The following is a 118,256-nucleotide window of genomic DNA, read 5'->3' on the forward strand; positions in this document are numbered from 1 at the left end:
TCTCATGTTTCTAACTGACTACCTGTAGTTGTTAAATGTTTTACATTTCATGTCACTCTGATTTTACTAACAGCCTTTTCAATATAAGTTATAAAAACAAATTTTAATTATCAATGATGAAGTGTCATAAAATACATAATAGATTTTTTGACTTCAATTTTGTATTATTATTAACTTTATTTGAATTAAATTATAAAAAAAATATATTCTTTTTTTTTGTATTTTAAGTTGACATTTCCATGTACCGTCATTTTTACAAGAGAAATAAACGAGGTGCACAATAGTTGTTTTAACTTTTCAGTTTATTTATATTGAACAGATCTTATCAAAGACACGTAAAGAGAAACTACACTGTTAATATATTCTGCTTAAAATTTTAATACGATATTTCATGTCTGTCCGTGCATTCTTATTAGTAAATTTCTGAGGAACAATATTTTTTGTATAAAATTAAATATTTCTTAAGAATTCTTGTAAAATTTACACGGGATAGTTTTCTTACTTTATATTGGAAATAAAAAAAATTGTATAGTAAATTTGAAAAGTTCGAACAGAATAGAAGTATAGAGAAATACATAAATTACAATGTAAAGATATATTATTTAATATGGCTTAATATCTTTAAAGAAACTGCTTTTTCTATTAAAGAAAATATTTACATTCAGACGATAATTTAATGAGTTTATATTTAAAAAATTTATAATAATTTGTAGCCGAGCTTACCGAAACCGAATGATTAGGCGAGAACCCCGAAAGTTTTTCCACGCTCTATTAAACAATTTAAACGCTCTCTCTAGATAAATGAGTTGCCTGACAGTCAGCCAGTTTTATAATATTCCATTTAATACGATCTTTTATTACCTGTGTCAGACATGTCAATATTTTGTCACGAACGCTGGACGTATACTAATGACGTCATTAATATGTTTAAAGCAAATTAACGCGGGCGGCTTTGATGTTAACACGTTTTGGCTGGCGTATTAAGCATAGGTGTCGAAACAATATTTTAATTTAATGGACATTTATTGTTATTATCACGTGAGCCGGAACGGACTTATGTTGTTTATAATTTGAATTTAATTTAGAAGGATTAGAAGGAGGAAGTAGAAAAGGATTTAAATAACGTCAAGTCGCCCTAAATGAAGCCTCAGAGCAAATGTAGAATAATATTTTAGTTTTTTCAATTATTATAATTTTAAAACTCTCTGATTTACATTATTCTCCCGTCTACCCTTTATATGACTTGACACCGTCTGTTCATTCTCAAAGTGATTTTAAATTTTCAATTCGTGTTTCTTGCCAGTTTATACACTTTATTACCTTAAATTATTATTAAAAGAAGACAATACCTTTAAACATTTCAGACTAAAAAATATATGCACTTACGGTTACGTTTTACGATTTGGTTAATTAATATGTTTTACCATGTTCATGTTGATCTTGTTCGTTTCACCCAATGTAAAACATAATTTTTGTATTCAAAAATTTAAGAAAAGCTAAGTGAAAACAACATTTTAAAATTTAATATAGAATTATTACATTAATTTTCATTACTAATATATTCTCTTTTAAATCTTGTTTTTATTGTTCATAGTTTTTGTTTCGGAAAGTAAGCATTATATAGCCAACGTGCCTGGAAAACCATATTACTTACAATCAATATTTTACTATTCAAAGCTGTTTTTTTTTTTTTCATAACACCGACACAGAAATTTTAATTATTTCTCAGTACACAGTGTATATAGCGAGCAATATTTTAATTGTGAACGCACGACACGCCCACCGGTCACGCAAGATCGCGTTTCGAAATCTACTCAACCTCAAACACAAAAACAGATCCACGATAAATAAGTTTTTTTACACGAGACACTAAACCACAGAATGTTTAACATAAATTATAAAAACATTTACAGACAGCAACATGAAACTTCCGACGCCTTATTGGAATCCCACCAACCAATCGCGATCGATTCCAATCGATCGTGGAATTAAGTACACCTGCTATAAATTTAATTCAGTCAGAACTTTAATTCCTTTGCGGCCAATAGGAAAAAGTATATTACGGTCGATAACAAAAATGCTTATAAAAAAGGGACGCGTACGCATCAGACTGGGGGCGGTTCTGACCGCAGCTTGGTACAAATTCAACCTGTTCTTTTTATAGATATATTTAATATTATATCCTCTCCATAGACAGCTGCGTAAAACAAAAGCATTCTGCAATTTATCTTCTGTTAAAAACACCAGCCTTAGACCTTAATAAAATATTGCAATATGAAAAGGTGTCGAAGATATATTAACAATAGTTTATAATATGTTTTTAATTGCTCTGCAAAAAACTATAGCGATCTAGTTTCAAAATCTTTTACTTTTATAAGGAATTAATATTTATTTGTATTCCATAATATTGCAAAAATTATTATTATATGATCTCATATAATCAGTCTACAAAAATATTATATAACTCAAGTTCGAAGTGACCTCCGGGCTGTTTTTGAAGTTGTTTCAAATTGGGTCTTCAACACATAATTTACCAATTAGATCGATACGCGTTACTAGGACTAAAAGGATCTAGCTTCGAATAAAGACTGATGGTAGAAAATTATATATAATTGGACTATTACGGAGCCCGAAGGCGGGACGAGGCCTTCAGACGACGTAATGTACTGATTATAAATGGTAACATGTAATCGCATCGTTTTCGATGCAGGATTCAGTTGGGCTTATTATATTAAGTGGGGACTGAACAGGCGTCGGTGACGGAGTAATCGTCCGTAATCATAGACTGCCCCATGTAAAGATAAAGCCAATGTTTAAACTACAGCTTGCATTCGTATTCCTGGAATACATAGCAATTTGCATGTGTACCATTTTGATTTATGCTCATCTGATATATGAAATTTGCGAAGGTTTTGTTGGCCATTTATTTCGAGATTTACCTTAATGTTTGTTAAATTGTAGCCCTATTACAATCTATTGTATATGCTAATATGTTTACAGAAAAAATGTCCATCAATTTACCTCCCAAATAAGAAATGACGCAGGTACTTGTAAAAGATTCTCTAATAAAGTTAGAAGATAACGTTAGACCGGACCCTTAAGGGTCATCCCTTTATTTCTGCAACAATCGCTCGGAAATTGATATTGATGCGGAAAGGGCAGGTTTTCCATAAAAATAGGGTTTTATTTGAATAAAGGATGACCGTTCAAGGAGGTCTGACGTGGCAGTACATTTTAGAATATAATATGTATCTTTATTATTAACTGGAATACATGAATGTCAAAATAATGAATGTGAGGGCATTTGACGATGTACAACAGAAATTATTATTTAAAATTTGCGAAACTCACACGTCTTATAAATAATTGAAACGTTTAAATATTTGTAATTTTCTCTAAATTAGATTAGTTTCATTATAGTTAATTTTTTTTTTAACATCGGGATAAACTTACGTTTGGATTACCTTAAATGCGTTGGGAAAAAAAATACAAAAACCAAAGAGGAAATATTTTTTTTCTTCTTTGACTTAAAAATTGCTTGGAAGCCACTTTCAAACATTTTATTTTATTCGATTTATGAATCTCATTGGAATATTATAATTTTACTTTCAACTGTACCCATTTTCGTAATACAAAAACGTTGACGCGTGTTCTAGGAAAAGCTCTCTAAGTAATAAAAGAAAATAACAAAAATGTTTGTTTAATTTAATTGTGGTTGAATAACAAATAAATAAAGATAAATCAAGCCTCAGATGTATTATTTACAAATAAAACATTAAAATAAATTTTACACATGGAAGTACATAAATATTTTCTATATATATGTATATAATTCACGACACCACTTAAAATATTTCACAATAAATATTATGAAAGTGAAAGTTTCGAGAAATAAATGCTTATGTTATCGTCAAGAATGTTGAACAAATTAATTATATTTTTTACTTAAACTTCCATAACTATGCACAAAAGTTAACTCATAATCTAATTACTACAAAAATCTTATGGTTTTTTGGCTTTATTTATTAGAATAACAGTTATTTTTTTTATAATACAAACAGTTTACGTGAAAGGTAAAATTTAGATGAAGTAACATAATCAATCTTTTAAGTCGTAAGTCAAAGGGTCATCGAAAGCTTTTAATGTACGGATGTGTCCAAAAATAGAAATATTGACCTGGAGACATATCGATATATAATAGCCGTGACATTATAGTAAGCCCCCGGGAATGAACCCAGGACACATGGCGTGATGTCCACAGAATTAGTTTTACCCCATTTCACGGAATGTTATGCCATGCTATTAAGTTGCTTTTAAAACAGTAATGGCATTTTATTTAAACGAATTGACTGTTTCCATGAATTTTCAGTCAATTGTTTCTATGCATTCGTTCAAGTTTTCGACATCACTAAAATTATATATCGAAGTGATAATTCCTTATCAATCGTACGTTATATTCATTAGTATTTGATAAACGTACATACAGACTAAATGTAAATTGGTGTATATATTATTCAGTGGAAGTAATTGTTCTCTGTTCAACTTAAAAAGTGCTTGCGTGTGGCGTGTTCGACGTCTGACAAACAAAGCTGTGTTTACAGGCATTGTGGATGTCAATAGCTTAATTTGAATCTTTTATATATAATCTTTAACCATCGATATATTAGAAACATATTTAAATATATTTTAAAATCAGAAATTTTATTACTTTTTAACCCTTCCTTATTTAAATAAATCGATTTTATACATTTTAAAAAATTTTATACGAATGATTCACAATTGGAAAAAAATCGATAATTCATTTTTATAAAATTGAAATTCGATAGAAATTACCCTCTCTAGATATATTTTATTTATTATGTATGACAAAGTTCAAGTATATAATAAATAATCGTTTTGTTTTTCGTCCATTCCAATCACGCTATTACAAACTTTTGGATTTATACATTAAGTTATTCGATATAAATAAATTAGTCCAATAGAGAAATTAGCTTTATTTCGTATTCAATATAGTTTCGGGAATAATAAATAAGATTGAATAGAACATAAAATCTATATATTTATGTATAACAATTTCATGTAACATTTTTATAATTCATACAAACGTTATATTTGTAATATATATACATTAAACAAACAATTACAAAATTAACAACAGGATTGCAATCTGTTATTTCCGGGATGCTGGCATTCAACAGCATTCCATCAGATTAATCACGACTGGATAGCTTATACCAACAACTACTGAGCTACTCCATAGTTTAAGTGATTAAAAATATTTAATTACGCACCCATTATACAATAAGTAATAAGTTTCTTCTCCCGTAACACTTATGCAAAATGGAACAAAATATGCCCCTCGTGTTATTAGACACTCATATATCAAAACACGATCCAAATTGAATTTAATTTCATACAGAATAAAGATTATTTTTGTTTGTTTCACTTTAGACGTAAAACCAAAGAATTGACATGTACACCGCAGTTCAATTAGGCTAATGGGATAGGACTCAAAGGGATTAAATTAATTAGTAAGAAAGTTCCGTTCAATTCCGGTACGCCTTTGTTTGTTACTTTGTTTTCGATTTTATATGTTCTCAGGATAGTCTTCATTAGAGTATTAGAAGAAATCACAAAGAATAACTACTATTAAAACTTATATTAATTTCCTATATAAACTAGCATAAAATTTTCAGACCGACTTGCAGCAAAGTCAATAAGGAAGAAATTTTAGAAGATTGAGAATGAGAAAAAAAATATTCAAAATTACCCTTCAACTTGCATTTTAATAAAAATTAAATAGAATAATATTTGATGAAAGGTTGTCATAATATTTATAGTATATTATATGTGAAAAGCAGAATTTCGTACTATAAGCACATTACAAACGCTAAGCACCCGATAAAAGCTCGCGACACCTAATTAACGATATTAAAATACGTCCGCTACCGCAAAAGGAGCTTCACAAACAATGCATTCGCACGTTGTTAGCTATAAAACGCAAACGCTACCCTCCTTATTTATACGAATGAGAATTTTAAATTAACTGTGTAAAGCATCCCTTGTGAGGACTCCACTAACGGTGTGTTCCGCTTACAACTATTACTTAAATCTGTTTCTAACTTATATCTAACTATACAGATCTCAACAGTCATATTTCTGTTTTATAATCTAATATACCTACGAGTAGTAACAAAGTTTTATATAATTAAATATATATTAATTAAGATTTTAACATTTAAAAGTTTCGTTCGAAATGGTGGTGGTATATTTTTTACTAAATAAAAAAAGATTATTGTGTACAAATCTTAAAACTCTAATGTAAGGACAAAGCGGAACCTTCTAATATTTTATAGGAGGCCATTATGTCGTGTTCTTGTAAACAAGTCGTAGCTGGCATATATCTTTGAGCGGTCACCTCCCGCATTAAACCTTTCCACCCTTTACGGATTATTGCCCTATCATTTATTTATTTTACTCGTAATATATTTTTGGGGATAATATATTTCAATTAAAATACTTATTTACACCTGCGGATTCATTGAAAGTTGTCTACATTGCGTTAAACATTGATATCATATAGTTATCACAGTTCTACTAAAATAAAAATCCCCATAGTAATAATATTTATACAATAATAACATGTAAATATTATTGTTTGTAACAAAAATCATTGCATTATTTTAATACTATTGGTTTCAGTACAAATTTTTAAAAAAATTGGTTAATATGAAGTAAATAATAAATTTTATACAGAACTTTGAATGATTTTATCTCTACCTATCATTAACTTGTTGTATTCTGCCAAATCTGCAAAGAAAATCTTCTCTAAATTTTGTAACATTCTACACAAACTTAACATAATATGTAACTTTTTTAATAACTTCTATACATTTTTCTTCCATTCAGTAACCCCTAGTACTAATAATTCAGATATAAGAAGTAAATCATCTAATCGTATACAAGCCAAGACTAATTTACTTGCTAAAAGTATTTCCTTTATAAAATCAAGAGTTATTTCTAATCAGGATTTAAGGACATTAAATTTATTTGCAACTTTTGCGATTAACGTTCACACTTTGAGAAAATAATCTGGTAATTCGAGGAATATCATAAAGCGGTCTTAGAAAATTTTAAATTTTGTCCTGTAGTTTTGGTATCCAGCACCAAAGAGCATCTGTGATATCTACTCTCCTACTTTATATTAGTCTTAATCAGTGTCTGAAACAAATAAACATCAGGGTCCTAATTTCAAAAGCTTCCTAGGTTTTAAAATAAGGGTCCTGCGAGGCAGTTCTTTTTGGGTAAAAGTATATATAAGAAACTTAACTAATCTCACTGCAATAAGCTGGGCATAAAGATCTAACGAATCAAATGTATATACCTACTATGAACAGTAGCGGGTTTCAGATTTCGTAATTAAAATATCATTTACTGCCATTATTTCAATAAAACTAGCAGGTTTATAGTCAAAGACTAAAACAATAGGACGTTTCAAATAGAATGATCCATTTTATTATGTAAGAGGTATGCAGTTAGATCGGGGGCGCGCTCCTATCAATCATTGAAGGCTTTTTGAATTTAATAAAATAAAATTTGTATTTTGTCATCGATTCTCCCTCGCTTTTTATAACAGGGTCGAACTAAGTATTCAGTTGTGAAAAAAAACGTGCATTTTAGAATTATTACCATTACTTTTTATTTACCAAATATGTAAAATATAATATTATCTTAAAATTATGCAATAATAATTTTAAATTTTCAAAAGATATTAAAATAAAATAACATTTTTATAGCATCGTTTTATTATTATTGAATTTGAATTCACATGTTATAACATAGCAATAAAAAAATTTTACTTGAACAAATACTGTAAACAAAACGGATAAAATATGGATTTTTCAAAAAAAGAACGTATTAATGTATAAATATTTTTAAATGAATGTTTATATCTATTAAGTTTGTAATCCGCGCCTGTGTCTGAGTCGCGCGACGGCAATGCAGCGCATCTGTCACTTCCCCCTCCCGCGATACACTGAAGTTACTGAACAACTGCCGGGCGATCATCGAATACCTAATATCTAAAACAATATAAAGAATACAGCCTATAATAGAAGCAATTACAACTCGGATGACAATCGAAAAGCCATTAAAATCGATAACAATTGCACAATAAAAAATCGATAGCCGTAAATTCGTAATTTAAATATTGCAATGCCACGCTCCGCGGCCGGATTGTTGCGGACCGGTTAAAAAAAAGGGTTATTTTCTCAAAATGGTACGTACGAGCCGAAATAATGATTAATGATCGCAAATAAGCGGGTGAGCGTGTTCTGACACAAAAAGTGCAGTAAGTGCAGTGAACCGTGCGATGCACACACAGCGTCCTTGAGTTGTTTTAACATGAGTGCATTGTATATATAATAATAAAAAAACCTTTGCTAACAACTGTTGGATCATATTATAATATATATGATGTAATTCAAGCATCGAATTTATAAATATGCCAGAGTAACTGAACTATTTCACATATTATAAATACATATTTAATGTTTTTGGTAGGGGATTAAACAACGTATTTCTTGTAGGCAATGTTATATATCAAGTCAAGATGTGAATTAATTCGCAGACCGATATTAATCAATCGCTGTAATTAATTTCAGGCTAGATACGTCAAGGGCAGGTACCGACAGGTGGGCGCAAATCTACAGGAAACCGCCTAATTAGAGCTACCTTCCGTCCGCCTCGGGAAATATCAAACGGTATTATAAATTAAACAAATGTACCGTTTGCTTAATCTATAGTTATTTATCTAGAGACGCCATCTAACATCGTGGCTTGAACAATTGCTGTCCGCTCTATTTATATCAAAACTTGTATTGGCTATTTTTATGACATGAAATTATCTTGACTGGTTTTATGTTGTCGCTGCATGTCATGTCATAATATGATAGCACCAAATAAGACACGAAATAAGATCCAGTGGAATAAGTACTAATTTCTAAAAGCAGAACTTGTTTGTCCTGACTATTCATTTAAATTAGCTGTATTAGGATAATGATATATTGAACAATTGCACTAAGAGTCAGTAATTTGAATTAAAAAAAATATAGGTATGTAATGTTGTCTAAACGTAAAGTCACTTCGAGTCTTATTCCAACCTTGACTTGTCACTTGTAAAAACTTATAATATTACGTTAAAACCATGATAAATAATATTAGCCATTCACCTTGAATAGAAGAAACCAGGACGCGACCTGTCATTAGCAACTACTAGGTTACGGAGCAAAACGACATAGGTACATTTTTGTAAAACTGTTTAAAATATAACAAAGACATTTGTGGTCCATAGGCATGTGGCAAAAAGGCAAAAGAAGTAGGTAGGTAGAAGTAGGTAGGCAAAAGAGGAAGTAGAATATGAAAGATTACTTGATGGGCTTGATTCTACTAAGCTATTCAGTATCCGTCATTTTGAAAATGTCTTAAGCATTTGACTAGTCCTGCAAGTTAGAACAATATTTCAATTGTATGTAAAACAGAAACAAAAATCAAAATACTTTGAATTTTTACATAGCAGTGTATTGACTTCCTGTGACTCATAGAGCCGTTCTATTAAAAGGAGGTTACTTGTATTATTACGAATACACAGAAACATATTCAAGATATAGGATGTGTTTCTTTTTTTGCGTTGCCAAGGTTCTTCACGGCTATGCCAAAATCTTATATAGGTTACCAAAAAGTTAATAATATTGAATTCCTTTGACTCAAAAGGACCAATATCATAATCATTTCGTTGGTTTATTGCCAAAAATCAAATACAGATATATGAAGTGTAATCAAACTAATATTTTTCGGATTTACTACACGTTTATAATTATTTTTAACAACCGTGACCACGGGCAGGTGAGATGTGATCTCGTCAGCCCGTAATCACGGACGCTGCATAGTTACCGAAACGTCGGGAGTATATTGTTAAAAATAATCACAAACGCGCAGTAAATCAGAAAAATATTAGTTTTATTTCAATGAATACCTACTTGCAAAAATCTTATATCTCATTCTATGAAGTGTACCTAATATTTCATTTAATATAACCAATAATTAAATAACTTCTACCAAACATACTTTTTCCAAAATTAATATTAAACTAACTTTTTTGCTATGATTTCTTCATATTCTTTGTTTTTAGGTTGTCACTGAATATCTCATCAGCCCCATGAGTCATCAATTTCCGCTCACAAAGATAGCATGGCATATAGGTATCTGCCCTTTAAAGTTCTTTACAGGAGCAACAGGATCTATGAGACCACCAAAGCAGAAGAGAATTTGAAGAGTCTACTTAAATACACCAGAATAGGACACCATCAAGAATTATTATTCATAATTAAGAATTTCAATTGAAATTTCTAAATAAGAAGTTTCTCATGCATAGCGATATATAAACAAATACATTTAACAATTGCAGAGACAAACAAATGAATCCAAATATATATGTAGAAAATGTAAAAAACTTTAATAATTTGAATTTGCTCAGTTCGTCATAGTCATTTGGAACAAGTAAATACGTCACTTGGTAAAATAAATATATTAGCAAGAAACCTCTTAGATCCATTTCTATTAAATCAATCTTACTGAATTGAATGCAAAAATCTTTGGCACAAAACGAGAATGGGATTGATTATTATTATTACAATTCTCCTTATTACTGACTGTGAAACATTAACTTTTAAGAATATTGAGAACTTCCTTGGTGGTCCACCTTTATATAAACATACGTGAAGTTAAAATCACTGATTCCAATATATCTAGTTAGGTATAAAAATGCGAAAATAAAATTAAAAAAAAAACGTAATATTAAACCACGAGTAGTAACACAATCATGCATTACCCTGACCTGGCGTTAAAAGGCAAAAATGAAATTACAGAAAAACAAAAATATTTATTAAAAATAACAACATTTAGAATTAAATAAATAAATGTGACAGCTATGTGAGAACAAGATATTATTCATAGAACAGGTATTTGAGAGTTTTACAATTACCATTAACTCAACTGTGTATCATCGATAAAGGTCAGGACATCTTCATAGCTTTAAAGGTTTTATTGTTTAATAAATTAAAAAAAAAAAAAACTTATTGTACAAACTTGAAATTTATGTTACAATAATCTGACTGAACAGTGACGGAATAATAAATAATATTAATGTAATATTAAATGTAGAAAAAACAGTATTGGACCCAAAATATGCAACAAATATCTGACGTGAAACGAAAAAATCGTGACAGTTTAGTCTCCACGACATACGTGCCGTTAATGAGGCCGACCGGTACAAGTAAGGACATGTGCGTACACATTATATCTTTACATTCTCAGAATGTTTTATTCGTTTCTTTTTGTAATAATCAACGATTGTGTCAATATGTGAGGTCATATATATTTTTTATTTAATCATTTTCATTTCTTGATGTATATTTCCATATTTTATTATTTGTTTTTCAACCGTAATTATATCGTTTGTGCTCATAAGAACTGAATAAACTTCCTTTTTCCGTTGAGAAATTACGTTTTTAACTTCAGTAGTGTTATTAATACTGTATAATCATTACCTTTTAAAAACGATACAATATATCACGTTTTATTGTTTGCAAGAAACATTAAATATAAATAATGCAATATTTATTAACAGCTTTTTATATTGTAAGCCCGAGCGCACCTATTTATTCTGTTCTAGGAACACCTTTTTTGTACTGCAAAAACTTTATACTTATAGGAACCCTTGAAGTTCTTTGTCTCTTTATATTAAAAGAATAATAAATTATTCCACAATCATTAACAATAATTGCAAAGGTTATACCCACGTATATTCGTATTTAAAATATTGATTATTTTGTAACCTAATATACATAAGAAAACATCCATAATAAAAGAGGCTTTATTAAAAGTTATATATTTTCTACGTTTTCCAATTAATTTTTTTCTATTAAAATAAAAATAAAAAAACAAATTCACAGTCATCTTAACTTTTTGTTTTATTATATTTTTAAATAAGCTAGATTAAAAAAAAAACCTAAGAATTTCCAATGTCTTCAAAGTAATATTTTTTAAGAGAAAATAATTTACTTCCGTTAGGGAGATGTTATTGGTAATTCTTCGACTGAGCAGATTTTGATATAAAAAAAACAAATAAATTACAAATTTAACCTCAGAAGTAATCTCCATTTTTTGTCGGTGTTATAAAATATTGTATAAGCACATACGATACATACCAATATTTATATCAAGCCAAACAACTGATGAATATGGAAGGACGCCTTAATTATAGTCACAAACAAAATTTACTTACCAATAAGATTTAAGAAATTTATTATAATTGGTTTATTCATAAAACAGAACATCTGAAGCTTAAAAATTATAATAAAAGCTAATGGTTAAAACGGACTTTGAATGGCTAATGGCGGTGGTCCGCTAAGCGGAATACTTAAATAACTTTTTCACTTTATTGTAATTTTTTCATTTAATCTTCTCTTGAATATTCAACGAAACACAAAGCCGCTGAGAACATCCCGATACAGCCGTCGGATATCAATTTGTAATCTATATATTTTTTTTGTTACTCTAAACAAAGTCGTACCTGTAAATAGGCAGATTAACTACCTATAAATTTTATACTATATAAATCGAACTCTAATAATGAATTTATTAAACATTATTAATATTTAAAATTATAACGTCTTTGTAGAAATACAAATATTTTTAATCGAAATAAAAAATATATTTAAAAAAATGCATTTAATTTACACAAAGAACCACTTAATTTCATAAGAACACATCCAGTCTTATTTAAGTCTACATTTCTAATATAACATATTTTTATAACAACACAAAACAATAAAATTAATATGAAATTCAAAACTACAATACAACAAATGGAGGAAAACGCCAGATATCGTAGGACGTAATTAAGACGACCCACCGCGAGGCCTTGACCGACAGCCCTAATGAGTTCAGCGTTCCTTTAACATATTGATTTGTGAACTCTATATCAATGGTAGGCTCTATGTAGAGGCGTACTCTACATTTGTACAGATTTTTATAGTTAATTCCAAACAATTTTAATATTATTACTTAATACTTATATTTTATCAATATTTCACAACTACCTAGACGAAAACATAAGAAATATACACACGTGCCAAGCATTGAAATAACTGAATGGCATCAATTTTCAAAGATGAAGCGACGCCATATTGTTGCATTGCATTTCTCATGCAATGTCCCGTTCGCTAAATAAAAATCAAACAACAGAAGGAAACGTCGAGCCGGTAACTCAACTTTTTTATTTTATTTCAACGCTACTTCAAACAACGAAAGGTATTATGTCGCTGCTAAAGCTAAACTTAAATCCACTGTACATAAAAGGCTTAACTTTCTCAAAACAGGTTTTCTTTAAAGACATTTTGTTTTTCAATATAAAAGCACCAACACGAACGCTCCGCCTACAGTTGATTTAAAATTAGAACTTTTGCATGACAAACGCCGGTAACAAGAAGCTCTACAGAAAAATGTTAAACTCTATCCACTTGTAATAAAGCTCTAACTCCCGGTGTTGTTCGTCTGCACTAAGGTGGGTTGCTCCGTAAATGCCATTGGCCCAATGGCGCTACGTGGAACAAACAAGAAATATGGGAGTGAAGGAGAAAGAGAGGCCGGTCAACCGATAAATGAACAACTTCTAAGGAGTTTCCATACAAAATTAAAGAAAAAAAACAAAATTAAATTCGTCAAAAAATTTTCAAAAAGCTCTAGTAGAAAATCTATCAAAAAATTAATAGTGCATCTACAATAAAATAAGAAAGAGACAAAAAATATACAATAAAACAAGAGAAACAGAGACAAAAAATATATTCTGTAGGCCCGCGACACCAAATATCCACACTAACCTCGTAAACATGAACATCATATTATAGAGCTTATACGTATGTCTTAAAGCTCAAATTTAATTGGGTTTATGTGTTTTTTGGAGCGTTTCGAGTCGGAGGCTGTATGGAAATGGGCATGGCGGCAAGTGAACAGTGACGATTCGCTTAGTAGACAGTTGACAGTCGCCACGCCACACTGACATAGCGAGCTGATAACAAACTATTGATATTGTGTTGTTTTATTGGACAAGTGTTTTATTAACATTTGTGTTGAATGTGATGTGTTGTGATGTTGATAATGACTCTATGTGATTTAACCAGCTCTACACGTTAAAGTTTTGAGGTAAACATATTTTATTACGTAAGTTTAAATTTTTGTGTGACTCTACATTTTCTTACCAAGTTTCGTTAGAGTTGGGTGTGTGATGTGGGGATATTCTTGTTTATATTATTCTGAGCAAGGTCTAAATTATATAATAATTCCATTGAAAGTTTTATTCAACATAATTTTGACATTCCCATGAAAATGTACAATAAATTATAACCAAATAAAATTTTTCAAACTAAGGAATCTAATTTTCGAACAACTTTGAACGAAATAGTTATATATCATCTCAAAATTATAAATAACTATACATTTTAATATGCATAAAAAAAAAAGAGCTTGTGACATTTATAATATTTTAAATTAAAATTTATTTCATAGGCTCTACAATTTGGAAAAAAAAATGACAGATTAAGAATGAGAACAAATGAAAAACATGGCTTCTTAACTATTAATAATAAATATTTAATTCGTAATTACAATTAACATTATCTTAATTTATGTAATAATTATAAAAATAAACGCAAATAAATTTACTTAGTAGTTGATGTCAATTGTAAGTTCTTTTCCGTAACTTACTTTACTTTTTTTATTTAAGAAAACTTTGGACCGCACTTTTTATTCTGTGCCTTATGAAACAAATGTCTATTGGAAGACATATAGTATGTACCTATATGTATAATTACTATGCTTTTAAGTACCTTAGTACATAGATGGACTGAATATTTCATTACAATGTACCAACATTTTAATATCCGTAAAATGTTATTACGTGATTCAAGCAAACCTTATTTAGTCAAGTATTTCCGGCTCTACAATATTGACATATAAGTTTTTTTCTTAGTAGTTACACAACAGACACTTTTTTACATATATAATCAGTTAATTCAATATTAATGTCACATAAAATACAAACTATATCTAGTGTACAAACAGACATACATAATATTAACGTATTACATACAACCGACCCGCCTCCGTCGCTGGGCGGAGACACGCCCATCCTAATACTGTATATTAAACCAGGCACTATATCGAATGAATAAAGGGTGCTTGTTTTGAATGCAGGCTTTGTATTCAGATGTTAAAATGTAGAGTCATATAGTGGTGCAGGACACAATACTGTTGAATAAATCTAAGGTAGCGCGACTCTACATTCAACTCTTCAAACATTTTTTCATGTTATTCTCTTTATAATATTTTATATGTTATATATCTTGATTGTCATCATTCAATGCATTGATAATTCGCTTTAAATCATATTAAAAGTATAATAAAAATAACCTGTCATATAATTAAACTAACTTTGGTTAGACATTTTAAATCTGGCATAACGAAAAAAGCTTCAAACAGTTTTATCCAAACCTAGTTTGGTACCATTAGTTCTTAAAACAATATGTATAACTAGTATCTAAATATCCAAGAAATCTCTACAGAAGTTACACATAACTACCTATCACTTCTAATGCTAACAATTTTTTCTACTGTTTCATGTGCATTAATAACCAATTATTTACTGGAGCCACGCTTTTTATCTTATTTTTGTTAAAAGCAAAAGTTAATACACATGGCATCGCTTATATTTATATTCCTGAATCCGAAAACATTGAAACGAAGTTGAGATTATCTCAAATCTCAGCATTATACAGGACCTATTAAATATACCAAACAAATTAATCGTCTTTCATATTCAGAACACACATACTTTTACTAGTCTATGTTGTTAGCAAAATTATTTCTTATACGTAAGCACTAGTACACTTGACCTCACATAACAACAAAATTCCAAAGACCTTATATCCTTTTTAAGTGGATACCATCATCAACATCAACTAGACATCATCTTCCTAGTTTCTTCGATGTCTTTCTTCTAATCTTTCCAGGGCTAAACTCTCGTTTAATTATTTAATCCTTGCATTTTTTATTAAATAAATTTAATATTTTTTTAACAGTTTACTCATATGAAATTATATTTGATGCCGGAGTTGATATTTACATTGCATACAGTTTTATTGTCACTTCTACTACTTTCCAGACTCAACCTCATTTCCTAAATGTGTCTTACAAAGACTTCTTATATAAACAATTAAAGCACGATTTTCTAACATTCTAACAAAAATTCGTTTCGTTTCATAAAATCTTGCATAACTTTCTTTTTATCAAATGGAATCCAATAAATTATGATCTTTATGGCTATCAAATTTTTAGCTAAGCTTTATTCATAAAATTTCTCTCTTTTAAATAAACTACATATAAAATTTATTATATATTTTTAACCACTAAAATATATCAGACAACACATGTACTAAAACATATCATTACATTACATCACAATACTATAACAAAACGTATCTTTAACATTTAGCCTATTCAATAGATTCAAAACATTCGTATACCAATAATAACTTTAACAAAAAAAGTATAATACGGTATTTATAATTAATAATAACAATCAATAGTTCATGAGTTACTCCAAATTAAACTTCAAGATTCTGATTCTATTTAAAAACAGCCTATAGTAATCTGTATTTTAAATGTTTCATATTAAATGTCATGTTATGGTTCACACGGGTAATAAAACAGATAAATATAACCCACCCCATAGGCTATCCATCATGAATCTCTGCTCGCTCAGACATATACGAGTCCAATCACTTTTTTCTTCCGCCAGACTACCTCGTGACACTTCGTATCATATAAGCTTTATTTGATTGTGACGTACCAACTGTTACCTAAGGATAAACAACTACGAGGTAATTTAACTTTTATGTTACCGGATCATATGTATGTACATTAAATTGAGGTATAACTGGTGCATTGTAATTGATTTATACGTCTATTTTTAAACAATATATTTTTATATAAATACATTTATAATTAGGTAGGTATAATAAATTATGTTTTAAAAATTTCAAACTATTTAACATAAAAATATTAAATATTTATCGTAAAATAAAATCTTACTATGCTGAAATTATCATTTACATAGATTTATAACGTCTGAGGAACATAAAGTGAAATTTATAGCATCGTCTCCATCGGCGTTGGAATCAGATAATAATATTAATGCACATTCAGTTTTAACATACGAATGTTATAAAAAATATTATTCAAAGTGTTTTTGTCGAGTGCAGCAAGAGATAGATTAGAAAGTTAATTGTAAGGCACAAATAAGTTCTGACGATGAGTCCGAGATAATTTCTAATGGAGTTTCCAGTACCCACGTTGTATGGAGATTTTCTCTTTAGATGAAAAACTTATTATTAAAGCTCGAGTTCGTTAAATAATCGTGATTATATTTGTTTAATCATGATCACATATGTCTTTTTTATAAAATTTTATTCGGAATCATTAAATATAAACTATTTCACTGTTATTCATAGAAAAATTATCGAGTCATATATTGTTTTAGTGGTGTGGACTCACTCCTCACTTGTAAAAACCTTTACCTACCTTTACCTTTGTTCGAAAATCGACTTCGGGCTACTCTGATACAAAGTACAGATTTTTTTAAAGATTTTATTGAAAAATTGAGTTTCTTTCTTTCTTCATCGAATACATAATTAAAAAAAAAACATTTTTTTTTTAATCAGTTCGTTTGTTTTGTGCTGTCATTAGTCAAACATATACCTAATGTTAAATTAATTATTATTATCTTCATACTGCGGTTACAATTGTAAACTTAAATAAATATTTGTCAAGGTAACTGTTCTCTGGCTTATTTTAATTTTATATAATATGCATTGTCTATCTGAAAGCCGAAATTACAGTATATAATTGAAGTTTCTAATCACATACATCTTAAAGCCTAAAATCGAATGGTATTGTATTTTGAGGATGTCGTAGGTAGTTCTTAAGAGCTCAGTTACCATCTGTCATTACATCGTCATAGCATCGCGTGGGAATTATTCTGTATTAAACAATGACATGAGACGAGCTAAACTGATTCTATCTCTGAATTCCACGATGTCCAATTGTCCACTCTATATATTCACTGTAATTGCAACAATGATATCAGCTTTAAAATATACCTAACATTAATCCAGTCTGAATTTAGAACACAATTAAAAGTCTAACTTTATTTTTGTCTATGCTTTTAAAATTACTTGTCAAAGTGTAAAAAAATGTACAGAAAATATTCGCTATTTAGTTTAAATAACGTTTCGGTTAGTAAAATTCAATTCTCTCAGTCTACATGCCCATATAATTCACGTCGAATGCATAAATTATAACCTGCTGTATATATTGACTGCATGATATGTTATACATATGTATGCAGTGGGCGGCACGCCATCCTATTCCCCGAAGAGGAAATCGTTACGGCCGGCAAATTGGGCCCTAACCACTGGGTACTGTCACGCAGATGTTATTTACTTCGTGTTTTTAACTAAAATTAATGCTAAATAGCTGTATTTATAAGGTATTGTGGCATGGTAATTCCAATTCCATATGTATATTTTAGAAGCCAGTTCTTCTTGTACACATAAATAATAAAAACGTAGGCTATTCACATGGGACATGATGAAAATATGTATAGATAAGTTTAGAAGTTATGACAAATTATTTAATAATATATGCGAAATGTATAAAATAATTATGTACAATAACAAAAAGGCGTATTGAGGATTGACGGTGTGTACGATCATTCAACGTACGTATATTATAGTTTCAAGTAGTTCTTTCTGAAATATAGGAACTGTAAAATAATAAAAAATAAACATGCAACCGTTGGATCACAATCAGTTATTTTGTTTTGTATTGTCATTAGACTACATCCTACATCTCGTCTACCCGTGATCACGTTTACTGAAAAGTAACCAAAACGTCGGGAGTATGTAGTTTTAACAAAAAATAAAGCATGCGTTGTATATTCGAAAAATATTAGTTTCATTTAAATGATTAAAACTAATGAAAGTCTTAGATCTCATCAATAAAAAATCTCGTTTAGAAATATATTTTTTTTATATTTTCAATTAATATGAATTTATTTAAATTTTTTTTCTGATACGTTATATATATAATATAACATTTTCAAAAAAAATGTTCAAAAAACATAATTGTCATAAATGAACAAAGTAAAAACATTTATAAAAGGAATTACGAAAAATCTTTATTAATTTAGTGAGTAGATCCTAAAACATTTATTTTATTCACGTAAATATTATTCATAAAATAAACACTTCACTCTATTACTTAATAAAGCAAATAAATAAAGCGCCTTGCAGGTTTCTTAGTATTATAATATTGAATTTATCCACACACTCATATCAATAAAGATTTATGGATGCGAAATTAGGAAAATTGTTATTTCGTAAGCTGAAAGATTTGAGTGAGACGTCGTTTTATAAAAATAGGATCATAAACAAATTCATAAGTAGACTGCGCTCCGTTTTATGCGTTTTTAAAAGGGCACCCTCGGGGGAGAGGAAAGTGAAATGGCACGAACCCTTGCTAAAACAAGAGGGAATGAATGGAACAATCTTAAATATCTAACAGTCGGTGAGCAATGATTTTTAACCTCGACTTATAATAATAATATAACGTAATATATCGAGTAATAGAAAACATGCCCACAAAGAAATCTACTACAGGATGGATGAAAATTTTATATCATGAAATCAAATAAGTGAGAAAAACTATGAAAATAATTTACATAAATAAGACGTGGAAATAGTTCCTTTTAATTATTTGAACATAAAACATTAAATTTCGCTATTTCCTCTTAACCACAATAATATTTTGTTCTTATAATGCATATATTATAACACGGATTAATATATGATAAACCTTTGGGGGACGTGTATGTCCGGAAATGGACTTGTGTCGCCTGATGGATGGATGAATGATGAAAATTCTAAAAATATAGAAACTAATATTATTCGGATATACTACGCGAATTTTTTTATTTAAAAAACTACATAATCCCAACGTTTCGGTTACTTTGCAGCAACCGTGATCACGGGCAGACGAGATGTATGTATGTATGTACTATATTCATTATATTCAGTCGATGAAAAGATTAATAAAAATAAAATCCAACGTTAACGCTGTATGGTGATGCTCCGAGACCTTGCAATCTATGAACCTCGATTATAACTCAAAGCCCCATTACCCTTGAACTCTGGTTTCTTGATAAACGACAACTTGACAATCTTGACACAAATGCACCGTGCTTGTTCAAATCATTTGAAGGTTTCCAATGACGCGATATATACATTCATTGTGAAGAAGATCCAATCTCAATAAGATTATGAAAGTTTTAAGAGAAGAATATTATGTGTCAAATAGATTCTTTTTCTACAAGATACATCATTTTGAATATTAAATAGTTATTTCATAGCAGATACTTTGACTTTCGGATGAAAACAAAAACATGCTTCGTAATCAACCTTTTGTTATTAACTAATACAACAAAATTATAAACGGCATAACGAATCATAACGGGTCATACAGAGGAACACCGAACGGGTCATACAGAGGAAATTACATTTCATTGTCTATTCACATATGAAAACGTACCGAGAATTTTAATTCAAAAGAGCAACCCATACACATTAAAATAGGTTTAACCGCCAGCCGTTCCAGTTTGGAAAAAAAATAAAATAAAACAAAAAAGGCGCGATCACGCCATACCTCCCGGGCGCGCCGCAAATTCCAGTGGAAAAAATCGTATTTCGTACGTGGTTTGAATTTTAATTGACATTCAAAGGCGAAAGCTGCGATGCTGTCTGGCTCGCGAATTTCACTACTTTTGAAGGGATCTCAATGCATACAGTTATGGCCATCGGACGTACCCCATAAAGAGGAAAATCTTGTTGTAATTTTACTAATAAAATTCAGGATGTGGTTTAAATGGAATTTATTAAAACATGCTTCAAGATGCATTTATTGTAGATGAAAGCACCCCAGGATTATATAATCCTTCCAAAGTAAGAGGTATATGATATAGTACATAGTTTCAGTACGAACTGGATTTAAACTCGGATGTTACGGTGGTGTTAAATATAATATTTCCATATTTAGATGATATCTGACCGTTTTTATCATATAACTGTCGCGTTGTTCATTATCCCATCATTGTACATATTTTATTCAGCAGTGTTCATGACATTTTTAATAACTTTATTGTTGCGTCGACATTACGTGCTGTACATTCCATGATGGTCTCTAAATTACAATAAACAATTTCGAGCGCTCATTATTCTCGAGCTCATTACGAGTGGAGCTTAAATTATTCGACACAAAACAGCAGTTATGTCGAATGTCCGCGAATAATTGGAATATAACCAAGAGATCGACTCCCTCTTCTGCATTTACATATTACTCTGTTTACTTCATAAAATATATTTAAGTATTAATAAGGTATATCACAATATTGAAAGATAACTATCTAACTTAAACTTTCAATGTAATTACAAAAAAAAATCAATAATAAGCAAAACACACATTTATAATCTCAAGAAGCAACTAATGTTTTACTTCCATTTCAGATCGAGTAATGCATTTTGCATTAACATTATACAATTTGGATAGAACAGTTCGTCTAAAGAAAGTCACATGTTAATGAAAATGCTAGCACATGCTGCGAAAAGAAAGACTAATTCGAGATACTAATGAGTTCCACTTGATTTGTTGACACCGGCAGCGATGCAAGAGATATGCAACACCGCGCTGCCGCTCGACAGTAACCCTTTGGTGCGCAAAATAAAATGCGAAGAGTTTCCTGTCAGAGGAAAGCAGCAGACGAGAATTGGTATGGGGGTGCGAGATGAGATGGAAGAGGAGTTCGCAGTGAAGACGAGGAATACTCCACCGATGGGGCCAGCACCTGGACAGGAACATCGAATGGAACATGGTGGAAATGGTTTCTGGCTGGCTGCGGTCACGGCAGCTGGAGCTCCTCATCCTATGCTCGAAACCTGTACGGAAACTGGTTTCATCAATAGCCAACCCTCTATGGCAGAATTTATGACCGCACTTCCCCAGTTGGGAGGAGGTGAACTCAGCCCTCAACACACACCACCAGGTTATGCACCCGATCTTCCGTCCCCAGGCGGCGGCCTCAATGTTCCCGAATATCCATGGATGAAAGAAAAGAAAACAACGAGAAAGAGCAGTCAGCAAGGTCAGTTATTATTTTTTTATAATATACTTGCAAACTTTAATTTTTCTACTGTATATTAAAAAATATATTTTTGAATCATTACAAAACATGTCGACAGCACTATGAAAAAGATAATATTTCTTAAGAATGGAAAATTTCGTTTTATAAGTGGTACTAACAGCTAGGTGAATAACGTAAGAACCATTATTGTGCCTTTCAACAGCAGCTACAAATGGCCATTCAACCATTGTGTTCTGGTCCCAAGCTGCTTTAATGAACATCAAATTACTCCGAAATATATTGAATTGTATGGCGCGACGACGTCTCATGTCTGTAACTGTTTTGGCTTGTGGTGGGAGTGGTATCGCTGGTGGTATTATCCGAACCAGCGACCCGCCGCGCCGTCTAACGGAACGAAATTTTCGATATGCACTATGAGCACAAATTATAAGTGAGAACATTTTAGAACATAGTTTTAATGTGTCGGTTCTGTGAATGCAGTATTAATAGTATGCTTCGATAAAAGCTAGCCTTCCATTACGTTAGTAGTTATATTACTCCAGTTTTTGGTAACCAAATTTCTATGATTTTATAATATCTTTATTAAATATTAAATTATGTTAGAAGACTAAACACCCCAAATTTGTCGACGGGACACTAAACAATACTGTTCTAGATGATCCATCATCATATGTCAGACCCGTGAGAACGTGACCTCACCTGGCCCCAACATGTCCAATGTTCATTTGGATCTGTTATAATTTGAATAACAATCAATATTATCAAAACTTGAAATTTTACACAAAAAGAAAAAACATTCCAATACCGGAACAGAATTTCAAAAATCAATTATTGAACATTTTAAATATGTTTAAAAAGTGAATTTAAAAAATACATTTTGGTTTCTATTACTTAAAAAAAATCACTTGTAATCGTGTTCCTGTATTTCATATTTGAGTACGATTAACGCTTTACTGTAACAGAAGCCGGCTCCCGCGGCGCTCGCCAGGGGGCCAAACGCCTCATTCAACACATTATATTAACGCTGCCCAGATACCTAGACTAATTTACAAACACTCTACCATATATTTGAGCGTTTATAGAAAATTATTTCATATCCTTGCAATACATTTATGTAAATCAGGAACTCTAAAAATTTACATTCAACTTTTGTTTTATTTGAACTAACGTTTCCGTCTTCGTCTTAACGACTGACATCCAAACGAGTTTATTTCTGTTTCCTGTCGTTTATTTTAATATAATAGAATTTCTCACACAAGAATTCATCTCTAAACCAAAATGGGGGTATTGAACAAGGGTAATTAGCTCCAGTTATCTAATACATCAAAATGTTCTACTCGCTTCGTATGGGATACATTTTTTATATAGACTCGTGCAGAATATATTCACAATTCGTGTATCCATATCACTTTATACTTCTGATATAAGATAGGAGAGGGTAATCCGTCACTGTCACCGCTATCGAGCGGTGCACGCTGCACCAGACACTTTGTGCTAAACTTAGATATTGGATTTACTAAGTTTTGACTGATTCTAGAATGTGACTGCATAGTTTTCAATGACGTTTTATTTAAAATATATATATTAACTACATTTTAATTAGTTCACGGTCATTATCGATTTATAAGACTTTGTAATCATTTTTAAAATAACCAAAGAATCAACATTACATTTATCCCTTAATATTTCAGTTCAATTCTCTATTCAACTGTACTTATACGATCAGATTAACTTATTTCACGTAAAGTATTTGATTTTCAAACTAACGACAGAACTGCGTGACGTAGGAAATAAAGTAAAGCGCGTACCTTGCCTAATATAATAGCAGAGGCTTGCAGAAGGTAGGCATCTAGGGACATGAAACAAATCGTTCACACGACCACGCCTCCGGCCTATCTCGGGAATCGAAATTAAAACGAACGCTCGCCTCGATCGATCATTCCGATTCATCTTTAATATGAAAGCATTATTTTTGCACTGTCTCAATTTGTTCGCGGTTGACTGACGTGTGATACTCAATTTATAAGCTTCGTATCAAAATAGCGATGTATAAAAAAATATGCAGCTGCTATGAGCAAAACACCACCTACCAGTATTAATAAATATCACAAATGCATACCGAATTTCAACAGTATTGACATTTAAAATTAAACAAGTTTTTAATATTTGCAGATATAAAAGTTTAAAGAAATATTTAATATGTATCCCATTTGCACTTCACACATCATTTAATTATGTTTCTTTTTCAAACAAAAAAAAAAAGATTTATTAACATTAAACGTGGGTAAATCGCATGTTACATAGATAGTCTGTAACTAAACAACCAAAACGTTTACCATAACTTTATACGTAATGATGATTGCTGGAATTTTCGAATACGTTTTATAAAATAAATGACATTGATCTAAATAAGGTTCTAACTACACTTATTCCGTGTTATTTCATATGTTTTTAGGAAAAAAAAATAGGTATGAATCGCTAGTGTTATACGATTCTTTCTGTGTTCATTATTATTATATCTATTACACTTTCTCTGCTATGAAGTGCGTTAATTTACATATCACATAATCAAAAAAAATATTGTTGCAATTAATTCATAATTAAAAATAACTAATGTTGAATTTGAAAGTACAATAGGATTTTGCGTAATATAAACGAACTATTTTTATAACAGGTATGTACTAACAAACAGTTTTCATCGCGTAACAAAAAATATAACGAATCGAATCAACCAGACCAATAGTCAGGTAGACTGAATTAGTAATAGAAGGGCAATAAATCTTATGGCCGGCGCTCTTTGATTTATGTGAAAAATGACCGTAAATTTGAGGTTAGTCCAACCGCTGGGTTCCAATAGTGTCCCCAATTACGTGTTGAACATCGTCAGCTATCTTGGCAGTTTCAGAAACTTTGGAATCAAAAAGATTTGTAATGTATTTTTTATAATATATAAACATATTACATGCAGGAAGTCTGTTATAATGTGTATAATTAGTGTAATTATAAAGATTATTACATGTTTCCAGGTATATAATACACTTAAATTACAATACCTATTTATTTTTTTCTCATAGTATGTCATACTCTTTTTTACAAAGAATCAAAAATTATGATTGTGCTTTTGGTAAAAAAAAACATTTATTCTTTGTAGGTTAATTAAAAAAGCTACTAAAATGTCACATTTATTATAAATCACTTGTAAAAAATCCAATTTTAAGGATAAATTACAATTTCTCATTCTCAACATACTACACCGCGAACGAAACGTATAGGTACATATATCTAGCATTACAAAGATAATATAAGATTGACATTTGTATTTGGAGCGAGGCTAATGTACAGTGAACAAAAAAAAAATTTTTCACGAAATAAATCATAGCAAACAAAACGCTAATATTATATTCCGTATAATAACAGTATTCATAGGCTGTCAATACATTGGTATGATTTACGCCAACACTTTCACCTCTGTTATATCATTGGGACATAAATCAATCCTATCCCGTAGCGTCCCTTTAGAATGCTTCGTCCGCACCGGTTGCGAATTACGTGTCAACTTTATTCTGTTTTAGTTATTTTCATTAATTAAATTGATGTTTATTTTGTGAAATGTCTATTGAATTATTTATTCATTCAAATTATTTCATTTTCGTTTGTGTTATTGATAAGTTCTGCTACTAAATTACGTAATTTTCTTTCATCATTAAAATAGCAATATCATTAATTTTACGATGCATGTTTTCAATGAATCATAAGTAATTTATTAATTAATACGGACACTGATAATGGTATTCAAGTCATTCAAATTTCAAATCAACACAGCGTAATCCGACACAAAAAACGGGAGCCCCACAAACAAACAAACACGTCTAATCCGACTTTTGTACAATAGAAAAATCAATAAATCACTTTCGTTTCTGGGCGCCTCTTTGTTCACTGTCGGCAACGATGTTACAGCAATTAGAGACACTCTTACCTGCAGGCCGTGGTAATCCTATTAGAGGCGTTCATAGTCGTGGGCGGTCAAGCTGTGGCTCAGTTCTTTTGTAATTGTCTGTAATTCAATGGCGCTGTTAAGCCGCCTAACCGGTTTTGATAAATAAGGAATAATTAGTGATTCTATACCAGTTTTTAACAAAATTTACTCAATATCTTATTTCATTTTTATATTATATGAAAGTCTTCAGGTATACAGCGCCTGTACAATCTTATTGAAAAAGGAAATATTATCAAGTGAACGTAATTATAATAATAAAATTAAATCCGCATAACGATACTAACAACTTCACCCGTCATACAAATCAGTTTATGAAACAATTTTCTCATTTAACGCGGGATTGTTTAGCAGTTCGCACCCCTACCCTTGAGAGAGAGATGTTTGCTGTAAACTGATTTATCATATCAGCGAAGTTCTAAACAAGCATCATCTTACACGCATAAACCCTCCTATCACCGCAACACTGCACAACATTTTAGACATGAACGTCATAAGCTTGGAGCATATTTTCGGTTAACCAAACCGAAGTATCTTCTAGCATCTCACCCTAAACAAAGGTTATATGGACTTAAAAGACCATTGAATTTTGTGTCTTCAATTTCAGTAATAAGTGTTATATTTGTTTAATAAATCTTATCGTCTTAATGTGTTCTGTGTGCTAGGCCAGTGACACGTAGAATATTGTCTGAGATGAGGGTATGTATCGTCCGGTTTCCGGACACTAGCTGGCCGTAATTAACTAAGTTTCCATATATATTAAAATTTACTATTAGACACTTGATTCTCGATGTGTTATTTAGAAACATTGTATCATTCAAATATTTGCAGCAAATAAGTCGATAATAATAAAATTAACAAAAAAATATTACGACTATGTTTCTTATATATTTGCTCTTATCGTCTTATTTCCATTATTTATAACTGAAAACATGTCAATTTAGATGTTAAAAAATCCAAAAGTGATGATGTAATTAATGAACAAAGAAAAAAGTCATTAACACCTATTCTATATTTGTCTTATAATGAAGTTGAAAATTCTTGAATAGATCTACTCAGTCGTTTTACTTACTTTCTTAATATTTAATAAACACAAACATTTTACACATACTTATCCATAAACAAAATATAATTTCATCTATCTCACAGCTTATTCCGCCTAATTATATCATCAGGAATGTAAATAAACATTTCAAACTGACGTGCGACACCAACATATCCTAATGGAACCTCAAGAACACGCTGAAATCAAAATGTCTAGCCTCAAAATACGTTTAATCACCACAGTTATTAATAACAGCTTTGAAATTAAACAATAAATTTAGGGCTAATCGCGCGTAGACACCGCAAAGCAACCGAGGCGCTGAGTCAACATTTATAGAGACAAATTGTTGCACCACTAACATGGCCTCTTAGATGTATTAATCTTGAAACCCCTGCTATGCGACACTTAACTAAATGTTTGCTGATGTGAGGCTGAAAAAAAGATATCTAATATAGCTACGTATTACAGCCTAGATATTTTTGTATTGCAATTTATATTTTCATGTCTCCATTAATATGATAACCAACAGAAATATGAACATTAGATGACAAAATATAATCAAATGTAATGCATTAATGTTTTATGGCAATGGAAGGCAAGAGACGTACATGAATATTTTTACTGAATATAAAAAAGAGACATTCCGTATATCGAATTATAACCGAACAAAGTAATTCTTATCACGGTCGGGAGTGATAGGATGGTTTTCTCCCCATTTCCCTCACATGATATATTACGCGACACAACTATTAGTGCATCCGTCATTAGTCACCGTCAGCGCAACGTTTAGCCACTGGGGTCTGCATAAACAACTGTATCTTAGAATATCTTATTTTTGTACCGTTTAGATAACTATGATAGATTAGATTTACTTTTATTTCATTTAAGATAACAATAATACGTTTTAGCTATGTTAGGGAACTTATGGCATTATTTCTTTAATATCACGTATTTTTCTATTATATTTAAAAAAGTTTTATTCAATTTTATATTTAAAAAAAATATTTATTACATACCTTGTAAAACACCCTGTATAAAGAGGGCTCGTGTTCGTCTTTTCCTCTACAAGTCCTCTGAGGGATTCTTGTCCAGCCTTAGGGTGTTAATTGTCCAAGATCGAGACACACTAATGAAACGTACTATTTCAGCCATGAAAAACTTTCGTCATGTTACAATAGATATCCCCACCCTAAATATATATATATATACATACATCTATATAAATAGGTTTACATATATTTAAAGACATATTAAATTTATTATAACATAATGAAACTAGACCTAATGGGTAATACTATCAGAAACAATTGTTAAAAGATGTCTCAAGTTTAATCCAAATCCTGAACTTTACTGTATTGATTTTATTTAAAACTTAGCTAAAATGTTGATTGATGGTTATAAGAATTACAGTTCTTATAAGATGCTATTATAATTGTAGAAATTGTGTTAAATGTATGACCTCATTTTTCTAAATTCAATTAAATTAAAAAAAAAAACATAGAGTCAGACGTCATAAGAGATTAAATTTTATATTAAATGAAAAATAATATAACTTTTATTATAATTTTAAAACTTACAAATTATCGTCGTCCTATCACTAAGGCTGTGTCGAGATCTCGTTACGTCATTTAGTGAAGGGTGTTAATTCTAAGACGTGGTAATGAATGCTCTGATCCTCTGATAGCCGTGAATCCGCAGGAAATTGACGTTTTGCAACTCCTACTGGATGATAACGAAGTTATCTAACTATATAATTTTCTTGTGAAGATTTATTTTACATTATATAAATGGATATTATTTAAAGTTTGCTTTTCGTATACCAGTAGTGGTAACATCAAGAGAAAAACAATAATTAAACAGTCAAAAGGCTTGTTAGTAAGTGTATTCATAGTAAAAGAATTTAATTTTAAATTGAACCTCAGTTCTCCTCACTTTGTCAAATATGTCTTAAATTTCTTCATTACAAAAAACGTAATAAAGCGATATGCACCCTTGTCGTTACAACGAGCTGGATCGATCCACGGGAATCACTCCGCCTTGGAACTAATTTGATTTTAGCATATTAAGGGGGGTTCTAGAAGCATGTCTTAACCCCCAACGTAATAACGAAAATGATGTAAGGTGTGCCTTTAATATCCATCATGCGTATTTGCTTATCTATAGAAACTCGGAAGTATAAAAATCGTCAGGGGTTATCACGAAGTCTTACGTCTATAACACTTAAGACTATTATTTTTTTAAATTACTACATACATAAACACGGAAAACATTTATAAGAAATATATTTTAGAATTTTTTTTTTTATATAAAACAAAAAGTATACATATTCATTAAATTTCAAACTAAAGTTATTATCAGATCCAATAACACAACGAAAAGCAATCTCGAAACAAACTCATTTAACTTTACGAATCCACGCTCAAAAATACTTCTTAAATATTACCCTGTTTCGATTTTATTGTCTTCCATTGTCCTTTCACGATACATTTGCTTTATTTATCAGAATTTACGGATTAAGATGTGCTTTTAGAATACCGCGATCAGTATTCTCTATTTTGAAAGTTGAGTTAGGATTTTCTAAGGTGGGGTACAATCAAAGGGAAGTGTACGTACGGAAATAAATGTAGCTCCGAGGGGTAGATAGCGTGTAAATGTCGCCGGTCCTTAGACCTCTCAATCGGATGCTGAGCTACATAAATAAGACTGGATGAAGGTGGTCCTTATCACGATTTGTCTCTTACGAGTGTTTGAATTTGTGTGAATGTTGTGTCAAACATAAAAAACTCAATAAAGAAAATTACTGTCAAACTTTAGATTATAAACCATGAACATAATATAAGTAAACTGATTTAGTTTACTACGTTTATGAGCATTTAACACAATAACATAAATACCTTTTATCTTACAAATGAGACAATTTAACTAAGTAAATAAATAATCTAATTTATCTAAAACACCTATAAGCGGTTGATTGAACCGCGAAGCATTTGTAATCGTTTAATACCCCCAATTCTTTATCAGCGCCGGGGGAATCTGTATTTACGGGGATCTTCCGCTTATGTATATCTATAACTTGACGAAATACGATTGCTTTATCTTTTTATTATAGAAAATATATCGAACTTAAAATATTGGTAGAACATTTGAAATATTAACGTAAAATATAATGCATAAAACCAAATTTATGTTTGCATTTGAATAAATTTACGATCAGTCCAAAATAACGTTGTCACATAAAAACCAAACGGTACAAACTAAGCCCGATTCAATAATGACATCATTTGCTTATCAGTTGACCATTACCCAAAATCGAACGCTACATTACGCAGCGTCCGAGACTGAACCTATATAAAATCTCATCAAGGTGATTCTTTAAAGTGGCATCGATTGTAATATTTACTTTAAAAACACATAAATTCCTCTCAGTTTGCAAAATAAAAACATTCAGACTCTTATCGTGTTCGATTTTTAAATAACGCGCCGCGGGTTGCTAGCCTGAGTTTTTGTCCTCGGTTCCCCTTTTTTCAAGGAGAATTTCTTTTTCGGCAATTTAGAGGCGAGTAGATAATAAAAGGGCTCTAACTGCTTCGATCGCACCCTAATGAAAACTTGAAAACTCCTCATTTCTGTATCAATAACTCTCGTTTTATAGACACATGGCTCTAATTGATAATATTTTCTTCATAATTCCTATATTATAGTTCTATATTTATATACGGGAGTCTGAATTTGGGTTCTCCGTTTTTAAGCGTGGTATACACGTTTTCGATGGAAGTAATTCTTAACTATGTTAGTTATTTAAGTAAAAATGTATATGTAAGAAAGCATGTCAGCCTCTGAATAATACGAAGACTATATCACTCTTATTATTATACACTTAATATATTGTATGTATCGGTATAGCAATATCAATAGCAGCATTGCTGGAATAGCATTTCTAGCAACCTTTATTTTAAAAATCCCTAAGTTTCGAGATCGAAATCATGTAAAAGAAACTATGACTTAGTAAGAGAATTGATTAGAGTAAAAAGAATGTAATGTGACTATAATATATATGTATTTCCCAAAAATAATAATAATTTTAAAACGTTGTTTTAGAGAAACTATAAATAGTAACGAATAAGCCCTGCAATGAAATATTTAAGAATAATATAAAACATTTCTGTGTAATAAAAAAATCTAAATTGTTGTATTTACTTAAATCTTGAACCGAGAAGCCTTTTTTTTAATAATTTTATCAAACATTGTACTCGAAATTATTAATACACATATGAATTTTAAAATGCGTTAAATTTGTATGACACGATCATCTCACTTGGCCAGTACTTGACCCACTTAAATGTAGGGAGTAAATCGAAAATCGATATGCCAACGACCCGAGAGCGACTCTCGCGCTGACTCTACCTTTGTTCCATATGTTTTGACAAGCCTTTTGATATATATATATATTGATGTATGTTAATATTATATAAGTATAAATGTTTTGTACTGTTCACAGAATAAGGCTGTCTTTACGCTACTATTGATCAATTTTGATAATTAGATTAAGTCGAGGTGAATTCTGAGATAGTAAATCATGTTTCCATTTAAATTATTTTATAGCAACAATATAAAAAGGCCAAGAAAAACATTGTTCGTTCTTATAATCCGTGCATCACGAACCTATATCTGAACCTTCACTTTTGATATAATTCCCAAAACTGATTCACATTTGTATCTCGTCAGTGAAGCAACACTCAAGGCTTGATTTCTTACGGTCTTAATGAACACTATTAATTTTGTTACACAATTTATATATATATCGAGCTGTCACGGTTTTATCAAAATATATTTCGTTGCGGTTAAACACCATTCAGATCGAGAATGATTACGTAATTAAACAGATTTTCGTTATAAATTAATGTTATTAATATTTCAATAAAGTTATAACGGTCATATATAGTTACGGTTCCAAACATATAAAGTTGTATATACATATATATATGTATTTTGTGATGACACGTTGGTCGTCGTTTTTTTCAGCGGTCGGTTATTCCCCTCTGGACACGTGGCCACTAATTGCTCAGCTGGGACGATACCTAATGTGGGTTTTTAATTTATATAAATATCATACAACGATCACACTTAAGTTAAAATAAATGTTTTAATATATTTTATTCAAATTATATCCATACTGGAATTTTTTAAGCAAAAAAACCAGAAAAATAAAGAATACAGTGACTATGTTATATAGGAGAGAATTTTCAATCAGCAAATCCTCTAACCACCGTTACTACAGAAACCAATTAAAATCTGAATATTATATAACTAATGAAGTAAAAATTTAATTCTAAGTTCTAGAAGTAACATTTCGTAGCAAAGTTTCCACAAATATCTACAAAATTAACGTACGCCCGCCATATTGTGATCGTTGAAATTGTGAAATAATTTACAAGTAGACGCACCACATGTCCTTTCTCGGAACCCGGGAACTTCTCCATGCCTATTCGAATTCCTGTATGGAGTAGAAATACAGCTTTATAGGAGTAAAATCATACTTTCTCGCGGGGTTGGGTACACTAATGACCGCGCGGGGAGAGGGCCTATGCCTACACATACCTATAGCACGACAACCGCACTTTATATTGCTGCCTACCCACACTCTTGTCGAATACACACAGAGAACTCAGTATTTTTTACAGCTGTACACTATTTTCTTTTTGATGTAATGTACACCTTGCAGCATTTATTATTTTGTAAATAGGTGGTGCATTTTGAGAAATGTTGCTCAATACTGTGTTTGAATTATGACCGTAATTTTGAAACTTTATTTATACAATATGGCACAACATTTTTTAACATTAAAACACAATTTCAATATTCGATTCAGAAAGGGTTTTGGGTTTAGACACGTGTTATTTCTGTATTGATCTTCCAAACTTTTCCTTTTGAGATATACATTACATTTTCACAAGTTCTTAAAAGTGTGACTTATCTCCATTCAATACCTATATACTTTAATAATTATTATTAAAATCTATAGTTCTGAGTATTTTTTTTCGATATTTTTAACACTTTTAATATATTGAAAAAATATATGTTCAATAGATAAAAAACATATCAAACGAGGAATGTGAACCCAAGTATCATTTTAGTGAGTAGCAAATTGAATTGTTTCACTTAAGACCAATTAAAAGCACCCTGTCAGTGATCTGCAAGTCATTCCCGGGTATGCATATGTTACCAGAAGTCGTTGTAAGCGGATACTGCTGATTCATTCACCCTGGCTTAAATCTCAATGGACAAAAGCAGAACTCTTGTTTAGCACATGTACATTAAAAAAATTCTTGTTATGTAACAATACTCTTATTATTTGAGATACATACTTTTATTGTATTTGTATGGTTATATTTCCCAAAGTTTTAATTTCTTTTATATTCCATACAACTAATTATACCAATTCATTTTGTCTATCAAAACGACGATTGCGTATCGTTACAAACACGCACAAAGATACAGATACTCATACACAATAAAACTAACGCACACACCGATGTCATAAATAAATATACGAGAGCTATGTAATATTTATTTTTTATTTCAAACCGGTGATTACATAGGACGTTGGATTACAAACCACTTATTAACACCGCGGGCTAATACTTTATAACGTACAGTCATTCGTATCGTTCTTCAGAGATTCCTCATAGCAAGCTGAACCAGTTTTACAAAAAAACCTACTTTTTTATAAAATTTTTTAATTTTCTTTCGGGTATACAATCAAAGATTTTATTATTTGACAGATTATATTTTGACACAAATACGAGTAATAAGTAAAAGTCAAGATTTGTCAATGTGTATAGATTTAACTGAATTTCAAACATAATTATAATAATATCACAATCATAATCATAAAAAAATCATAATTAATAAATTTTAAGATATTTACGAGATTCGTGACGTAGAATATATTTACATGATAATATCTGCTAAAACTATTTAAACAAAACCCCTAACAGCAATAGGTATTTACATTCAACTTTCACAATTATAACTAACTTTGAACCTAAAATAAATCATGAAATGCCACTGAATTTTCACCTGTCATTTATCAATAATAATATTTGTTATTTACCAAAAAAAATCTTCTTTTATGGTTTGTCTCAATGCTTCCATAGATTAAACAAAACTAACACTAACCTGACTTTCAAAAATGTAACATACGATATTCGGATTGTTATTGGAATAACGCATCATCCATCAGCCACTGCTTCATAGGGGTGAACAGATCGCTGTAGACAGGGACAGATGGAGATTTCAGACCATGTCAGAAAGAGACGGAATGTGAAATTTAAGAATTTGCATAATCTGCCTGGGTACTTTATCATAGAAGCACGTGTCAGTGACTAGTGCAGTCACGGATTACGCGGGACGGATTAAATATTCATCCTAGATGGCATTTTTATATAATATATATAAATATATTTATTTTATACTGGTTCAATATCGATAAAGTTCCTTATTTATTGACCTATGAAAAAAAGAAAAATTGGATCTGTGTGCAAAAGCTATGGATTGATCTTATCGAATATGCGAAGAGAAAAATTACAAATTAGGTAAATCAAAATTAAAAAAATAATTTTTGCGTCCAAAAGATAATTAATTTTCGTAGACTAAAAATAACGACGGGTAGAAAATGTATCAAAAGTTCACAAATATCATTAATACCGTATATTTTGACACCATAAGCTAAATCCATTTCTTTAATCAAATATGTTAAGCTATCATTAAGAACACATAACATCACATACGTCCAACTGACCAAACAACAATGGAATTGATCGAAACTTTTATATGAAATGATAAATATCATTTCAGCCGGGGTAGTCCAAAAAACGCTTAAGTTGTCCAACTACAAAAGGAAAAAGCCAGCGTCTTCCGTTCGGTCGGAGCCAAAGAAAAAATCTACGCGAGGGATCCAAGCCTACCATTTATCATATTCCATATTCATTTATTCGTCAAGTTCTAGATTCATTTATTCGTCATGTCTTGATTTCGTCTCATTTATTATTAAAAATGAACTGTCCGTACCAGGCCCGGGGCTACCGATTTAATCTTAGGATAATTTCATGCTGAATTAGGTCATTGGCCGAAGTTGCTGTTTTTGCTAGATGCTACTATTATATAAAATTTAGATATACTAAGAAATTTATTTAATATTAATGCAAAAAAGGTATTCATCAAAATTAATAAGAATCAGATTTTTTTTTTAACTTCTTTATATTATTCGAAAGCTAGTCATAAAACGTCTATACTAAGAAATCATGGATTTTATATTAATTAAGATAGAATGTCTATAAAGCCATTTTCCATTACACATTCAGCTTCTAAAACCTTTGATAATAGATCAGGAGGTCAGTGTTATCCGCATAGCAATCTCGACCCTCAGCGACCTGGCCCAAGATGATTGATAGCGCTCTGGACAGTATCAACGTTGTAATTCATACTCGCCAATTTACGTTGTCGTTTTTACCTTGGACAATGTTATCGCTGAACACTGGACTAAAACCACATTAAGTACATATTAAAAAACGACTGCCCTTTTAAATTCTATCTGGTATCTGGAAATTTTCAACATGAGTACTATTTTGTTAATAATAAGCCTAAAATTTTCTTATCAATCATCTGATAATCAATATACACTTATACATATATGTGTGTGTGTGTGTGTGTGTGTGTGATAAACGCTAACAGCATAATACTTTATTTTTCTATGGATTTCACGAGTATATACATATATAAAAATATACAAGTTATTTATAAAAATAAATTGCCACCACAAATAATGGTCAAGCTTAATACAAATTATGTCACAAGTAACATAATTGACAGACGTTAATGACAAAGAAATATAAATATATTATACTGACTTCTTTATTGACACGAGATGGAAGTACAACAATCATGAAAAAGCTTATAAATCAAACTACGGTTATTACGATAAACATTATCGGTAAATGTTGAAAATATATTTAAAGCATAGTTACAAATCTCTTGACATATTTAGGAAATAATGTTATGAGAAGGGGTCGAAGTCGAGATATATGCGAACCATTTGTAGGCAATCTCGACAATAAAACGTCAGTCTTTGTGTCGGCTGTCGGCGAGTCGTAATTCTGCCATTTCGCCGACATAACAAATGAGGGTGTATTATCACTGGTCGTCCCGAACTATATACGTCTTTGGCTCACCTTCTTGAATTTGAAGGTTTTACTGAATGTACACAAAATATCAATTCAAATATTTTGATTAAAGAAACCACTTAATCCTAACACAGATTTGAAAATTATTTAATCTAATTTGTTTTTTTTTTTCAACTGAATTGTATCTTATTTTTAAATATCTACAACTGGAGTCCTTTGACTCCCACATTAATGTGTCTGCTGTATGTAAACAAAAAGCTATTTTTAAATCCACCGATTAAAAACTTTTTAAAGCTTTACAAGAAAAATAAAAAAGTGATCTTTATTAAATTTATGTACATATAATATTAAACAACAAGGTAAGCAAGAATATAAACTATAACAGGGCTGTCTCCAAAAATTATGTTACGGTCTAAAAAACTGGTATCGGATGTATCCCAGGATCCGCCCCGGGCCCGCTACGACAGGAACAAATGACCTCTACGCATCATAATAAATAAAACAATTTGTTGTTAATTAGATTTCGTGAATTTAATTTTCATGTCGGTAATTGGTCGGTGGCCACAAAGAGCGTCTATCAGTGATGGATGATGGAATGGCGCCTTCTCACTATTTACCTTCGATCGTTCCGCCGTAATTAGATGCTTCGGAAGTTTACTTTCATTATTGCTTAGCATTATGATCCTATTACTAATTTTTACTATCCCGTGTTTATTGTAATATATACATGATTGCTTGTAGCGTGAGAATTACTAATCTTATCTCAAAAACTAAATGAATCGGGCGTATATAAACGAATTCTCTGTAACAATTAAGCTAAGGGAACGTAAAGATTTATTTGTCTCAAATACTCGGAGTAAATGATACAGAATAATTTAAAGAATAGTATAAAACGACAAACCGAGAAACGCTTGGTTTTATATACTAGCAACAGTACGAATGACCGTAAAGTTTAAAAGAGAGCAAAAAATCTTGGAAAGTCACGGACGCTTAACTTTCTTCCCCTGTTTTATTTTTCATTCCTTCTACATTTTCTGTCTCTTCACTCCCACAATAAAAATCATCCTATCTCCCTCCCTCTTTAACTGATAAGTTACTTTTTTAAAGTGCGGGAAAATCGAAGCCGTTCCGAGTAAAATTAAAAGCTGGCAGTCACAGACACGAGCCACAAAAAGAAAATATAGCGAGCGTTAATCAAAGTAATTTGATTTCAACTTTCACTAAATATGTCTTATGACTCCTGTTTTTTTCCCAATAAGCTTAAAATTAATTTTACCATATTTTTATAATAAATGGAATTTATACAATAAAAGGACTTTTTTAAACCCAAAACTTCAAATATTTTATCATTTGAAAATGACATACACCCACACATACACACTCAAATGTGTATGTATGCATGCTAACACACCTGTGTGTATAATTATGGACTTTGTATTTCCTTGTCTTAATAAAAAGTATGTTTCATGCTTCAGGCTGTAAATAAACAATTAATTTATATACGTCTCGGCATAGCTATGATAATTATAAGTTTCAACGAAAGTCGGTCTCTATAATTATGGAATCAGAAATATTTTAGAATATAATTTTTAATGAAAACAGTTATTTTTTTCAACTATTTTAACACGCAACTATAATCGTAATATAACCCACAATGTAGTATACTCACGTTATTCAGTTACAATAGTAACTTAAATAGTAATTTTTGAATTCAAATGTACATATTAATTTTATTTTATTTTTTTTTCTTTAGGATAGATTAAAACTTTTTTACCGCTTAAAAATTTTTCGTGTTTCAGAATTTGATTTTATTTCTTATAAGATTTTTATGAGTTCCATTATAATACGTTATAACATTATAAATCTTAGTCATAACACGCCAAAACCATAAATCCAAAGATAATGTAAATAATAACGGTATCCGTTGAAAGAGGCATTTGTTACTTGTTTAAAGTTACGGCAAGTGAACTAAAAACTGAAACAAAACCGAGCGATGTCGGTAGACCCTGCTATTGATATGAGTGACTTGCACTTACCTCCCTTTGAATAACGTCGATGTTATGGACAACTACCCCACCCCACGGTACTGTTTGCCTAACAAACAATGTCCTTAAACATTATATTTGCCTCGTAATCTGCCATAAGAATACACTTTGATGGTAAAGCTAATTTTAAACTGCCAACATTCTTGATAAAGATTAAAATTTTACTCAAATATTTTCTATAAGAAAAATAATTTGTGATTATCATTTATAGTTTGAAAAAAAGTATTCTTTAAAAATTTACGATATTATTCGATATTTATAAATCGTTGTAACAATATCCCTATATAAACAGTTTGAAAACATTGTCCAAAAATAAATATGTTAAGTATAACGGAAACAAAAAAACACTGTGCTAATATTCACAAGTACGTTTTTACGATAAAAAGTTGACGCATAAACTTCGCTAGTAAAACCAGTAAATTCTGTATATCTTATCCGAGGCGAGAAAGTTCGAGACCACAAAACCGACTGAAATTGTCTCCATAAATAGGAACGGGATCGGAATATTCAAAAGGAAAGTTGGTGGCCGCAACTTAAGTCCACGCCGCGACAGTTGCATATAACTGTTCTAGTTAGTTTATTTCGGACCAAGGGTTTGGACATACGTCAAGTCATGTATTGTTGCTAATGAAGCCGAACTTACTATAATAGGCTAAGTTATTGCAATCTGTGCGGTGATGACCGCTCGGCTATCACGATCCTTAGAAGTTTTCCCATTAGAAAGTGTAATGTTACCCAATACTGACTTCGATAAAACTATATAATATACTAAGTCATTTTAATGTTTACAAGACAAAGATGTTGTTGTTTACGCTGGATAAGTCAATTTTGGAGTACTTAATGTAAGACGCTATATAATATTTTGTCTCTACCTGGTTCTGGCCTTAGCCTATATAAATTAAAATATTACTTCGGCCTTAATTCGGATCAATGTGTTAAGATTGATTGAAGATTGAAGAGAAGATAATGATTTAATTTGATTTCGAAGAATAAAATTTTATCTTTTAGATATTTTTCTTAATATTTTCAATTCATAAAAACATTTTTTAGTAGACTATTCTCATAGACGAGAATGTCCATATGAACATATTTTTTTAAAGCTTTTATAATATTTATTTATATACAACTAAAAAATATATATTTTTAATGAGCCAGGTTACATATACGTATTATGTTTATTATAAGATTTCCTGTTTTTACAAATTACTTACCCTTGTCAATTAGATTTATTATATACTACCTATTTTTTAAATCATTCAATATGTCTATAAATTTTAATCTGTGGTATTTTGACATATAGTTACGACTATTACTATAACCACGATAGTACTATTGATATTTAAAGTATACGTAACATTACATTATCATTATATTGATAGTAAGTGGTTATTAGGACAAGTTTTTCTCTACTAAATAACATCTTAGCATATTGTTCGACATTTATTTTAACTCATATTTCATTTCAGAGGCAAAGACATGTCAAGCGTCAGTCATCAGTCGAACCGTGTTTGGCGGATACGACTATGCTATATAAAAATAAACAACATCATCTAACAATATACGTACTGTTATGAAAATCATAGAAAACGCTTATATGAACCTTACATTTGCAACAATATGTTAATATTTTTAAATAAACTTAATTAAACTTTCACATTTTTAAAACGTATGTACATTGTAGGGATATATTTTTCACGGAAGGCAGTTAAATTTGTTACATAAATATCAAATCAAATGATATCACAATATTCGAACCTTGTTAGGAAGAGCACTACCGCTAGGAATCCAGCTTTATTAAAAAGGCCAGCGAGAAACTAAAACAACTGTTCTTTTCAATATGTATTTCCCTGTAAAATGTAACATCACAGATGCCTCAAATAACTCAATGAAATACTAGAAATTATACTGACATCTACTCAAATTTTATATTATTAGATGATTTATAGGAAGGAAGAAACAAGGAAAAATGTCATTGGTCGAGCAAAATAAAACGCCAGTAAATGAAAGCGTCAAGACACTAATGTTTGTTTTAATACAGACCAACCATCTTATTACATTTGGTGAAACTTCTATTACCAATACTTTTTCTACGCCTAGTTGTTACTGGAAAGTACATAAATATTTTTTACAATAAATACCATAACCATTAATGATAACTGTGGAGTGTCACAATGGACAGGTTCCCTTCATTTTCAACAAAAATTCTTTCAAAACATTGAAATCAATGACTTTCGTGAGTGCAATTAATTTATTGGTTAATAATATTTACAAAATTTATCTAGAGTTTACATATTATTTATTACATATATTATAAGTGTCATTTTAACTCAAATCTTTAATTAAAAATTGTAAAATTTTTTGTTGCATATTTAGGTATTCGATGGATAACATTTTAATAAAAAAATTATAACATGTGTATCCAAATTACTAAGAACTCACACAGTGACAGGCGTCCTTCAACACCGATGTGACAGCAACGAAAATAAAACTTCAGTAACAAAAACTTCAAATATAGTTTTCATTCGTACGTCAGCAATGTTAAAATAAAACAAGCATTTATTTCTAGAAATGTTGATGTTTGTTTCTAACACGTCCAACATCCGGAAATCTCAATATTGCCAAGATGCTTGAAAGATTATTCAGACATGAAATGTTACTACAAGAAATAATAAAAGGAAGATAATATTAGAGGATTACGTTTGAAAACTTAAAGATTTAAACGAAAAAGCACCCTTTTATCAGCATTACAATTTCCAGAAATGTAAATTTACTTTATCGAGAATATATATGTATTTGGAGAAACATCATCAGTTGATCTGTAATTGTATTGACCACGCGCAGGCGTTTCTGGCGCCGACAATAGAAATAGGAAAGCCGAAAAGAGATAAAAGTAAAGCGTTAAATTCCATAGCGTGTAGACTTCCGTTTTACTTCGCGAGACGTTTGTATCTTTTAATCTACGCCGTGAATGGAGCTAATGACGCAGGCGCAGGCTAACGGTCGTCCTCATTCATCAGAACTGTCAACGTCATCTATTGACAGTTGACTCCTGTGTCACGCCCGCTGTGTAAAATCTCTAAGCGATGAGAAATATTTACTTAAACTTAAACAAAATAATTAAACAGTAAAAATCATACATTTATTGTAAATAAAGTCACCCGATGATTTTATGAATAAAGCTACTAACGATAGATTGTGATGAGAATTAGAAAGAAAATAAATGATTATAATACCATTAGTCAGGCCAACCCTGCGGTGGTCAGGTCAGCGGAAGAAAAAACGAACTCCAAGTTCAATTCAAAAGAATAATTATTCATTTATGAAAATGAAATGACAGAATGAATAGTTGTGTACAGTACAAAGACGGCGGCTACCGGCCACTGCTTTGTGACACGTGCTCTCATGAATCCCATGGGAATTGTAATACAAGCAGAGGTTTAAAAAAATAGCTTAAAGAGATGTTGCCGACAAAGAAACATTTAATTTCTCAGTCATTCTGCTAGGAATACTTTTATATAAAGAAGATTTAATTTTGCTATCAACCTTTTAACTATGCATCAAATGTTCTAAGGGATTGTTTTGTTTATGAAGGCATTAAAAAATAACAAAATATACATTCATTAATAACGCCATAAAATATGTTTGACATTCAAAACGTCGACCTTATCTCGTAAAAATGGCAATTACTCGCTACCCCGCGACTTAGTAAACTCAAACACTAAGAAGGAGCGGGCAATGAAATTAAAAATATGTCTTAAGGGCAATTAGCTTTAACTTTTACAGTAAATGCCCTATCTTACGGCTCCCTCTGCTTTTCAATTGTAGGGAAAGCCACCAGCTTTCCAGACGGATTGAATTTTATTAACTGCACTGCAACTTCCAAAAAGTTTCTTATCTACTTAAAATCCAACAATGTATTACATATACTATAATTATAATAGTATTGGTTGTTTACACATAGATAGTATTTCTTAAGGTATATTTAATCTATGAATTATATTATTCAACCGTAGGTTATAAACAAATTAATTTCAATATAATATAATGAGGGAATAATTTGAGGACGAAAACAAAAGTGGTCAATAACAAAAGGAGAAATTAGGTAAAAATTCAACACTGAGAACGCATTGACGGAGTGTTTAACAATAAATTTCCATTTATAAAGCCACAAGCTGGTGGGGGGAGCACTTCCGCCGCTTTTTCCTTCATTTCCTTAAGGCTGGGGCGAACCGCCCTACTGCCACCGAATTAAAATGCCTGGCGATTTTATACACATAATTACATTAAACATAACATTTTTATTTTTTGCTAGAGATTTATGCTTTGTTTTTGCTGCACTCTTTTTAACATTATACGTTTTTTTAAATCTACAAGATTGAATAAACGAAAACATGTACTTATACATGTGTTATGTTAATTTTAATATTATATAACCATTATTTAATACCTAACAATTAGTTCCCAGTCACAAGATTAATTCTAGAAGGCTAAAAGTTAAATAACAAATCCTATTAATACGTAACTGGTTATATAAAAGATTAGGTATTCTAAACTAGGACGTTAAAGATGTCAAAGAAACGCACAAAATATCGGCGGGATAATAATTAAAAGAAGAGATAACGTCCCCGCCGCAGTGAAAAACGATCCCGCCATCCTTTTTATTTGATAAATAAAATTTATTTCCCAACGCAATGCCTTCTTTGTGGGCTCAGTTTCCTTTTAAGCGATAATCAATTTCATATCAAGCAAAAAATATATGAAACACCTTTTGAAAGTCTTGGGATATAACAATATATAATTAATTTAAAAACAATATGATAAAATACATATAATATCGATTATATAAAAATAAAACAATGAATATATAATAGTATTATCGTTATATTATCTTAAAACACAAATACCCGTTAAAAAAGGAAATATCCTAAAACTTTTATAAACCAGAACAAAATAACCACATCTCATTAATACTTAATGCAGTAGTCAATACAACTATTAACCTTCTACCGTCCCCCGGGTAAAGATTGGGACAGTTTTACTGCGCACTAAATATTCTCCCGGCGACAATTGCGATTATGAAAAGTGCACCGTTATTTATATCCCGTCGTTTATTTTTTGTTCCCTTTCAAGGGCAATTAAATACCGCCAGTCTTAAACGTTTTGCATATTCCAAAGAGTCTTTATTATAGTCCTAATAGAGATAGCAAAAGATCGGTAGAAAAAATTATAAGTTTTGATTTACTCACTGATTATGAGTATAACTTTGTATTTGATACTTGAATATGTGAAATTCTTATATACAAAAGAATAACAAAACCATTTTTTTTTAATCTATGTCAAATTTTATTTTTGTCAATTAAAAAATGTAAAACTAAATTATAGCGTCTTCAGTGAAAACGGTTCAAATTATATTATTTTTTACAATTTATGTTCTAATTTGACATCCCTGAATACCTAAAGGATAAATGAAATTTCCTTGTTGACGGAATCGAACGGGCTCCCTTAGGACGAACTGTCAAACTGCTAGAAACTCGCACCGTCTGCCGCGACAACTTTTAATAACCTTTCATATCAGCTAAATGGATTTTGGAAGTTGAGAGCACTCATTAATATCATTATTACTTAGATTACATACGTCCAGCTGCCTTAATAATCCAGGATCAGGATAGGGTCTAAATATTTTTATTAACCGCAAAAACTGAATTCTACAGGTACACATATGTATATGTTCAGAATAAAAATGAATTTGTTTATATATAGCCATGACAACCAGCCAGTCTTCAGCCAGTCAGACTTAATTTTAAATTCATTTGACACGGGTACTGAAAAATTATACCTAAAAAATTCTTGATACTTTTTGAAGAACAACAGAAAAAAACTTGTTACCAACATTGACGTAAGATTTGGAAATGCGAATCCATAACGTCAGCCCAGAATGCATCATACATTATTATCCTTTAAATATGTATTGCTATATAATAAAAATCTTTCTATAAAATAATGTAAAACATTTATCGCTACAAACAACATAATGGGATATAAAGATTCAAGCTTCCTGATACAAGGACCCTCTTAACCCCCCACGGGCGAAATTGAACGTCTTAGAAACGTCTCTGGTAATCCATGCTTATAATTGATGCGACATTGTCAGCCTGATACAGACAATCGGAAAAATACAAATCCTCAACATGATCGATTGATGTCAGACAATGAGATAAATGTAACTGTTTAACTGTTCACTTAAATCACCAATTTTAACTAGGATAACATGCAGAGTATACTCATTCTGAAGGACTTTAAATATTATATGCATGCAAGTATTGGAATGCTTAATTTCTAATAAGTATTTATGGAATCGCTAACAGTCGTCCATCACTCAAGTTTTTCCTATAGATGTCCTATATATGTAAATAAAGCGATGTAACTCTTACCTAAACCTATTAGTTTGAAGTTATTCCAATTGATTTGTTAGTCTGCCACAGAGCTTAAGTAAATATAGTTCTATTTAAATTCTTACCTACTCAAATAAATCTATTCATTTAGTTTACTAATCATGTCTTAACTTTTATCTATCAATATTTTTGAACACAGAGAGATGAAACCTCTTAGCGTTCAATGGAAATACCGTGAGGGAGCCCGATCCATCATATTGCAGGGAGAGGAGCTTCAACAGTGTCTGGAACTTGCGACCCAGGCTAGATTTGAGAGTCCCCTATCTAAGGCGCGTTAAACGCTCACCTCCACCGTCTCAGCTCCTCTCTCTACCTAACCAAATTTGAAAAGAACCTGCCTTGCCTTAGCCGCATTCGAAGTACGTTCCAAGAATTAATTGATATTCGTTCTGGACAGGCCCAAGTCTTTTAATAGATTGTTGAGATATTTAACCGTTTGTGTAGGTGGTAAATCCTAGCTGTATTCAAGTTACTGCAGCTCGAACATGGGCTTGCTCGACCGGGAAAGTACCACCCGCTCATAGAAGATCGGCTTGAAGTAGTCTTTAATGGCTGCGTTTCGTCTGATGAGTGAGAGAGCGGGTTACCCTTTCCTTTTTCCCACCTTTTCCTATCCCTTCCCTTTTCCCTACCATTCCCACTTTTCCCTCGCCCTCTCCCCTTATCGAGGGTGGCAACACATCCGCAATTCTATGTTGCGGATGTCCATGGGCGACGGTACTACCTCCATCAGGTAAGCCGTCTGCTCGGTTACCCCCTTTAACATAAAAAAAATAGCCATCATTCCCACTTCTACCGCGTACAAATCCACGACGAATCCACTTCTAGTGAGTTCATTAGTGAGCTCGTAATATTTATTGACCTTGATGGTATGGTCTTTGAGGATGTTGGTTTCCCAAGGAACCGTAAGCTCTATTATCACAACGAACATTAAAATTCGCAAATACATAAATATGTCTGGTCAGGAGGCCGAGGCATAAATATCCTCTGGGATTTTGTATTGTTTCTCATACGTATCCATCATTATAGTATAATCCGAAGCCGCTTTAAGGATAGAGTAAGGCTTGACGTTTGATTTTATAGCCCTAGTGCCTTCTCTATTATCAAGGTCTATCCGTTCTTAGCATGAAATTAAAAAATCACTTTTTACAAAACAAAAAACGCTTCATGATCATAACAATCGCAATGCATTGCTAACAGGAAGACATTATATGAATAACTGTCAAAAAATAGTTGTATTTAGATACACTACAAGATCTTTTGAAATATTGTTAAGTATGGTTACTTAAAATATTATCGTTACAAGTATATGAACTTACTATCCGAGATATAAATTAATAGTATTACATAATTTATAGTAATAGTTGCGTCTTAAGTCACACTTTTGTACAAAAACCGAAAAAATACTTCCAATCCGTACATGAATTATTTAATAAGAAAAAAACAAAAAAAAATATATGGAGTCCTTTATTTTATTCTATTGGTAAAAATCGACAAAATTCTCTTATTAATATTTATTATATAGGACTTGATTAGAATTAAGCAAATTAGTACTTATTACGAATTTGCATACTTTCAACATTTTAACAGAAGTAGGTTATTATTACAGGCGTTAAAACATACAAAATAATTTTAAATTAGCTGCAATTTAGAACAGATGTGAATATTATTTTGTAGAATTATTACTCTTCCCTCCCTCGCAGCCCTCCGCGTGTGTAACCGACAAGAAATTGCGGAAAAATTTACTTTTCTGCCTTTGAAATATTGAATTTTTACATTTATGCTTTTCACACCTCATAACACCATATTTCTTCCCAAACATTGCTCCCCTACGCAAGTTTTCTGTAACAGCAGTAACACAAAATAAATGTTTGGTACTTTGTAAATTCAAGTTATTGGGTCACGCTCTATTCTCATTTTAAATAAGCGTAAATCTCGATGATTGATTTGCTACATAGAATATGTATTATTCTTTATTGATTTCACACAGAAGTTCAGGCGAAATAGTAGGAAATCAATTACTTTAATTTGGAACCCTTTCTGCGCCTTAGAAGCCGACACAAATAATGTGACCACAGCATTTAGTCCGTGGGGCATCGAACGTACTCTAATGGCATCCAACCGCCAACTGGCCGCCGCATTAATCCTCTGCTGGCTGTTGATTAATTATTCAAAATTGCCCCCAGGGCACGCACACACTTCGCAAATTGTTTACAACTACACTTGTATCTTTTGGTTGCGGAGATTAAATTAATTGATATGTATTGTGTGGAATCAATGTTACCAAATTCAAAATCTCACTTTGATCTCTTTTATCTTTGAAATTGACATTTCCATATCAACTTAAAGGAATTTTTGATTAGTAAAATTATTTTTGAAAACCAATTTTATGTAAAGTAAGCTTTCTAGTAAAGATTTAAGAAATTGCTATATCATGAAAACAAAACAGTAAAATAATGTTTCAGGTAGCTAGACCCGTATATAATTCAATTTGGGGTCTGATATTATCAAATTAAGTGCGGACATCGCGACTGTTGACTTGAGCGATGTAAGTGACCCTTAATCCGCAGTAAATCTTCGGTCGGGTCCGCAGTACGAGGGTTAAACAAGCGACTCCAACACCATTTATTACCTACTTGTTGTACGCACAATGGATTTGTAGGAATAACGACCTACATGATTGTTACGAGTACTTCTCATCCTTATTTTGTGACCCATTATCACTTTTATTAGGAAATAAAAAGAGTTTGCTCTCTTTGGTCGCTGTCTAAAAGATAAACAAGCGTAATTCAAGAATAACAGAAAAGGAAAAAAATTTGGTCTACTGAAAATTTATTTGCGTCAAATGACTTTTCTAGACAGGGTCTAGATGACATTGTAAAAAATAGACCATAAATAATATAGCTGGTGACGAAGAAAGCTTAGTGGTGCGTAAGTGGGGACATCCTGATAATGTGAACATTATACGCGGCAGCTCTCGAACTTAATAGTCTGTTATGAGCAAAAACTTGCCGAGTTGCACTGGCGCGGGCGGCTACGAACAATCGCTAAGGAAATTACTTCGAATTACGTACGGTGTAAATCGATATGTTGTTTCTGAAATTAGAGTTCTCTATAACCGACTTTATAAGTGGTTTATGAGATCTTATTAATCATTTTATACGTATCTCACAAACAGATATATATATATTTATATAGGTAGACATATTTTATGAAAATATTTGTTATTTCTAATTCCCGAACATAATTACAATTCAATACAAAAGTCGAAGAAAGTAGTGAATGAATGTAACATAAGGATCTTTGGAACATTTTGTTATATTAGGAAGTGAAACAGGCGGTTTGTTATACACATATGTCTTAAGTTTTTAAGATATATTATATAACATATAGCAGTAGATAAGTCAGTTATTTCTTAACTATAATAACCTAAGTTTAAACATCCCTAATAACCCTTACTGTAATCCTTTTACTTTAATAGCGGTAATAATTCTAAAGGCTGACCAAGGGCTATCGCCATTCAGGTCCAGTTAACAGATAATGATTTAGTTCTGTAATATCTTACCAAACAAAACTATAATAGACTGTTTTAAAAAAATAAAAGTGTCTAAGTAAATATATTTTTATACAAATCTTTCAATAAACGTCATCTTAAGAGATTTTTTTAAAATATAATTGGAAGCGAAATTGTCATTCGCCTTAATCGACTGTTTGATTGACAGCTATCCCTGTCCAATAGTGAAGGAGAGATCTGACGAGCCACGTCAATCATAAACCACCAATACAAACCAATAAATTCTTCATGCCAATATAGCCTTTATGTTACCAGTTGTAGGGGTTATTTCAAACATCCTAATTATTATGCGAATAAGTTGCTCGCGGTATCGTCACGCAAACGCAAGCGCCCCATTATTCGCCGCCCTTTTGTAATTTGAATTTCGAATTCCAATTCGTATTTGTGATGAAATAAAAAGAACTGTTTCGACACAATGGCGTCAAGGGCGGTGCTCTGACATGCGATCAAGTTATTACATTAAAGGAAAGCGCACCCGCCAGCCGCTCACAACACTATTATTTAAACTTCAAGGAATATAACACCGCATTATTATGTGAAATGTAATATAACTTTTCCCAAGTGTCGAAAGTAGTATTTTATGAATAACATTAAAGAACTTTCTACAAAGGACTTAAAAATAAGTCATTAAAAATATTAAAAGATATGTTTGAATTAAATTCTTATATTCTTATTCTACAGAAAATGGCTTGCCTCGTAGGCTGCGCACAGCTTACACAAATACTCAGCTGTTGGAATTGGAGAAGGAATTTCACTTCAACAAGTATCTGTGCAGGCCGCGAAGAATTGAGATTGCTGCGTCCCTTGACCTTACTGAGAGACAGGTATATAGAATTTTATATCTTTTTTGTTCAAATAAATTCAAAGGCTCATTTCATTAAAGTAATTTATTTTTTAGGTTAAAGTATGGTTTCAAAACCGACGAATGAAACACAAACGACAAACGTTAAGCAAAAGCGAAGACGGCGATGATAAGGACTCCACTACTTCCGAGGGTGGCAAGAGTTCTAAAACAGGTTTGGAAAAATTCCTTGATGACGACGGTCCTCTATCGGGCAAGAAGAGTTGTCAAGGATGTGAACTGCCACCAGGTGCTCTATGCTCTCCTACTGAAGATCTTCCAGAGTTGACATCCCGAACAAGAAATAATAATACTCCAAGCGCAACCAATAACAATAGCTTTGGGAGTGACGGTGCTTCTAGTGTTGCTTCATCTTCTTCGCTTGATAAACTCGCAGAAGAAGACTCCCGAGAAGGTCCACCTCCGGTTAACGCTGTTAATGTACCTAGGAATCTAGCGAAAAGAATTAAGCAGGAATCAAGGAAGCGATCTCCATCATTAGACGCCACAGGATGTAAAGTGTCTCCATCGTCTTCTAAAGAGGGCCTTATAGGAGTTACGGGTTTACCAGATGGCAAATTCTCATCAGTAAACTTAACACCATCATCTACCCCCGGCACACCGTCTAGTATGCATCAAAGTCCACTCGGAGCATATCCCAGGCCCTCACCCCCACACGCACCTGGAGCTCCTTTGACACAAACCGTACCTAATGCGATACCACCATATGTAATTAGAGGCAATGCACCTCCAGGTCAATTTGTACCTCACCCCGACTTTCGCATGGAAACAAAACAATTCGTCGGTAAACTCGCCCAGTACCCGCAAAATAACAGATCATATGAAGCTTACTCAGCGCTACAAGGTAGCGACCATCATATATATCCAGGACGTAACCAGCAGCATTCAAGGCAAGATGGATCTCCGACTTCAAGAGCAACTAACGGCATTGGTTCTAGACAATCTTATCCTCACGAAATGTATCAGAACTATGCTTATACTGGATACGGAAAAGATCAGACCGGGTATGGTCATCCCGGTTACGATCAAGGTCAAAGTTACCCAGCCGAAATGGGCTACCCAAATAGCCATTACGGATACCACTACCACGAAAGTGGACAGCACGACCACGGCCACGGATACTTCAGCAGCGAAGGACAGAAGAACATGCACGGCCACGAATATTCAAAGAATTATTACGACACAAACTCTTACAATCAACAAGGGAGTACACAACCCAGTTATGGTCCCAACAACCCGCAAGGCGAAGGTTACACAGGAACAGCTGAGTGCGGGGAGGGTTACGGATCTTTTCAACAATTCTATGAAGCGACTCACGCTACACCCGCGACCGGAGAAAACTCTAATTCCTCGTCAGACTTCCACTTTCTAAGCAATCTGGCTAACGACTTTGCTCCCGAATATTACACCATTTGAGACAAGGATTTCGCTGAACAAGCGAGTGATCTCTTCGTGTAACACCAACAACGTAATACGTTCAATGTTATGTAAATATATATCGTTTAGTGTAAAAGGTTATGGTGTTTAAAATAAACTGGAAACCGCCTAAGGCTACAGATATTTGGACTGCTTGGTTCATTCTTAATATATGTTTCATATAAGCTGCGCTATTCTGTACTCAATGTAATAAAATGTACATAACTTTGTAGCTAAATACTACCTATATTATTTTCAATAGATTAATAAATTTCAATATTTACTGTAATGTTTCTATATGCTGTCTGTCAGTGTGGAATGGTGACTATGAATTTGTTAATCAAAGTTTTCTAATTAACCTTAATATCTGTAACAATTGATAAGACCGAAGTTATTTTTTTTTTTTCTAATATATCTACTTACTAATCTCAGGAAATACTCATTTGATACATAGCTGGTAAACAAAGTATACATAAAATAAATTATTTAACATTCACACATTTCAAAAGTTCTCATTCTGATCTCAAAGGTTTCGATGCCTTATAAACAATCAGTATGTTCTAAATTATATTATGAATAATTAATTATTTATTGTACACAATCTTAAAAATTATAGGAACTTAAAAATGTAAATTAAACATTATAGTGTATAAATTAAAATACCCAATGTATTAAAATACCTTTTCACGTGTTCATTGTTAATAAATATTGCAAATTTCATTAAAATTGATTTTTAATACTTATTATAGATATTCTTTTTTTAAATGTTAAGTAATAGTCGTTGCCTTATTAAGTTCATATTGTTTTATGAATATGGAACATATTGTAGATACATTGTAAGTTAGTTTATTAAGCGACTTTATTGTAGATATGAGCGCGATCGTTTTGGCCTATTGAAAATAAATAATTTGGTGTCGCAATGAGTGGCTCATTTTATTACCTACAATACTTTTAAAATCAACTTAAATAGAAATTTTGTACATCTGACAAGTCAAAAGTTTGACAAAAATCATAAGGAACAAGTCATAACTAATCAAACGATCAATTTATTTTCAATTAAGTTTTTAAGAAAATATCGACTTATAATTTTCTTGCTACAAGCGCCATCTCGTGATTAATCCAAAAACTATCGATTTCTTTGAAACTATTGCTTAGCCACAAATTTTATTATCAATATCTTGCATGTCTTGCAACAGATGTCTGTAGAGGTAGAGTGAAAGAATTGTGGCACAACTCGGCTTGCATTATTTAGATTCTTGTTAATGCAAGAGATATTTTTATCACAATAAGAATATATGATGAAAAGCTTAGTAGCTACAGTTAATAAAATAAGAACAATGGGGTTATCAAATTTTTATTACATATATTTATATCATCAGAAAAATTATCAGCACTGGTGTAATTTATCTCATGTTAAAATTGAAAGCATTATGCAAACATCCCATCTATTCTGATAGAATACAAATTAGGGCATCATTCTTATACTAAAATTAATGAAGGTTTATGTGATTAAGCAATAACTGAGAACTAATATTATGATGTTGAAGCCTTCTTCTCTTGAGACTGTGCCTGAACTTTCATTTCCATCATCATACAAATAGCTTCTCTCGCTTTTGACTTGCCCACACCCATTGACTGAATCTTCTCCATTTGTTCTGTGACAAACTGTACCTTCCTCTTGAAGTAGTCTTTAGCCCCTTCAATATCCTAAAATTAAAAAATATAAAAATAAAGAATAAATAACAACAGTATAAGTGATAAGGTGGCATATATGTATTATCTACATTAAAAGGAAGAGATAGAAATGGAAATTAAATAGTTACACAACTTGGTTTGTAAATTAATGAGTAAAAAAAAATGTACGAAGGAAATTAGTCAAGTATTTTTAGATATACTTACTTTTTGTGCATAATACCCAGTACCAATGTCTATTATAACATTATCAGTATCCACTATAGTACCCGGTACATACATTGAGCCTGTGAGAGGAACCAGAATTGTCTTGCCTTTCGCAGCAGTAATTTTTTCTACACTCTCCCCAGATTCAACGAATTTTTGTTGTGCTATTTTAAGAGTTTGTAAAGAATCTTGAAAAACATTAAGCTCCTGAAAACCAACCAAAATTAGCACTGTTTATCTGAACGAAAAGGAATACAACACCTGGTTTTATTAATATTTTAATTCTTACTTGATCTAATTGCTGTTTCAATTTAGCCAACTGGTGGATATTTAGCTTCGATAGATCGATTTGCTGCATACCAGGCATTGGAGCCGAAGATATTGTAGCCATTTTTATATAAATATTGATACTAGTATATCTTCACCTCAAAATACTTTAATTAATTGCCTATTTTTAATGAAAGTACATTATAAAAATTATAACCTCGATATTCAGATTTCAGATGCCTAAGACTGACATAAATTTCAAATGACAAGTGACAGTTATAGATATACTCAGTGCAGTTCCATTCCTAACAACTTTGTTTGTAATAAAAATAAAATAGTTTTTTTCTCTGATTTTATGAATTAGTAAATAAGGTTAATGTAATTTTTACAAGAGTAGAAGAAATTACCTTTTTTAATAATTTTAGGTGAACACAAATAAATTTAGAATTCAATATATTTTATTCACGTGTCACATTCAATAAATTTCATTAAATCTTATATTGTTTAAAGTAAATCTGACTAGATTTTATTTTTTATTTAAAATGCGAATATCGACAGTTCTGAGTTGCAATTTTCGAATTGACCTGGCGTACGTGATGTCTTATGTTGACATAATATCTATGTATAATGTCATTTTACATTTTAGGGTTAACTCTAGCGGATTTATGATTGTTAAATATTGTGGCGTGCGTAAAAACGAGATTAATCAGATGTAAATATCAGTTAAAATATACAAGTATTAAATAAGTATCTTAATAAAGGTTTTCACGTTATATTTTCATTTAGTATTGTGAATTATACAACTCTATAACCTCGACATGACGCTCGCAACTATTGATACTGTAGAAAGTTTTACAAATTTTGTAAGGTAAGGCTTTTGTTTTTTGAAGTAAACTCAAATTAATCAATAAATTCTCAGAATAACATATAATTAAGTATATCTTAAGTAAAATTTTTAGCTAATCTTTTATTCACCTTGAAGTATTTATTGGTGAGATAAAAAATAATATCTGATTTTATTATACGAACAAGAAATGTAAATAAGTTTGAAATCATTTTCAGTTCATCTACATTAACAGTAGTACATTTCTGTGCGGAATGGGCTGATCAATGTGGCCCTGTTACAGAAGTCCTTAAAGAATTGTTAAAATTACCTGAAATCCAAAATAGTTGTACTAAATTTGCTGTGTGTGATGCTGAAAATTTGTCTGAAATCTCATTGAAATATAAGGTACTATTAAACATTAAATTGATTTATTTAAAATTAAACTAAGCTTTTATTTATTACTTATTTAATACAAATTACATTTACAGGTTGATTCGGTGCCAACGGTTATATTATTTAAAAATGGTCAGCCTTTAGACAGAATTGATGGGGCAGATGCTTCCCAAATTTCTTCTAAAGTAAAAGCACTTAGTGGGGGAAATGTAAATGCTCCAAAACAATCATTAGAAGAAAGACTCAAAGCACTTATTAATAGACACAATATAATGGTTTTCATGAAGGGAACAAGAGACCAACCAAGGTGTGGTTTTAGTAGGACACTCATACAAATTCTAAATGGAACTGGGTAAGATATAGATTATATAAAATAAGGGAATAGTATATATGAATAATGGAAGTTAAACAAGATCTTCACAGATAATAAAATATATATAATATATATTTTATAGACTTTAAATAAGAGACATCAAATAATTTAGAAGATAGTATTTTTTGTGTTTACTAAACATTATTATCACAATATAAATTATGTGGATAACTATGTAATAACAAAAAACATTAATGATGTAACAGAAATAAGACAATAATAATTTAATTGCCAGTATCACGGAGAATGTAATAAATATATAATAAATTCAATTGTATTGACAATGATAAAATATGAAAAGATAACTTCAGTTCAGTTTTATAGCAATGCGCTTCATTTGTGCAAAAAAAAAAATATTTTTTTTTAAAGCTTTAATGCTACTTGCAATCAATTATAACATCCCAATGACAACATAAGGTAATGGAAATGTGATACGTGTAATACAATTGTGAGGTAGGCATATGACATCTAATGATATATTAGTCTTAACAAAAGGAATCTGTTCCTTTAGTTGTCAATGATAATTATTTACCACCTGATATGCCGGTATCCTCTTATAATGATTTGATGATTCTCTATAACAATTTTCTTCACTTTCTCAACATATTCATTGTTGATTTGCCATGATATCCAGGATGAGTGTTGTCATTTACATCTCTACCTTCTACGAAAAGTTAATAAATAACACTTGTAAACCATTTTTTTGATTCGGAGTACCTTCACCGTATGCCAATATTTTAAGTGTTTTTGAGCACTTAATTCTATTTTTCATACAAAATTGTATGCAAATTCTTCGATCCATATTTTTTGAGAACAGGAAATCGCGAACTCACATACCAAGTCGAATTATTATGCCTCTCACAAGCAAACTAAATAAAGCTGATACTATAAATATATCTACGACGAGTGTATCAACATAACAAAATTTAAAAAAAAACTAATCAAATGTAAGTAGCCTGTAGTATAAACCTAGTGACTAACAAGAACAAGGAACATAATGTTGTTGATTTATTTCTTCCACTTCTATAATAAACTATTCCTCCTTACATAAGAAAACTTTTCTATCTTGAATACCTCTGTCTGATTAACACCATTGTAGAAGACAATATTTGACCTAGACCTTTAAAATAAAGTTAAATTTTTGTAGGGATTTCATTATTTGCTATCATAGGTCATACCACTGTCTTGTATTCCGTGTCATCACCACAATGCACCCTAAAGAATGATAAATTATATATACTATATATATATAAACACAAATTATATTATCAAAGTATTTCATTTTGTTATGTTGACAATGAAAACATTTATTTCATCTATTTTACAATTTACATTGATTGAATGTTTAAGCTTCCTTAACTAAGTTGTGTTATTTAAAAGAAATATTCAGTTAGTTTTTTGTAAATACATAATTTAAACTTTATACCAATACACTTTTTAAATTTATTTTATTTTTAATATACTTCAGCTTAACGTTCGGCGTATGAAACCCTAATTATAGTATAGTACTTAAGTAAAGAATTTCACTGAATGTCCTCTTTTGCAATCAGTTAGTTTTAGAAAAAATATTGAAATGAACGTCGCTAAACCACTCAATCTATTTTACTTTGTTAATAAACTCTGAGCGTAATTCAGTTATATATTTCTATCTGTTGCAGCTCACCATATGATACTTTTGACATCTTGACAGATGAAGAAGTTCGTCAAGGACTGAAGACTTATTCCGATTGGCCAACATACCCCCAAGTCTACGTGAAAGGGGAACTGATTGGTGGATTAGATATAATTAAAGAAATGTTAGCTAATGGGGAATTGGAATCTACACTGAATGCTTAAAATGTACTTGTCACTTCTATGTAGCAAACTTTTTATTTATTCAAATAAAAAATTAAAATGACCATGTCTTTCTTAAAAATTCCTTTATTTTTTTAGTAGCTTTTAACTGCTTATTTTTCACCTTATGTATTTATTTTTATCTTAAGTAGTTGGTAACAATAATTGTAACATACGACTTGCATATTTTTTAAGCAGTAGATCTTTAGCAGTCAATAAAGAATTATAGCAGAGAATGGCAATGGTTTGATTTGATATTTTAAAAAGTAGTTCATATAAATTTATAAACAAATTACTTGCTAAAACCCAGAATCCAAGACGTACAATAGTAAATGGTGTTACCAGATGGGTAAGCACCTGAACGTTGGTTGTCAATTGTCACGTAAATTGACTTTTGCAATCTGACAATACATCTGTGGACGTAGGAAGAAATCTTGCTTGTTTATGTTTGATATATTGAATCATAAATATTTGCATTCTTTTTGCTAACAATATGGATACTTTGATATCTTTTAATGCCAGTAGGTAGACATATTTTGTATTTGACAATTATCAAAATGTTATATCTAATGAAAACCTTTTTATACACAGAATTTATGAATAAAATAAGAACTGCTGGTGATGGAATGGAATCCGTGGACTTTACGAAAGAAAATCGTCCAATATCCGACCCAAAATCTACTACTGGATTAACCTGCCAAGAGTCTTTGCCTGGTCGAAGGCTTGTCCAAATATATCCAAGCAAAGTTGTAACACCCGAAAGAAGAAGCTCACATATATATTCCAAGACTCCTAAGTTTGTTCCTTATGAACCATACCCGGGGGCTGTTAAACCTATCACACCAAATTTTAACTCTAAAGGAAGCAAAAAGTCACGAAATCATATGGATATTAATAAATTAATTAATCAAATGTCTCAAATGAATACCACCATAAATGAATATAGACCAAGGAGTAAACTATTATCTTGCAGTGATAAATCTGAAACAGATTGTGATAAGGTAAATGTTGATAATGAAAAGCAAAAGAAAATTGATGAGCTAACCAAAGAAAATGAAAGTTTGAAGGAACAACTCAAACAACAAGCGCAGGTTAATCAATATATCTTACAAAAAAAAAAAAAAATATCGTATTGCTAAACCACAACAGCCAAATCTTACTTTATTCCTTACAGGTAAATAAGGAATTAAAAACAATGTTGGTGGCATCAATGGGTGAGGATTTGGAGTTTCAAGTACACTCACTTAATGAGGATAAGAAACACTTGGCGAACGCTTTGCTGAACTCAGCTCAACATTTGTCTACCCATCAGGTAATTTTAACAGGCATTAATTTATTAGTAATCTTCTTACTACTATTATACATGTAAAAGTTGTTTATTTGTTATACAACTACATATGTAACCAATTTAAGTCAAATTGTACATTTAACACCCATTCACTGTTATATCAAAACAAGGTGGTGCATAGCTAAGGTATATCTAAACTACTTCATTACACATTACACTATGTGTGTAAATGTTTTTACGGCTCTGGATACGAGTCCTTTTGATTTCACTCTGTGTAATAGGTGAGTGTTGCCATTTGAACATTAAGGTTGGATAAATTATTGCTGCTGTAGAAAAAGCTAAAATCTGTTTTTGTCTTGTCATTATTGATTAAGTTAGAAATCGTAAGGTAAGGTTTTTATTTAAATTGAATCTCCCCTTATATATTATATAACTATTGTATTGTTCATATAAAATTAATCTCTATACACTTTACAAATTAAAAATATAAAAATATATTATATACAATAAAAATAATTGATGTCTGTTTGTAAGAGACACTAAAGATGAAGATGCTTATGTTAAAGAGGGCTTAGTATTGAGTAGTTAAAACAATTTAGCCGCAGATTCTTTTAAAAAAAATTTATTAACTATCTAATCAGTGGTTCTTAGGAAAGTATTTCAAAATAAATTTGGAAGTAAGATTGAAGTGGAGAAAACAATCTAAAATTTTTATATCTATCCAAGTGGGGCGTCAAATGAAATTGAGTTCATTCATTGTATGATTGCTAATAATATTGTATTGTTGTATATGTTATACATTATTTTAAGAATGTATTATTTATTAAAGAAAGGTCACATGTTAACAAAATTTAAACAAAGGCATTAAAAGCATACATAATTTTCATTACAAAAAATAAAGTAAGAGTTGTTAATATTTAAATAACCGTTTTTTTACTAAATGAATGTGGATGTACATATGGTACAAATATAACAATATTTTTTCACAGGTTTTTTCTGTCTATCTGTATGTTTACTTGTTAATTTCCTATCTCCAAAACAGTTGAATCATTTTCAAGAGGACTCTCGCTCATATATATTTGATGTAATATGGTGTAACGGAAGTTACTTTTATTTTAGACATTTAATTAATTTATTAACAAACTTTAAAAACATTATTAATTAATTACCCAATCTTAATGTTTCCGCTGTATATTAAAACGGTAGTATTTAATACATATTCAACCTTTGATATATAATACATATTATATTATGCAAAGCAAAAATATTGGTCGGTCTATTATAATTTAAAATTAAAAAAAACAAAAGTAAAAACTATAGGTCAGTACCTTGTCCTCGGGCAGATTATGAACGTTTTATATATATTTTTTAGGAACAGACCGAATGGTTGGCTGGGCAATGCGAAGTGTGGAGAAGTAAATTCTTAGCGAGCAGGTGAAATTATTATATATGAATGAAAACAAAAAATATATTAAAACCAAATTAACTTAGTTCTGTTTAATATTTCAGTTTAATGATTGAGGAACTTGCTATGTGTAAGAAAGTTCTGACTGAAAAAACAGTTAATTTACAACAGTCAATTACCCAGTTGCTTGATGAAAGATGCAGGATAAGGGACATGTTGATATGCACATATAAGAACTTGTATGGGTTACACGAGAATTGGCTAGAAAATATAGCTATATCTGAATATATGGGAAATAAAAATCGTCCAATCGGTAATCTAAATTTTACCACGACCATGCCACATTCAGCCAATGTCCTTGATTTGGCGTCAACAAACTTGAAATTGTCCGAGAATATTAGTAGCTCTATTGAAAAGCCAGACGTAAGTCATTTGGATAAATTATCGACTGTCACTGAAGCGGAAAAATATGCTGAGCAAGTGAGTTTCATAGTAAAAATATTTATAAGGTTAAAATATGTTAATATGCTCTCATTATTATCTGTATTAAAATTATTACAGCTATTGCACATAGGCATCTGAATCTTGTGTGACATAGAAAAGAACTAAAAAAAATCATAATATTTCAGGTAATGGCTGCACCATTTGAAATAAGAAAAGTGAATGAAGGACCCGTACATGCTTTAGTCAATCATGCTTATAACAGTAGTGGAAATATAACAGTAGCTTCCTGTGTACATTGCAACGGAAAAGTACAGCTATTATAAAATACATTAGTTTAATAGACAATTTTATTTCCTGTAGCTTTAAAGTATTGACATGTTTAAATTCAAATTCTGCTCAAGATTGCACAATGTTTAAAATCCTTTTGTTTATTTCTGGAGAGTTTTAACATTCTATTTTTAAAAGATATAAAAAATTACTAATATAAATTTAATTACATTTTCAAGAAAACAATATCTTTTTTTAATTTTTAAACATAGCAATGAATTTACTGTTTATAAACTAATTTATTTGTAAGTTATTCATATATATTATGTAAAATGGGAAGTATTTTTCAGTTGTGATAATTAAAAAAAAATCTATATAGATTGTTTTAATGATTTTTAAAATATTTTTGAAACTAAGTTATGATATTATGTGACAATCATGTAAAAATATATACATATCAAATAAAACATAAAAAAATAAGATAAATATCTTATAAAAACATTATTTATTTTCACTGTGTTATTATCATTTATTATAAGTTAAAGGTGAAATTAATGCAACATCTCCATCCCAGTATAATTGTAGGCGAGGTAATCTTTAACAGGAACATATTTAGCACCACCAAACCAATCGACCATAGCTATTTGGGCTATCTTCATTTTAGCCACAAACCAATTGTGATCTGGAAATGTATGAAATATTAAGTTTAATATATAATAATGATGTTAATATAAATATTGATAAATTACAAACCAGGCGGAAAGTTCGCCATGTCCGGGTGCCTTTCGAATAATGCAGCCTTTGCGAATGTGTATTCTGGTGTGTTTTCCTTAACCTGAAAATGTTACTATATCAGATATAAACCCTATTACTCGTATTCGAATATTTCTATTGATTTTCGTAATTTCACCAAGGCATAAATGTCTATAGGAAAAAATTTAAGCTACGGTAATTACATTGATGTCAAATAATCCTTTTTTATGAGTAAATAAATATTTTTTCCATCTTAAAAAACAGGTCATAAAAATACATTACAAAAAAATAGTGAATTATATAATACATATTGCTATTAAAAGATTCACACATCCTACTTTAAGTTGTGATTTGATGTTAAAAAAGCGCATATATTAACGTAATTAATTATGCTTTATGTATGTTCAAAGGTATATAAGTGTATATGTAAAAGCATTCCTAAAAAGTATTTAACTAAATATAATGCTCCAAAATACAATCGTAGTGGTTAATAAACTGAGAAAAAAAAACAACTGAATATAAATTTATATTGACACATGACAGTCATTGTCAATTATTATCGCTTCCGCTGTCTAAATACTACATACCTCTGTTCTGCTGAATAGATGTAAATGCAGACATCTTTATTAAATGATAATTATCATAAATCTCCTTGTAACGACACAATTAGACTTATTATAAATCAATACATGAGATACTATTATTGTGAAAGCTATAATTACTTAGGGTTAAATGTTATCACTTATCAACTTATCGCTGTGATAAAAAAGACGTGCAAATAACGGAGTAGCTGTTATCAAATTAAATATTTATTAAACGCGTTTTTTGAAGACTAGGTTAAAGTTCATATTTTTTTAGCAATATATATTATGCACTTATAATTGTTAAAATAAATTTGCATAAATTTTCTTATTTAGTAATGAAATTAATTACCTTCTTCATTAGTCCTGATAACATCAATCTGGTGCACCTCGGATCTTCAGGGTCGTATTTCTTAAATTCGCAAAATCTTGTCTCCTCTAAAGAAACTAGCACCGTGGAGCGGATGTCTTTCTATTTAACATACATAATATATAAAAAACCAATGAATAATGCTTAGTTATTAAGATGAGTTAACGTGATAAATTTACCGATAGATCGCGAGCAGTGAAATCCAATGGCGACATATAAAAGTATGGGATTCCAGTGGAATTCGCTAGAGATCCGTCAACAATAGATTTCACGTTTGAAAATGGAAATCCTTCTATGGCTGGTAAAGTTGAAATTGTGGCTATTGACGCCCAATCTGTTAAAAATAGTAGCCATTTCATACAACAAATAAGTGGCGTAACATTGTTAATGTTGGAATTTTCTTACGTCAATATTAACCTTTATTATAAAGAGATATGCAAAAAATTTCAAAATGAAACTGCTGTTTTTCTGTAACCTTAAGCGGGTATAATATCCGTATTTATGTCGTTTTATTATAATTTATAAAAGCAAACTTTTCAACTGTCGGTGTACAACTCTTACTAGGACTATGAAGTGTATTCAAATGTAAGTGTATTGGTTCGATCAAGGTCAACATTTCCTTTTTAGTTTCACATGTTTTTTTTTATTTATGTTGTTTATATAAACTACAAGTTACAATGCCTATAAAACCTACGTAATGTAATATTAAAAAAATCTTATACGCAAAATAAACAGCTATATCTGTGACCTTCATAGTATTAAGGATAATGTGGTTTAATTAAGTCTTTATTTTCTGTATAGTAAAACCACTTACTGCAGTTATGGAGAACATATCTCGCCATTGCCACCAACTTTTTATGGTCGGGAGGATCCGGAACATAGAGCTTTTGTGACGTTAGTTTCTCAGCTGCATCTTTAAAATCTCCACTTTTAAAGCTGTTGTATTTACAGTTCCCGTAGAATACAAGGAGGCTTAGATACAACAGAATCTTCAACATGATTTCTTATCTGAATAAATAGTAAAAACCTATTATATTACTTACGAATGTAAGTTATATCTTGTTACGAATGGATTTGTATGGCAAAACTTTTTATTTATACAACAGCAGTCGGACCACAGAAAAGGATCGATGTGGAGCAATCACTAATGCAGCTGGAACGATTTTAATGAATTAGTTAGTATCTTATCCCTTTTGCTATTCCATATTGCCCAATCCTTGATATGAATACCGAACATTCATTAGAAATATATAGAATATATTTCTAATTGGTATAAAACCGTGTCGAATGCCGCGCCATCTATCATATGAAGCGGCAGTTGCGTGTAGTAGAGAAATGCAGACATTATCCTTACTATAAGTTTGCATTGTCATATTCCTTACAGAATGTTTTCTGGTTTTCACTCACTTACGTCGAAACAATTATGTGCAGAGATTTATGTATAGAAAACAGGAAACGGTGCGTATGTCGTATGAAGGTGGTGACTTGTAGTAAGGTATAGGTTCGTTAGTTTCTGTTTCGCCCGTATGTTAATCAAAGGACCGTGTTTACATTAAAATATGTGATTTAAATACAAATTCTAGCTATGTTTTTTAATTAAATAGTTAAACATATGTTTTCGTAGATATATTCATACTGATCGTTAGCTATTCGTTTTTTGTTAAGTTAATTTCCATGTAAAAAAGCTAAATAAGCCCATGTAAGTAAATAACTACTGTTTCACTGACAGTGACAAGTCTCCACCTCATCAACATTTTTATCTATATATAGCTGGGTTATTCATAAGGAATATTATATAAAAATATTAAAATGACAAATTTGTTTTTAAACCCTGATTCATGTCAGGTTTAAATTAAAGAAATCACTGTACAAAACGTAATGTATAATCAGTTTTTTTTTGCAAATAGAAAAATGTGTTTTGTGTGTAAACATGTATGTAAATCAATAAAATTACAATGCATACTTTGTCCATAAAAAAATAACGAAGACGATAACTACATTTCAAAGAAAGCTGGTTCTATTTAAAAATTTATCGACGTAATTACAAGTTAAATACGTTTATTTCTTTATATTTACGAAAAATAACATCTAACTAAATTCCGAGCCTTATCAGTTTTTCATTCTTAAACTCACGTTGATACTATCATAGGTGCAGATTTACAAATGAGAAATTGAAAACCATGCTGACTATGTAGTTCAACTATGCAAAGTTGTGCTAAGAGTACACGATTTTTTCCTAACTTTACTAAATGCGCATCGCTTATCGTGAAAAACACACGAAAACTCGTATATATAATTATATATAATTCATAGGTATATATTTAATAATAGCAAATTTGAGGTAAATATTGTGAACATTAAAGAAACTCTCATATTTTTTTTATTCTAAATACTCCTGACATTGACCAGAAACCTTGCTTAAACCCATTCGACAAATTAATATCAATACACATGTGTTAAATTCAAATAATCCACATACATTTATGATAAAAACATGACAATGAAGTTTTTTGTACTCACATCAAATTAAGAGAAATTATTAACAAACAAGGAAAATACGTAAATGTATTTGGCGGATATTCAAAAACTGGCCCCAATACTTGTTATAATAAAATTCGACTATAAATACACTATATAGCGCGCCAATCGCGCCAATGACTAAGTAGTAAAACGTAAGGTGGACAGGCTAAACGCAATAAATGCAAGTAGTTATGTCAACAGTCAACAAGATTAATTGACAGCCGCTACAACTTCATTCATTTTCTCGTGTTGCCATAATGCTGAAAATAAATTTGTGTTATATTTTTTAAATGTCAAATGTATTAAGGAAAACAGTTGTGACAAAATGAAATAAAATAAAATTTTATTGTTATTTCTTTATTAAGGAAGATGTTAATTCTTTATTCCACTTTATGGGAAACGTTTATCATTACAAAATATGAAAGGATTTGAAATTAACGTTATTTAACGTTGTTGTGTGCTTTTTGCTATTTGTTCTTTAAGCATAAGAATACTAGCACGTTGTTCTGGAGGCAACAGTGCTATTTGTTCATCAGATAACTGTAACACTTGCATAATTAAGGCAGCCTGAAAAAAAAAGTACAGATAAAGGAAGTGTTTAGTCTCATAAATACTAGTTATTTCATTAACAAACTATAAGCCTTACCTTCTCTTGGTCAGATGCACCTGAAGGAATACCCTGTATGGTCCTCGCTTGTGCCATACTCGGCATGCCAGGGGGCATTTGGGCTGGTAACAAATACAATAATAATTATAAAATCTTTTGAATCTCAACAATTTATAAATTAAAGCTATAAAACCAAGAACTAAATGTTACATTTGTTTTACATGTAGAAACAAATACAATTAAACGCCTACACATGTATAATGATTTTTTGTATGTGTTCGGAATAAATGAATAAACTATTATAACACCTAAATATCTTGAGAAATATAATACTATCGATTATCAATATATACTTTATATTTTTAACTGGCAACACTCACGTGGCATCTTAGTTTGCGTGCGTGGGTCCGATCGCACGCGAGGGTCTGAGTTGAACGGCATACTAGCGAGACGAGGATCTCGGGGAAACGAACTGTTAATATAAAATATTTTGTCATTATTATATATAATTTTCCATCGAACTCCCTTTAAAAGTAACAATAAAACTTGTTAGATGCTAATTTTACTACATTAAAGTATAAAAAAATGATTAAAAAAAAAATTGTAATGAGTGAAATATCATAAGTTATTAACTTACTTATCATTAACATCCAGAGGTGGTCTTAAAAAATAACGTAATTAATTAAAAATATATAATGTTTCATATCAGATATTTATACAAAAAATATAAATTTTTTTTTTTTATCCTTCTTATACTCATAATTTATAATACTCATGTGTATTAAAAACAATTTTAATATTACAATATACAGACTATAATATAAGTTTTTAATAAATCGCTTAGTTTAAATTTGTCAGCCTACATACATACATACACAGGATTTATAAACTAACAATTAAAAATCATGTAAACCTATTTACTAATATTTTTTTTGCATAATAAAAAAATATTTATTCAATAAATATGTGTCAAGTATATTGAATATTACCATTTTATTAATATCTTGAATTTATTATCTGTTAACATATATATCCTTCGTATAAAAACTGTGCATTAAAAGTTATGTCATAGACTTCATAACAAAAGCATTAGGGATATGGAATAAAACATACTTATCCTGAACGGGCGGATGTACGGGCGGCGGCGCAGTGTGATGCAGACTGCGCATGTCTTGGTCTAATAGAGGCGGTCGAGAGTTACGTAGATCAGTATCCATTTGTTGTGGTGGACGAGCTGAGAACATTATTATTTAATCAATTATTATCAAGACATTATTTACATGAACAAATATATATTTAGAAGACTATGATAATATATTAGATTTAATTGTTTTATGAGAAATTGATTTCCTATATTTTAAATAACTTCAATTTCAAGTAATAGAGACATAACTTTTCAGCATTCCATGATTTCACTGTGGGGGTGGGGGGTCCATCGCGTTGCAGGGAGAGTGGCTTCAACAGTGCCTGGGACTTGCGACACAGGTGTAGTTTTAAGCCTTTAAGGGGCCCCTATCTAACGCGCGTTAAACGCTCATCTCCACCGTCCAAGCTCCTCTCTCTACCTAATCAAATTTGATACGAGGCTACTAGGGCTGCCTTTGCACTACCTTCTAAGAAACTATTGATGCTGATTTTGGGCAGGCTAAACTGTAGAGTCTTTTAGTACGTTGTAGAGAGAGTTAGCTGTAATACCTCTCGCTCCCACTTCTACCGCGTACAAATTACGACGAACCTATTCTTAGTGAGTTCGCAATACTTGTTCACCTTGTTGGCATGGTCTTTGGGGATGTTGGTTTTCCAAGGAACTGTAAGCTCTATTAACACAACGCGCTTTAAAATTAGTGAATACAGAAATATGTCTGGTCTGGACACCAATGCACAAATATCCTCCGGGATTTTATATTATTTCTCATATATATCCAACATTATAGTCTAATCAATAGCAGCTGTAAGAATGACTTGACATTTGATTTAATAGTCCTAGTGCCTACTCTCACAAAACTTATTGATCGCACGTTTGTGGGTATTTCTTATTACGCTCAGGCTGTCGAAAGACTAACCCATCTATGGTATTCCACCGTATACTTACGGACATATTGATTCTGAGTCGGAGGTGGATTAGCCAACAGGGGTGGTTGTTGAACTGAAATACATTAAAAATTATTAAATCTGCTGTAACTCTTGAAATCACTTTTCTTAACTCTCATCCACAGAAGAATTTGCCAAACAATTTACCAGGAGGTGGTGGATTCGGCATATAAACATTGGAGACAGGTGGCTTATCACCAGGTTGTAGCACTGGAGGAACGGCATTACTGGGATGCAACATACTCTATAATTAAAAATAATATACATATTTCAAAAACATGTTAAAACATAATAAAATATACATGTTCCGACATATGGAACCATAATAGTATATGAGATTTAATATTATTAACTATCTTGATACAACATAGCTGCAAATTACAAATCTAAAATACTTAAGCTACATTATTGAAAAGTTTTATTACAATCCATTCAGATTATTTTATTTAAAATAATATCAGACCTACATGTACCCTCACAAACTTTGTCATTTTCAATATTCTATATTTATATACAACATTTTAATATATTAAACTAAATAAAGATGAAATAGTAGCAATTACATTTTATTAAAATTCTGTAAATGTTTTTACTCACAACAGCTGTGATGGGGTCCACGATCCTCATTATCACTTGTGCTTGTAACAAAGCATACGCAAGTTGAGGATTTTGCAGCAACATGTTCCTAGCTTCTGTTGGATTGTTCTAGAAATAGAAAATTTTTAAATATTTTAGTAAAGTAAACAATGAAATTTCAAATCATCATTTATCTATTATAATATTATGAAATATTATAACACTGTAAAGTAATAGTTAAATAAATATTAAGAGAATTACAGTATAATTGCAGGTTGTTCTATAACTTCTAAGTAAAATTGTATATTCTACAAGAACAGACTGTTTAGTTTTATATTTCTTTTAGAATATTTTGTAACTATTTGTTCACCCTTCATCCAATATAGTTAAACCAATAAATTGTAATTGAGTTTTAAAATTAAATTAAGTCATTTGACTGTCAAAGTCATAATATATATATAAAATTCATACTAGTACCTGAATACATAATTTCATTTGCTTCATAAGTTCAAACATTTGTTCAGGTGGTAAAGTAGCAACAGCTTTACTAATAGCCTCGGGAGCTTTCTCTGGATCTACAGGATCTCCATATGGGTTTTCAACCTTAAACAAATAGTATGTAATAATAACATAGTAAAATATACGTATATATTTAAATAAAATCTTTAACTATAAACAAATAAGCCATTTGTATATGCATAGTTTTCTGTTGGGCATACCTGAGGCCCTTGCATTAATGCCTGCATTTCCATTCTCGATTTTTCAGTACAAGCATTGTCAACCCTAAGTGATCTACCACCAATTTCATATCCGTTTAGATTTCTCATAGCACTGAGAGCAGTTTCCTGATCTTTATATTCACAAAAACCATAACCTTTGGGTTTACCAGTTTCTCTATCGAAAACTAGTTTAAAGGATAACACAGGGCCAACTTCACTAAATATATCTTTTAATTTTTCTTCCGTTGCTTCGTAAGGTATATTTCCCACTGAAAAGGAAACAATATTATGTTATTATCAGTACAAGTAAACTTGACCCTACAATATTTACATACTCTCCTATGAAATCAACTTACCAAAAACAGATCTCATGGATTTATCCATGATACTCTGTTCTTCTTTTTCCTTGCTTTTATCCATTTTGGGTTAGAACTTATAATACTTCACGTACTAAAAATCCTTAAACAGGCTTTGCAATTGCGGCTTGGGACCTAAATTGTTTCTCTGTCAAATGTCAATTCACAATTGACAACTCTAATGTCATACTTGAGCCCGACGATAAAGAATGTTTATTGAGTCAAGTTTAGTCAAGTATTTATCCGAACGAACGAAACGAAATAAGCTATCTTTATCTCAAGTGAAGCAACTAGTGAGAGCAAAATGAAACTTTGCGAATGAAAAAAACGAGTCGTAAAATTGAACACACAAGAAGTTGAAATATTTATTCACGTAGTCACACATATGTATCACAAGTATAAGGGCAGATTTTGAAGATTTATAGTTTTTAGAATGTAGATATTGGTCTTAATGAACATTATAGAAAAAGCTAACTCTAGTATAGAACCTATACGAAAATATACAAATGTATGGAGCATTCTGCAGTATCCAAGTATAAAAGGAATGTGTCTTTAAAAAAATTGCTTCAAAAAAAGAGGAAAATTTGAAAATGACCTTTGTAGAATTTAATTTTACTATATGATATTTATTATTTTAGTAAGTTTGATTTACAAATAATTATAATTCTATTCATTTATGTAAAGATTCAGTCCATCTTGCCATTATAAAAACAACTATTTAAAATTTATTATCTGTTAACAATTCAGATATTCCTATCTGAAACCAAAATCATTAAATGCGTTGTCTAGTGTTCTCGCATTAGCAAGGAAATTTAATCAAATTTATATATTTTAAATAGAAATTAAATAAATTACACTTGAAATTAAGCAAGTGAGTGTATTGTGAGAAAGATCCATTTTATAAGTGAATTTATAATATGATCGTATCCTGATTTTCTTTGTTGTAAATCATTTCTCGGGTTTAAAGGATTCTTATTCTGAAAATAGATATTGATTGTTTTTACGGTGAAGTGTTGAAAAATAATTAGGGATGATATCACATTAATTATTTTGAAAGGTTAATTGTAAATTGTGCGAGATTCATTGAAATTCGCGTAATGAATCTTGATAATTCCTCTAGAGAAAATTCGGAAGCTTTAGATACAATTGGTACTGTGAGCCCGAGAGAAAAATACCACGGTATGAGGGAGAAGAAATTGTCAGCTGCATCCTTGACCAATGCAGAAGGAGCGCGGCCCAAAGTAGTGACGGTAAAACATCCAGAATCCAACAAGCCAAAACCAACCGCCCGAAAAAATAAACCCATCCAAGCCGACTTAGACGTCGTTAGAGAATTCATAAGATGCAGAGATGAAGGTGTTAAAAGACTTGATCTCAGTAAATCGTCTATTACTTCTTTACCTCCGAATGTGAGAGATTTGACACATCTTGTTGAGTTTTATTTGTATGGAAATAAACTAGTAGCTCTACCTGCAGAGTTTGGTTGTTTAACCAATCTACAGACCCTAGCACTTAATGAAAATTCGCTAACAAGTTTGCCTGACTCACTGGCTCATTTAAGATCATTAAAAGTTTTAGATCTCCGACACAATAAATTAAGTGATATACCTGAAGTTGTCTACAAATTAACATCACTGACAACATTATTTTTACGATTCAATCGAATAAGAGTAGTTGGTGATGGCATTGCTAATCTTACAAATCTAACAATGTTGAGCTTAAGAGAAAATAAAATAAAGGAACTCTCTTCTGGTATCGGAAAACTTGTAAATTTGGTGACTTTTGATGTTTCCCATAATCATTTAGAGCATTTACCACAAGAGATTGGTAATTGTGTTAATTTATCTACATTAGATTTGCAGCACAATGAGTTGTTAGACATTCCAGATACAATTGGCAACTTACAGACACTAAATCGTATTGGGTTGAGATATAATAGACTCAATGCTATACCAGCTTCTTTAAGTAACTGTAAACATATGGATGAATTTAATGTAGAGGGGAACTCAATATCTCAACTTCCAGATGGACTACTGTGTAGTCTGACTGAGCTTACAAGTCTTACATTGTCCCGAAATTCATTTATGAGTTATCCTAGCGGTGGGCCAGCACAATTCACTAGTGTTTCATCCATAAATCTAGAACACAATCAAATAGACAAAATACCCTATGGAATATTTTCGAGGGCAAAAAATTTAACCAAATTGATAATGAAAGAAAATTTGTTGACATCTCTTCCTTTGGACATTGGAACATGGACAAACATGGTGGAACTTAATTTGGGTACAAACCAACTGGTAAAACTACCTGACGACATACAAAGCTTAATAAACTTAGAAGTGTTGATTCTATCAAACAATCTTCTTAAGAGGATCCCACCAAGCATTGGCAACTTGAGAAAGCTAAGGGTATTGGATTTGGAAGAAAACAAGATTGAAATCCTTCCCAATGAAATAGGATTTCTACAGGAATTGAAAAAACTGATTGTTCAATCTAATCAATTGACTTCATTGCCGCGCTCAATTGGACATCTGATAAATCTCACATATCTTAGTGTTGGTGAAAATAATTTGCAATATTTACCTGAGGAGATAGGCACCCTTGAGAATTTAGAATCACTGTACCTCAATGATAATCCTAATTTATGCAATCTGCCATTTGAGCTAGCTCTATGTGTTAGCTTGCAAATTATGAGTATTGAGAATTGTCCTTTGACCTCTCTACCACCAGATGTAGTATCTTCAGGGCCATCTTTGGTCATCCAATATCTCAAATCACAAGGGCCTTATAGATCCATGTGATATGAGGTTAATGATTATCACACTGCATTGCCAGGTGATAATATTTAAAGTCAAACAAGTAATGCTCCTATTAATTAAATGTTTGATGTATAATCCAGTGGTTCTTATAAAGAAAATATTGAGATGTGTTCCTTTATATACAAATTTAAGTTGTCTTATATATACATAAATCAAATATAAGGATATAAAATTTATGTTGTTAAAAGTAACATTGCTTTGTTTCATGCTTTCATTTTATAACAACGTTTTCCATATTTCAATTAGAGTTGTATTAAATGCCCAAAATACAAGGCGTAAGATAAAATTGTTTTTAATTCTAATAATAAATTTTAAGATTTTTAGAATTAATTGTAATCATTGCTGTATATAATGTATAATTGTGAGCTACAAGTTTGTAGATTAGTTTATTGAACTGCAATCCTCTATTGAAAACAATTTATGTGTATATAAAAGTTACACAAGATCTTCTTAAACTATGGAGGCCAAATTGAAATATATGTTAAAACATAACATGATAATTATATTTTCATACTTCTATCATAAGCTTGTTTTACGATATTTGTATAAATTTGATGCTTTTTTAAGCAATTTATAGGATTGTTGATTGACACTTTCATGACAGTTTTGATTATTTTATTGATATAAATGTTAGCTTAAAATTAAATTGTTACGTTTACCACGAGTTTCCATTGTCAAACTAAACAGACAGTTTAAAGTATTTTCCCCAAAATCTTTGCATGTGAAATTGTCACCATAGGTATGTAAACGAAATACTAGAACATCTGTTTAGATTGACGATGACTGGTAGTAAGTGCGGTGCCAGTTAACATGAGATATTAAAATAGCGTATGTAGTTAGCGTCTTATTTTTAAAAAAAGAATATGACCCATGTCGTCACAAAGATCTCAAAATATTGGGCAGTATTTGACATCATTTAGTATTACTTTTGTAATGATGTTTTGTGTCGTATGCGTGCACAAATATTTATCAATTGAATTTTTTACGACTTTGATTTTATTGTAAGACGTAATTTTAAGTTGTCTCATATGACTTCAAGTTCAGTGTGTAAGCTGAATGATTAATGTACTTTGTAATCATTTAGTTCGATTGACATATTATTTGTATGTGTTATTTATGTATTTTGTCCTAAACGATGCATTTATAGATTTTTTTTAATGTAATTTCGCTTTTAATATTCCAGTCACATTAATTTTGGTGTACACATGAAAAATTGTTGAAAGTGTATAAAGGACTAGTCATTTTGTTCTATATAGTTTGCCTAAAATAAAATGTGGTCGGTGTGATGTCAGTGTTTTACATATAATGCCAATTGTTCTACTAGTTTAAGGTATGAATGACTTCCAAGTGTTGATTTACGAAAACGTTTTTAAAACTGTGGACACATTTACAGTATTGTATGTGCGTCAAATTTACAATAAAAATGTACTTTCAGATTTATTTTATCCAAAGTATAGATAATTTCAAAGCTCAATAGAATGCTGCCGTATGAGTAAAATTTAGTTGATAGTTTGTATTCTATGTGATGGTATTTCTAGTGCTTATTTAATAATCAGTCCACGTGACTCCAATTGTCCAAGATGAATGCAGTAACTAAAAAACTGTTTGGCCGTTGGAATTAAACTGTCATATGTTGAATATATTTTCTTATCAGTGTCTATCTTGATGTTAGAATTTGAATCGGCATATATGGTTACTTGAAACTAATATTAGTATAGTTATATACAGCACTTGAAACAAAACAAAATATCGTTTGAATGTTTTTAAAAAAATATTATCTTTTCAATCCATGTGTATGACTATAATGTTTAAATGGCATGTGTTACATGAAATAAATTGAAATTATTAAAATATTGTTTCATTTAAAATGACGGATTAATAAAATAAAAGAAAAAATCTTTATAATTCAATAATTTATAAAGTGCAGTACATATTACAATAAGGTTTTATTTGTAAATTGCGCCATTTGTTCTTATTACATAAATAATTAAAGTTTATATACACATTCACTCCAAGCATCTCCTGTAACTCCAAAGCAGTCTATAAAATATTCGAGTAATATCGATGCGGTATAATCACACTAAATGCCTTGTCATCTTAAGCTATTTTTTTTTTCACATACAAAAATATTTGACCTAAAAAAGACTATAAAACACGTTTTATAAATCACACGTCCACTTCACGAGTCCTAAACAAAACCAAATATACCACAAAACACAATAATCGTGACAAAGCTTCCTCATTCGAGTATCGCAGTTGTTTTAATACATTATTTATAAACTTAGTAAGTGACTAACTCAAAACAGTTATATAAAAAAGATTCTTGCCAAGTCCTAAGAATAAACATATCTATTCATTCTCAATGTAAATTATTACAATAAGTTTTTAAACATTAGGTAGCTCCTAGCTTAGGTCTACAAAACGTGTGCCTAAATCGATAAAATCTAGATCGTATGTCATGTATAAGAAGATCTATTATCAAATGCTGATGGTTACATAAATGCCTGTTAATATAATTCTTGCAACTAACCTGTCTAAACTATTGTTGTACACATAACTAGCTTCGTTACTAACTGTCAGTCAATAATTCACGTTGCATAAGAATATATTCCAAAAAACTTCAATATTGAAGATGTCATTATCATATAAAAAAATAATATAACTTCTCAAAATATTATAACAGTAACAATCTGTTTCCAACCATATCAGCCTTTGTATATAAAAAAAAAACTACATTGTAACTTATACCTATTTATAAATCTTTGGCATTTTCATTTGCTATAATGAGAAAATATATATAAATTATTCATAGTATTGTGATGTTTAAACATTGTTAGATTCTTTGTTTCATCCTGGATTATATGGCACATTAAATAAAGGGAGACAATGAGATATATTAAGTCCGGTTCTGTAGTTGTATGTCATTATGGTATAGAAACATATTATTACTGTTGATTTGAGATTCCTGCATAACATTTGACATATTGTCTTGGTGTGCCATATTTACATAATTAAACACTTCCTTTGGTGTCTCTTCTGAGGCTCTGGCCGTAACACTGCACGCACGGCTTCATCAAATACCTTGAAATATACAACATTTATTGTAAACATCACAAAATCACACAAATATTCCAATAGGAATATCTTTTTTTTTATAAAATATTATTTTATGTAAAGACAATGAACTACTTTATATTTGAATATAAATCAATCAGATTGTTTTACACTATACATCTAGCTAATTCAACTAATAACAGTCAAGAGACGATATATTTTTTATATAAAACTAGTAACGAAAATTTATCTAAAAGCATATTTTTTTTAACCATCAGATATTTAAACTTATACCTAAATAATCAATTATTATAAAAATTCCCTAAAGATGAATGATGATTTTGTGTGATTTAAATAACTTAATTTCCATACTATTTTGATCAAATTCATAAATATCTAAACAAAATGCTAAATACCTGCTTAAGGCCGCGCTGTGTCAAAGCCGAACACTCCATATACTTTACAGCTCTTATCTTATTTGCCAATTTTTGTCCTTGTTCCCTCTTCAATGGAGACATTCCTTGTTCTGACAAAAGACTAAGTGTCTCACGATCATCTCTTAAATCAATTTTTGTACCTGAAATAATTATAACATAATAAATTTTATGTGAAAACAGTACCCCTATTCTAACTGCAAAGGGTTTGCAGTTTAGGTTTAAAAATTCTCATAACATATGTGGGGTCCATGCGAATTCTCCAATAATTAATAAAGTAATAGCCATCATAAATTAGTTTTCAAGCTAAAGACTTATAGATTTATAAAAAATACGATTATATCTTGTATAGTGTAACTATATATATAGAATATAAGGTGATATTCTTATGTACATCGCCTTCTTTATAATATTGTATGAATACACATCAAATAATACTTACCAACCAGGATAATAGGTGCATCAGGACAATGATGTTTTATTTCTGGATACCACTTTGAAGTTACGTTTTCATAAGATGAAGGGCTAAAAGTGAATATTATATTATTGTAAAATTATTCACGTAAAATTATAAAATTGTTCACGAGATTTGTGTAGCTTATTCAGCTGCACGCTATAGTACAGAGAAAACATAGTTATAAAGAAACATTACCTGGTGACACTAAAACATATAAGGAAGACATCAGTTTGTGGGTAACTTAAAGGTCTTAGTCTATCATAATCTTCTTGGCCAGCTGTATCCCATAGTCCTAGTGACACAGCCACTCCGTCCACAACCATTGGTGCTGAATAATTATCAAATCTAAAAAAAAATTACAGCTTTCAATAAAACATATTTAAAACTTAGCATACCTGTTTACATATAACATCCAACTAGGATTTTACACAATTATATAAAAGTTAATTTATGGTCCATGATAAATAAGGCTAAAAACATATTTGTGTATATAATTTCCTGAAATTCTTATAAGGAGTTTTTTTTAAAGCAAGGAAAATATACATTATACTAAGAAATCACATATCTGACAAATTGTATGATTCTGTACTCACACTGTAGGCACATATTCGCCAGGAAAACTATCAGTAGTGTAAGATATCAACATGCATGTTTTCCCAACTGTGCCATCGCCCACTACAACACATTTAATCGGTCTTCCTGACGACATCTAAAAGAAGTGTTCGTATTGATAAATAAAGTCAAGCCTATGACTCACGAAAAACCCAGAGTGGGTTATTAAAATCGAATATTTTGCGTTACCTTTGATGGCGGATAATATATTTATTTATTTGTAAATAAAACACTTATATATTATTTTCAGTAAAAGCACAATTTCTTATAAAGCGTTTTTCTATTTATACCAAAGTCCAAATCTAAAACTGAAAAAAAAACGCATTGAAAGATGAATATTTTGTTGCCATAAATCAGTCTCTAAATATTTTGTTTTTTTTCGATGGTGCTACAATTAATAAAAAGTTGATATGCGACTTGGAAAACCTTAGTTAAATAGTAATAAAGAGTAAAAGTGAATTAAACCCTACAAAGAACTTTTATCATATCTTTTTAGCATTTGTTACCTAAGATATCATAGAGGAGCACAGAGTATATAATATATGCTGGTAGTTACCTAGCTACATATCGTACTCAGTACCTATTCACTTTAACTTATAAACTCTTGCTATGTTGTTTCTTGGTAGTTTGTAAATAGTTTATCTTGAGTTTTCATATTTGTTAGTCATTTCTTTTGCTATTTCCTGTATCAATATTGGCCAGTTCTTTTTTAAATGCTATTTACAAGCGTTAAAATTTAAGAATTGTTACTTTATAAAGTTATTTAAATTTCAAATGTAAGTGCAAATGGGATATCATTTATGACTCATTACTGTATTGTTTTACTTATACAATTATTTTGATAATTGCTAGATGAGTGAATCATGTGTGGAGACTCCTGAAGCACCGGCTTGGCTGTCTAAATTGGAAAGTCAAAGGGAAAAACTGAGTAAGGCTCGTCTTGGTCATGACAGCGGCGCCGGTGCATCCTGCAATTCGTGTGGTAAATTGTTTGTAACATTTGTATTAAAAAAAATATTACTTATATTTTTATATTATCACTATGCACAGAGAACTGTCAGTGTTTCCTTTGTTTTTTATTTACTGCAACTACAGTCATTAACTTGTATATTACCATGGGTTATCAATTAGTTCATATTGTTATTATAAGAATAAAATTTAATAGGATATGATTGGCAGATTATAATAAGTATACTGCTCTTTAATATAAAATTTTATTATACATAATGAATTCTTATTTTATTTAAAGGATCGGGATGCCCGGGTCTTGATTTGCATTTCTGGCGTAAGGTCTGTCGAGCGTGCCACTGTAGTAAAGACGTACATGACGTACAAGATGATGATCTATCAGGATGGGCACAGTTTGAACTACTGGGAACAGCTAAACCAAAAAAAGGAACATGTAATATGCATAGTTTTATGCTAATAAGAATTAAAAGAGTTAAAATTTCTAATTATGAAATTTGTTTTCAGTGCCACTTATTAAAATTCGAGGGGTGACAGACAAACCAGTAAAACTTGACTGGGTGCCTCCAAATGCTTCTACGGAATTGGTAAAATTTTATTTTATATATATAGAAGAGATTTGTTAAATGCGTTAATATAAGTCTGATAAGATAAAGCTATATGTTATCATTGATCACTAAGCTGATAGTCTGAAAATAATAATGAAATAACACATATGTGTTATCATATATGTATATTTTTAGTGCTAAGAATTATGAAGAAGCAAATTCCAGTTATATCTTTTATATGCACTATAATGCTGATATATACCAATGTATACTTTAATTATGACTACATATAATTGATAATAACATATAACTAACTGTATGTATTGATTTCATTATAGGTATCAGAATATATGTCATGTTTGGGTGAGTTGGCTCCAGTGTCAGGCTCTGAAGCCGCTAAAAAGCGTCGAGCTCAGCTTAGAACACAATTGCCGCCGCATGATGTTGCTACAGCTGCAAGAACACATGCCTCTGAGCAGGAAAAGACAGAGCATACTGTACGTATATTTCGTATGTGATTGGAATCTTAAATTAGTTATATAAAATATAACAATTTACCATTAACTCCCATATGTTAACTTTAATTTGTGGTCATAGCAAAGTCCATCCAATCTTATATAATTATAAATATTTCTGACAAAAATTAAGATATAATTTATTTATACAGTGTATCCTTACATATCGCCTTAAATTATAAGATGATCATATGTACTTATAATTTTCTTTGTTTACCAGGAATACATCATGCGTATCAAAGAAAATGTGGTTGGTATGGGTAATGTTGTCAGAGTGGCGCCATTACAAAATGGGGAGGTTGTGTCTATAGAGAACGCAAAAACTCATACAACTACTAAGTCATATGCATTACCATTAAAAATATCAAACATATCAAGGGGTGTCAAATATAATATAGTACCTAAAAACGCATCAGATAAAAAGCTTGTGTTGGACACGCAAGGTAATATAGTAAGCAGTGCTGCAAATTTACCAGATTATAAATCAAGTCCAGTATTGAGCAAAGTTGTAAAAGACAGACTTAATGCTATGCACATTGAATCAGACAGAATCAAAAGTGCTGTAGAACATGGACCAGTTTATGATAAACTGTTTAAAAATTTAAATGATTTGAATATGCAAGTTGCTAATGATGTATATCTTCAACCTATAAAACTCTTTAGAGATGAATATAATAGAAACCCACAATTTAAAGATGAAGTCAATGAGTTTGCCAGTAAATCTCTAGGAGCACAAATAATACCCGATGTATGGTCTGCAAATAATAATAATCTAATGGGCACAGCTAAATTGTTTGATAGCAGAATTCAGAAAGGCACTATTTTTGCACCGAATGGAGAAATATGGAGTTGGAAACATGAACCAACAAGCCCAGAACATAGTGGTACTATTTGTTCAACAATAATAAATCCTCAATATTCTACCAGTATGAAACCAATTAATCAGGTGGAACCACAACAGACAGCACCTTTAAGAGAATATTTAAGGACTCATTCAGAGGAAGACTATCCTCCACCATTACCCAATTATAGTACATATCCCGGAGCTCTGCCGGTAACTCCTCAGGATAATAAGTTGAATAACTCATCTCCAAATCAATTTGACACTGTAGCAAACCCTGTCCAGATTGGTAATTATGCAGAGCAGATTGACCCAATTCTGACGCAGTTTGCTGATATGTCACTGAATCCAGCTGAAGTAGAGTTTAACAGAAAGTTATACAATGAAGGAGTACCATGTCAAAGATGTGAAAAACCAATGTTTGCTGGCGAAGTTGCTGTGAAAGCTGAAAGGGCAGGCCAGGAGGCAATATGGCATCCACAATGTTTCACATGCTGTAAATGTGGTGAACTTCTCGCTGATCTCGTGTATTTCTACTACAAGGGAGAAATTTACTGTGCCAGAGATTTGGCAAATGTATTGGAGATTCCGCGTTGTGCTGGTTGTGATGAGTTAATATTCACACGTCCATATACTGCAGCTGAGGGCAGAGCATTCCATGTTGAGCATTTTTGTTGCTATCATTGTGACGCACCGCTTGGTGGAAAGAAATATGTGCCAGATGATAAAACAGGTCTGCCAATTTGTCTAATGTGTTATGACCAGTATTATGCAGAGCGTTGCAAAGCCTGCGGTGGTATTATAGGACCTGAACAGCAAGGAGTTTCTTGGAGCAAGACACATTGGCATGCAGAATGCTTCATTTGTTCGGGTCGAATGTGTGGTAAAAGCTTACTAAGTGGCAGATTTGTTGTTAAGCAAGATATGCCCTTTTGCAGTGTGCCTTGTGTACAAAGTAGAATCAAGTGAAACATATTTTTCTGAATATAAATTTACATAATCCAATACACTTCTAGGCAATGATAAAACAATATTATATTTTATAAAAGTATACCTAGTTTTAAGAATATTGTGATGAAATATATTTTGATATTTAGTCTATATAAGTGATGTGTATTAATAAGAGCAAAAATCATGACATTTTATGTTGAAAACATAGTATATGATTTAATGTACTTTGTTTTAAGTAAAAATGTTGATGTTGGCAAAATATTCCACAAATTGCGTGTATGAAGCCATAGCATAAATTATATATATATATATACTCTTGTTATTATATGTATTGTCAAGAACCAATTACTGCTTGACAAATTATAATTTAAATTAAAAAAAAATATTTATATTTCAATATAACTAAGTTTATTATAGTCCAATATGTAATCAACACAATTGCAAGTTTTTGACCATTTTGGGCTGCAAATTGGGGACCACTTTATAAATTCCTTCACGATGACTGATTTTTGCTGTTTAAAATTTAAAAAAATAAGAATTTATTTATATACATTCCTATAAATTTTAATAATGTGTCAATTAATTGTTGATAAATTAAGTGATTTTATATGATGGATATATTAGTGATGTTTTCTAGGATGTGCCATTAAATATGAAATTTATAGTTTGTGAGAGAATAAATATAAATATTAAAATATATACATAACTGTATTATTTATAATACTTTTTAGAATAATTTTTACAAACAATGACTAACTGATTTTGTTTAGTAATATTAAAGGCTCTAGAAAAATACTGCTCTTGTTTTTTTTTTAACTAGAGTGAAACTCACTAGCATTTGGTTAAAGTTTAAAAAAAATTGATTCTTCAATTAAATACTTATCTTTATCATTTTATAAGTAATAAATGGTTTGTCCAGAACATCATTTGCTTTATGTATGTTTATAAATTTTTCCTAAAACATTTTAAAGAACTTGTTTTATAGTAAATTTAAAGAAAGATATCTCATGAAATAAAATTAGATAGTAATAGATAAAACAAAAACAATAAGTCTTATTATATTTATTAATACAAACTTACATTATTTCAGTTTACAGTTTATCTATACATTAAAATAGATTAAAAATATAGAGTGCATAATTTTTTTAGATGGAACTGAAGAGTTTTACATAAATTTATAGGATTAATTAGTCTTCAGGAAATCTTTGAGGGATTCCTTTTTAACTACAGAGGGAAAGCAGTAATCACCTGCATTATATGATTACAATGTTAGTATGCAAAACAATAATTTATATTAACAAGAGCGGGAAATTAGCCTGATATTTTTAAATGTTCCAAATTACTTTTCAGTTTGTTAAGATTTTCGTGAACGGCTTCTTGTTTATTCTCTAATGCAGATATGTTACCATCACATCTTTTAATTTCCTTATTAATATATTCCATCCTCTTGGAAACGTTCTGTCTAGCCTCTTCTAAATCTTGTTTGACTAAGACTGGTCCAATAAGTTTAAAGACCTCCGAATCCTTCTTTAGTAATGCTAGTTCTTCTTTAACAGCTTTGTTTTCATTAAGTTGACTATCCAATTGTTGTTTCAGAGCTACTGCCTTATGATATTCCTTTTTTAAATTATTGTAAATCTCGAATTCTTTTTGTAATTTCTTTTGCACTTCATCAGCCATTTTACCGCAATAAATGTTATTTTATAATAATAAATATGTATTCAAGTCTAATAACACTTTAAATATAAAGTCACCGAAATAGAAATGTTTTCTAGCAGGATATCCACTGGGTAAAATTTTTGACAAATGACAATATCGTTATTTAGTGAGGTTATGTTATAGAATATATAAGAATGTAATATCATAGTCCAATAAAAATAAATTATTCTTGTTTAACGAAATAAAATAGATTATTAACATATTATTCAGTTTCTAATAACGCTTTACAAAATATTAAATTATAATGCTATAAGGAGGAGGTGGATATATTTCAAAGAAAATCAGCCCGTCCCATTTTATATCGAGAGACCTAAAATTTTAACTATTGAATTAGGTGTAAATTTTTTTAATATTCATTTTTAAGCTAATCGTTTTTATTCCGAAGGTTTTGAGAAAAAATCTGGTCAGCGTCTGTCGGAGTTAGCGTCCCGTATGTAAGCGACTTTATTTCTTAATTTCATAATCGCTCTTAATAAATATGTTTTGGTAAGTAGATAAATTTTTTAATTGTTTTAGTAATGTTATAATACATAAATTTATAAGTTAAAAGTTTTTATGTTTTTAAAGTAAAAAAAAAGTTTTTAAGTTAATGTTATAATATTTAATTAAATTTTCAAATTTTTATAAAATGTAATTCGTACTTTAATTTTTTTTTCATTTATTTAAGTACATTCTTTTGTGTAGGTAGGTACATATTATTTAAGTTGATTGAATTCTATTTCAAAATCGAAAACTTATTAAAGGTTGGACTTATAAGCTTCGGTATTGATATAGAATTTATAATTTCATGGCATTTTCTACATTCACATATGCACGGTAGATGTAGTTATTATTAAATCCTAATGAAGAATAAAAGTAAAAAAATTACTATTAGGTACGGTAAATGATATTTTTTGGATTTAATGGAGTGTACCTATTCTAAAAATAAATAATAACTCGATCAGCATTGTCATACATTCATATGAGGTTTAATTATAATTTCCCCCCATATTCTAAAGTCCACATGTAATTTGGATCTTTGCTATCTTGGGCTTCTTTTTCTATTTGGTTTGTTCTTTTCAAAACTTTCTGTACACTTTGGTAGAGATTTTTGTTTTGCATAATAGGTTCGTAATTTATCAATTTTTCAGATCTTGATTTTAAATTGCCTGATTTTCCAAATCTCTCTCTCACAAATTTTTCATACAAGTCTTCGCCACTGTCACGATAGTTGAAATATCCTTTATTTTTCTTTTTGGGCTCTTCTGATGAATCCTCATCTTGAGGGTAGGAGTAAAATTGATAAAAATTGTCTTTGTTTTCTTTAGATTTACCTTCGTATTTCGAGTTTTCGTGATGTTCCTCCTCCTCTTCATCATCTTGTTCCTCTTCTGTATCTTCAAGCTTTCTTTTTTGATCTTTGTCATCGTCTTCTCCTTCCTTGTGAGTGTATGCTAATATATCTTTTGGCAGTTTAATTTCAGGTAATTTAATACTTAAATCACTAAACTTGATATTTAAATCTTTATCATACTCATGATTATCTGGAGTCAATATATCTAAGGTCCCTTCTTCGTCGTTATTTTTATGAGATGGCGGTTCTTCCGTACTATCACTTTTAGCATTTGTATGCTTGTAGTTTTCTGGTATTCTTTCAAATTGTGATTTAACGTCTTCATTTAATGTTTTAGATGTTGAAAGTAAATCTTTTACACCTATATTCTTCAAATTTTTCTTAATATATTCATCTCTTGGTTTGATTTCTTCACTTTCTCTATATTCTTTGCTTACTTCTTCGCTTTGAGAACTACTGTCTTCATTATTAAGTTCTATAACAGGTTTAATTTCATCATCATTTATCTTGACTTGTTTTGCGTTGGTAGAGTCAACGATTGAAGAGCTTTTTGAATTAGTAATCGTATCAGGTTTTTCTAAGGTAGTTTGTGAATCTGGTGAAATCTCTGCCGAAAAGTCCTTAATATCATCATCTTTAAAATCTTTATTAATTTGATTGTTTTTACCATTTAAATTTTCATAACTGAAATCCTCAACCTTTTGTTCCTTTATTGGGTTGTTATTGTTATTGTTCAAACCCAATTTACCTTTATCAACCCTTTGTGTTTTTTCAAAGTCATCAAAATTCTCAATACTTTCGGAATTCGTTTCATTTGAATTTCTATCGTCTTCGCTGTGACGATCATTTTCCAATTTATCACTGCTTAACGAATCCTCACTTGTAGGTAAAACTTTTTCGAATGATACTTTATCACCGAGTTGCTCTCTTTCTTTGTGTTTTTTACTGTCTCCTACTTTGTGTTCGTTACTTTGACCTAGATCCTCTTTTGTGCTATCGTATTCTCTGCTTTCGTCAATCTCATAGCGATTCTTTTTATCTTTTTTATTTTGATCTATTTTGTGAGGTATATGTTTAACACTTTCTCTATTGAGTAAACCATCACGTTCGTTACTTTCCTCATTGGAATTAATATATTTTTTGTTCTCCTCCTTACTTTTGTCAATTTCGCTTTTAGGTGTTATATTTTTATTATTTTTTTCGATAATTTCATAACTGTCATTTATGTTTTTTTCCGATACGTCCTTATTATCATATTCAAAACGTTCCCTGCTACTATCTTCAAGATCTTCAATACTATCGTATGGTTCTGTTTTACTATTTTCCTTAAGGTTTTCTTCTGTAGAAATATCGCCCTCGTCAGCGTAATTATTGCTGTCGTCTTTAGTATTTTTGGATTTTTCGTTGTATTCTATTTTTCTGTTGCCATTAAATTTATTACTATTAATATCATCTTTTTGATAGTTTTTGTTACTATACCTTCCCTCATCTTGTTGAGGAAATCTTTGTTTATCTTGCAACAATATATCAATGGATGGCTTTATGTTTTCATGCAGGGTTTCAATATTAAAATCAGCTAAATCAGAGTGCTTTATAAACTCTTGGGAATTCTTTGGAGTCTCAGCTAATTCTTCTCTATCAGATTGGTGATCATTCAATTGAAATCTTTGAGGTCGCCTGTGGTCGCTATTTTCAGAGTCAGATAAAAGAGATCTTTTCTTTCTTTTTAAGCTATTTTTTTGGTGACCCTTTCTTTTATTATTAGTAGATAGGTCTATTTTTTTATAGATATATTTTAGTATTTTGTCGCTTTGTTTATTATTTAAAACTTTTTCTAAATTTTTATCGTCATATGTACAATTATCCAAATTATTGTTAAATTTATTATCATTACTATTTAATTTTTGAGTTTCTTGGACTGTGTCGTTGTTACTTTTCACAATGTTTAACTCTGTATTTAAAGACAATTCTAGTCCTAAATTTAAAGAGTCATTGAAAGTGCAATCTTCATTTGTAACATGTTTGATGGGCTTTGTATCTTCTATAGTTTGATTACAAACATGTGCATCTGTCATCTGGGAAACAATTCAAATTAATTAGTTGATTGTCTAAATTAAAATCAGCAATTAAGGATTTATTTAAAATAAAAAACAAATATTTTTCTATATCATATTTACTTTTTCCTATTTACAGTGTAAAAAATAACCCAGAAAACATAATTAGATTTATATTAACTAAAAATAAATAAAAAAAACTACAAATATTTTAACAAAACATTATTTGTGAGTGTCAAAATGGGTGCGTGTAAGACGACATAGGATTGATAGGAGGTGTATAATATTTTTTTGAGCCTCAAAGTGCTTTAGCCTATCCAAAGGTGTTTTATACGTGGTGTAAATATTTACATTACATTCTAATAAAATATTAAGCAACATATCCTTACATACAATCACTATACCATACTACAATACGAATAAGAATTTTCTTGCTAGGATAAAAACATATTTTTTCTTGGAGAAGCTTAATTTAATTTATACTTTACTTTCAGATAATTAAAACTATTACCAAGAAAAAAAATATTCGTGTATGTTTCAAAACCAACTAACTACATGTAGGTAATATCAAAGTAAATAGCATAAATAAATTTCTTTACTTCTGTCAAATTCAATGTTTTCACTAGAAAATATCTTATTTATCAAAAAAAAAGGACTGTAAGAACTTGTTTAAAGAAGGTTAAAATATGGAAATTATGTAATTGAAAGTACATATATAAAAAAAATATTAATTATCTTTAAACAAAAATATGGCAATTACACAAATGGCTTCAAAAGCCCGTATACTTAAAGTATGTACATTAATTAACACCTACTTATACATAGCTAAAGGACAATTATCGTGAGTTAAAATAGTGTTGTAAATAGATCCTAAAAATATTTAACTTGCACGATTACTGTCTGACAAATTATAAACTATAAATTAATGTTAAAAATGATTGAGACAGTTTGTGGTTACGAATAAAAATCTTGTTTTAAATTGACATGGTTCATAAAAATTGCTATTGTGCCCAACTAGGTCTACATAAATTATTACACAGATCTATTTATTGTTTAAATCTATTGACTATAAGTGATATAATGTGCAACATAAAACAAACTAAACTACTGATGGTTTTATACTACAATCTCAAATACACAAATGGTAAGGCTAGAACGAGACGTTAAAATGATTATTTACAGTGAAATACCAAGTAAAATGTTTCGTGTCGTTAAAGCCTTAATATTAATCTAGTTTTTCTATGAATTCTACTTCTTGCCGTGGAAGGAGTTGTACGAGAAGCTACTCACGTATTCCTTAGCGCCTCCGAAAGGCGTGTGTTCAGCCCACTTGCTGAAGTCCATCGATGGAATTATCCCACTTCTACATGGCACTCGTGGATTGCTAAGAATAAAAACATGTTAATCGTAAGTAATGATAATTTTGCAACCAAATTTCAATTTCGTCAAATATATGTAAGTATTAGAATATAATAATAATTATAGAAGGGGAATTAATATAAAAATGACGTAAGATTTTGCAGCATTTTTCGCTACTGATTTTTGTATATTTTCCATTAATAATGTTTCGTATGGCGCTTTCGTATGGTTGGGAGAATACACCATAAGTATAAGGGTTCTCCAAGTTAAAGTGCATACTTACAGCTCATGATCAGGCAGGACCATTGGATATAATTGTACTGTGTCAATGATGTCTGTATTGTCACAAATGATACGCGCGAGACGTGCTTTTCTTATTTCAACTAACTGTTCCGGGGTGAACGATGACGGTTGATTGGGTAACTCGAACCTGTAAGATATAATGTAAATTAATATTATAAAATACATAATTTAAGAAACCAATAATATCGGCTAAGATTTCCCCAAGAAACACACACATTTAAATTGAACTATACTTTAGTATTTTAGGATGATATCATTTTCCCCATTTAAATATTTAAAACGTATTCGAATCTAATTTTCTGTTCAAGTAACTGACTAATAAAAATAATCATAACTTTATAAAGTTTTCTTTAAAAATGTAAAGAATTATATACCTGTACACAAAATTGTTTACTTCTATAAATCTTACCAGAATCTGTCACCTCTTCGTGAATACGAAAACTGTGTAGCAATTATGCAAGCGAATGTTGGTCCTAACATGGAACCTGGTAAAGGTCTCTCAGAAACACCACCAGACCACAAATCAACATCAACTGGGTGTTCAAAAATGGATTCATATTTGCGAATAGTTTCATTGGCCATAGATCCGAACAAGTCTTGGAAGGAATCTGCTCCGGACAATCCACAGAACTTTCTGAATTCCATATATCCTGGAAGGCCGAATTCTCGTCCTCTTTGCATATTCAATGATACCAGATCCATTCCAAATCTTGCACCTACTTTCTTGAAAAGGTGATTTGTCACCTCTTGAGTAATTGAATCGTCCATAGCTTGAGCTACTTGGTTCATTAGTCCCATAACGTACTCGTCGAGAACACCAGCACGATATAAGTCATATGGTCTACGTATAAGGTCTGACAATCGTTTTGATGCTGTAATTAAAAATATTCGTTATATAATTTTATCAATATTTGAAAGCTTGTATCATTCTAAAATATGTTGTTTTGTTACCTACCAATAAATTTATGGGCCTTAGACCATCTCTCAACGGCAGTAGGTAACAAAGAATGACCAAATCTGTAAGCGGCAGCAGCGAATCCAGCTATTACATCAGGATTAACATTTTGGTCATAACCGTCCCAGTAGCCCTGTAAATTATGTTTTCATTACCAACTAACTCAATGAGAGTTACAATTGTTTTTGTTAATGTCATCATTCTCATATACCTCTTTCTCAAGCACCAAACCGAATTTTTCCATGACGTCCTTCCCAAGAAGTATAGGCAGGAACTCGTTATATGTGATATGTTGTATTTCAGCGATGTTAATCCTTCTAGCTTCTTGGAAGAGAGTCTCGTCATCCCAATGCGGGTTCACTAAAGCTAGAGCCTCGGCCACTCGATTGTGTTCACGAGCCATTAAAGTGTGCATCACAGTAAGAACTAATTGTTCATTGACTCTAATCTCACCTGAAAAATATAAATAATATATTATATTAATTTTTGAAAGTCGCAGATCTTAACATTTTATTCTTAAATAACGTTTATCTACTATTTTAATTCTTACAACTATCACGTTTACAATAGCCAAAATATACAATATTTTTTATAATACCTACCGGCTTCGAAACAAAACATATTTTTGTTAGGCCTAGTGCAACCTTCGTCGGGGATGTCCAGTTTAAGCGGCAAAAGGTCTTTCAGACCGTACTCTTTGAATACAGGATTCATTCGAAGTAAACCACCGTATCCAGTACGCAGCTTTCTATAAGTTAATGTTGAAAAAGATTATTGTAATTTAAAAGTACCGGATCAATTCAAGCTTTTAAAGGTTATATAATTTCAGTTTCTCGAACAACCAGAATTTCTTGAGAGTTTACTTAATATTATTAACTTTTAAATGAAACTATTTAAAAAATAATAATTATTAACTTTATTGTGACAAGTGATTATACTTTTCGCGCAAGATCGAGAAAACGTAACTCAGGATTAAAATACATTAATTTCAAATGAAATACTTGAGAGGAAATTAGTTCATGTATGTGATGCAGTATATATACATTATAAATTTTACCTTCAAGGCGATAAATAAATATTAAAAATAACTAGAAGTAAACCAAATCAATCGTGCATGTGAAAATCTATTAGAGGTATAATTTTATATTTAAAAATACTGTTCAATAATACAGATTCAATAATTAGTAATATTTGACTTACCTTGAGAATTTTTCAGTGACTCCATACACAGTGTTACCGTCAATGGTACCCGTTAGAGTATTGAAAGGCACCCTTGAACCTTATAATGGCACAAAATAATATGATATTGAGTATATGTTTTAAATCATGAAAATATTGAGTTTGTTGCATCTATCGCGAACCATTTGGAGTATTAGGAAGAAATAAATTTTGTTACTACATTGGGATGAGAACATTGTCCTTGTTTTGAAAAAAGAACTTTTAAGTAATTATCATATTGGAATCCTATGCTTATAAAATTAAATTATAATAACATTCTAAAATTTAAATCAATTCTTACGAGATAAATCCCAAATATAATATCAAGCAACATAAAATGAAGATGCATTTAAAAAATCATACTTATTTCATAATCAAATCAATTCAATTAAAGAGAATGTTCGTAAGCACCATGTGTCGTACTTGAATTACAATTTTTGTGTTATATTACGTAAGATACGTAACGAAGTACTTTCGCCTCTCACTTGGCAGATGTGTAGGTCAAATATGGGTCGAATACAAAATGTAATGACCGACGGAAATTGCCATGACATAATGTTTTCAGACTTATAACACAATAAAATTTGTAGATAATACTTTTTTTTCAGAATCAATCCGAGTATCCGAACTTCTAACACCCACAAACATACTTTATACGCTAAAATGTAAGACATCGTTAAATAAGTTTTGTAATCATAAAACGTTGAAGAAAAACTACGTGCAACTATAATTAACGATGATTGATTTTCATTAAGGAACTATTTACAACCATTCTTGTTACAAACATAGTTAAACTTTAACCCAAGACATTAATCATTTCGTCACCTTTACTCTACTCCTGTAGTCATTGAGTAAAATAATTAGTATTGCAAAACAATGCAAGTGTCATATAACCTGGTTTGACACGAAAAACAACCGCAAGCGATCGACTGTCGGGTTTGCGGTGTGAAATTTTGTAATAGTACTAAAATAATCAGGTGTATTATTAAATATACTTTATTAATTATTACGGAACTCCATAAATTATAGAACCATTTCAAAATGTTTATTAAAGATTTCACTTGTTTGTTGTGAAAGGTTAAAAAAGTGTTAAGCGTTTTAATTACGCAATGTATCGGTAAGATGTGAGATTTATTGATTTTTACATCGAATAAAAAAACATCAATGTGTCGCTTGAATTGTTCGAGTTTGCTTATAACAAAATAAAAAGCTGAAAATAAAATACAAAGCTGACTGATTGCTTAAAAGTAGTTTTTTCTTAAAAAAAAAAATAACCTTCGAATTTTATATATAAAATCACGGCGTCAAGGCTAAATATATTGAATGATAATAACTTAACTTTGGATCTCCGGATAAGATCGGTAGGAAAAATTTGTTATTGCTTATAACTCTAAGAAATCAGTTTGTATCACTTAACAACAGTTTCATATAGAACTGGTTGTTTTAAGGAACGAAAAGTTCCACTCCAACAGAACATTTTATAGCATTTATAATATATGGGGAAATAAGTTTTCATACCCAGTCTGCAGCCGGGTCTTGGTGATGGGAAACCTCTCACGAAGTCAATACATTTGACACCGAACAGTCTGTAGAAATAATCGTCATCTGGAATGCGGATCTCGTTGCAGTACGGATGCTTGAGGTGAGGCGGACGCTTGCAGCACTCCTCTGGATCGTTGCGGTGGATTGGATCTATGGATGTTTAAATTATTTAACTGCTACATGTTTTTGTTATTACAATATTATTATTTTTTTCAATATTCATTAAGTGTTTTTTTATGGATAGTTTTTAAGGGATTGGATAAAATATACTTGTGAATTTGTTTGTGTTCAATATAAATGTTGAATAAAACAAAAGGAATGGAAAAATTTGGATTGTATTAACAGTTCTCGTAAGAACTTACAAATTAATTAAAACTAAAGAACTAACGTAATTGTTATGTTATTTGTCTTGGAAGAAATTATACACATTATCTGACATATCTCATTTAAAGATCAATTGTAATTTTGACCAATACCTATGAAAGACAAGTATTTTGAAAATCCCGCTGTCACGACTCTTGTTAAAAGCGTGTAAAAAAATCGCATAGATTCAAGACTATTAACTTTGAATGAAATATATTATTAATATACACGAGATAATATTAAGCTGAAAAGAAGCTTATGGGTATTTTAATAAAGTTATTTTCTGCTTGTTCATAGTTTTGTATGACTCACCTAATGGAGTACCAGTGAGGGTGTAGTCGTGGTCCATGAACTGCCCCCATGCTATAACCATCACAGTACCAGCGTGGTCGTGGAAGCCTTCATCGGGGTGCATAGTCCGGGACACCACCCGGGACAAGGGAAGGTCCCGTCCCGTGTGAGATATACGGGGAGCGTTGATGCCATCAGAAAACAACGGACCGATGAGCCTTAAAATTTGAAGCAAATATTATGCTAGTAGAAAATAACCGGCCGCGCGCGTTGATGTCTTTTGTATGTGAAACTATATTATTGTGTTAAGGCATCCGATTGTGTTATAAACTATATTCATTAAAATTTCAAGATAGATTTTAGGTTAAAAACTAAATACGAGTAATAATCACACAATTTTGTAATGAAAAAAAAAATTTATTCAATGAAAGAATATTACCTGGAAATGTTTATGTAATTATGCATTTTAATGATCGAAAAAATAATTAAATTTTCTACAGAATTCTGGACTCGTTTCTATAATTATATTTGGAATAGATTCAATGACAAAAATATAACAATAAAATATATTTTTTTATCAATTACCTCTGGAAAGGCGCCATAGTAGCGCCCCACGTGGGGTGCACCAGGTTGTTGCATAAACCATCCAGCCTCCTGTATTTCCCAGCGCGGCACTCAACATGAGAGAACACTGGCGGGCAAACTTCACGTATCAACGTACGAGAGGTGTCTATCAGTGGTAAACCTTTTTCTATTTCTTCATAAGTTAGCCCATATCTGTTCAAGAAACACAAATTATACATTGCGCGAAATGACTACACGTTGCCTGTTATGTTTTGTTTACGTTATTTATCTGCATACGTAATTAAAAAATTAACACATAAATTTCAAAGTAAGATGAAAATTAATTATTTATTTTGAAATCAAAATAGGCGGGGTAGTGTTGGTCACGGATGGAAGGTTCTGTTTTCTAGAGCATGAGTAATTAATTGTTTTAAATGCCAAGGATAATTTTGAATTATGCTCTTGTTTAACAAATGATTACTCTAAATTATAGTTAATTGCAATTCATGTACTGCCGGATATAATTTTAGCCACAGATTATTTCTTAACACCCACTTACTGTGAAGACTAAATTCTATTACTAATTTAATTAAAAATAATTGCATCGGCATTCTTATACTTGCATGTTTACAAAATATTTTAAAATTATGCATGCATTTTAATGGATAAAGCGTTACGAATTACAATGTCGTTGTCGTGTGAATTCCAATTGTGAATTAAGGTCAACAAATATTGGCTGCCTCATATGTACTATTAAATTATTAAGTTGCAAAAAAAATATTATGCATTAGAAAATTTAGGTTTTATAACATATATAACGAGATACAGAAAGAGATTCGTTTAATTATGTTAAAGCGATATTGAGCTTAGGCTTGAATTAAAAACAGCAAATGTTTAATTATAAAATGAATAGGATTATCGAAGGTGTACCGATAGCTAAAATTGCGAATCAATTTTGATAGTGATATTTCTGAGGTTGCAAGTTCGAACTCAGCTGGTATCGTCGTTTATTTTTTATTGTTTATTTTATATATAAATTTGTGTTATAAAACAGAACATTATCTTGTGTTGGGTTACATATTTGAGGCATTGACTGCATTGGTAAATGATACTTATGAATTTAGGTACATCGATAATTTCGACAACATCGAATTTAAACTTGGAACGCTTTAATAACATGTCCTATTTACACAATCCTTATCTATACATCTCGTTTTGTATATCTTAACCGGCGTTGCTATATTTTGTAACGATTGTTCTTGAACAGGGAGCCCTAGAAATGTCAATCAAAAAAGTTTCAAGAAATGACCTTCGGAGTATCTTCACATCTTCACGATGTTTTGAGCATTCTATACAAATTTTTTTTTTCATGTGTAAACCTTGATTATAGTTATTGTAAAATTTAAAATAGCCTTCTTATTTTGAGGTTGTAATTCATACGAGTGTAGTTTGTTAGTGAATGTAATTTTACTCAATAGGCCTAGTCATGTCAATCAAATCTTACCGCCTTATAGTATTCTCTTCTGCGTGATAATTTAGACATTTATATATATATATGTGTTACTTTTAATTCAATTGAAAGATTACATACTAATTATATTCTTACAATAGACATTGACAATTCAATGAAAATTTTCGAGTGGTGTTACTTCAACTTAATTGAAATTTATTTTCTATTAAAATAAACTATTTCTTAAATATTATTTTTAAAATGGAAGACAATGTGGGAAATCATTAATGCTATGTAATGAATTCATTGGTTATTGTAAGAGTTGGTTAAACCTTTTAAAATAGTAAAAGCTTTTACGAGGTTGCGCCATGGGCATACACTTCAACCGTCAAAATGTTTACTTAATTAGAATTGCTGACTTAATACTACGTGATGTAATGTCAATGAAAGTTTTTTTTTTTTAAAGTACAAAAAACATAAATCATAATAGGCTTAACAACCTAAACCTTTAATGCAATTTTTAAAAACATAGTCTTGTGATTCTTGTCAGTACGCTGGGTCTTTGTTAAATAATCTTGAGATAATATTAATTTGTGCAGAATTATCTTAGAATACATGTTTATAGAGCATCAATAGTGCTCTTAATCTTTTGTGATATCTGACAGCTGAACATTATTGTACTATTATATATCCGCTTCGTGATAGATCAGTTTAGGAAACAAAAGAGCGGATCCAAGTAGCCTTGTGGTCAGCAACATTGAATACCAGCTCCAAAGTGATTTAGATTACAAAGTGAGGCCAATGTCTAATTAGGAAAATTACTAAATTTTGCGTTCAATCTTTTTAAAATCAATAATAATATCATTGTACGTTTTTCATTGGATTAGTTCATTAATGATTAATTTTTTAAGTTTCTGTCAAATGATAGGCCTAATTTTAGATGTAGGGACATCACCACTGATAAGGTGATAATGTATAATATTTTGTTGTTACGATGAAACTAACAACCATTAGTGTAGCAATGGGATAAGTTAAACTCAAATCCCTTCCATACTTGGATAATAGACTACTAGTTAACAATGACACGTTAGTGACTTTTTTATGTGTAAACTATAAGAACGGGTATAAACTTATGAAATACTAAGTTTTTCGAGTGAATTTGTTTGTGCTGATTATTATTTAAATTCCTATACTATGATTTTTGTTAATTCTAATAACAAAAGCCTGAGTAATATGTTAGTAGTCTATTACAAAAAACTTTGTTAAATGACAATGTGATTATTTTTCATGTCTCAACTACTTTTGGAAACTTACATTCTTGCCAAGTTTATAGATATATCAAGCACCAATTCTCCGACACTGGCGAAGTCTTCGGCTTTCCAGTCGCCCTTAGGTTGTGATACCACTGCAAAAAATAAACAATTATAATGATCTCTCTTAGCTTCGTCATTTATTCTTCTTCAATAGCTCATACGTCGTCGTTAATTTATTTCACAAATTCATAGTTTTAAAACCAACAAGTAAAGTGTAAGAAATATCAATAGAAATAATTAGTTCTATGAATATTATTTTTTTGTTTAATTTTCAAGATATATAGGTTTAATATTACTTGCAAGCAGAACAAGTAAAACGAAATGTCAGTGAATTTTAAATGTTATTGGGTCAAATTAAATCATTAAAACTGAAATATCTGAATAATTCTTGGAGCACATAAAACTGATCGTAATATGTATGACACAAGTATGGTCTTTTGACGTAATCACTATAAAATTATAAACTGACATAATTGTATGAAATTATCTGCAGGGGTTATAAATGGTGACAGATTTTTAGTATTAATACAGTAACATCCTAAAAGCTTTTGTCGCTAACAAATATTTCTTAGGGAATTTTGCGGACACTGTTTTCTTAGAGAAAGCTAAAGTCTTGTATATAATTTTGATATTTTATATAAGTTTTCAAAGTTTCCAAAGAGAACTCATATTATATATTTTATATTTCTACGTTCCGACAATTTCATTTGAAGAACTATTTCAAATTTGACTCATAATTTTTTGCGTTTTAAACCGTGGAAGCAATGGTTTCTGTTTTTTTTTAATTTTATAAACCAATATCACAGTGATATTATTAATTTAATAATTGCGTTCCAAGTGAATCTGATAAATAAAAATATAATTCATAATAAAGATAAAACATATCGATTATTCACAGTGTAATCAAAACACATTTGTTGGGAATTATATATAGCTTGTCGATTATCACTCCTCTTTACTTTTTGTATAGTGTTTAGGATATTAATTGATATTAATTTTCAATTTACTCGATATATATTAAAGGTTGACTTACAGATTCTTGTTCTGGCGTCAAGATACGCTTGATTGATTGCCTCGTATGTTATGCAAGTGTGTTGACCGTCATATGCGCTGCAACAAAAACACATTAATTATTATGTATTTTTTTTTGTAAACATTATTCGATTCTTCTCTCCTTTTATATAAGATGTTTTTTCTTTTTAATTATTCAACACCTTACAAATATACGATATATATGAAAATACGGAACTCTAGCAGACTATAGGAAATAAAATTATAGTACATAGCAAGATACAGCTAGGCAACAAATGAACATATCCTTAGCAGATTATTAATATAGAACTTATGAAATTTCTCATTATTTATAAGTGGTAAAACTTAAAACTATCGTATATAGAGTTATTCCATACATTACTAATATCATAAATATGAAAGTGACTTTGTGATCTTTTAACTACATTACGCTTTACTTAAGAAATCGAACGTTTTGAATTCTTGTATGTTTATAAATAAGGGCAGTGAAAAGCGTATAGCTTATATTTCATCATTACTATTATCTTGAAAAGTAGGACAATATCGGACATAAAAACCAAAAATATTTGGATAGATGAGACCGCCTGTGAAAGTTAGTTCGTAATAAACGTTTTAATATGTTAATCAGCGTCCCATGTCTTCTAAATAATAAAACATCCTTGTATCAAAGACGCTTTCATCTGGAGCTAGCACGACGTATTAGGCAACAGTATAGACGCTCACTTTCAAAAATCCTTTCGCTTCCAGTAACTATTACCTGCCTCTGATTGACCGGTTGATGTAGGAAATGGACTCGCTGAGGCTACGTTACGACGCCAGCTTCTTACCAGTTTGATGAATTAACAATCAAATTCTTAATAAAAATATTGCGTTAAATTCTAAACACACTCAATGCTTTTATTTTAATAACAAACGAAAGGACAAATTAAGACTGTAACTTGTTTACCTTAACACAAATACGACAATAAATAATATAAGCTGTGAGGTATTACGAAATAATGTTTTAAACATTATCTTATATATTCTATTGATTTGTGTATATTTATTATTAACTCAAATTAATTCCATTTACAAACATAATAAAAAAATAGTAGATCTTTGCATGTGACGTCGGATTTGTTTAACATTGGTAATACTACTAAGGATTAGTGTGTAATATCCTATGTAGTTGTTTAAACTACATGTCAATATAACTGTCTCTGGGTACGACTCTATTTCCAAGATGGCACTTTACTTATCTTCGTTCTCTAATGTGCATCTAACGGTCTTTGTCCACACAACTGACATTATTCCTTGGTTCGGTTTCACAACCATGATAATCGAAAATACCGTTCGTATAATTAACGGTTCTTTGTATACATAATTTATAAAAGTTTTATAAAATCAAGCTGTTTACATTAACCTATACTTTCTAACCATTATCGGCCTCGCCTTGTTTATATAGAATTCGCCCGTCGCATTAATTCTGATTACAGGAAATGTGTGAATCAAGTTATCATAAGAAGCGATTTTCTGTTTATAATTTACCATCTATAATAACTGACTGTTAGTCGGTACTGTGGGAAGTATGGGTTATGTAATATTTGATTGAGATAATATGTATATATATATCTGACTGTCAAGGATGTCTGAGAGTTTCTTTACGTAACCGCCTAGACGTCTTAGGCTAGTCATTACATTCTTTAATGTCTAGCTGGTCTTATATTAATTCCATAGGAAGTATTTCACTAATGTAAGTTAAATTTATAAGTTGTCGTTTCCTAAACATTATTTATAAACTTGCAAACTTTTCCAATTAACTTTTATATCTTTTTTAGACAATTATCAAAATGCTATTTTGAATATTTTAACGAAATAACAGAATATAAAAATATGGCACAGATTATTGCAAAAAATATATATTAATATAAATTAACATAATATTACGTTATTAAATTGTCTTTAAGTAAAACAATCGACAAATGCTCTGACATCTGATACATGATGTTTATGATAATTAAGTTAGTGAAAAATATTATTATGTTGATTCAAACATAGATACAGCCGTAGGCAGTTCATATTACAGAGACAGCTGTTAAGAATCTATTAACTAAAACGACTTTAATCTTATTTCAACACACAGATAACATATACTTCATAAATCTATACAAATTAAGCAATTCTCCCATTAAATTGTAATGTGCTATACTAGTATTAGTAATGAATATACATTGAACTATCTTGTGTGGTAAGTGGAGGTGTTTAAAGTACACAAAAAAAAGTTACAAAATCCCCGAGCACCCACATATGCAACGTTGAATTATAGGCGACGTGACTGAGATTAGCTGAGATAAAGAAAGTATTAAGTGTGTCAAGTTTGCTTGATGCAACTGTTAAATGTATGCACCATATTTTACTCTATTTATAGTGTTTATTTCTGAAACTTAAAACTAATCACACAAACAGTTGCCATTCCTTAAATCATTAGGACGTTTATCAGCTACTGATTTTGTGGTATATATGTTGCTATTTCTAAGGTAAAATTAATGTTGATAGAATTTGTAAAAGATCAAATATTTTCGTGTTTCTTATGAGATGTCTACTGGAGTTTGTAATGTTACTATGTTTAAAATATTTACTTTAGTTTGTACTTACAAGTTTCCCTTTAGTAAGTTGAGGCTGTAATCATATGCGGAAGATCTGCCGGGTCCTGTGAGATACAGAGCGCAGTCATCATCTCCTGGCGCTGCCAACGGAGTAAGACTGGTCGCGTACACTATACACAGCGCTACTAACAGCGCTCTGTAAGAAAAATACATTGTTATAATGCGTTTCATATTAAAAAAAAAAAAACTCCTAGCTTTTTAGTCCAATTATACGAAATGTAGTCTTGATTAAGACATCTTATTTTTTTGCTTCACAAGATTATACAAGACGGTTAAAGAGAAAAATATGGAACAAAGTACAAAAAAAAAGTCCTGTTAAATTTATACACAAATTGCATTTTATGTTGCGCAAACTTTAGCTGATCAATTCGTTTTATTAAAAACATTAAATATATAGAAAATATAAAATTCAGATACCGTTTTCATTTATGTTTGATAAGCATTTATTTTTTACTTAATCATTTAATACTACTTTTGTGTTCTTTTGATTGTGTTTGTACCTCAATTATAATTTATACGGAGCTCTTGCTTTGGACGTTTCTTTTGGAATGTTAATTTTAGGGTAAAACATTTATTTATTTAATGTCAGTTAGTCCTTATTAAATGTAACTATACGTTTATAGATACGGAATAGAGTACAAGTTTTTATTGATTTTCTAATATATGTATAAATTATATTTGATTCGGTATGCGTTGCGATAAAATGGGAGTGCCTATTTTGTAACAAAGCTTTGGTAACAGCTAGATTTTATGATCGATTTCGCTTGCATTTTCGATATTCATATTATTTCAAACTAAATCTCCTTTTTTCATGACAGATATAAAAATGTATGTATACATAAAAACTCCTTTTAAATTGCAAATGTTATATAAATTTATTAATAACGAGCATTGATATGATATTATTGGAGCATTGGGCAACATTAAATTTAAATGTTTTTTGTCGGAACATTGAAGCGTGTAATTTTGTTAACAATGACAACTAATAATTTTGTATAAAAATAAAAATATTTACATAACATTTGCTTTTCAAATATTTTTCTCAAAACCTACTTTTTTATTATACATTAATATTCACTTCGTGTGAAGTATGTAGAATACGGAGATTATTATTCCGATCCATAATGTATATACAGATAGAGAGATATTTGTATTGACTTAAAATTTAGTTAGTCACAATTTACACTTAGGATAAGTCTTTTTATTACCACACGTTTCGATCAACCTGAAACTTCACTTGTATTGCTTTTTTAAAAGAATTTAATCCCCAAAACTTTTTAGTTCCTTCTTCTTTTTCAAATACATAAAAATATAAGTCAGTATAATTTTGTTTTGTTTCTTCAATTTTGATTATTATGAAAAAAGCGGGAAACTTTTAAAAAACTGTCAATATATGAATGAATTATATACAGTATAGAGTTATATTGTGAATGTCAAAAAATATTATGTGATGAGATGACTGTTTTAATTGTGTCTTCGTATATTAATGTCTGTATAAGAAAAAATCTGTTGGTAGCAAATAACAAACATGGCGTATAATAAATAACAATATAAAATTCATTATTACGTACATTCTTATTGCACTACTTAATTTATTAAAAATTGTTATACATACAATATTTGATATATGGAGAGTATTTATTTACATAGTATTATTTTATACTACTTAAAACTTTAAACTCTTTATAGACTATGTATATATATACTATAAACAATATGTATTGACACATTATTAATTTACAGAATTCATTTCTGTTCATTACTAGTAGTTTATTAGTAGTTCCAAAAGATTTTTCAAGGTCACTATTTTGACCGGACTACAACTGGGACAAAATTGGTGTTTAAAAAATCCATTATATTAAAAATATGAAAATATTGATTTTCGTTTTTCAATTAAAACAAAATTTTGCCAGATAACTTAAAATAACTGGGTTAACTTGATTGACCGAATCGTTCGCATTCTATACGAGCAACATATCAGTGGATGCAGGATATTATGTCTAGTTACAAATTAACCATCAATTTCCGTTTCGTATGAACTCGTTCACCTCGTCTTAAAATGTCATCAGTTCTTTTATACCTTTCACTAACGCGTTATTAATTGTTTCATTTAACATTGATATATGTGGTAAGTTATTAAAATCTTATTTTATATATTACAAACTCTTTCGTTTGATATTGGCTGAATAAGTAGAATGACACTAACGTGTTAGTGTAACAGTTTAAAAAGAAAATGTATGTATGCTAAGTAAAGGTTTGTTTAGTATTTATAGGCTAAAATTATTAAGTAAACATAACATTCTATTGAGACTTCGGAATACTATTTAGTGTCATGTTTGTAATATTTTTATCACAATGTACATTCACACGCACTATGTAGTTGTTCGATATGTCATAAACAATAATTCATTTTAACTGCATTCCTAAATAGGTTATTTTTGTTTAAATACGCAGGTCAACATTTTCGCATTTACGTTTTCGTAACGACACGTATAAACGACACATAGTATTCATCTATCTCAATATGCGTAACCTACTTATAGACAGTTCAATTTAGGTCATATCTTTAAGTCAAAACACATTCACTGTTTAAAATCTCATAGTTTTTTATTTATGAAAGCAATTAACCTTGTATGTTGCTTTAATAGTTCGGAATTCATACGTAATCTCGTATTCATAATAAATAAATAGTTTCAAAACTTTTTAAGCTGTTTCAAATATTTTAAGATGTTAAGAAATTTTATTTTTGTTTACTATAAGATTCTTTATAAGTAAAAGAATTTTAAAATTTTCCGTAAAATGTGAATGAGTAAATACAACACATATATAAATATTACATTGACATAATATATATTTTTAACAATAATGAATGAAAAAGTGTAATATTTTGTATAAATTGCTCAATTGATTGCAAAAACTATATTACAGGTGTAGTTCATAAGTAGGTAAAATTTTTATATGTACGTATATTCGATATGTTATTTAACATATATCCTGTTTTTTAACCCAGTAATTATTAAAAAACCCGACAAATGCCATAATCTGTGTGGAATATATTGGCGAATTGTAAGTCACGACTTTCACTATAATTGTTAATAATCGCCATTATATTATACATATTTAAAGTCTGTATTTATATTTAAAATAATGATTACTTTTTACGATTATCGAGTAATAATTGACAGTGATAAGTTCAAAACAATTAAATGATTCGTATTCTCTAAAAGAGAGATTTCTATTTTTGTTTTTATTGTCAAATGGACATTATCGCGGCTACCAAATTGCGGTTACATTACCATTTCTGTTGTTATTTTTATACATCACGAGTGACGTCATCTCAAAAATGACATTACTATAGCAGTCCATTATAAACCTTATTCGTAAAGCGCTAAAGTGCAATAACCAGTTCAGACCTTTGACACGGAGGCTCCACTTTCGCTCTCTATTAGAGCGACTTAGATTCTTGGCCATAAGTTGGAATTGTACCGGTTCAGGTGAATATCCTTATATTTTGAACGTGAAAGTTATAAATGTTTGTAGAATGTAGATCTCTTGGTGTGTCTATAAAAAGATTCTTTACGTAATAATCAATTCATATAAATTATATTTTATTTTTTATGTTAATGTTATAACTGTAGAAGTTCTGTGTTCTCGGAACTTCAAGAAAACAGTTCGATCGATTTTGTTTGTTTGTATAAAATAAAGAAAGTTTTGGATATTTATAGCCAACTCACGTTTTTATTGCTTGTATCGAATTCTAAAAACTATTTTTAGTTCGGTTTTTCATGTTTATATTTATAGATTTTTTTTATAAAGAATTTTTACGTTAGTTTTTTTATTTATTTTAAAGACGTTATTATATCTTGTTCTGGTATTCTGTTTCAATTTTATTGTAATCTTTTTAATGGTTCGAATAAACCAAAAAAATATATATTCTCCTTTCCATATTGGTCACCGAAAAAGTCTTTTATTCCTAATGAAATTGAATATGAATTAAGATTTTCAAAATCGTAATTAATTAAATGAGTTTATTGATAAAAAAAAAAAACAGAATATCCTCACACATAAATAACTTGAAAAAAGTTTTTGTCCATACTATCTTAGACCTTTGTCATATTTTATTATATTAAAACATTTTAATAATAATTGATTTACACAAACCTAAATGTATGCAATATTATAATAATTGTGGTCAAATAATTTCAAAGGAAAATTATTTAGATTTCAAAGGCACTTGTTGTCGAAGCTCATCATATTGTTCGCGCTACGCAATGTAGGCGCTTTCTCTACGACGGTAAAATAATTGAAGTATTATAAAATATATATATTTTAATCCATTTAATAATATATTAATGTAAAGATAAAAAAAGAAATATGAATATTAAATATTAGATTTTATTTTAAAACTCTTATCATCTTTATGGAAATAAAAAATAAAATACCTCGAAAACATATTGACACAGTAACACAAACACACACAATAATTAAACTGACATCGCGTGCTGTCTTTGCAGCGTCGAAGGTAGCACTGCTCTGAGGGCGGGCCGCCGTTAGAACGAAGCCTCCACGAAAGTTAAGACGAAATTATTGCAAACTGATTCAGTTACGTCGCCTTCTTTTTTGCTCATGCTGAAAGACATCACGATGGTTCTTGATTTCCTGGTCTGAAAGTACGAAATGACCTCACTTCTAATTAATATTATCTCAAACTGAACATACTTATTCATTACACAAAAATGATACGTAAAAAAAAAACAAAAAAATTATCAATAATTGTATCTCCCTCAATGTATCCTACAAACACCTTTTAAAACTTTGCATATATAATATCACAAACAAGTATTTTTTTTATGTTAAAATAATCCTCGTCACATTTTGATTTAGTATCGAAAATTGTAATAATAATTAAAAAAAAACACATTGTTCTATATCATGTTTATATATCCATATATATTACTAAAGTTATTAAATCAAACTCAAATAGAGTAAAATAAAATTGTAAATTTGATACGTAAAATTACTTACGTAATTTCGGAAGTGAATACGATATCATTAGTATTGAGAAAATAATTTGACTAAAACGACGGAAGGAAATATCTCGCGTAACTTGGAATATCATACACGAACTGACACTACTTTACTAATAAGTGTAATAGCTGAGTATTTCCGCTTATCTCGAGATATTCAATGCCTTCAGCACTTCCTCTTTTATTACGTAATATAAAGGTATAGGGAAAGGTTTATTATATTAAGTTTTCTCACTGATTTTATATAAATCAATAGAATAGTTCAATACTTGAAATATTTTAATTGGAACAAACTCTCTATTATGGAGTAAGTAGTTTACTTAAATTTAAGTCTTAACGAGCGTCTATGTTATTCGGTCAAGGTGAACTTTAGCGGCGTTTCGGAATGTTAAAAAAAAATATTAACAAAAATAATTATTAACATAATTTTTACTTTCATAATCAAAATTCGTCTTATATATTTCAATATTTCACATTATTATTTATACAAATGTGTAAATTTAGTTAAACTGTATAAATTAAAACTTTTGTAATTTAAATTTATAAATATTTAAATTCATTAAATAGCAATTATTGAATAAAAGCCTCCATTTTTTAACCAGAGCAAAAATTAAAAAACGCTTCTAAGAAATAGCTGTTTTGACTATACTGATTAGTTTTCAATCGCTCTAATTCCTTCATTTTTTAAAACGGCCTCAAAAATTATTATAAATATTTATATTCTACATTCGTTTCTTAGTAGTTTAATCTTATAACTAATTTGAACAAAACCAGAATCAAATTCCATCTCGCTTTGAACAAACTTTACTTGTTATAAAAATGAATTGCTAATGAAATAACTTTTTTTACAGTGACCTTAAAACAACTAAGATATTCAATCATCAAAGTCACTTTAGGTTTACTTAAATTTATGCTTAAGTAAACTCAGCGGTTTTTTTTACGGGTCTTTTTCCGAGGTACAAATTTATTATTTTGTTAAAAGCCCTCCTTTCAGTCTAACGTGCACAAATTCAACCAATGATACCAAGAATATTAATTAGTTGAAAAAAATAAAAATAAAAATCGTAAATAAAACTTGAATGGTGAAGAAAGAAATAAAAAATAACAAGTGTAGATCGGTGAACATCAACTATGAAAAGACTTTTATGAATTCAAATGAGAATGTCATCATTATTTTCAACATACAATCGGCGTCAAATCTGTGAATCGGAAACCACGAAGCGTTGGCATCACAATCGATTCTCAACGGATCGAATAATTTCTCGGTAGTTTAACAAATAATATTGTGTAAGCAAAATCCAATAATCGATGCAACACTCGTATTTCTGTAATGAATTGCAACTGTGCTCACAATTTTTATGCGCGCTACATCCCAAACCGACAAAGGTACCCTAAATTTTTGAACTACTCTCATTGGAATTGCAACAGAAACGGGTTCCATTTGTAGATAATATTTACGAGTACGTGGGTGAACTAAGTTCTGGTAGTTTATTTTATACAAAATATCGTTTATTAAATTGCAGTACTACATTTATAAAGTACGAACGTAATATTATTTATATATAAATATTCCAAAAAGATTTTTCGATGTACGAAAAAAAAAAGCTTTAATAAAAAGTATATAAACAGGTCGTAGTATAAATGTTTAATAAATTACCCGCATAAACCTTGGTTTATGAACAGATACTAGCACATAAACTATTTAATTCATACACATGTAGTAATTATTACAGAATTTATACATTACTTAACAATATAAAACGACAAACGCTATAAATTTATCGTTTTATAATACTATTTAGTTACAATTATAGTGCTCAAATTAATGAGTTATTTTTAGTAAAAAAATATATCTATTCTTCATTAGAACCTTTGAGCTGTTTCAATGTGGGTCCTGTATTTATATCATGACTGTGAATTTTTACGGATATAATCTATTCAAAAACGTACGATTTTTTTTATTATATATGTATATATTCTTATATAGCTCTCATAACTTAACTTATTTTGAGCACTTCTGGCTTGATATTAAATAAGCAATACTCATTTATTTCCCATATATATATACAGTCCTTCATTCATATGATTTTATGTATTTGGTAATGTTAAATCATATATGTACTGGGCTAGCTCTGATTAGCGAAGCCGTTCATACAACTTCATAATTGGTTTATCAAGAAATACTTGATGATATAAAATTATTACCAATATATGTACGTTCTTTATAGATTATTAACTATCAATGAATGTTTGTTTTATGAAGATATGTATAATCACTTTATTTGTATAATTGAAGTAAATGATTTATTTTCAACAATTTTTAATGTAAAATTTAAATTAAATTAAATTAAATTTTAATGTTGGAGATGTAATAATATAAGATAACAAAGCTCAAAACGCAATTAGTGGAAGACGTCGTTGCAATGAAACTTGTTTATTGTTTTAAAAGTGAATTGCATTAAATAGTTTGAAATCGGGTCGTTTTGGAGTTCTGAATTATTTACGTGCATGCTTTAATGTGTTCGAAATTCAAAAAGTTTCCTTGAGTGTTGCTTCTTTTATGTCCTTTGAGAATTATATAGGATCTTTAAAAAATTGATATACTTTTAATAAATATATCGATAAAGTGAATTATTACAGCTGGGAGTTACAATTACGACATGATTTAAGACAAATTGACGTTTAACTGCCTAATATATATCGACCTCGGTCCAGATAACGAACGATCGTGTATCAGCCATTTGAATTAAAACACACAAGGCTGCTGAAGACTTGAAAATTATTACGCCTAAGTTAATTTGATTACAATTGTTACGAGCGTTTATTATGTCAATAAAACAACAAATATTCCTTAGATACTAAATTAAATCGGACTGAGATGAATTATAACGAAACAATTTAAATTTGCTGAAAGTTTTGCAGGCTATAGAACGAGTATATTATATAAACTCGCGGGTTTTTATATCGGTGGCAAATAGTAAAAGGCATTAACCCGGAACGAAGATGAAAGACGAATTCATAGATCGTGTAATTATTTCTCAAGTAATATTTTTATAGCATTTATTTAGAAGTTAACATTGTAATTGGTTTCTTAGGTAACCCACCGATGTCATAAATCTGTAACATTTGGAGCATCAACGGTTTCCTTCTAACCGAGGTTTGCGTAACGTTATTTGCTCAGCATAGCACAGACGAATTACTTAATGATAGTACAAATCGTGAGTAGGAGCATTGTTAACATCTAACGTATGAGATGAACTGTGAGATAAATTGCGACAGAATTATACCGAAACTAGCTGCTAAATCTCAAAGATTTACTTAAAATCGTATCACTATTGATTTTCCCACACATTAGAATAACACTTTCCCGTTTTTTTTTTTACATCTATTGTCTACAAACCAGACTTGCGGGTTCACTGGCATTTGTTCAACATTGTGGCCATGATTATAACAATAAGAAAATGTTACATATGCGATTTCTGTTTGTTTGTTCATTATAAAATACCGCTAACTCTATTCATCTAATTTGCCTTAAGTTCGTATTGAAATTATATAAATTGAAAACGTCTAAATGAAAAATATCAAACAACTCATTTTTATTTAAAAAACAAATTTTTAAACACGCTACCGGAACTTATTTCTGTATTTTCGATTGAATCCAAAATTGATGAGTTTGAACCACAAGAAAACAATAAATAGGTAACGTTATAGCCTTCACTTAGTTTAGATATCAAAACCGACTCTCTAAGGCGTGGTCCTGATCGCTTTGGGCATATTGTTAATGTGTGTAGTCACATATACGCGAGTCTTGTTAAGTTGTTTGCATTGATATGTACCACTAACGTGCAACCAAGTATGTAACTTTCAGAATTCATTACACGCTAAACATTGTTATTTAATAACTTTATTAAATCGTTCGGGATCCTATTTATATTTTAATTGGGTAAGTTTGTATGTATGTACATTTGTTTGTTACTCATGCATATAAAACTTCTTGTTGAAAATTGTTTTTACTTATAGCGCTTAAATAACAAATTTCAATTCTTGAAATCGTTCTTAAAGCTTAATCTTAAATAATTATACACGAGCGAAGCCGGAAATAAAATATAGTATTTAATAGATATCAAAACTTTAGTTTATATTTTGAAAGAAAGCAGCATAATATCTTGTCACGAATCGTTTCATTATGTTAATTAATATGGCTGCTTTTTATTAAATAGATATTATCTTATACCGGTTGCTTATATGCAAATTAGAGATTATAGTCATGTAAAAACAAAGGCGTATAACTCTTATTGTAAGTCAATGCTGATTGATTGTTGTGAGAGAATTTAAATCAAATATTGTAACTCCACTTACACACGATTACTTTGCATATGTAACCACAACCTTTGAGTACTATTAATATCCATGCGTTTGTTTGTAATTTTAGAACACGATGTCTAAACAAGTAAAATTATTATCATTTCAAAATGCGTGTCTATAAATTAATAATATAATCTTGTAACATCAATAAACTGTATACCAAGAAAATGGCGTAGGATACATAAAAATCGAGGCACAAAGTCGCGGTTAATAGCTAGTATGTGGTAAATAAAATACGCCTTTCGAAGAGAACTTTAAGTATTTAATTGCTGTAGCGTCGATTACATCTTTTTTACGTAATATAAATAAAATCAGTTTTACTCGTCGGAATTTAAGTTAGTTGATCTTATACCGAAAACGTAAATCGCAAGTTTAAATTCATTTTATTATAGGATTGTATGCAGGTTTTCTGCAAGACAATTTGCCTTAATTGGGTAACAATGAAACTTAAACATTATCTGCGGAAAGCTATTACGCAAGACGATCCCAGTCATAAGCGAGCTTGGGTCAATGGTCAAATGCTTTTTGTTTCGCTCGATTGAATCTACAAGAACAAAACGATTTTACAAAAAGACTGCACTTAATATGGAAGAAAAACAATTTCAAAGATGAAGAGTAAAGCGAAACAAATTATGACATACCGAATACATTATCAGGCTTGTTTCGAATTACTCGCTCGGATGTGGAATATTTGAGATTCTGTTCTTATATAACAGTTAAATATGGTGTTCTTTGGACTATAACCTTTGTTTATACGATGCCGTGAGAGCCTTTCGCGGATAAAATGGCGACGGGCTTTATCAGTGATATAATTCGGATATTATGCAATATTTAAATCATATCATTAGGTGTATTTGTTATCTATTTTTCACGGATATCATTTCCTTCATACTTTAAGTGTTCCGGTATTATAGAAGTGACAAGTCTAAATCAATTTGGTAACATAATTTTTTTCTTCAGTATTATAAAAGTATCATTACTGGGTCGTGTTTTTATAAGTCTATATAAAATATCTTTTATTAAATCACTTCACTCTCAATTCTTCGCAACTTTTATACCAAGTTTGTACAATTTAGTATTCACTATTAATGATCTGTGTCGTAATCCGCAGCTGTTACTATAATGCTGATCCGGTTCTAGCTATTGAAACTAAATTCCTTCTATGAAGTAGGTATGTACACTGTACAAACCGTTCGATTTGCTTCTGGCGACGTTGCTTAATACAAAATAATTTACCTAAAATTACTCATTTCAAACAATACTAGGTAAAAAACATTATGGTTTAAAATTGACTAAAAAAGATGAAATTGTATATGTAGGTTTGCGATAGAAATGTTAATAAGCCAATAGTTGTCATGGAGATATGTAAAGGTTGTTACGAAAAAATTCAAGCCTGGGTCTCTTAGTTACAGCCATTTATGGATCTGCATTTCAAATTCAGTACACATTTAGCACTAACTTGGCACAGACGTGCTCCAAATTAAGCAAAAAATAACATTCATTTTAACAGCATTACGATTAAAGAATTTTATCCCACTAGATACTATATTTATACTTTAAAAAAAATAATTTATCACTAAATAAATATAAATTTTGATAATGGCAGACAAGAATGCAATAAGCAAACTAAAGAATGTGGTAAATGTTCCATAAAATGTCTAATGGATAATAGTTATTGGTACTATATTATTACTAAGCAACTAAAGTGTGTACTCAGTGTAATTATTTGTAAAATAGCTGCCTTACAGTAGTTTTGACAGGTTCTTAACCACCAGTAATAAGTTTAGGACAAACCTATCTATACCTAACAAGTAACAATGTCTTTATTTATTCTTGTAATATCAGTTCGGTACAATAGGTAAGCTAATTTGTAACAAAATTTGCAACCAAATCTTATAATATATTTTTTATTATTAATGTATATTGTGGTATACAATCTAAATAAATGTAAAAATAAAATAAAATGCTTCATTGATTTTATTTCCTGTGACGTAAAAGACATTACAAAATAAATGTAACAACAAACCCGCAGTTATCTATTACTTTGATTGATATATTTCATAATAATGGCAAAAAATATTGCACTCGCCTGCGGTGACAAACTAAAATTTACAGCCCAGTGGTTTATTAATGACATTTTATATTTCAATATACATTTCATAATATTACTAAATAAATAAATTATAAAATAATATACATAAAATTTGTTCTTGAGGTCAACAAATAATTCAGATTTAAATACTCGCGAAAGTCTTAGATCTAATTAAATAATTCAGATTTAGTAACGACGAATTACTGTATACCGTTTCTAAGTCATAGCCAAAAATATGAATACAATATAATAAAACATATATCTGTATCCTTCGTACATAATCTTTCAAAATATTACTAATACTATACCAATATAATATAGCAAAATGAGTTAAATAATAATATGAATACTAATATATTGACGCTATCATTTTGCTTAATTTATGTTAATAGTGTAAGTTTTTGCAACATCAATTAAATTTGTTAATTATCTGCTATTTTATTATAAATCATACGACTGTTTTCTCTTCATAATACCTATATGTTATAATCTGTTATAGAGTAATTAAAAGACATCGTGTTCGTAAAATATTACTAAATCTATTACAAGAAGCGACCTAATAAACCGTTAGTTTATATTTTTTATGAAACATTAATAGGCGTGATTGTTAGAGCAAGAACAATATACCTCGTTTGTACAACAGTTTTGCCATTGCCCTTGCCTTGGTTATTTGATATTTATAACAAAACATCTAACCTCAGTAGTCAAAACGCACCCTAAGTCATATATTTCTTAATAAAATACAGAGATGAACAATATTTACGGGGGTTCATTTGTGAGTAAATAGTTTTCGAATAAAAAAAAAAACAAATATAAATATTTTAAGACAAACAATTATAGTCATGTTCACATAACTTTTACAATTTGATAAGCTCAAAAATCTAAATGTTGAAAAACAGAACAAATAAACTGCACTTTATTAGATTAATTTCAATAACTAAATGCCATACATTCAAAATAACTTTACTGGGATCCCAAACAATACCTTTTTTTTTTTTTTTTTTTTTTGATGACGCAGGGAAACTCTTTTTACGAGCCGTCTCACCGGCCTTGGTGGGGCCGGAGAGGATGTGTGAGACTCGACCTGGGCAGGTCCCTACTCACTAAAACCACTGCGAAAGCCATCGGCCGCTATGTTGGTGCACCCCGGATCTGTCAGCTACAGGGCACACCAGCGACTGGCCGGTCCTGGCAAAGACCGGACTTACTCCCTCGGAGAAAGGGGGCGATCCCGGCAATTAGGACCGCCCCGACGACGCCGGGCTTTCACAGGAGCCGGGTTACCAGCCCGACCCCAGCCCGGGGCGCAGGGGCGCTATTGGAGGAGGCGTTGATATCGCCCCCGGCGCGCCCCCGTCCGTCGTCTGCGGAGGGAGGGTGCATCAGCCGCAACCTCCCGTTCCCGCTCAGATGCCTCCTTCGTGGACATGACCGTCTCACAGAAGGAGGACACCGCCATCCAGGACCTGTCACTCTCGAGCATCTTCTCCGCGACACTCGAAAGCGACAAGCCCACTCCGCCGAGTGCCGCCACAAGGTCTTGGCGCTGCGCAGCCCATCTCGGGCACACCTCGAGGGTGTGCTGGGCCGAGTCCACCGCAGCGCCGCACTCATGGCAGCCTACTCCCGGCTCTCTCCTGGCCGTCCGACACAAGTAGTCCCCGAAGCAGCCGTGCCCGGTGAAAACCTGCGTCAGACGGAAAGTGAGGGGTTTGCGTTTCCGCCTCATCCAACGCTCTAGGACCGGACGGAGCGCAGCCGTTGTACGTTTACCGTACGGCTGGCCCTCCAGGTCCTCCCCCCACTCCCGCATAAGGCGCGACTCCCCCTGCCGGCGGACCGCCCGAATCTCCTCAGACGAAGGGTTCTCTCCGAGAGCCCTCCTACCCGAGACGTAAGAGAACACCTCGGCGAGAACCGACGCCACAAGATCCCAAGGCGGATCGCCGGCAAGAGCCGTCGCAGCGGCCCAGGAGACCGTACGGTACCCCCTAACCACCCTCACCGCGGGCGCCCTTTGCGCCGAGCGCAGAAGGGCCTTGACCCCGCGGCTCATCGGGCGATCAGCCCAAACGGGAGCACCGTACGTGGCTATACTCCGACAGACCCCAGAGTATAGCCGCCTGCAAGCTGCGCTGGGACCTCCGAGGTTCGGGAGGAATTTCCCCAGCGCACCTGCCGTCCTCATGACCTTCGGCCCCAACTCTCTGAAATGGGGCACGAAGGTCCACCCTCCGTCAAGGGTGAGCCCCAGATATTTCATGGTAGGGCTCACCCTGACCCTCCCTCCTCCTATGAGGAGGGTGGCACCCGGCGGGGGTCCTTTCCGCCCAGTCCCGCGGAAGAGGAGGGCTTCGGTCTTGTCGATTCTGACCCGAAGCCCCAACCTCTCTATGCGGCTGACCACGAGCTCAGTTCCGACCTCGGCCAGCCGCGCCGCCTCCTTGTAGCTCCGTCCCCGGGATAAGACGAGGGTGTCATCAGCGTAGCATATGACACCCATCCCGGGGAGGAGGCGGCTCCGCAGGACCCAGTCATACCCGACGTTCCATAGAACAGGTCCCAATACCGAACCCTGTGGAACGCCGTTGTCGACTGTCCACCACTCTATGGACCCCCTCCGGTTCTCGACTGCCACCCTCCTCTGGGAGAGGTAGCTGCCTAACAGCCTCCTCAGATACAGGGGCACTCCGAAGTATACGAGTGCCGCCTGTATCGCGCTGTGTGGGAGGCTGTTGAAGGCGTTGGCGATGTCCAGCGACACCGCCAACACTACCTCTCCTCTGCGTTCCGCCTCTTCCGTCACTGCCCTCAGGCGTTTGAGGGCATCAACGGTCGACCGGTGGGCTCGGAACCCGAACTGGGACTCTGAAAGTCCCGGTCCCGAGCCTTCCTCCAGGTGCCGAACGAGACGGGTGGCTATAATCTTCTCAAAAGCCTTCCCCGCCTCGTTCAGCACAACCACCGGTCGCACCGCAGAAGCCGAGTCCGGAGGCCGGCTGCCTTTCGGAAGTAGGCATAGCCGGCCTTCCTTCCAGGCCCTCGGGAACTGTTCGGACCTCAGACAGAGATCGAACAGCTCCCTGAGGGCTCCTCCGAGGTGCACCAGGGAGAGGGCCAGAACCCTCCCGTGCACCCCGTCCGGACCCGGTGCGCTCTTCTTACTCTGGAGGCGAGCCAAAATCGCCTCCATTTCAGACTCCGTGACGGTGGGCGGAACGCGGTCGCCCTCTTCCAGCGTCTGCCGAGCCATTCTGGGGGGAGTGAATCCCGTCGGGGCGTTGGGGAAGAGTTCCCCGATGATCCCCCTCAGAACAGCCGGCTGGAGCACCTCCGTGATGGGAGCCGACTGGGCGCAGATTTTATTCCGCGCCCGCTTGTACGGTCGGCCCCAGGGGTCTCGATCGAGCCCCTCCACCAGCTCCAGCCAGGCTGCCTCCTTGGCCCGGCAGATGGCCTGCTGCAGGATCAACTTTTTCGCCACGTAGACCCTGTACAGCCGGCCATCACGCTCCTCGTCCTGGGGGCGGCGTCGCCTGCTCCGGGTGTATGCCCTCCTGGCCCCGTTGCAGGCGACCCGGAGGTCGGAAATGTGGTCCGACCACCAGTACACCGCACCCCGCGGGGGTGGACGTCCAACAGGGGGCATCGCCGCTCTGCAGACGTTATGGAGAACGTCCCCAAAGCGACTAGCCCCTTCGTCCACCCCCAACTCCTCACTCCCCGGGAGACTCCAGCGGCCGACAACGGCCGCTTCCTCAGCCAGTTCCCTATTGAGCCTTGACAGGGCCCAACGCGGGAACCGACTTCTCTCCCGGGACGACGAGGAACTCGACGCTGGACTCCGGCGACCGGCAGGAGCGGCAGACACTTCGAACCGTATGTAGCGGTGGTCCGAAAGCGTCTCCACTCCTGCCTCAACCCTCCATCCCTCCACTCTGCGTGCAATGGTCGGAGTGGCAAACGAGACGTCCACCACTGAACCTCCCAACCGTCGCACGCACGTCTGGACTGTCCCCGTGTTGAGTAGGGACAGTCCGGCAGTTAGCGCCCATTCCTCTAGCTCCCTCCCTCTGGGTGTTGTGAGGGGATTTCCCCACGCCGTGGACTTGGCGTTGAGGTCCCCCATCACAACCACCTGTAGAGGCGCTAACTGCCCTACCACCGGCCCGAGAGAGTCGAGAAATCTCTCGAAGGCCGGCAGGTCGCGGTTCGGAGAGAAATATACCCCGACTATGGCAATCTCCCCCCGAACCGCCGCAACATACCCGTGGCCCCTCGCCTTGACTGCGAGGGGGGGCACGGCGCCCGGCCGCGTGACGATCGCCACGGAGCCGCCCGTGTCTCCCGCCCAATGAGGTAGGGCAGGGACATAGTACGGCTCCGCTATGACCGCCACGTCAACGGCCCACTCCACCATGGACTGCAGGAAGAGGTCCTGAGCCCCGGCGGAGTGGTTCCCGTTGGCCTGCAGGAAACTGAGATGTCCGGCCATTATTCGGACATCTCAGCTCCCGACGCCCGCCTCGAAACCCCCGCCCTTTGTGGCTGGGCCGGGAGTTTCCCACGGGTGGATGGGGGGCGGCACGAATGACCCCCCATCACATGGTCCGCCGGCTTGCTCGCGTCCACGCACACAGCGCAGCGCGGTGACGCGGAGCACTGGGCGGACTTGTGGCCCTCCTTGCCGCAGCGGTAGCACAAACCACTGCGGTCTTTCGGACTGGGGCACGCGGCCGCGACGTGCCCCATTCCCAAGCACTTGAAGCAGTGCTTGGGTCGTGCCTCCATGTGCGAGAGCCGCACCTGGCTCCACCCGACTGATAGGCTGCCCAGCTGCAGCAGCTTTTTAGCCGCCACAGCCGGCACCTCCACCAGGGCGGAGCCTGTGCCGCGAGGCCCAGGTCGCACGCTACGAACCCTGACCTGGGCCTCGGTGCAGCCCCCCTCCTGCGCGACCGCGGATATCAACCGGTCCGCGGTCGTCGCGTCGTTGAGGCCCGTTACTCTTACGTCCGTGAATTTCACGGGCCTCGACACCTCCGCCTCCTCCGCCAGCACAGACTTCAGCTTAGCGGCCAAAGCGTCGGCTTTGTCCGCGCTGGCTGAGCCGGGCACCTCGATGATGCGGGCCCCTGTTGCCGATGAACGGATTTTCAGGGGCCCGATGCCCAGCTCCTTCGTATTTACCTCCCTCTCGGCCCTTAAGAGGACCGACAAGTAGGTCGCCCCCTTAGCCGCTGCTTCAGGCCGTAACTTCAACATTACGGCCTGTGAGCGTGGGAGCGCCACTTTCTTGGGGCCCTCCTTAGGGCCCGCCTTCTTTTTGGTTGTGGCGCCGGTGTTTTGGGTACCGGCACCACTTCCTTCTTTTTGAGGGCCTTGCGGCGGACCACCTCCGTCCACCCCGCCGCAACGGCCCCGGCCCCGGCAGTTATCGCCTCAGTCCTCCCACCGGAGGTGGATGGACCGAAGGCGGTCCAGGCAACCTCCTTCCCCCTCTTTGATTTCTTGGCCTTCCCCTTGGAGGGCGCAGGGAGGGAAGGGAAATCATCCTCCGACACTAATATTACCGGTGCCGGTGACGCCGGTAAAGGGGCTGAGGATTTGGCCCCTCTTTGTATGGCCGCCTGGCGGATCGCCGCTCTGGCAGCCACGGCGACGGCCGAGTTATCTCCCGCCAGGGGAGGGCGGGCGACCTCTTCCCGCCTAAGCCGGGACTCCAACGCGGTCAGCCGTCCATCCACCAGGTTGCCCACCAACCTGGCGATGTCCCAAACAATACCTAGCTGTAAATTCTTGTCAGTTATCCCTCATACAGTCCTTGCCGAATGCTCCTAGTGTATTTGATTAAGTTATTCCCAACATCTTCCAATGTAGGTTACACGTAAAAAATACATAGCATCAAATAAATATATTTCGTAAGAAATGTGAAAGATTGAGTCACAACAAACAGACATTCACTTTCATATCAATATTTCGTTTTTTTTTACAACTTACTAAACAAGAATATAATGGGTTAGAAGATAAACAAAATGAATTCCATGTTACATTCTTATCTTAATCAAGTAAATACAAAAACTTAACAAATTATATACTAAAACCTTCCTCGAGAATCACGCTTTCGAGTGGTGATGACTGTTTGATAATCGGTGCAGTAGTTTTTCCGTTTATCGCGTACAGACAGACAGACAGACGCGAGGGGGACATTGTTTTATAATATGTATTGAAGCGTTTAAAAGATGTTACGAAGTAAATCATGAAGGGCGGTTGGTGGTGGGAGTATGAAAAGTGGATCAGTATGAATCTCGCGATCATGTGACTTAGAAGGCCATACGTTCTAGTAGGGATGGCTCTCCGAGGCATTCCTCTCACGTATTGCAAATACCGCATTATCTCATAGCACGTGATTTTTGTTAATGAAATATTTGTAAAAGATGATCTTTGCATAATCAATGTTGCGAATTTTATGATGTCCATATTTTAACGTATTTTTGGAAATACATATATTAATAATTTATGATATATATCTCATATTATGCAACATATTGCACAAGCGAACGTAAAACAAATACATTCATTAAAATTTTCTAATCCTATCAAGTTTAAGTTTGTGAAAAGATATATAATTAGATATTTGAATAATAAATTTATATATTTCTTTTATTTTTAGTAATGTAGATTAAACAGTCATCATTATTAATCAACTTGATGTATTAAGTTGAATATTTTATGTAATCGCATTTCAATCGCTGCATCTTCCGTCACGATTAGGATCTTAGTTTAAAATTTATATCATTTAATTAGCGGTTATTTGTTCGATCCGTTTATTAAGTTTACGTAATTTATTTAAGACTTACGTAAAATTTGCTGATATACTTAATACATGATTTAAAGAACATCGATTGGTGGTGGGTAGCTAATTAAAGGCCTGGCTTTCGAAGGCTACACTTAGGAGAGTGTGCGTAGGAAGTGCACGACTTTATTCCTCATTTTCCTTTTAACAATTGAAAGATCAGAGACACGGAGGATCTCCATCCTTTCATTGTAGACCTTCCTCTCATACCTCAGTATGCATCATCAGCATCTCAATGCTTAGCTTCACCTTCGACTTCATTTTCACCTACCAGTTTGTATTAAAAAAAAATCTAATTTTCTTGGAATATGCACTTAGGATCTTTTTCCATTTTTCTGATTTGTCTACTTTTGATATACACTCAATAGTCTATGGTATATAAATCCTAAATATACAACTGTAACATAGAACAAAGAACGAGGTCATTCTCTTGGTAGATTCGACTGATTGTTCATATGTGAGTTTTATATAATATAATTAAGTATTACACTATTGAATGTTAGTTATAAAATCTTTCGGCTTTTTTAACACGGAAAAAATATAAATGCTCTTCTAGGCCTCAGACTGCATAAACATGGTTCCATAAGGGGTCTGTCCTTATAGACCTACTTCTTTATTTTTCTGACAACCCTATTACTTAGGAATTCGTAGCGATATCAATTAATTTCATTATTTTGGCAGTCGCATAAAAGTTAAATTATAGGGAATAGTGATTATTAATCTTTTTTCACATGTAAGCCAACTCCGAAATTTGTAGATGCATTGAAGTTATTGTTTTTTACTGCGTCAGAGATAATTTTGTCCTTCGATGCAGCTTGCTTTTTGTCAGAAGAATTTTATGTATTTCAATATATTAATATTAAATTGTATAATTTAGAGCTTCATTACGATTTCTTAGTTCTATTTTATTAACGTGTGCAACTCGCAATAATCTTAAAATTCAAATGGTATATTATTTGTCTATGTGAATTTAAAATTTTATTCTTATTTCACCAAAAGAAAGTTTTTAAAATGTATGATTGCGCATCTCTAAATCCGCCCTAAATCAATGAGTTTTTTTGGATTTTTTTGGTTGAACGTTTTTCGCGCTACCTACACTGACTTAACGAATACAAGTATTTTAAAATTACATCAACTTATTTACAGTGGCTTATTTATACGCTTTGTATATTATAGAGTTGGAGTTCAAGGAAATATTACTTGTTCAAGAATAACATTGCAACTTCCACCTAAACAGCCTTTTTGGTTAATTAACCTTTATTTGTAAATTCTTTTTGTGTTTGCAAATTTGTAATCTCGACCCAATAATTTTTATATTATAAATTGATAAATGTAATGAAACATTAAATAGATTTATGAAACTGGGTGTGCGTTAAGTGTATCCGTTCCTCTGAGGTCAGGCATTCCAATATTTTTTATACACTCAATATGCCTTATAGCTATTTGCTAATTCGATCAAATCTATACTGTATAATTCAGAGTTTCCCAAACTATTACAAAGTACATTTATAAGAATATATTAATAAAATACACTTACGCAATATTTTTAAGATCAAATAAGAACAATCTTTATTTTGAGATTACTATGCTTTAGTTTATTATTTTTAAAACTACATACACCCGACGTTTCGGTTACTTAGCAACCGTGATCACGAGCAGACGAGGACGTCTCGTAAAATAACGCGTGGTAATCGGAAAATATTATTTTCATTTAAATTTTTTATTTTGATTTTTCTTAATAACAATTACATATATATATAATATACTGTGTATATAAGATAATACTGTGGAGATTTCTATGAAGTTTTAACATAAAATTTTCATTGTTGCCAAAATGTTTAATAATTCCAAATGTCTGTTTTGTCTTCTGTTCCTTTTCATTTTGGAATTCTCTGAACTTAAGTTTTGACAGCCCATAATTTTTCTGACGCTAAAGTTTCTTAGTGTTCTAAATGCATGTAGCTGGTCTTTTGTTGAATAAAATTAACATTTAAACTAGTTTTTAATATATTTGTTTTTTCTGAAATATAACTCGAGCCCTGTACGTTCCATGTACAACTTGCATTTGGGA

The 118,256-nt window shown here is 31.6% G+C and overlaps 12 protein-coding genes across 14 annotated transcripts; 5 read left to right on the forward strand and 7 right to left on the reverse strand.

Annotated features, from left to right (window-relative positions):
- Positions 1 to 14,099: 14,099 nt before the first annotated feature.
- On the forward strand, positions 14,100 to 51,859 carry LOC116769327 (homeotic protein proboscipedia). The gene is made up of 4 exons (XM_032660395.2): positions 14,100 to 14,262; positions 21,735 to 22,369; positions 49,343 to 49,485; positions 49,560 to 51,859. Exons 2-4 carry the CDS (start codon positions 21,892 to 21,894, stop codon positions 50,937 to 50,939), a joined length of 2,001 nt encoding a protein of 666 aa, XP_032516286.2. The 5' UTR covers positions 14,100 to 14,262; positions 21,735 to 21,891; the 3' UTR covers positions 50,940 to 51,859.
- A 418-nt stretch (positions 51,860 to 52,277) lies between these two features.
- LOC116768962 (prefoldin subunit 5) lies at positions 52,278 to 53,364 on the reverse strand. The gene is made up of 3 exons (XM_032659897.2): positions 53,128 to 53,364; positions 52,839 to 53,045; positions 52,278 to 52,646 (listed from the first exon to the last, which is right to left on the reverse strand). Exons 1-3 carry the CDS (start codon positions 53,227 to 53,229, stop codon positions 52,473 to 52,475), a joined length of 483 nt encoding a protein of 160 aa, XP_032515788.1. The 5' UTR covers positions 53,230 to 53,364; the 3' UTR covers positions 52,278 to 52,472.
- Positions 53,365 to 53,738: 374 nt separating this feature from the next.
- LOC116768961 (glutaredoxin 3) lies at positions 53,739 to 56,594 on the forward strand. Of its 2 annotated transcripts, XM_032659896.2 has the most exons (5): positions 53,799 to 53,817; positions 53,892 to 53,973; positions 54,168 to 54,336; positions 54,420 to 54,676; positions 56,356 to 56,594. In XM_032659896.2, the coding sequence occupies exons 2-5, from the start codon at positions 53,924 to 53,926 to the stop codon at positions 56,531 to 56,533; spliced, it is 654 nt and encodes a 217-aa protein (XP_032515787.1). In that variant the 5' UTR covers positions 53,799 to 53,817; positions 53,892 to 53,923; the 3' UTR covers positions 56,534 to 56,594. The 2 variants fall into 2 exon arrangements, with proteins under 2 accessions (XP_061384087.1, XP_032515787.1); XM_061528103.1 differs by having other exon boundaries at positions 53,739 to 53,973.
- Positions 56,595 to 56,929: 335 nt separating this feature from the next.
- LOC116768960 (golgin-45) lies at positions 56,930 to 60,442 on the forward strand. The gene is made up of 6 exons (XM_032659894.2): positions 56,930 to 57,051; positions 57,122 to 57,621; positions 57,705 to 57,842; positions 59,191 to 59,252; positions 59,328 to 59,703; positions 59,853 to 60,442. Exons 1-6 carry the CDS (start codon positions 57,024 to 57,026, stop codon positions 59,988 to 59,990), a joined length of 1,242 nt encoding a protein of 413 aa, XP_032515785.1. The 5' UTR covers positions 56,930 to 57,023; the 3' UTR covers positions 59,991 to 60,442.
- LOC116768871 (protein CREG1) lies at positions 60,412 to 64,313 on the reverse strand. The gene is made up of 6 exons (XM_032659724.2): positions 64,159 to 64,313; positions 62,453 to 62,646; positions 61,818 to 61,972; positions 61,621 to 61,740; positions 60,688 to 60,769; positions 60,412 to 60,616 (listed from the first exon to the last, which is right to left on the reverse strand). The coding sequence occupies exons 2-6, from the start codon at positions 62,634 to 62,636 to the stop codon at positions 60,486 to 60,488; spliced, it is 672 nt and encodes a 223-aa protein (XP_032515615.1). The 5' UTR covers positions 62,637 to 62,646; positions 64,159 to 64,313; the 3' UTR covers positions 60,412 to 60,485.
- Positions 64,314 to 64,499: 186 nt separating this feature from the next.
- On the reverse strand, positions 64,500 to 68,676 carry LOC116768870 (cleavage stimulation factor subunit 2). Of its 2 annotated transcripts, XM_032659722.2 has the most exons (11): positions 68,508 to 68,676; positions 68,152 to 68,420; positions 67,910 to 68,035; positions 67,454 to 67,561; positions 67,004 to 67,100; positions 66,858 to 66,911; positions 65,879 to 65,999; positions 65,403 to 65,426; positions 65,146 to 65,237; positions 64,805 to 64,887; positions 64,500 to 64,725 (listed from the first exon to the last, which is right to left on the reverse strand). In XM_032659722.2, exons 1-11 carry the CDS (start codon positions 68,569 to 68,571, stop codon positions 64,603 to 64,605), a joined length of 1,161 nt encoding a protein of 386 aa, XP_032515613.1. In that variant the 5' UTR covers positions 68,572 to 68,676; the 3' UTR covers positions 64,500 to 64,602. The 2 variants fall into 2 exon arrangements, with proteins under 2 accessions (XP_032515613.1, XP_061384075.1); XM_061528091.1 differs by lacking the exon at positions 65,403 to 65,426 and having other exon boundaries at positions 68,508 to 68,675.
- Positions 68,677 to 69,275: 599 nt separating this feature from the next.
- LOC116768869 (leucine-rich repeat protein soc-2 homolog) lies at positions 69,276 to 73,177 on the forward strand. Its single transcript, XM_032659719.2, has one exon. It carries the CDS (start codon positions 69,605 to 69,607, stop codon positions 71,306 to 71,308), a length of 1,704 nt encoding a protein of 567 aa, XP_032515610.2. The 5' UTR covers positions 69,276 to 69,604; the 3' UTR covers positions 71,309 to 73,177.
- A 47-nt stretch (positions 73,178 to 73,224) lies between these two features.
- On the reverse strand, positions 73,225 to 76,220 carry LOC116769104 (ras-related C3 botulinum toxin substrate 1). Its single transcript, XM_032660110.2, has 6 exons — positions 76,073 to 76,220; positions 75,865 to 75,980; positions 75,467 to 75,616; positions 75,257 to 75,339; positions 74,797 to 74,957; positions 73,225 to 74,407 (listed from the first exon to the last, which is right to left on the reverse strand). Exons 2-6 carry the CDS (start codon positions 75,978 to 75,980, stop codon positions 74,330 to 74,332), a joined length of 588 nt encoding a protein of 195 aa, XP_032516001.1. The 5' UTR covers positions 76,073 to 76,220; the 3' UTR covers positions 73,225 to 74,329.
- Positions 76,221 to 76,467: 247 nt separating this feature from the next.
- LOC116769060 (testin) lies at positions 76,468 to 80,502 on the forward strand. Its single transcript, XM_032660036.2, has 6 exons — positions 76,468 to 76,659; positions 76,736 to 76,865; positions 77,133 to 77,285; positions 77,357 to 77,436; positions 77,736 to 77,894; positions 78,133 to 80,502. Exons 2-6 carry the CDS (start codon positions 76,736 to 76,738, stop codon positions 79,720 to 79,722), a joined length of 2,112 nt encoding a protein of 703 aa, XP_032515927.2. The 5' UTR covers positions 76,468 to 76,659; the 3' UTR covers positions 79,723 to 80,502.
- A 249-nt stretch (positions 80,503 to 80,751) lies between these two features.
- On the reverse strand, positions 80,752 to 81,508 carry LOC116768966 (prefoldin subunit 6). Its single transcript, XM_032659901.2, has one exon. It carries the CDS (start codon positions 81,382 to 81,384, stop codon positions 81,016 to 81,018), a length of 369 nt encoding a protein of 122 aa, XP_032515792.1. The 5' UTR covers positions 81,385 to 81,508; the 3' UTR covers positions 80,752 to 81,015.
- Positions 81,509 to 82,395: 887 nt separating this feature from the next.
- On the reverse strand, positions 82,396 to 84,245 carry LOC116769261 (DNA ligase 1-like). Its single transcript, XM_061529424.1, has 3 exons — positions 84,236 to 84,245; positions 83,424 to 84,137; positions 82,396 to 83,363 (listed from the first exon to the last, which is right to left on the reverse strand). The coding sequence occupies exons 1-3, from the start codon at positions 84,243 to 84,245 to the stop codon at positions 82,396 to 82,398; spliced, it is 1,692 nt and encodes a 563-aa protein (XP_061385408.1).
- Positions 84,246 to 84,913: 668 nt separating this feature from the next.
- Positions 84,914 to 102,381, reverse strand: LOC116769321 (peroxidase). Its single transcript, XM_032660386.2, has 14 exons — positions 102,288 to 102,381; positions 97,835 to 97,981; positions 95,202 to 95,278; positions 94,170 to 94,260; positions 91,427 to 91,618; positions 90,863 to 91,059; positions 90,164 to 90,337; positions 88,628 to 88,706; positions 88,030 to 88,175; positions 87,639 to 87,880; positions 87,428 to 87,560; positions 86,882 to 87,344; positions 86,453 to 86,599; positions 84,914 to 86,194 (listed from the first exon to the last, which is right to left on the reverse strand). Exons 1-14 carry the CDS (start codon positions 102,296 to 102,298, stop codon positions 86,059 to 86,061), a joined length of 2,235 nt encoding a protein of 744 aa, XP_032516277.1. The 5' UTR covers positions 102,299 to 102,381; the 3' UTR covers positions 84,914 to 86,058.
- Positions 102,382 to 118,256: the final 15,875 nt, after the last annotated feature.

The sequence above is a fragment of the Danaus plexippus genome, chromosome 5 (genome assembly GCF_018135715.1).
Source record: "Danaus plexippus chromosome 5, MEX_DaPlex, whole genome shotgun sequence".
Taxonomy (NCBI): Eukaryota; Metazoa; Arthropoda; class Insecta; order Lepidoptera; family Nymphalidae; genus Danaus; species Danaus plexippus.

What these genes read in the sequence shown, in the direction of transcription:
- LOC116769327 (XM_032660395.2), top strand. Translation starts at nt 21,892, where the DNA reads ATGCAAGAGATATGCAACACCGCGCTGCCGCTCGACAGTAACCCTTTG. An exon ending in GAGAAAGAGCAGTCAGCAAG is followed by an intron (nt 22,370 to 49,342) that starts GTCAGTTATTAT and finishes CTTATTCTACAG; the next exon opens with AAAATGGCTTGCCTCGTAGG. An exon ending in TTGACCTTACTGAGAGACAG is followed by an intron (nt 49,486 to 49,559) that starts GTATATAGAATT and finishes TTTATTTTTTAG; the next exon opens with GTTAAAGTATGGTTTCAAAA.
- LOC116768962 (XM_032659897.2), bottom strand. Translation starts at nt 53,229, where the DNA reads ATGGCTACAATATCTTCGGCTCCAATGCCTGGTATGCAGCAAATCGAT. An exon ending in TGAAACAGCAATTAGATCAA is followed by an intron (nt 53,046 to 53,127) that starts GTAAGAATTAAA and finishes GTTGGTTTTCAG; the next exon opens with GAGCTTAATGTTTTTCAAGA. An exon ending in CTGGGTATTATGCACAAAAA is followed by an intron (nt 52,647 to 52,838) that starts GTAAGTATATCT and finishes TTTTAATTTTAG; the next exon opens with GATATTGAAGGGGCTAAAGA.
- LOC116768961 (XM_061528103.1), top strand. Translation starts at nt 53,924, where the DNA reads ATGACGCTCGCAACTATTGATACTGTAGAAAGTTTTACAAATTTTGTA. An exon ending in AGTTTTACAAATTTTGTAAG is followed by an intron (nt 53,974 to 54,167) that starts GTAAGGCTTTTG and finishes AATCATTTTCAG; the next exon opens with TTCATCTACATTAACAGTAG. An exon ending in CAAATTCTAAATGGAACTGG is followed by an intron (nt 54,677 to 56,355) that starts GTAAGATATAGA and finishes TATCTGTTGCAG; the next exon opens with CTCACCATATGATACTTTTG.
- LOC116768960 (XM_032659894.2), top strand. Translation starts at nt 57,024, where the DNA reads ATGGATACTTTGATATCTTTTAATGCCA. An exon ending in TTTGATATCTTTTAATGCCA is followed by an intron (nt 57,052 to 57,121) that starts GTAGGTAGACAT and finishes TTTTATACACAG; the next exon opens with AATTTATGAATAAAATAAGA. An exon ending in CGGAAAAATATGCTGAGCAA is followed by an intron (nt 59,704 to 59,852) that starts GTGAGTTTCATA and finishes ATAATATTTCAG; the next exon opens with GTAATGGCTGCACCATTTGA.
- LOC116768871 (XM_032659724.2), bottom strand. Translation starts at nt 62,636, where the DNA reads ATGTTGAAGATTCTGTTGTATCTAAGCCTCCTTGTATTCTACGGGAAC. An exon ending in TATCAGGACTAATGAAGAAG is followed by an intron (nt 60,770 to 61,620) that starts GTAATTAATTTC and finishes TAACATTTTCAG; the next exon opens with GTTAAGGAAAACACACCAGA. An exon ending in CATGGCGAACTTTCCGCCTG is followed by an intron (nt 60,617 to 60,687) that starts GTTTGTAATTTA and finishes ATACATTTCCAG; the next exon opens with ATCACAATTGGTTTGTGGCT.
- LOC116768870 (XM_032659722.2), bottom strand. Translation starts at nt 68,571, where the DNA reads ATGGATAAAAGCAAGGAAAAAGAAGAACAGAGTATCATGGATAAATCC. An exon ending in CATTAATGCAAGGGCCTCAG is followed by an intron (nt 68,036 to 68,151) that starts GTATGCCCAACA and finishes TATTTGTTTAAG; the next exon opens with GTTGAAAACCCATATGGAGA. An exon ending in GCCGAATCCACCACCTCCTG is followed by an intron (nt 66,912 to 67,003) that starts GTAAATTGTTTG and finishes AATGTATTTCAG; the next exon opens with TTCAACAACCACCCCTGTTG.
- LOC116768869 (XM_032659719.2), top strand. Translation starts at nt 69,605, where the DNA reads ATGAATCTTGATAATTCCTCTAGAGAAAATTCGGAAGCTTTAGATACA.
- LOC116769104 (XM_032660110.2), bottom strand. Translation starts at nt 75,980, where the DNA reads ATGTCGTCAGGAAGACCGATTAAATGTGTTGTAGTGGGCGATGGCACA. An exon ending in GGCGAATATGTGCCTACAGT is followed by an intron (nt 75,617 to 75,864) that starts GTGAGTACAGAA and finishes ATTTTTTTTTAG; the next exon opens with ATTTGATAATTATTCAGCAC. An exon ending in CACAGCGCGGCCTTAAGCAG is followed by an intron (nt 74,408 to 74,796) that starts GTATTTAGCATT and finishes GTATATTTCAAG; the next exon opens with GTATTTGATGAAGCCGTGCG.
- LOC116769060 (XM_032660036.2), top strand. Translation starts at nt 76,736, where the DNA reads ATGAGTGAATCATGTGTGGAGACTCCTGAAGCACCGGCTTGGCTGTCT. An exon ending in TGCATCCTGCAATTCGTGTG is followed by an intron (nt 76,866 to 77,132) that starts GTAAATTGTTTG and finishes TTTTATTTAAAG; the next exon opens with GATCGGGATGCCCGGGTCTT. An exon ending in CAAATGCTTCTACGGAATTG is followed by an intron (nt 77,437 to 77,735) that starts GTAAAATTTTAT and finishes ATTTCATTATAG; the next exon opens with GTATCAGAATATATGTCATG.
- LOC116768966 (XM_032659901.2), bottom strand. Translation starts at nt 81,384, where the DNA reads ATGGCTGATGAAGTGCAAAAGAAATTACAAAAAGAATTCGAGATTTAC.
- LOC116769261 (XM_061529424.1), bottom strand. An exon ending in CAGTTATGAAAATTTAAATG is followed by an intron (nt 83,364 to 83,423) that starts GTAAAAACAATC and finishes ACTTTTCGGCAG; the next exon opens with AGATTTCACCAGATTCACAA.
- LOC116769321 (XM_032660386.2), bottom strand. An exon ending in TGACGCCAGAACAAGAATCT is followed by an intron (nt 94,261 to 95,201) that starts GTAAGTCAACCT and finishes TATTTTTTGCAG; the next exon opens with TGGTATCACAACCTAAGGGC. An exon ending in CGAAGAGGTGACAGATTCTG is followed by an intron (nt 86,600 to 86,881) that starts GTAAGATTTATA and finishes TATATCTTACAG; the next exon opens with GTTCGAGTTACCCAATCAAC.